Source organism: Aquarana catesbeiana, linkage group LG03 (genome assembly GCF_042186555.1).
Source record: "Aquarana catesbeiana isolate 2022-GZ linkage group LG03, ASM4218655v1, whole genome shotgun sequence".
NCBI lineage: Eukaryota > Metazoa > Chordata > Amphibia > Anura > Ranidae > Aquarana > Aquarana catesbeiana.
The window spans coordinates 237812957-237938376 of NC_133326.1; the positions used below are offsets into that span (position 1 = coordinate 237812957).

The following is a 125420-nucleotide window of genomic DNA, read 5'->3' on the forward strand; positions in this document are numbered from 1 at the left end:
TTCTTTTTTTTTTTGGCGGCTCTTCCCCCTCGCCCCCCTCCCGGTGCTTAGCCAATATTTTGAGGATCCCATGTGTGTCTACCTGCGCTCCCGGCCACTAATATATAGTTGTTTTGTGCACTTGAGCGGGAAGACGCACTGGGGCGTATAGTGACTGCCAAAATGCCGAGGAACTATTAACAGGAGAGGCTAACCTATCACTTCCAAGGGAGAGAGGTGCAGTATCTGTTCCCATACAAAGAAATACAAGGAGACTAACAATGCATAGCTTGGGCGAACTACCTGAGATCTCCAATCAAATAACCTCAATCCTTGTACAATTTATATATATTTTTTGTTTTGTTGTTTTAGGTTTTTCTCTTGGTTGTACGAGTAGATGAAGCCCGGTTTTGGCTACAAGATCTGGTCACAGAACACAATAGGGCCTAACGTTTTAAGGGGAGGGAGGGCCAGGAGGGGGAGGGTGGGAGTTTATAGAGGAGGTTGACCATATTTTGGGGGATGGCACATAGGAACCCGGAAGAGTAGCGGTCTACCTCGGCTTTTTTGCCACCTGAGTAGCAGGAGGAGGGTCACGTGCAGCCCAAACAGTTCTGGGTTATGACCGTGACCCCTACTGACGCTCAGGGAGATGACACCCTGCCTTAGGAGAGGAGGTATGCTCAGGATGGATTAAAGTGACACTGATACGATTCTGAAATCCCGGGCGCCAAACTATACGATCTGCTAAGCCAATGGTTTAGAGGTAGGTTGGGTATTTTACTGCTCTTAGTAAGCATTGCTTCTGACAAGGCACACCCGCCCCTTTAACATCATTTAGGGTCGTTATAAGAGACCCATGGGGATGTGTCCATCCATGCAGTGGGTGAATTGTTTGATAGGGGTGGTTGATCCTGATAGGAGTACACCCCTCTTATATGCACTTGAGTTGTGTAGATTAAGACGTGTTGAATAATCTATTTTATGTTATTTTATATGCTGCCTTTGTTTGATAATTTTTTTCTATGTAGTACACTATGTTAGTGGTGGGTCGGAAGAGGGGGCTCTCGATTCCGACGTGTGCAGTCACAACCCCACGTAGTTTACCACCCCTCTGGAGCTCCCAGTGGCAGTTCCACGGGTGTATTGAGACTTAGTCTCACAAGTGTCTTGAGCGCATTAGCTATTCGAGTCTACTGACATCTACGTAGCTCGTTCTTTTACTTTTACGCTTTTTTGTTTTTCTTCCTCTTCTCTCTGTACCTTTTTTTCCTTCGCTGCTACTTTTCAGCTCCCCCCCCACCCCTCTTTTTTTTTTTTTCTTTCCCCCTTTCCTCGCCCCTCTTGCTCACCCTTTCCTTACCCCAGTCCAGTTAAATCCGTGAGCATAATGGAGTCTATCAGGTTGATGTCCATTAACACGAAAGGGCTTAACACCCCTGAAAAAAGATCCGTAGTACTATCCAACATAAGACATGCGAAAGCCCACATATGTTTCCTCCAGGAGACTCATTTTCGTGCCAATAGTATCCCGAAATTTAAAGACCGATATTTCCCAATAGTCTATCACGGGTGTTCCGTTGATTCCAAGTCCAAGGGAGTCAGCATTCTGATACGATCCACGACACCGTGGACGGTACGCGACACTTGGAATGATAAGGAGGGACGGGCTCTATTTGTAAAAGGGGTATTGGGTGGCTCCCTGGTAACCTTGGTGAACCTGTACCTCCCCAACACTGGTCAGATTGGGTTCTTGGAACCCATTCTGACCAATCTAGTTGACTTCGCTGAAGGTGAGGTGATTTTGGGAGGAGATCTTAATTTTACCATGGACCCCGCCTTAGACACCTCCAGGCAATCTTCACAACTCTCCTATGCAGCACTCAAACGCCTAAAAAAGAACTTTTATGCTTTCCATCTGGTTGACGTCTGGAGGATAATGCATCCGACCCAGAAGGATTTTACCTTTTATTCACATCCACATGACTCATACACCAGAATCGATATGATACTGGTGCCCCAATCTCTCCTGTCTAGAGTTCGGTCCGCATCAATAGGTTCCATCACCTTTTCGGACCATGCCCCGGTGTTTGTAGACATAGATATACTACCCCAAAGACCCAAACAATGGCAATGGAAGCTCAATGACTCACTGATTCAGTCCCCAGAGGTGATTGAGGAGGTGGCGAGAGAGTTGAGGAATTATTTCTCATCAAATGCAGAAGGTGAGTGCGCTCCCTTGCTAGTGTGGGAGGCCCACAAATGCACCATTAGGGGGATCTTGATAAAAATTGGTACACGACTCAAGAAGGAGAGAGCTCAGCAAACGCTTGACCTCCTGGGGAAAATCAGAGACCTGGAATCCACCCATAAACAAACACGAGCCATTCAAACACTGCGGGAGCTTACGACCCTTAGGGGTCAATTGAAATCCCTAGCATTTGAGAGGGCTAAGGCAGTCATAGCAAAGTGCAAACGCACTTTCTATGAACACAGTAACAAGTGTGGCAGGCTGTTAGCTAGGGCCCTGAAAGCCCAGAGGGCACAAGCTTTTATTCCCGAATTAAAAGGAGAAAATGGCTCTAAAATACATACTACAGAGGGAATACTGGACCAGTTCCGCAAATACTACACCGCACTATACAATATTAAACGTCCGTCATCGGGAGTCGAGCAATCCCGCGAACAGGAAGCGATAAGAGTTTACATTCGGAACTCGGGACTTCCCCGGTTACCTGATGAGGTCTTAAAGACCTTGGAAGAACCGTTGTCGAGAGAAGAGGTAATGATGGCCATTGCAAGTATGCATACGGGCAAAACACCAGGCCCCAATGGATACACGCTGACGTATTATAAGACGTTTAGCAACATTTTGACACCACATTTCCTAGCGGCTTACAACGACGCCGGAGAGGGGGCACTACCCCCAGAAGATTCCCTACGGGCTTTCATCTCAGTAATCCCCAAGGAGGGCAAGGACCCTTTATTATGTCAAAACTACAGACCGATCTCGCTCCTCAACATTGACCTGAAGATCTTTACTAAAGTACTTTCCATGAGGCTGTCAGAACTAATACCCTCGCTGGTCCATTTAGACCAGGTAGGTTTCGTACCTTCCAGAGAGGCGAGGGATAACACCATAAAGGCAATTAATCTTATTCACGCAGCCAGAGTATGACAAACACCGCTGCTCCTTCTCTCTACCGATGCCAAAAAGGCGTTCCATAGAGTGAGCTGGCCCTTTTTAATCGAGACATTACACCAAATAGGTTTTGGAACACGGATGATGAATTGGATACATGCCATCTATTCCAAGCCCACAGCAAGAGTAAAAGTTAATGGTCAGCTCTCCTCCCCCTTGGGTATCTCCAATGGGACTAGGCAGGGCTGCCCCCTGTCCCCCCCAATTTTTATTTTATCCCTAGAACCCTTTCTTCGCACAGTAAGAGATAACCCCAACATAACCGGAATTCAACTCAGTGAGTCACTTACTCCTAAAACGGCAGCTTTCGCGGACGACTTACTTTTTTTTATAACAAATCCCTTGATCTCTATACCTAATTTAATGTCAGAATTGCGGATCTATGGCACCCTATCTGCTTTCAAAGTAAACTTCCAAAAATCAGAAGCGTTAAATATATCCATGTCAGACTCCATGCTTAACCTTCTTAAACTAGACTTTCCCTTCAAATGGTCGGAGTCGTATATTAAATATTTGGGCATCCGCCTACCGAGCAGAGTGGAGGATATTTTCCCTATTAATTTCCCTCCCCTTCTCTCAGACATCAAAAAGGACCTACTAAAATGGCAATCAGGCGGGTTCTCCTGGTTCGGACGGTGCAGTATTATAAAAATGAACATCATGCCCCGTCTACTATACTACCTCCAGACCCTCCCCGTCAAGGTTCCGAAGGCCTTTTTGCAGGCTACAAACCGTACTATAGGCAGGTTCATCTGGGCCCAGAAACCGCCGAGGTTGGCACAGGCCATTTTAAGGCTACCCAAAACGTCGGGAGGCATTGGCCTTCCGGATGTAAGGCTATACCACGCCGCATGCCACTTGACAAGAATCATAGATTGGTGTAAACATGAAAAGCTAAAACAATGGATCCAAATAGAGCAACTCCTTGCGGGATTAGAGTTAAAGGGATTACCCTGGTGTCAGAAGAACCTACCAGCTAACATAGTTAAACACCCAACGTTAGGAGAGACTTGGCGAATAACACAAAAAATCAATAAACAACACTCGATCGCACCGGCACCTTCCCCACTCACACCAGTAATTGGGAACCCGGATTTTAGGCCAGGGTGTCAAGACACCATCTTTCTGGAGTTGAAGGGCAGTGAAAGGAGTCAACTTCGACACTTCATACTAAATGGACACTGGATGCCCAGGAATGCTATCATGGAAGATCCACTGTTGGAATGCCTTTCATTCTGGCAAAAATTACAATTAGCTCACTTTATTAAAGCACAAACTTCACCGACACCATATTTAAGAGCTCTGACACCATTCGAGCAACTAAGCCTAGAGCAAGAACCTATGCGTCACTCTATTTCATTAACATGCCAACTATTGATCGCGTCCCCTAAAGGCTATAAACCCCCATATATAACTAAATGGGAAAGAGACCTGGGCTTACAGCTTACCGAGAAACAAGTGGAAAGAGTAATCCTCTTCACTTTCAAAACCTCAATCTGCACCACCCAACAGGAAGCAGGGTTTAAAATAATGTCTCAATGGTACTACACCCCAGCTAGGTTGCACCAGATGTTTCCTCAAAGTTCAGATCTTTGTTGGAGATGTGGAGAGGAGGCGGGCACCCTGCTCCATATCTTTTGGTCATGTAAGCGTCTGTCCCCCTTTTTAGGTCTATAGAATTACACAAAAGTTCACAGACAGGGAGTTACCCAAGAGCCCAGAATTCTTTTTATTGCATCACCATGAAATCCCGAGCAAAGCATACAGGAAGTCGATCCTCCCCCTGTTGAGCACAGCAGCGAAAAGCTGTATTCCTCTGCTCTGGAAGCAAACGGAACCCCCGGTTGTGGCGATGTGGCTAAAGAAAATAGCCGACATCTACAATATGGAGGACTTAATAGCAACAGAAAAAGGGAACAGTGAAAAATTCCTTATGAAATGGTACTATTGGCGTGAATTTTTCTACTCAGAGGAACATGCAAGACTACTAGCTTAAACACGGAGAAAACACTTGAGGTAATGAGTACAGGGGGTAAAAATGGTCAATATAGCTTTCTTACTGGACAATGTGGGTGAGCAGAGGGGCAAGGTGAGAGATCTTGTCGGTCCCTTATGCTTCCCAACCCCCATCCTCAAGCTCCCTCATATCCTTTCCCCTCCCCCCCTTCCCTCCTTACTTTACTGAATTTCAAATCACTATTAAGCTTTCACTCTTTCTTTTTCTTCTTTTCTTGTCTGTTGTATCTTTTTTAATTTTTCAAGTACTCATAGAACTGTTTGATTTTTGTTATTTAAAATAAAAATAATGACCTGTTGGTCACACCGTATAATTTTTCGGTTTCATACATATAGGAGCCTATTTACACAGGGGAATCAGAGAGCTCCCTAACCTTGAAATTGTCTCTACAAGCAAAGTTGGTTGGGCTTTATTGCCAAGAAATGCTTGCAAGGTTGGAGGGATATGGTCAGACATACTGAGATGTTCCAGGTTGGAACTAATACAATGTCGTGTCCTCTGGCTTATTACAATAATATGACTATATGTGTATGATTTCATTATAACTTGTTTTTCATAAATAAAGAATTTGAAAAAAAGAACCATTCCTGACTTTCTTCCCGGACCGGGTGGTCTTCATCCCTGTGCTCAGCTCAAACCCGAAAGTTACTTCAGTGTTTCATGAGAACCAAGAAATTGTCCTACCCACATTCAGGGCCCCTGGGTCCACTGAAGCTCACCCTCTGGACGTAGGGGGAAATACTGAAGGAATACCTGCAAGTTACTTCCTCCTTTAGACGTTCTGGCTATCTATTTATCCTGCACTCCGGGAGTAACAAAGGGAAGCGAGCCTCGACCAGAAAGATTGTGGCCTGGATCATCCAATCCATTCAGCAGGCTTATAGGGCTAAGGGCTTGGCTCCTCCAGAGATGGTGACAACACATTCTGGGTATGGCGGCTTCGTGGGCAGCAGCCCGGCATGTGGCTCCAGCCATCATCTGCAAAGCGACCTTATGGGCCTCCATTAATATCTTTATGTCACACTATTGCATAGAACCTGCTTCTCTATCTTCTGTGAACTTTGGTTTAAGAATCCTGTTGGTTGACGGGGCAAATTAAATTTCTTTTTGATCAGCATACCCACCCGTGTGGTCTGGCTAGTTATTTCCCACACATAGACTGCCATGGAGTCTTTCAGGAAAATGGAAAATTTATTATCAAATACTTACCGTACCTTTCCTTTCCTGATTGACTCCATGGCAGACAGAGTTCCCACCCATCGGTCAAGAGTTGGCTTGTTACGGAGCACAGTCTCTAGTGGTGAGCTCAAATTTATGAGAATGGAGTCCTATAGCATTGAAGAGGAGGCGGGGTTAACCCACACATAGACTGCCATGGAGTCCATGAAAATTACGGTAAGTATTTGATAATACATTTTCAGTTTTTCTTGGAGTACAGTACAGGGCAGAGGCATATTCTTAGCTGACTGAATTATACTGTATGTTGCTACCTTCAGGTGATAGAACACAAATATAACCCCTCCCACTGACAGTTATCCTCAGTTTTTAGCAAGCAGTAAGGATAAACAGAGACAGCAGGGAGGGTACTATGTCCTGAAATGTACTCCAAGAAGCGGATTTTACGATTTTCTCTTGAACGTACAGTACAGGACATAGGCATGGGTGGGCAATGCCAACAAGCCTACAAGCCTACAAGCAAGACTATAAGACCTTAAAGACAGCTGCTTGTAGCACCTTATGGCCGAAAATGGCACTAGCAGAGGCTTGAACATCCTAAAACATAGAAAACAGAGGATTGTATGACAGATTTACAAATCTGCAAAACAGATGCTTGATGCTAAATGGCCTAAGAAACTCCCACAGCCTTGGTGGAGTGGGTCTTAACAGGAAATAGAATGGCGGAACCTTATCGTCTACGGAATAGCGCTGAACAATGACCCGACTAATCCACTTAGCAATTGTGGAACAAGAAGCAAGATGTCCCCTACAAGAGCCTTCAGAAAGAATAAAAACAGATTCTGAAAGTCTAAGGAAGGCTGTAGCCGACAGATTTGCTGGTACAGCATGAACCACACGCAGTGGTGGTGAAGAGAGACCTCTCTAGGGTGCTTAGGGGCCAGACAGAAGGATTGCAGAATGACATCCTGGTTAAGGAGAAAGGAGGAGATCACCTTGGGAAGAAAAAAGAGGACAACCTTTTCCTTATGCAACACCAGAAAACATTGCTTTAAAGGCAATGCTGCCAACTCCGATACTCTCTTAGTGAAAGTGATGGCAACAAGAAAAAAAAAAAATACGGATAGGTTTGAAGTGAGGCTTTTGATGAGCTGTAGGTATCAGACTGATCCCACTGTGTCACAGGAGAGTGTCTAGGATGTCTAGGAGGAACTAAATGAGCAGCTCCCAGCACAAAGGGCTTCACCAGCGAGTGAGAAGCTAAAGGATGCTGGAAGGCTGAAATTTGTCCTTTGAGGTTACTCAAGTCCACATGACAATCCAGATCTGACTGGAGAAAAGCCAGGATACTGTATATCCCACTAAATATATTCTAGGATAACATTTTCCCACCCGGTGCAAAGCCTTCCAGCTATGTAATAGTATATTTTGCGAGAAGTTGACTTCTGGAGAAGTGTCGGGATAACCAAATCTGATAAGCTTCTGTTCCTGGGAACCTGGTCTTCAAAAGCCAAAGCCAGTGGATCAACTTCAGTACAGCCAGCCTGCCCATAGATAGATTAAATCTTGACCAGTCCCTGTAGGACCAGCCAAGATTTGATCCTTCTATGGCTGGCTTTAGTCTAGTTTTGCTCACACCTTTTTCATTTCACCACTTTTGTGTAGCCCCCAGAAATACACATAAGGGCTTGTACACCTCAGACATGAAATATGAACAAAGCATATCCTCTCTCAATTGTGTACTTTTGTGTACTGTCTAAATTAAGAGCACTAAGTATAATTTCTGTCTGCCATCTACTTCCTCAATCAGCATGAGTTAATTCTGAAAAGCTTTCCTGACCCCAAGAGGAAAAAGGTGACAGGGAGGGATCTCAGCACACAGCCTGTGATTGATAGCCTCAGCTCTGTTCCTGTGTGAAGGGGGCTGTCCCTTCCCTCCAAACAGCTCTCAGAGCTCTCCTCCCTGAGCTCTGCAGAGTGTAACTTCATCTCTCCACCCCCTTTTTCTGACAGCGCAGACATGCTTTATACCTTATGGACTTTGAATGGATGTAGAGAGAAGAGGAGGCTGCAGATAAACAGGTACAATGAGAAGGATTTGTTTTCATCTCTGTGAATCACCCGAGGCCAGTCACTTCACTGGGTCTATGTAAGGGTTTACAAGCACTATAAGGAAACATCAGTAATAATTGCTAATATATAAAGATTTCTTAAAACACGTTGTTGATTATATATTGCAAAATTTTATCTTAAATCACCACAGGATGCTGCATACCCAATTATACAATACATATTAAGCTAATGCATGTTTTAAATGCTGGTTCTCATGGTTACCAAACGTTATTATTGTGAAAAATATAAAAGGAATAAATGTGCCCTTGTTCTTTGGATTGGAAATAATTTCCAGTCTTTCACTTTCTGCAAAGATGGATTGAAGAGAATAGAAAAAAACCCACTCTCCATAGTGTAGCCAGTAACACTCTTTTTAGCCCTAATAAAGCAATGTTCGCTGTGCGGAAATGCCCCACACTGCAAAGCCTTCACAAAAAAAACCTCCAGCTGGCTTATCTTGCTGCACATGTGCGATGCTACCCCATTCATTCCTATTAAATGGCTGTACTCATGGTGGCTTCCAGCAGTCCCGTGGAGTACAGCAATTCCATAGGAATAAATATGGCCATGGTTCACATGTGCAGGAAAAAGAGAAGCTGGCTGGTTATTTTTTTTTTTTTTTGCGAAAAGCCAGGCAGAGCCACACAGTAAATATCACTGGATCAGTGCTGAAGATTAGCATGTTACCGGGTGGGCTGCACTAACGGGGGTGGAAATAAAGAACTAATTATAAAGAGTTGTTCTATTTTATATATCAAAATCAATAGATGGTGCTGCGCTCTAAGTGACACCAAAACGATGTGCAAAATTAAAGTGATGAGTGCTACAAGAAAAAGAAATAATAAATATGTAACGTGCCACGTGCTTGAAGACAGTGGAGATCGCAATTGATTAATTCATATAAACATCACAAAATCCAAAAAGTAAAAGGAAATACCAAAAGAATAGTATTAAAAAATATTGAATAATAGTCACAAAAAAGATAAAATGTTCTTATTTGATAATAAAAACAGTGAATACACAAGTGTTAAGATTCCTCTGATATTCTGTGCAAATAGCAATGTAAACAGTGACTTTTCTTCCGTGCAACTGTAGCAAACTAAGCAGTGAAAAATCTTCAGTGCAAATATAGCAATAAAGATGGTGACTTTTCTTCCGTGCAAATGTAGCAAACTAAACGGTGGATAATCTTCAGTGCAAATATATATATACAGTGACTTTTCTTCAGTGTAATAACGTCTCAATAAGAGATGGCCCCTTACCTTACTGCTGTAAGATAACGTGTATAAGCAGCAGATCCCCGATCCCACAGTGGCCCCCCTCAGCTGGCTTCCTATCAATGGCGTAACGTGGGGCCCATCTACAAAACCTTGTGTCCTGGTCTGTGGTTTAGGATGATGTATATACATCTCTCAAAGGGTGAGGATATATGATGTGGAAAACTCTCCCAGATATGTACGTATATGGAGAAAGAAAAGGGGGTCCCAGATAGTGTAATATGTAAAATCTAAGCTTTTTATATTTGATAGATCCAACTACAGTACTCATATTTAAAAACAAGATAAAATGCAAAACGCCACGAGCAGCGAGTTCGCACACTGCAGTCACTTCTGGTGCCTGTCTGTTCCGACGCGTCACAATCACGTGACTTCATCAGGAAATAAAGGGAGGCAGTGGAAGTATCTTTAAATAGCCTTAGTAAATGATTCAATCAGTGTCCATTTTCTAGTAGTCCAATGCTAAGTCATATGGCGGCCATTTTCCTATAGATATTTACATAGCGGCCATTTTCTTGTGGTTCAATGTTAAATGGATGGAGACATACTGTATATTGCTCCTAACATATTAGTGGACATGAAATAAAAGATCCAAGGTAAAAACTAGCTAAGGGTAAATGATCTTAAAGCTAAATGCATTGAAAATAAATATATATCAGAGCGATCTGGAAAAAGGAAGACTGCTAAAGGTATAAAATCCATAAAGAAATGTATCTAGAGCACTCAAGATAATGTTAAATGCCCAACAAAGGAATACACGGGGACACCGGAAGCAATGGCAGTGACATATTAAAAGAATAAAAACAAATAGAAGTAAACATACTAAAAAAGGGGGCATATCGGGGCATGGCCTGGACGGCAATGAGATAGGACGTGAGTGACTAGAGCTCCGCTCCTGGTAGATCCTGAATACGGTATCCTGCGACCCCAAGATGAAGTTTTTGCCCTATATTTGTAAGACGGAAGTCTGCTGTAACAACCGTGACATGTCCCCGCCGAAGCGGACCAATACAGCCTCCTCGTCCCTGGAGAGGTATCGGAGAACGGAGCGAGACAATGAGGGGCAAGATGGCGCCTCCTCAATAGCACACACCGCTCCTCACACAGAGCATGAGGCGGCCGACACAGCGAGGGTCCTGGAGGCGATTTCCCTGTGTCAGTCTACCCTTACGACCAAGCTGGAGGAAGTGAAAGTGGACATCTCCCTAATAAGGCAAGACATGACTAAGCTCTGGGAACGGGTTACTGAGACAGAGACCAGAATTAGCCGGGCAGAAGATACCTTATACCCCCTGCAGCACTCCCAGGAGGACCTAAAACGCCAAATACAGCAACTGGCACAGAAGCATGATGACCTGGAAAACCGTGCCCGCAGGTCCAACCTCCGCTTCATCGGCCTGCCGGAGGGCTCAGAAGGCGCTGACCCGGCCACCTTTCTGGAAAAGCTCCTTATATCTACATATGGCAGAGAGGCCTTCTCCGCCACATTTGTAGTGGAATGTGCACATCGTATGCCTGCCCGCCGACCACCTGAAGGAGCCCCGCCACGCACCCTCATCGCAAAATTGCTAAACTTCAGAGACCGGGATGCAGTCCCCCGTATGGCTAGAATCAAAGGAAACATTCCGTTCCAAGCAGGATATGTCTCAGCGTTTCCAGACTTTTCCGCAGAGGTGTAAAAACAACGCTCCAGATTCACAGAGATCAAGCGGCACAACACATAAAGTACGCCATGCTATTTCCGGCGCGTCTACGCATTGTGGGTGAGGATCGGGCATATTTTTTTGAGGACCCAGCACTTGCCTCGGAGTGGCTGGATCAGCGGGATGCAGAGAGAAACCGACCTGCCTGAAGATGACGCCTGCATACCAAGAAGTCTAGGTGAGACTCCATGCCCCCTTACAGACCCTAAAACTTAACTTACGCAATGTATCCTAGTTGGGGCCCTTGGTCCTGGTAGGCGCTGCAGGATACCATTTGATGACCTTGCGCCACACTAGAATTCCTGTGGTGCTTGCCTCAGAATAGGATACTCTATAACCGATACACCATTATGTTTTGAGCGACTCACCTATGTACTCTCTGACCGGGTCACATCTCCTGTACTTTAACATGTGAATCGATCTGGCCCGTTTTGGGTCACCTCCACACTAATCTACGTTAACCAGAGACTTTACTTCACTCGAGGAAGCTTTCCACCATTACTGCCACTAAGTGTTGATAAACGGTAACGTCTAGAAATCTCATTGCTGGACTAATAACCAGCGGTTTGTTCGCCCCCATCAACAGTATGGTATACTATCATCGGTGTGGCCCGATAGGCTTCTGCTGATGACGGTACAGTTAGTGCGCACTACTTCTATTTACAAAGTTAATATGTTACCTACAAGTAGTCGCACAGGTTATGGGTCTAAGGCTCCAGCCAAGTTTGGGTGGCTGAGGGCAGGGAGGGGGGAAAGGGAATTGTTTCAGTTAAGTTTAAAGAGCATGCGATATGAATCATTGAGATGTATTGGTAATAGACATGTATGGTATCATTTGAACCTGAGGTGTAATACTCTATGGGCAGTGATGTGGAGTGGGGATGAACTTGTCCTGGGCAACGGTATCCAGTCGCTTCCCTATAAACATCCGCCCAATAAATATGGATAACATTAAGTTCCTAACGTGGAAGGTCCGGGGAATTCGTGATAGAATTAAACGTACCGCAATTTTTGGCTGTCTTAAATCATACCGAGCAGACATAATTGTATTGGTTGAAACGCATATTACAGGCCAGCTCCAGGTTGCACTGAAGCGCCCATGGATAGGGTGGGCATATCATGCCACGTATTCTTCCTATTCAAGGGGCGTTTCAATATTGATTGCCAAAACGGCCCCATTTGGTATAATATCAGTGCGGACGGATCCCCAGGGCAGGTTCATTTTCCTACACTGTACTATTTGTGGCTCACAATACCTGATCCTTGCCTTCTATATACCCCTGCCCTATAACTCTAATTTAGTCACTGAAGGCATATTGTACATGGCACAATACCCCGCAATCCCTGCCATTTGGTTAGGGGATTTCAATGCAGTCCTGAACCTTACCATAGACAGATTGCAGCCGAGTCAGAGTGCTTAACCCCCTGACATTACTCGATTTGGGCGATTAATGACTGAGTTCGCTTTAACTGATACGTGGAGATATAAATACCCGCACACTCAAGCCTTCTCATGCTTTTCGGCAACACACTCTACTATGTCTCGCATAGATTTCATACTGATTTCAGAAGTGCTCCTACCACTGTTATCAGATTCAGGATACCACACTAGATCCCTATCAGATCACGCTCCTTGCTGGGCTACCCTACACCTCGCCCCACACACGGGGCCACACACGTGGCGTCTCCATCCTGTTTGGTTATCTGCCTTAAAAGATCAGGAGGATATCCAGGGGGAATGGCAATATTTTTTCAACCTTAACAGGGGCACAGCATCGGTGGATATGATATGGGAGACATTTAAAATACATGTCCGTACTGTCCTTTCCTCACGCATAAATAGGTTGAAAGCTTCGTCGAAAGCCACACTCCAACTCGCCTCTGAGAAAGTAGATTCAGCAACTAATAAATTTAAACTAGACCCCACACCGACCAAAGCATCAGCACTTAAACTACAAACCCGTATTCTAAACCAATTGCACTTTGAAAAAGCCAAACAAAAACTTTTTTTCTCAAGACAACGGGTGTTTGAACAGGGGGAGCGTGCGGGTAAACTTTTGGCGTATCTGGCCCGCCAGGACGCTAGTCCACCGGTGGTGGTATCCTTGGTAGATTCACACAATGCAATCTTAACAGACCCAACCCGGTAACGACAGCATTCCGAGCATATTACGCTGATCTTTACTCCTCCAAAGTGAGGGTCACTATACAAGAGACCCAGACCTTTCTCCATAATATACAGTTCCCTCAAAGCTCAGAATCCCAGATGAAAGATATGGAGGCCCCTATTAATACGGATGAGATCGCGGCTGCGATAGCATCCCTGGCCCCAGCAAAAGCCCCTGGCCAAGATGGTATACCTTTGGACTTCTATGCAACCTACTCCGAGGTGCTAGTCCCTGAACTATTAAAATTATACAACCACATTTTTGAGTCCGGGTCCCTCCCTGAATCCCTCCGACAGGCAGTGATTATGGTACTCCCTAAACCTGGCAAGAATCCCCAATATCCAGACTCATACCGCCCAATTTCGCTACTCCAAGCGGATATTAAAATATTAGCAAAAGTATTGGCCATCCGCCTCAATCAAATCATTCTCTCCATTATTCATCATGACCAAACGGGGTTCATGCCTGGGAAAAATACAGCCATGAACCTACAACGTTTATACATGAACATCCAAGCAACCCACGAGAATATAGGGGACAGAGCGGTGGTGGCGTTGGACGCCGCTAAAGCGTTTGACTCCATGGAATGTGGGAATGCTTAACCAGTTGCCGACTGCCGCACGACGATGTACGTCGGCAGAATGGCACGGGCAGGCAAAAAGACTTACAGGTACGTCCTTGCCTGCCCGCGGGTGGGGGGTCCGATCGGACCCCCCCCCCGGTACCTGCAGCGGTCGGCAAATCTTCCCCGGCGATTGGAGGTGAGGGGGAGGCCATCCATTCGTGGCCCCCCCCCTCGCGATCGCTCCCAGCCAATGGGATCATTTCCCTGCCTCTGTATTGTACACAGAGGCAGAGGAAATGATGTCATCTCTCCTCGGCTCTGCATTTTCCGTTCCGGCGCCGAGGAGAGAAGACTGTAATGTGAGTGCACAACACACACACATACAGTAGAACATGCCAGGCACACATTACACCCCCGACCCCCCCCCCGATCCCCCCCCCAATCACCCCTCCTCCCCCCCTGTCACACTAACACCAAGCATTTTTTTTTTTGTTTGTTTTTTTTCTGATTACTGCATGGTGTCAGTTTGTGACAGTTAGTGTGGTAGGGCAGTTAGTGTTAGCCCCCTTTAGGTCTAGGGTACCCCCCTAACTCCCCCTAATAAAGTTTTAACCCCTTGATCACCCCCCGTCACCAGTGTCGCTAAGCGATCATTTTTCTGATCACTGTATTAGTGTCGCTGGTGACGCTAGTTAGGGAGGTAAATATTTAGGTTTGCCGTCAGCGTTTTATAGCATCAGGGACCCCCATATACTACCTAATAAATGTTTTAACCCCTTGATTGCCCCCTAGTTAACCCTTTCACCACTGATCACCGTATAACTGTTACGGGTGACGCTGGTTAGTTCGTTTATTTTTTATAGTGTCAGGGAACCCGCCGTTTATTACCGAATAAAGGTTTAGCCCCCTGATCACCCGGCGGTGATATGCGTCGCCCCAGGCAGCGCCAGATTAGCGCCAGTACCGCTAACACCCACGCACGCAGCATACGCCTCCCTTAGTGGTATAGTATCTGAACGGATCAATATCTGATCCGATCAGATCTATACTAGCGTCCCCAGCAGTTTAGGGTTCCCAAAAACGCAGTGTTAGCGGGATCAGCCCAGATACCTGCTAGCACCTGCGTTTTGCCCCTCTGCCCAGCCCAGCCCACCCAAGTGCAGTATCGATAGATCACTGTCACTTACAAAACACTAAACGCATAACTGCAGCGTTCGCAGAGTCAGGCCTGATCACTGCGATCGCTAACAGTTTTTCTGGTAGCGTTTTGGTGAACTGGCAAGCACCAGCCCCAGGCAGCGTCAGGTTAGCGCCAGTACCGCTAACACCCACGCACGCACCGTACACCTCCCTTAGTGGTATAGTATCTGATCGGATCAATATCTGATCCGATCAGATCTATACTAACGTCCCCAGCAGTTTAGGGTTCCCAAAAACGCAGTGTTAGCGGGATCAGCCCAGATACCTGCTAGCACCTGCGTTTTGCCCCTCCGCCCGGCCCAGCCCAGCCCACCCAAGTGTAGTATCGATCGATCCCTGTCACTTACAAAACACTAAACACATAACTGCAGCGTTCGCAGAGTCAGGCCTGATCCCTGCAATTGCTAACAGTTTTTTTGTTAGCGTTTTGGTGAACTAGCAAGCACCAGCCCCAAGCAGCGTCAGGTTAGCGCCAGTACCGCTAACACCCACGCACGCACCGTACACCTCCCTTAGTGGTATAGTATCTGAACGGATCAATATCTGATCCGATCAGATCTATACTAGCGTCCCCAGCAGTTTAGGGTTCCCAAAAACGCAGTGTTAGCGGGATCAGCCCAGATACCTGCTAGCACCTGCGTTTTGCCCCTCCTCCCGGCCCAGCCCAGCCCACTCAAGTGCAGTATCGATCGATCACTGTCACTTACAAAACACTAAACACATAACTGCAGCGTTCGCAGAGTCAGGCCTGATCCCTGCGATCGCTAAGAGTTTTTTTGGTAGCGTTTTGGTGAACTGGTAAGCACCAGCGGCCTAGTACACCCCGGTCGTAGTCAAACCAGCACTGCAGTAACACTTGGTGACGTGGCGAGTCCCATAAGTGCAGTTCAAGCTGGTGAGGTGGCAAGCACAAGTAGTGTCCCGCTGCCACCAAGAAGACGAACACAGTCCCGTCGTGCCTATAATGCCCTTCCTGCTGCATTCGCCAATTCTAATAACTGGGAACCCACCACTTCTGCAGCGCCCGTACTTCCCCCATTCACATCCCCAACCAAATGCAGTCGGCTGCATGAGAGGCATTTTCTTTATGTCCTCCCGAGTACCCCTACCCAACGAACCCCCCCAAAAAAGATGTTGTGTCTGCAGCAAGCGCGGATATAGGCGTGACACCCGCTATTATTGTCCCTCCTGTCCTGACAATCCTGGTCTTTGCATTGGTGAATGTTTTGAATGCTACCATTCACTAGTTGAGTATTAGCGCAGGGTACAGCATTGCACAGACTAGGTGCACTTTCACAGGGTCTCCCAAGATGCCATCACATTTTGAGAGACCCGAACCTGGAACCGGTTACAGTTATAAAAGTTAGTTACAAAAAAAAGTGTAAAAAAAATTTTAAAAAATATATATAAAAAAAAATAAAAAATAGTTGTCGTTTTATTGTTCTCTCTCGCTCTATTCTCTCTCTATTGTTCTGCTCTTTTTTACTGTATTCTATTTTGCAATGTTTTATTGTTATTATGTTTTATCATGTTTGCTTTTCAGGTATGCAATTTTTTATACTTTACCGTTTACTGTGTTTTATTGTTAACCATTTTTTTTTGTCTTCAGGTACGCCATTCACGACTTTGAGTGGTTATACCAGAATGATGCCTGCAGGTTTAGGTATCATCTTGGTATCATTCTTTTTAGCCAGCGGTCGGCTTTCATGTAAAAGCAATCCTAGCAACTAATTAGCCTCTAGACTGCTTTTACAAGCAGTGGGAGGGAATCCCCCCCCCCCCAACCGTCTTCCGTGTTTTTCTCTCGCTCTCCTTTCTCAACAGGGAACCTGAGAATGCAGCCGGTGATTCAGCCAGCTGACCATAGAGCTGATCAGTGACCAGAGTGGCTCCAAACATCTCTATGGCCTAAGAAACCGGAAGCTACGAGCATTTCATGACTTAGATTTCACCAGATGTAAACAGCGCCATTGGGAAATTGGGAAAGCATTTTATCACACCGATCTTGGTGTGGTCAGATGCTTTGAGGGCAGAGGAGAGATCTAAGGTCTAATAGACCCCAATTTTTTCAAAGAAGAGTACCTGTCACTACCTATTGCTATCATAGGGGATATTTACATTCCCTGAGATAACAATAAAAATGATAAAAAAAAAATGAAAGGAACAGTTTAAAAATAAGATAAAAAAGCAAAAAAATAATAAAGAAAAAAAAAAAAAAAAAGCACCCCTGGCCCCCCCTGCTCTCGCGCTAAGGCAAACGCAAGCGTTGGTTTGGCGTCAAATGTAAACAGCAATTGCACCATGCATGTGAGGTATCACCGCGAAGGTCAGATCGAGGGCAGTAATTTTAGCAGTAGACCTCCTCTGTAAATCTAAAGTGGTAACCTGTAAAGGCTTTTAAAGGCTTTTAAAAATGTATTTATTTTGTTGCCACTGCAATTTTAAAGCATGTCATGTTTGGTATCTATGTACTCGGCCTAAGATTATCTTTTTTATTTCATCAAACATTTGGGCAATATAGTGTGTTTTAGTGCATTAAAATTTAAAAAAGTGTGTTTTTTCCCCAAAAAATGCGTTTGAAAAATCGCTGCGCAAATACTGTGTGAAAAAAAAATGAAACACCCACCATTTTAATCTGTAGGGCATTTGCTTTAAAAAAATATATAATGTTTGGGGGTTCAAAGTAATTTTCTTGCAAAAAAAAATAATTTTTTCATGTAAACAAAAAGTGTCAGAAAGGGCGTTGTCTTCACGTGGTTAGAAGAGTGGGTGATGTGTGACATAAGCTTCTAAATGTTGTGCATAAAATGCCAGGACAGTTCAAAACCCCCCCAAATGACCCCATTTTGGAAAGTAGACACCCCAAGCTATTAGCTGAGAGGCATGTCGAGTCCATGGAATATTTTATATTGTGACACAAGTTGCGGGGAAGAGAAAAAAATTTTTTTTTTTTTTTTTTTTTTTTTTTGCACAAAGTTGTCACTAAATGATATATTGCTCAAACATGCCATGGGAATATGTGAAATTACACCCCAAAATACATTCTGTTGCTTCTGTTGAAATAAAAAATTTACACCCTTAGAAATCCTGAAGGCAGAGATTGGTTTTCGGGGCCCCGTACGCGGCTAGGCTCCCAAAAAGTCCCACACATGTTGTATCCCCATACTCAGGAGAAGCAGCTAAATGTATTTTGGGGTGCAATTCCACATATGCCCATGGCCTGTGTGAGCAATATATCATTTAGTGACAACTTTGTGCAAAAAAAAAAAAAAAAATTGTCACTTTCCCGCAACTTGTGTCAAAATATAAAATATTCCACGGACTCAACATGCCTCTCAGCAAATAGCTTGGGGTGTCTACTTTCCAAAATGGGGTCATTTGGGGGGGTTTGTGCCATCTGGGCATTTTATGGCCTTCAAAACTGTGATAGGTAGTGAGGAGTGAAATCAAAAATTTACGCCCTTAGAAATCCTGAAGGCGGTGATTGGTTTTCGGGGCCCCGTACGCAGCTAGGCTCCCAAAAAGTCCCACACATGTGGTATCCCCGTACTCAGGAGAAGCAGCTGAATGTATTTTGGGGTGCAATTCCACATATGCCCATGGCCTGTGTGAGCAATATATCATTTAGTGACAACTTTTTGTAATTTTTTTTTTTTTTTTGTCATTATTCAATCACTTGGGACAAAAAAAAATAATATTCAATGGGCTCAACATGCCTCTCAGCAATTTCCTTGGGGTGTCTACTTTCCAAAATGGGGTCATTTGGGGGGGGTTTGTACTGCCCTGTCATTTTAGCACCTCAAGAAATGACATAGGCAGTCATAAACTAAAAGCTGTGTAAATTCCAGAAAATGTACCCTAGCTTGTAGACGCTATAACTTTTGCGCAAACCAATAAATATACACTTATTGACATTTTTTTTACCAAAGACATGTGGCCGAATACATTTTGGCCTAAATGTATGGCTAAAATTGAGTTTATTGGATTTTTTTTATAACAAAAAGTAGAAAATATCATTTTTTTTCAAAATTTTCGGTCTTTTTCCGTTTATAGCGCAAAAAACAAAAATGGCAGAGGTGATCAAATACCATCAAAAGAAAGCTCTATTTGTGGGAAGAAAAGGACGCAAATTTCGTTTGGGTACAACATTGCATGACCGCGCAATTAGCAGTTAAAGCGACGCAGTGCCAAATTGTAAAAAGTGCTCTGGTCAGGAAGGGGGTAAATCCTTCTGGGGCTGAAGTGGTTAAGGAGGTTTGGGTTCGGGCCCAGATTCATTAAATGGGTACAGTTACTATACTTCTCACCAGAAGCCAGAGTGCTGGTGAAAGGAAAGACCTCGGACCCCTGCCCGTTAGAATGTGGAACTCGCCAGGGCTGCCCATTATCCCCACTCTTGTATGCCCTGGCGGTTGAACTCCTTGCCATTTCCCTCAGGATGCACCCGGGTGTTCGTGGTCTCAGGGTTGGGAACCTGGTAGAGACGGTGAGCCTTTACGCTGACGATATGCTTCTATATTTGGAAGATACTGGTCCGTCTCTCCAGGTGGCCCTGCGGACCATTGAGGACTTTGGAAAACATTCTGGCCTGAGCATGAACTGGTCTAAATCGCAAATTTTGCCCCTAGACTTAACGTCACCTACGCGCCAATCGGCCTCCCTCCCCCTACAGAGAGTTGCATCTTTCAAATACCTAGGTGTACAAATCACCAGAAAACCCAAGGAATTTATCACCAATAACATTGAGCCCCTGTTTACATATCTGAAATCACGAACACAATCCTGGGCAAGGCTCCCGCTGGGAGTAATGGGGAGGATCAACCTCTTTAAAATAATACTACTCCCAAAATTTCTATACATACTATGGAACTCACCGATACTTATTCCCCTAAAAATCTTCAAAGCACTTGATCAAATAGTCAAATCTTTTATATGGGGGTCCAACAGACACAAGTTGGCTTGGAATACCCTTAAAAACCCTACCACCACCGGAGGGGCAGCCCTCCCGGATCTACACGCATACTACATAGCTGCGCAGATCTCACACTTCTACCACCTCCACAAAACAGACAACACCAGATACCAAGCTTTAGCATGCCAAAAGCCAAACAAAGATACATGTTCCCCCCTACAAGAAATATTTAGAGGCAGGGGAGGTGGGAAGGGAAGAGTGGACCAGAACCCTCTACTACATCAACACAAAAGCGTCTGGGAGATTGCACTCAACCTGACCTGGCTGACTTTTTCCATTCACATACACCTTTGTGGCATAACCACCAGCTGAAAGAATTAATGCACTTATCAAACGCTACAGCGTGGGCAGCTAAAGGAATCACGCTTCTATTTCAGGTACTTACCCCCATGGGGGTAAAAAATTTCCAATCCCTCAAGGAAGAGTTTGAACTACCTCCACACATGTTGTTTAGCTATATGCAACTAAGACATGCTCTACACGCTCAATTCACAGACGGATTCCTGAACACACAAATGTTACCAATGGTCAAAGTGATCATAGGTGAAGAACCAGCTAAATTAATATCCAGCCTCTATAGCATCTTACGAGCACGCTCGGTAGCAAGAATCATAGATAAGGCTAAAGTCAGATGGGAGGAGGACATAGGCCCAATAGATGACTCGGATTGGGAAGAAATATTAGAAAATGTCAAGAAGACATGCCCTACACTCTTCGAACACCTGACCCAGTTATATGTTATCCATAAAGCTTACCTTACACCTTCACGGCTAGTTAAATTCTCTCCAGATCAGAATCCAAACTGTCCAAGGTGTTCAATTAGCCCATGCTCATTTTTTCACTTGATATGGGAGTGTCCGGACATCCAGAATTACTGGACACAAGTTTTTAAATTCTTACATGACCATATGGGCTCGCCTCTACAACTTGATTCCAAAATGTGCTTATTAGGAATACTGCCAGACGTTAATACGGAAAATTACAAAATTGTTTTTACTGCGCTATCCCAAAAATAATCATGTGTGTAAGATTCAACTTATATACTAAAAAAAGAGCTGCAACTAACAAATGCAAGACACACGCATTCAAAATAACATACCAAATAATAATCTGCGCTATAAATTTGAGTTGAATTTGAAATCATCAAAAAAAACCCTTGCAGGTTGTGTGGATACACATGTGTACATATATACAGTATCGCATTAACATTCACACATCACCAGTGACATGTGCAAAAACAGGGGAAAAAATAAACAGTGAAAATATATATATCTAAATACCAAAAAATGAAACAAAAAATTGAATATGATAATAAAAATAAAAATCCGCTCAAATAGACTGAAAAAATTATTATTTAAAAAGTCCACTAATATAGACAGTCCTCCGGGGGGGTGATTTTATGTTCTTCTATAAACGGTGACATGCAATTCCGACACTGGAGGTGGTGTGTGTTGGGGTACAATACAAAAAGTGCCTTCACCACGAGAATTGCTGCCGCTTACCAGCTCCCTAGATCTCTTTTTACGGAGATCTAACGTGCCTTTGGCTTCTACCCCAGCCACGGGTCTTTCAGCAGCAGTCAGGGCTAAGAGGATTCCCCACGGTCTCAACATGGGATGGCATCTCGTATGGCAAGCAAGCGTTCATAGGCCATGGAATGACATAAAACTTCCATAGTGTATTACATTTTATAAAAAGTTTATTAAAGATAAAAACTATTGCACTTACAATTATGCAGATATTTTCAGCGATGGATAAAATCAAAGACACGAGCCGGCCGGCTCTCGTATGCTGCCCGTAGCTTCCGGGTCAAGCGCGGTATGTGGTGACGTCAGCATGCCGCTCCTCCCTACGCCATTTCGTCACAGATGATGTCTTCCAGGGGCACGGGCAGCGTGCTGACTCACCGCCATAAGTACACTGCACAACAAGTGGAACGCCCAGTTCTGAGCTCCTGGTGTCCCTCCATCAGCCATTTTAGAAAAGGGCATATGCCCTATGATGCTCGAAAAGGCCAATGTTCAGTTATCTGACTTTAACCCCAACTAGGATTGAAGAGCAATACAATTTATTAGATTGGTCACTATGAAAGGTTAAAAATTCTATAATTACAACTGACACGAAATAAGCCATTTGCACGAGCTTTATTCGCATTTATCATGGAAAGTGGCACTATCGTTTCAAAATAATTTAAATATAAAATAAAATTAAACATATTATTATAATTACAGGCTAATACACCCACTAAATGTGTATGTGGTGCCTATCCTCCTAAAATAAGCCCTGTGCCAATAGTGTCTGGCAAAGGCATGAAAATTGTTGGATATTATATATATAGTGGGCAGGTATCCCATTTGTAATCCTCCATTATTGAGCCTTACCTGTCCTGATTAGTGATCAGACAGATAATATTATAACCTTTGGGAATGAGAGCTGTAAAAACTATTCCACTATATGTGATTTCATCAAAGGAGAAAAAATGGTTAAGACTCCCTAATGAAAGCTAAAAGAATATTAATAATATCAGGGGTAGACTGGAATGTCTTAAAAAAATCACTAGAATGTATGCCCTTTGGTTCCCCTATGTTGAATATACAGGCATAATATATACCTGTATATTTTAAACATTTGTGTTGTAGAATGAAACTGGAAATATATTGAGAAAATGTTTGTAATCTATTCTCCCAAGCCAACTAAACTCATATCTCGGGGTCTCCCAGGAGCTCAGAATAGAATGAAGATTATAACCTTCTAGCTATTATCAATAAAAGAATTGACATCTATATCCACATTCAGGCCATATGGGGTATAGCTACGTATCCTATGTATCCAGGCCATTTCGAGCCTGGACAATTCCCTCACTAAAGAACTACCCCTCCAGTGGGCACTAAACCTATCTATCCCCAGAAAAATTGTATTAGCAGGGTTACGATTATGGTGGATAGCATAAAGTTTGGATACAGAATGGAATTTGAAACCATTCCTAATATTTGTAATATGCTCCCCCAAACGGACCTGCATAGGCCGCTTGGTCCTGCCTACATACTGAAGCCCGCACGGGCATTGCAATAAGTATACAACACCCATCGAGCTACATGTAATAAATGGTTCTATGCGGTGTTCTTTAGATGTACTACTTGAAGTAAATGTCTCTGTCTTTCTCTGTCTGTTTTTGTTCAGTGCACAAATCTGGCACCTGCGACATTGGTGGTATCTAGAAAGGTTCTGGAAAAAGGATACTCTCTTGATAGGTGGATCTACAACATTGGGTGCAATCTTATCACGAAGAGAAGGAACTCCTCTAAACACTATTTGTGGTTTTTCGGGTATGAATGTCTTAATAACCCTATCGTTTCCCAACAAGTGCCAGTGTTTACGAACAATATTCTTGATAAGATAGTGTTGAGTAGAGTAAGAGGTGATGAAAGGTATGGTTGGTCCATTTTTTGTTCTCCCAGAGCCTTCCTCGAGCAAGGTGGCTCTATCAATTTTTTCCACCTGCTCCATAGTTCTTTCTAAAGAGTCGCCATCATAACCCTTCTCTTCCAATCTATTTTTGATGATACCCGCCTGAGTTCTGTAATGATTTATATCCGTACAGTTTCGTCTCATTCTTATGAACTGGCTTTTTGGGATGGACTTAAGCCAAGAATCGTGATGGCAGCTCCCCAAGGGGATAAAAGCATTGCAGTCGGTCTTTTTAAAGAACGACATTGTTTTAAATATATCCCCATTCTTTATTATGGTAAGATCAGGAAAATTTATTCTATCATGGCTCATTTCGTGGACAAACTTGATACCCCTGTCATTATTATTAATGGAAGAAAAAAATTCCTCCAATTGGGGACCAGTACCATCCCATAGGAGGAGGACGTCATCTATATACCTAGCCCTAAATATGCCCCCAGTTTGGCTAACCTTTTTATGGGTAAGTGGGAGGAGGACGTCATCTATAAGGACCGAAGCCCATATTTGCATTTCTGGGCTAGGTATATAGATGACGTCCTCCTCCTATGGGATGGTACTGGTCCCCAATTGGAGGAATTTTTTTCTTCCATTAATAATAATGACAGGGGTATCAAGTTTGTCCACGAAATGAGCCATGATAGAATACATTTTCTTGATCTTACCATAATAAAGAATGGGGATATATTTAAAACAATGTCGTTCTTTAAAAAGGCCGACCGCAATGCTTTTATCCCCTTGGGGAGCTGCCATCACGATTCTTGGCTTAAGTCCATCCCAAAAAGCCAGTTCATAAGAATGAGACGAAACTGTACGGATATAAATCATTACAGAACTCAGGCGGGTATCATCAAAAATAGATTGGAAGAGAAGGGTTATGATGGCGACTCTTTAGAAAGAACTATGGAGCAGGTGGAAAAAATTGATAGAGCCACCTTGCTCGAGGAAGGCTCTGGGAGAACAAAAAATGGACCAACCATACCTTTCATCACCTCTTACTCTACTCAACACTATCTTATCAAGAATATTGTTCGTAAACACTGGCACTTGTTGGGAAACGATAGGGTTATTAAGACATTCATACCCGAAAAACCACAAATAGTGTTTAGAGGAGTTCCTTCTCTTTGTGATAAGATTGCCCCCAATGTTGTAGATCCACCTATCAAGAGAGTATCCTTTTTCCAGAACCTTTCTGGATACCACCAATGTCGCAGGTGCCAGATTTGTGCACTGAACAAAAACAGACAGAGAAAGACAGAGACATTTACTTCAAGTAGTACATCTAAAGAACACCGCATAGAACCATTTATTACATGTAGCTCGACGGGTGTTGTATACTTATTGCAATGCCCGTGCAGGCTTCAGTATGTAGGCAGGACCAAGCGGCCTATGCAGGTCCGTTTGGGGGAGCATATTACAAATATTAGGAATGGTTTCAAATTCCATTCTGTATCCAAACATTATGCTACCCACCATAATCGTAACCCTGCTAATACAATTTTTCTGGGGATAGATAGGTTTAGTGCCCACTGGAGGGGTAGTTCTTTAGTGAGGGAATTGTCCAGGCTCGAAATGGCCTGGATACATAGGATACGTAGCTATACCCCATATGGCCTGAATGTGGATACAGATGTCAATTCTTTTATTGATAATAGCTAGAAGGTTATAATCTTCATTCTATTCTGAGCTCCTGGGAGACCCCGAGATATGAGTTTAGTTGGCTTGGGAGAATAGATTACAAACATTTTCTCAATATATTTCCAGTTTCATTCTACAACACAAATGTTTAAAATATACAGGTATATATTATGCCTGTATATTCAACATAGGGGAACCAAAGGGCATACATTCTAGTGATTTTTTTAAGACATTCCAGTCTACCCCTGATATTATTAATATTCTTTTAGCTTTCATTAGGGAGTCTTAACCAATTTTTCTCCTTTGATGAAATCACATATAGTGGAATAGTTTTTACAGCTCTCATTCCCAAATGTTATAATAGTATCTGTCTGATCACTAATCAGGACAGGTAAGGCTCAATAATGGAGGATTACAAATGGGATACCTGCCCACTATATATATAATATCCAACAATTTTCATGCCTTTGCCAGACATTATTGGCACAGGGCTTATTTTAGGAGGATAGGCACCACATACACATTTAGTGGGTGTATTAGCCTGTAATTATAATAATACGTTTAATTTTATTTTATATTTAAATTATTTTGAAACGATAGTGCCACTTTCCATGGTGAATGCGAATAAAGCTCGTGCAAATGGCTTATTTCGTGTCAGTTGTAATTATAGAATTTTTAACCTTTTTAACCTTTCATAGTGACCAATCTAATAAATTGTATTGCTCTTCAATCTTAGTTGGGGTTAAAGTCAGATAACTGAACATTGGCCTTTATGAGCATCATAGGGCATATGCCCTTTTCTAAAATGGCTGATAGAGGGACACCAGGAGCTCAGAACTGGGCGTTCCACTTGTTGTGCAGTGTACTTATGGCGGTGAGTCAGCACGCCGCCCGTGCCCCTGGAAGACGTCATCTGTGATGAAACGGCGTAGGGAGGAGCGGCATGCTGACGTCACCACATACCGTGCTTGACCCGGAAGCTACGGGCAGCATACGAGAGCCGGACGGCTCGTGTCTTTGATTTTATCCATCGCTGAAAATATCTGCATAATTGTAAGTGCAATAGTGTTTATCTTTCATAAACTTTTTATAAAACGTAATACACTATGGAAGTTTTATGTCATTCCATGGCCTATGAACGCTTGCTTGCCATACGAGATGCCAACCCATGTTGAAACCGTGGGGAATCCTCTTAGCGCTGACAGCTGCCGAAAGACCCGTGGCTGGGGTAGAAGCCAAAGGCATGTTAGATCTCCGTAAAAAGAGATCTAGGGAGCTGGTAAGCGGCAGCATTTCTCGTGGTGAAGGCACTTTTTGTATTGTACCCCAACACACACCACCTCCAGTGTCGGAATTGCATGTCACCGTTTATAGAAGAACATAAAATCACCCCCCGGAGGACTGTCTATATTAGTGGACTTTTTAAAAAATAATTTTTTCAGTCTATTTGAGCGGATTTTATTATCATATTCAATTTTTTGTTTCATTTTTTGGTATTTAGATATATATATTTTCACTGTTTATTTTTTCCCCTGTTTTTGCACATATCACTGGTGATGTGGGAATGTCAATGAGATACTGTATATATGTACACATGTGTATCCACACAACCTGCAAGGGTTTTTTTTGATGATTTCAAATCAATTTATAGCGCAGCTTATTATTTGGTATGTTAATATGGAAAAGTATTTGGCTACTTTCCTTTATGAAACCCTTTTCTGTGCCAGGAAAGTAATCGCTAGACACTGGATGAGGGCTAATTCTCCCACAATCCAAGCCTGGATTGGTGAAATAAACAAGACACTACCATATAAAAGGGTTTTGTATAGCCATAGGGGTTGCCCAGCTAAATACAACAAAATTTGGGATAGGTGGCTCAACTCCAGTGAAACTTGTGTGGAATAACTAATCGAGCATGGGAATACTTAGTATGAGCATTAACCACACCAAGTTCCATAGCTTGATGTAACCCATGAAATACCGAAATGATTGTTGGATGTAGTTGGATAATAAATTAAATGACTGTAGTGATAATTACTACACTGTATCAGAAGATGCTGTTACGGGTATGAATCCTCCAATGTATTGAAAATGTACTTAATGCTCATGTATAAAAGCGTATTTTGTTTAATTGCATTGATGTAACATATGTACTCCATACATGTATGTTCTAACAGTAAATAAACATGCTCTTTAAAAAAAAAAAAAGGGGGGCATATCGGAATAGGTAAATAGACCCAGCAAGTAAAACTATGTGTATCAGATCAGTAAAGGATTTACTTAAGACATATTAAGCTGGCACTATATGAGTGCAATGAATTGTATTGTGAAACCCATGAAAAATAAAGAATTAAAAAAAAAAAAAAAGATCAGTAAAGGATAAACGAGCAAAGAGTTCCATCAATGTAAATAGGTAAAGGAGCAGGGGAGAGACAACAAAGAGACTGGGGTAAGTGCTCCCCATGTTAAAAATGATTGATAAAGCAATTAAGGTCGAACTCAATATTTAACCCACAAGGTACAAACGTGTCCAAAATAAACATTTATTTGGATTCCAATTGGCCGAGGGTCCTCACTTTATGGCCCAGTGTCTTTTGTATGGTTCAATGACATACAGCAAAGTGTTTTGAGACACTATGTTTATGGAATCCCTTCAGGATATTTGGTACATGTTCTTTAATTTGTACTTTAAGAGGTCTTTTTGTACATCCAATGTACTGTAGTCCACAACTACATTCCAAGGCGTAGAATGCCCCCTCAGTATTGCAACCTATGAAATCTTTCACCTCATATGTATTTCCTGTACTAGTGGATGTGAAGTTAAATGTCTTTTCATTAGGTCGTTTAGTTTTTGTACAAGCAAAACAGCATTTACACGGGAAAAAAAACTGTACTCGTAAAAAACATCCTCAGCGGTGGATCTGGTATATTCCTGACAATCTTATCATGGATTGTAGGGGCTCTTTTATATATAAATTTTGGATTACCCGGTATTACATCTTGAAGGTGTCTCTCTGTTAGAAGTATATGCCAATGTCGTTTTATGATTTTTTTCAACTTTTTTATACTGTGTATTGTAGTCAAGGATAATGGGTACTGTGTCTATCCTGGATATCTGTTTACTCTTATACTTAATCAGATCCTTACGATCCATTTCAGCTACCTCCTATTATTATTTTTTTTTTACATATTGGCTATCATAGCCTTTATTAATGAATCTATGACCGATTTTGTCAGCTCAGATTTTGTTGTTCTATTTCATAGTGGAGGTCAATGACTAGACCTGGGAATATAGGTCTTCTCAGTGTCAGTTTAGTTCATATTAGCACTATATAGTATGAGTAAATTAGTATTTATAATTTTTCACAGTAAAGTAGGGAACAGCATATGAGAAAGCGGTTGCAAACAAGAAAGACCATTGTGTAGAAAAACTATCCTTGTGGTTGTCAAAAGTTGATAATAATAATTATAATTAATAATAATAATAATAGGATTTTTACTTTCTGTAAACAGGGTGAGGTATTCAGGTAAATTGGTTTATGCTGCTGTCTTCAGGAGATTGAACACTGACAAAGCTGTAAGGACAGCCCAGTATAACCCCCCACCATCACCAACCCCAGTCCCAGCACGCTATTTATACAGGGTTGAGGGACCCATGTAACTTAATGTACTCCAAGAAATAAATATTACAGTAAGTCAAAAATCCTACTTTCTTACTTTTGCAATAAAAAACACAGGATGTTTTGGAGTTGGACAGAGAGATGGTAGAACAATGACCTGGTTAAGATGAAGGAAGAAACCACTTTTGGAAGAAAAGAGGCATTAACGCTCAAAACACCCTTGTCTACAGGTAGCACAAGAAAGGGTTTTTTACAGGTTAGCGCCACCAATTTAGAAACTCACCAAAGTGATTTCAGAGAGAAATGCAATCTTGCAAGTAAGGGTAGACAGAGGAATATTTCTAATAGGTTCAAAGGGTGGTTTCTGTAGAACAGTCAGAACTGACAGATTGAAAACCCACTGAGTCCCTAGGGAACATGCAGGAGTCATGTAAGTGAAACCCTCTACAAAGTCTCTCACTAGGAAGACCCAGGCAAATAGGTAAACAGACCGGATAGATTCCATACGGGGTAGATGTCCCCTTTTGCTTTGGGAATGGCGAACAGATTGAATGAAAACCTTGAAACGTCTCCTGGTCCCAGACCATGGCTATGGCACCTTGGGAGAGGAGCTGTGCTAGCACACCATGAAGGTGCGCCAATCTTTGTAGGGATGTTGGCAAGTGAAAAAATGAAGATGAGTGTTTTTACCGGACCTTGGTCCCACAAAGGTTCAGAGCCACTGCTTTAGAGAACACGTAGTGCTAATATCTGTCTGTAGCTCTCCTTCAGCTGTGTCTGTCTTCCCTATATTGGCACTATATGTTCTCTAAAATATGCTAAAAGCAAAGACACTGACTAACAACCTAAGGGGGGGGGGCAGACACTGACCACCACTGTAAGGGTGATCTGTGTCTGAGCCCCATTAACCACCAATGCCAGTCTTTTTTCCTTACATAGACCACTGGCACTAACATTTTTTTCCTCCCCTTTACCACTGATGGCAGACATTTTCCTTCCCCCAACTAACAATGCTGGGTATTTTTTTCTTCCATTGACCACTGATCCTGGTCATTTTTTTTTCCTTTTAACCACTGATGCCAGCCATATTTTCAGGAACAGTTGCTGGTTTAAGACTATTTTAATGATGTTTTTCTAAAAGGTATGCTCAGACAACGTGTTAGCCCTTTGTCTATATTCCTTTTAATTTTCCCTTAGGTTCCTATAAAGTGATATTAAATGCTATTTTTTTTTATTTTACAAAAGAGGCTATGTATTAAAAAAAAAAAAAGTCATCCTTACCTGCTCTGTGCAGTGGTTTCGCACAGAGCATCCCTGTTCCTCCCCTTCTTGGGTCCCCCACCGATGCTCCTGGCCCCTCCCTCCTGTCAAGTGCTCATAGACTTGCTAAGGGGGCACCCGAGCAGGCTGGCTCCCGAGCCGCTGCTCTGTCTGGCTATTCAGTAGTAGTGGAAAGAATGAAAAAACATGAATAACTGATCCATCAGACATCAGCAGATTCAATCAACAGAACCATAATTTCAAGTGGGTAAAATCATTAATAAAAATTATTTTAAAAATTCTCTAAAATGTGAATCTGCCCCTATATGATTGGGATGGCCGGAATTGTAGTTCAACAAAGTGTTACCAAAATTTGTTTTGTAATACAGGATATTTAAAAAATTGGAAATGACTGCAAAATAAATAATACAACATTCTCAATTGATATTTTTACACAAATCTCAGGCCTTTCTTTAGAATCTGCAAAAATTATTTGGATATCGTCCAGAGAGAAATATTTTGTAATAGGTTTTGTTAAAAAGTGACGGTGACCACTGCCCACAACCAATGACTATTATTAGAATTATTTAAAAGAAACAGCTTAAAACACTGCCCTAACTATATTACAGCAGGAACAGGCATGTAGTAAAAAATGCAGTGGTCTTTCTTCCCCTGGTAATTAATTAATTGTAATGAAGAAATACAAAAGTTTTTTGCAGTTTGTAGTTTAGCAATTGGATTTCATGCTCCTTCTGGGTGCTGTTAGGGCCATCTTGTTACTCATAACAGGATATTAGAGCGGCAGCTCTGATGGTATAAAACCAAGCAATGTATCTGTCCCACAAATCTGCTAGAAACCAAACATGCAGCTATCTGCAAAAGAAATATAAACTGACCAGCTGACGTGTGTAGATAAGAGAAAAGAAAATGTATTTTTGTTTGATGACCCTTTCAATTGAGGTACTTTGTTCGTACAAGCTAAGAAACAGGCAAACTTCCACATGCATTCATAACATACACAGTTTGGAACTTCTACTAATATAGTGAAAAGTCTGTAATGCACATAAAATATACTATGAGAAAATAAATAAAGCATAGACATTGCCTGTTTTTTGCTTTGCGTGCATTCTATAGATGTCCCCAAAATGTATTGTCATAACAGGAAACTACTCCTTTAAGTGAACTTGTTATTCTCCCATGCAGGACAAACCAACAGATAAATTTAGGTGCTGCTTCTCCCAGCTGCACATAATTAAAATATGAACACTGTCACAGGAGATCAAGATGAGGGTCCTCAATTCTGGTGCGCTTCATGTCACGTCTTGGGGCTTACAGAAAACTTCCTCTTTGCTTCTGACGGCTGAATAGAGAAGCAGGAAATCGAATGGATGGTAGGTATGTTCACCTGAGCAAGGTAGCATTACAATGAACTGCTTTGCCCAGTTCTAGCACATAACAGGTTCACTGTAAGATGTCTACAATAACTTTCCCATCTTCTGGCCAAAATGTAGATAGGAAATTTAATATTTCACGTTTATTTAATAAAAATATATATATTTTTTATTAATTTTTAGCTCTGAATATTTCAAAGTACAATTCATTCCTTTCATTTATAATTTCAAAATTACTGGATGGGTCAAGAAGAGCATAAGCCTGGAGGTTTGTACATATTTGAAAGCTATGGCTTCAAAAGACAGATCAGATTGAAAAATGTGAGCTGGTGCCATGAGTTTTTCCATAACACAATGTACAGTTCTTCCCCAAATGTGCGTGCGTATCAGTGTGTTATTTTTCCTTAGTGGCCATAAAAAGCTCTTTATAAAAAAACACGGGTGAAGGTAAAAGTGTAAGGCCCTCCACTCAAAATTTGCAAAGAGTGCCATATTAAAAGCTAAATCCCTATCCACACTGAAAGGCAGCAGCTGATGCATATCTGTTCATATCTAAATGCCTAAAAAAAATTTTTACAAAAGAGCCTGCCACCAAGACAGACTACTATTTGCACAGTAAAAAAAGGACACCTACTTCCACTCATAATGCCGCGTACACACGGTCGGACTTTACGGCAGACTTTGCGACGTACTTTACGACGGACTTTCTGAATGAACGGACTTGCCTACACACAATCCACCAAAGTCTGTCGAATTCGTACGTGCGACCGGACTAAAACAAGGAAGTTCATAGCCAGTAGCCAATAGCTGCCCTAGCGTGGCTTTTTGTCCATCGAACTAGCATACAGACGAGCGGACTTTTCGACTGGACTAGATTTCAACGGACTCGATTTCACACGAGCGGACTTTACGGCAGACTTTGCCCGACGGACTGGATTTCGTCAGACAATTCGATCGTGTGTGGGCTCCAGCGGACTTTGTTTTCTCAAAAGTTGGACAGACTTAGATTTGAAACATGTTTTAAATTAATCCGTTGAAATCGAGTCCGGTCGAAAAGTCCGCTCGTCTGTATGCTAGTTCGACGGACAAAAAGCCATGCTAGGGCAGCTATTGGCTACTGGCTATGAACTTCCTTGTTTTAGTCCGGTCGTACGTCATCACGTACGAATTCGACAGACTTTGGTGGATTGTGTGTAGGCAAGTCCGTTCATTCAGAAAGTCCGTCGTAAAGTACGTTGAAAAGTCCGCCGGGCAAAGTCTGCCGTAAAGTCCGACCGTGTGTACGCGGCATAAGTCCGTCCAACTTTTGAGAAAACAAGGTCCGCTGGAGCCCACACACGATCGAATTGTCTGACGAAATCCAGTCCGCCGGGCAAAGTCTGCCGTAAAGTCCGCTTGTGTGTACGCGGCATTAGTAGACAGTGTTGGTCCAGTTATCATATCTAATGCTACAGTGGTAGCCCTTGTCACCAGGCAGAAAATATCCCCAGAGAAGACAAGCTGTAATAAACTTGTCAGATTGTTATGGCTCCATTGAAAGCTTCCCCCTTAGTGATACAAGGGAGAGGAAGTTTCACCAACTTTGATGAAGACAAAAAAACTTGGAGATACCCTTCAAAATTATTTAAAACTAAAAAAAACTTTTTGACTGGATTTTTTTTTAAAATGCATTAAAGCAGAACTCTCCTCCTCTAAATTTTGGCACTGGGTACCTTGTTTTGACAGGTACCGGCTCCTACTTCTGGGTGGATTGTTGTAGCGACCTGAGTGGAAGTTCTGACCCCCTCCCTTTTTCCCCGCAGCCTTCTCAGACACATCATAGATCCCAGAATTCTGCAGGACCATTCACAAAGTGCAGCGTGGCTCAGACATGTGTAGTTGGAAGCCTGCTATGAAGCCAGCTTCCAAAAGAAAACATGCTGGTACCTGGACGTGAACACGGCCAAAAAGCTGGCTCATGTGAGGACAGCACTGGATCCCTGAACAGGTAAGTGTCCTAGTATTAAAAGTTAGCAGCTACAGTATTTGTAGCTGTTGCTTTTACATTTTTTTGTTTTCAGTGTGAAGAACCACTTTAAGGACTTGGCTTGATGGGCTTTGATTTGCTTCAAGTGGGATTTGCATTCCAAAATTTAGCCCTTGTTCACACTGAGGGCGGGTTTGAAATCAGCTGAACTTGCACAATTTCAAACCCGCATTTCAGTGCGAGTTCAGGGCGATTTGAAAGACATTGGTGCGGGTTCATGCACAGATGTCTATTGAAATCTCCCCTAAAGTCGCCAAAAGTGCTGCAGGAGCTGCAAAAAGTAATAAAGTTGGCGTCGCACCAATTTGGATGGTTCCATTTCTGGCAATAGGCTCAGATTTGGCATGCGATTTGACATGTCAAATCAGCCCGATGTGAACAGGGGGCTAAAAGAAATGCAAGACTCACTTGGGTCAAATTCAGGTCAGAAGTAGGTCAGCTAAAGGCCTAATGCACCTGTCAATAAATCCTGAATGATCATAGAAAGGTCTCATCGACAAAAGTACAGAGCACTTCAACACAGGCCCTAATATATGGATATTTTGGTTTTGTACACAGAGACATTTTTAACATTAAATGACTTTAACGGCTGCCTATTTTGCTAAAGGCTGTTTGTTATGCCAAGTAATTATAAAACGTAATGGAAAGTTAAACTTGCATAAGAACTTTTATCTCTGAGACATTTAGACAGCTTGGGCACACAGTGTTTTTTCCACCATGACTTGTAGAACTAGAATAGAGCCAGTGGGAGGAGACTGAGTATGTTTGTTGCTCTCACCAGCAAGCTCTACTTTGCTATGTCTGCAGTATTAAAAATTGCTGGCTACATGCCCAGCAGAAATATTCAGCAAGCCGGCAACATCTCTTCTCCTCTCCTAGTCATTTAGTGATTATATTTAGCTGAAATATTCATACATGCCACATTGTGCAGCAGTCTCACTTTTTGCTGTAACCCTTTTTCTATCCAAATATTCTTCTCACAGAAAGTTATTTGGTTGGAGATTTAAATATATGCAATTAGTTCTGCATTTTATTTGGATTTTAGGGTTGAAAATGTTTTTATTAACCACTTCCATACCGGGCCATAGTAATATGACGCTGGCAGGAAAATCTCCTCCTTCCAGATGGACGTCATATGACGTCCGCCTGTTCTCGCCACTCCTGCATGCCCCTGGGGGGCGCAGCACGGCGGTCGGGGATGAGGCGTGTCCCTTGGGAGACAGCCCATCCCGGATGAAGGTAAAGAGCCAATAAAAATGACTCTTTACCACGTGACAGGCTGTGTCCAATCACAGCCGATCACATGTGTTGTGCTCGTTCTCGCTGCTCGTGCACGCCCCCCGGGGACACGCAGCGTAACATTCTGGGATGAGGCATGTCCCTTGGACACAGTCCATACCCGATCAGGGTAAAGAGAATTGAAATTGGCTATTTACCATGTGACCGGCTGTGTCCCATCACAGCCGGTCACATATGTCATGAAAAAAGGCTGTAGTGCCGCTTCCAGGTTCTCCTCCTCAGTGTGTAAGGAGGAGATCTGGAAGAAAAATATACAGTGATGTACAGTGATGTGCCCCTTTGCCCCCCAAATAAAGAGGACCTGTCACCAGCCTGAGTACCTGTCACAAGCCCCAGAGTACCTGTCACCATCATCAGAGTACCTGTCCCAAGCCCCAGTGTACCTGTCAAACAGCCCCAAAGTACCTGTCACCAGCCCCAGAGTACCTGTCACCAGCATCAGAGTACCTGTCACCAGCCCCATCACCAGCATCAGAGTACCGGTCACCAGCCCCAGAGTACCTTTTGCCAGCCCCAGAGTACCTGTCACCAGCATTAGAGTACCGATGTGCCATAACTCCAGCATCAGCAGTGAGGCCTGGAGGACAAGGACGAGCGGGAGGCACAAACTGCCAGGGAGCTGCTGGAAGAAGCAGCAGAGTACCTCCCGGATTAAGAAGGTACTGGGCATCATACACTGATACAGAACTGTAGAATAACAAAGATTAAACCTATAACCACATGCATAGAGAGATAAGAAATAGGAAAAAACAGGTGGAGCTAGTGAATATAACAATGACTGTGAATTAATGATAATGAATCAATAATAATATTATAATAGAAATGTGATATATATATCACCCAGTGACATGTGATACAAAAAACTGTATAGTCCATGAATAAACAAATGTTGAATGAGAAAAAAGCTTCAATCTTCTTAAAACTCTTAATCTTCCACCACACCAACAGGCTTGTGACACCTCTCCCTCTGAAAAACGCACTCACCAGCTTGTATTGCCTCCCACTCTCGTGTTTGGCTAAAGAGTGATTTAAACCACAACTGGGTTAAAAAGCGACCATTCCACTGTATCTCCGTGATGCAAATCAACGTTTCTCTATATATGAAAAATGAAAGAAGTGCTCCAAATAGCGTGATAAAGTTTCAACTAGTTTATTAAAAATCACACCTAACACTTCAATGTTTACACTCACTTTTCAAACGGTTAAAGTAAGCCTCAAATGAAATAACCACAGCAAACAGAAAAATGATGGCTCAGCGGTGCACTGCGGCCGCGGCGGACCTGAAGTGTGTGCTTATAACGTCTCTCTCACCCACTCCAAAGCCCCTGCTCTCGGTAACAATGTGTTGTTCTCAGCAAGCGGCGTCTCAGTAGGATTGATTGCCGTGTAGCCATGCCCCCGACATGTTTCGTCACTAAGACTTCCTCATGGGATTGGCTGCACGGTCCATCAATCATCCCTTATAAATTTTCCCGTGGATGATCTGTCCATTAAAACAAAAATAAAAATAAAAAATGTGTATACATATAGATAAAATGCCCATCAGGTGTCTGTAATAACAGAAACATCTGATAGGGTGATGACCAAATGCATTTATGTATTCAAGTTGAAGAAAAAACTACTTTTATCTCCAATTGGGGATGAATTATACCACATTAATATCGGTAAGGAACCACTGGTAAGGTCCGACCGTGTGAAAAGCAAACATCTCACATCCCCCTCACAATCCTATATCAACAGTGATTGCAAGTAAAGGTGCAAAAACCAAAACTAAGTTTATGCAGACTAGTTGCATCCCAAAAATTGCAAATTGCTGCATCAATGGGGGATTAAGTAACCAAAAATGGCCTACATCCAAAGATTAATCAATTATTAAAAAAATGGAAAATCACAACATGAGTGTATTAGAGACTAGGGATGAGCTTCGTGTTCGAGTCGAACCCGTGTTCGACTCGAACATCGTCTGTTCGCCCGTTCGCCGAATTGCGAACGATATGGGCCGTTCGCGCCAAATTCGTGTGGCGCGTCACGGCCCATAATTCACTGCGGCATCGCAGTGCATTGCTGGCTGATGATTGGCCAAGCATGCACTATGACCCGCATGCTTGGCCAATCACAGCGCCGTCTGAACAGAGAGCCGTAATTGGCCAAAGCCAAGGAGGCTTTGGCCAATTATGGCTCAGGGGATTTAGCACACGCCCCACACTATATAAGGCCGCCTGCACGGCGGCCCTGTGTAGTTTGTGTTCCGGCGTTCATAGATAGAGAGAGAGAGAGAGAGAGAGAGACAGACAGTGTCATTTGATTTGAGTTAGATAGATTAGGCAGAACAGTCAGTCAGTTAGCTGCACTTACAGTGTATTGTGTATATATATGCATCCCAGGTGTTGCATATATATATATACACTGTATTCAGTTTAGCTAGATCCGTTCCTGTTATCTTCTTACTGACAGGCAGGCTTGTCTTGTTACAGTATTTACAGCTACCTGAAGAAAATTGCTGGTGTTCTTTTGATCCTATTAGTACCACAGTCAGGCAGCTAGACTATTTACAGTTAGTGCAGTGCGTCCTGCTCACAGTGTTCAGCGAAACCTACAAGTTAGTGTGGTGCGTTCACCTCACAGTTTTCAGCGAAACCTACAAGTTAGTGCGGTGCGTCCTGCTCACAGTGTTCAGCTAAAACTACAAGTTAGTGCGGTGCGTCCACCTCACAGTGTTCAGCTAAACCTAGAAGTTAGTGCGGTGCGTCCTGCTCACAGTGTTCAGCTAAAACTACAAGTTAGTGCTGTGCGTCCTCCTCACAGTGTTCAGCTAAACCTACAAGTTAGCGTAGTGAGACCTCTGCACAGTGTTCATCTAAAGCTACAAGTTAGTGCAGTGCGTCCTGCTCATAGTGTTCAGCTAGATCCGTTCCTGTTATCTTCTTACTGACAGGCAGGCTTGTCTTGTTACAGTATTTACAGCTACCTGAAGAAAATTGCTGGTGTTCTTTTGATCTCATTAGTACCACAGTCAGGCAGCTAGACTATTTACAGTTAGTGCAGTGCGTCCTGCTCACAGTGTTCAGCTAAAACTACAAGTTAGTGTGGTGCGTCCACCTCACAGTGTTCAGCTAAACCTACAAGTTAGTGCGGTGCATCCTGCTCACAGTGTTCAGCTAAAACTACAAGTTAGTGCTGTGCGTCCTGCTCACAGTGTTCAGCTAAACCTACAAGTTAGTGTAGTGAGACCTCTGCACAGTGTTCATCTAAAGCTACAAGTTAGTGCGGTGCGTCCTGCTCACAGTGTTCAGCTAGATCCGTTCCTGTTATCTTCTTACTGACAGGCAGGCTTGTCTTGTTACAGTATTTACAGCTACCTGAAGAAAATTGCTGGTGTTCTTTTGATCCTATTAGTACCACAGTCAGGCAGCTAGACTATTTACAGTTAGTGCAGTGCTTCCTGTTCACAGTGTTCAGCTAAAACTACAAGTTAGTGGGGTACGTCCACCTCACAGTGTTCAGCTAAACCTAGAAGTTAGTGCGGTGCGTCCTGCTCACAGTGTTCAGCTAAAACTACAAGTTAGTGCTGTGCGTCCTGCTCACAGTGTTCAGCTAAACCTACAAGTTAGTGTAGTGAGACCTCTGCACAGTGTTCATCTAAAGCTACAAGTTAGTGCAGTGCGTATTGCTCACAGTGTTCAGCTAGATCCGTTCCTGTTATCTTCTTACTGACAGGCAGGCTTGTCTTGTTACAGTATTTACAGCTACCTGAAGAAAATTGCTGGTGTTCTTTTGATCCTATTACTACCACAGTCAGGCAGCTAGACTATTTACAGTTAGTGCAGTGCGTCCTGCTCACAGTGTTCAGCTAAACCTACAAGTTAGTGTGGTGCGTCCTGCTCACAGTGTACAGCTAAACCTACAAGTTAGTGCTGTGCGTCCTGCTCACAGTGTTCAGCTAAAACTACAAGTTAGTGTGGTGCGTCCACCTCACAGTGCTCAGCTAAAACTACAAGTTAGTGCGGTGCGTCCACCTCACAGTGTTCAGCTAAACCTACAAGTTAGTGTTGTGCGTCCTGCTCACAGTGTTCAGCTAAAACTACAAGTTAGTGTGGTGCGTCCTCCTCACAGTGTCCAGCTAAACCTACAAGTTATTTTTTTGCGAGCTCTGCACAGTGTTCAGCTAAAGCTACCTGTAGAAGGTTGGTGGTGTTTTCCTGATCCTATCACTACCGCAGGCAGCTAAAAAAGCTACAAGTTAGTTTTTTGCGAGCTCTGCACAGTGTTCAGCTAAAGCTACCTGTAGAAGGTTGGTGGTGTTCTCATACTACAGGCAGGCAGTTGATTTTGCTAGCTGCAGTATCAGTACATATATATATATATATATATATATATATATATATATATATATATATATCCCAGCTTAGTGCAGCTACAGGCCATTAGTATGTCTGGAAGGCCAAGAAGGAGAGGCAGACAGTCACAAGCCAATAAGAGAGGGCAAGCAGGCTCTGTGTCTAGTGCTGGTCCAAGCAGGCTCTGTGTCTAGTGCTGGTCATGGAGACAGTGCATCCTCATCAAGCACGTGGCCGTGGGACACGCTTGGCCTTTTTTTCGTCAGCTGGCCGTGTTGAGCCGCAACATGCGGAAGACTTGGTCGAGTGGATGACCAAGCCGTCCTCATCCTCCTCATCCTCTCTCACCCATGCCCAGGGTACTTTGTCTGGCAAAGCAGCGGCCTCTTCCCTTGGCTCAATGTCATCAGTGACTCCTTCCCTAGCCCTACCATGTCCTCCTGAGGAGTCCCTTGAACTGTTTGACCACAGTGTTGAGTACATGCTCCAGTAGGATGCCCAGCGTTTGGAAGGCTCTGATGATGATACTGAGCTCGATGAAGGCAGTAACGTGAGCACGGACAGAGGGGGTGCCCAAGAAGGACAGCAATCTGGCAGTCATGCTCCCCCTGCTGCAGCATACTGCCAGGTTTTCTCCAGTGATGAGGAGGGAGGGGATGATGAGGTCACTGACTCAACGTGGGTGCCTGATAGGAGAGAGGAGGAGGAGGAGGCGGCACATCACCAACGAGGCAGGATGCCCTCCAGGTTCCAGCAACCATCGCCAGCGTCTGCTTTACATGGTGCAGGAATACCTAGGGGCAAGATCTGACTTGGACACCTTTCCCACTGAAAATCCTCTGGGTTACTTTAAATAGGAACAGCGCCAAACCCTTCTATCATTTCTAATACTGGGTCTTGAGGATGGATCACTGGCCAGAGCTTGCACAGTATGCAATTGAGCTACTGGCCTGTCCTGCATCCAGCGTTCTTTCGGAACGCACATTCAGTGCTGCTGGAGGCTTTGTAACCGATCACAGGGTGCGTCTGTCCACCGACTCGGTCGATCGACTGACCATCATAAAAATGAATCAGTCTTGGATCACCACCAGCTACCAAGCACCTGATGCTGATGTAACCAAATAATTTTTTTTGAAATCTCAGATCCCTTCAAAGACTGCCTATGCTGATGCTGAGTGACTATCCCTGAGTAATTATCCTCTTCCTCCTCAATCATCACGCTGATAGCTTGTAAGAACATTTTTGGTTCTGGACGCCACCACCAGTGCCTAAGGCCCAATTTTTTAGCCCCTGTTTAACAGGGGCGTGTAATTACAATTTTTGATGCAATACTTTGCAGCAGGGCTCATTTCTGCGTTCCAACTAGAGTATCTGTGAGAGGTTGCAGTGTTGTGGCACCAGCACCAGTGCCTAAGGCCCAATTTTTCAGCCCCTGTTTAACAGGGGCATATAATTACAATTTTTGATGCAATACTTTGCAGCAGGGCTCATTTCTGCGTTCCAACTAGAGTATCTGTGAGAGGTTGCAGTGTTGTGGCACCAGTGCCTAAGGCCCAATTTTTCAGCCCTGTTTAACAGGGGCCTGTAATTACAATTTTTGATGCAATACTTTGCAGCAGGGCTCATTTCTGCGTTCCAACTAGAGTATCTGTGAGGGGTTGCAGTGTTGTGCAGCACCAGTGCCTAAGGCCTAATTTTGCAGCCCCTGTTCAACAGGGGCATGTAATTACAATTCTTGATCTAATATTTCACAGCAGGGCCCATTTCTGCACCCACCAAGAGCGAGTGAGGACTTACAGTGTTGTGGCACCACCACCACCAAAGGCCCAATTTTTCTGCCCTTGTTCAACAGGGGCATGTAATTACAATTCTTGATCTAATATTTCACAGCAGGGCCCTGTGAGGGCTTACAGTCTTGTGGCCACAACAACACCTAAGGCCCAAATTTCTGCTGAGTATATAGGGCAGGCCCCTACTTTCAAACATCTAACTTACAAACGACTCCTACTTGCAAATGGAAGGAGACAACAGGAAGTGAGATGAAATCTACCCCTAGGAAGGGAAATTCTCTCCTGTAAGAGTTAATATGGGAAAAACATTTCTCCTTTCCACTGATGCTTTCCAATCCTTGTTCCACAAAAAAACCCAAATTTTCAAAAAACATTTGTTATTGGGACAAAAAGTGAGGTGAAATCTTCTGAAGAGGAGGAAAGACAGCAAAACAAATGTCACAGGGGTGATAACCCTTCCCTATGTTTTCCAAAAAGCTTAAAAAAGATTTTTTGGCTGGAGCTAAACACGTTAAAAATGTACCCGTTAAAAATTACAAACAGATTCTACTTAACAACAAGCCTACAGTCCCTGTCTTGTTTGCACCACCTGTATACTGCTGTTCAGAGTATATAGGACCTGGTGGCCCCACACCTTTCCTTATTTTAATTTGGGTGCGGGGTTCCCCTTAACATCCATACAAGACCCAAAGGGCCTGGAAATGGTCTGGGGGATACCCATGCCATTTGTCTCACTGATTTTCATCTATATTGCCAGGACCCGACATTACATTAAATCCGCAAGCAGTTTTAAATGAGATTTTTTCCTTTAAAAATGAGATTTTGTGCAGGGACTGTTCTAAACACGGGAAACACGCGCCACTTTACAGGCATACTATAGACATACCCCAGGTACGATATTTAAAGGAATATTTCACTTTTTTTTTTTACTTTAAGCATCATTAAAATCACTGCTCTCGAAAAAACGGCCATTTTTAAAAGTTTTTTTTGCATCGATACAAGTCCCCTGGGGTAGGACCCGGGTCCCCAAACCCTTTTTAGGACAATACCATGCAAATTAGCCTTTAAAATTAGCACTTTTGATTTCGAATGTTCGAGTCCCATAGACGTCAATGGGGTTCTAACGTTCGTGCGAATTTTCGGTCCGTTCGCAGGTTCTGGTGCGAACCGAACCGGGGGGTGTTCGGCTCATCCCTATTAGAGACTACATATGGCTGATAATGAGTATCAAACTCCTATCTAGCAGTTTATGCCTAATGTCTGAACAGTGAATAAAAACAGACTATAATTTAATCAGAAATTATTGATAAAACAATTGAGGTCTACCTCAATAATTAACCCTCTAGGAGCAAGGCACTTCATCAGAAAAATCCAGCAGATTTCCTTTAGGAAAGATCCCTTACCCTATTGGAGCCCCTCCAAGGTGGGTGAATAGTATCTATCCCACAGAATTGTAGCAAAGAGGGGTCCTGATTATGTTTTTCCTTAAAGTGTAATGATACACTATGATAATGGAAACCTTTCCTTATATTTGCCAGATGTTCGGCTATACAAACTTTTAGAAGTCTTTTTGTTCTTCCTACATACAGTAACCCACATGGACACCACACTTATGCCCCGTACACACGGTCGGATTTTCCGACGGAAAATGTGTGATAGGACCTTGTTGTCTGAAATTCCGCCCGTGTGTAGGCTCCATCACACATTTTCCATCGGATTTTCTGACACACAAAGTTTGAGAGCAGGATATAAAATTTTCCGACAACAAAATCCGTTGTCGGAAATTCCGATCGTGTGTACACAAATCCGACGGACAAAGTGCCACACATGCGCAGAATAAATAAAGAGATGAAAGCTATTGGCCACTGCCCCATTTATAGTCCAGACGTACGTGTTTTACGTCACCGCGTTTAGAACGATCGGATTTTCCGACAACTTTGTGTGACCGTGTGTAAGCAAGACAAGTTTGAGCCAACATCCGTCGGAAAAAATCCTAGGATTTTGTTGTTGGAATGTCCGAACAAAGTCCGACCGTGTGTACAGGGCATAAGTATACCACAAGTGAGGAGTTACAGGTGATAAACTCCTTGATGTCAAAGGATTCACTATCTCTATTAGAGATTTTAGTTCTACCCCTGTTGCTGATCCTAACGGTTCTGCAACATATACATTTTCTACAGGCGAAAAATCCTTTCAAGTGGATTTTAAGAGCCTGTTGATCTGGAGGATCCAGTATTTTCTTTACTATCCGATCACCAAAGTTTGGGGCCCGCCTGTAGATGAACTTAGGTTGACTTTCTAATAACTCCCCTAAATGTCTGTCCCTACATAATATATGCCAATGTTTCTTATAGATATTTTCTATTTCTTTAAATTGGCAATGAAAATTGGATATAAAACCCAGTTGGTGCTGGTTATTTGGCATCTGGACCTCAGGTTTCTTCTTTAGGCAAAGTTCTCTTGGGATCTCGGATACTTCTTGGATGGTTTTATTCAGACTCCTCTGTATATCCCTTCTGCAAGAATTTCATCTTAAGTAGCTGTGCTTGTTGATGATAATCAGCCGCTTTAGTACAGTTACGTTGAATCCTTAGTAATTGCCCCCTAGGTATATTTCTGATCCATGAGGGGTGAGGACCACTTCTAATTGACAGAAAACTGTTGCAGTCTGTTGGTTTGAAATATACTTTGGTACTTAGTTTGATATTATCTTTTTTCAATAATTATATCCAAGATGTTAATACTATTCTCGCTGATTTGATAATCCAACTTAATATTATTGGTATTCCGATTTAAATCTTCTAAAAACTCCACAGCCGATTCTTGTGACCTCTCCCAGATGAGCAAGAGGTCATCTATAAATCTACGATAAAACTTCAGCTGTGGACATCTTTTACTGAAAACATGCCTGTCCTCCCATTCTGCCATGAACAGGTTGGCTAAGCTGGGAGCATATTTAGCTCCCATAGAAACGCCAACCTGTTGCGAGAAGAATTGTCCATTCCACCAGAAGTAATTATGTGACATGCAATAGTCAAGAGCATACCCCAAAATCCGCTTCTGTGAATGTGGAATGTCATTCCTTCTGCTAAGTGTCCAGTTTAAAGCCAAAGCTGCATCCTCATGCGGGATAATGGTATATAATGAGCACACATCAGCTGTTACCAAACGTGTTTCAGATGTAGTACTCAACCGAACATCATCCAACAACTGTAGCAATTCTGAAGTATCCTTCAGATAGGCCCTGCTCATTTTGACACTGGGTTGAAGAAATTTATCCAGATACTCCCCCAACCTTGCCGTCACTGACCCTATGCCGTTAACAATAGGGCGTGCTGGAGGGACTTGTGTGTTCTTATGTATCTTGGGTAACGTGTAGATGATAGGGATCCTACATGCACTAGGTACTAGATAACGTCTTTCTTTGGAGTTCAGGGCATTCATGCCAAAACCCCACTCCACTAATAAATCCAACTGGGTTCGATATGACTCTGTGGGATCTGACAACAGTTTTTTATATGTGATGTTATCTCCCAACAGGTCATTAAGTTGACCAATGTAAAAGGATTTGTCCATCACCCCCCCCCCCCCCCTTTATCTGCTGGGCGTATGATGATGTCCTTCCTTTTTTCAAGTGATCTAATGCCTTCCCTAATATAATCAGGATTAATGTTTTTTCTTGGGGTCAATTCCTCAATATCTTTCAATACTAGGTTTTTAAAAACCTCAATGAAGTGGTTACTTGGGTTCTGAGGGTTGAATAGGGACTTATTTTTCAGACCACTATCAATTTTCTCTGTTGTGTAGGAGACTGTCATAAACCAGATGTGACCAGAACTGTGTGACTGCGACAGAGTGAACCAGACATAAATAGGTGAAAGTAAGTTGATTAAGGAAAATGCATATGTGAACACACCACCAATACAGAGTGAACAACCAATCAGTGATATAAAACCAACCAGCATATGTAACAAGAGGGAGTACCAGAATCGTAGTCAAGCCAGGCCGGGGTCATAAACAGGGAATCGGTAGCTGGGAAGGGAGATAAACAGGACAAGAGAGGATGGATGGATCACAGGAGGGACGGGTCAGGTACAAGGCTCAGAGTCCAGAGTCCAGGGTTCAGGGTTCAGGTAACGGACAGGAAACAGGATCAACAGGTTCCAGGAATCAGGCTTCGAGATCAGGGGATCAGGGGATCAGGGGATCAGGGGATCAGGGTAACAGGGTAACAGGGTAACAGGTCAGGGCTCAAGGACAATACCAGGGCAACATAAGTCTGCAATTGCTGGGTATTTATACTGCAGCTCTGCTAATTAAGGTCAGGTGATACCTGTCTGCAGAGGGGAATACCTGCTCCATACTGCCAGGATTCCTCCGCTGGTGGACGCCAGTACTGCGGCCCAAAGGTGACAGAATACTTGCAGGAAAGAGCAGCTCCGAACTGCCAGGAGACACCTGCTGGTGGACCTCAATACTGCACGCCAAATGATCGATATTACCAGCGGAGAAGACCTTTCCTGACAGAGACTTTGGGTAAGGGTTCACCCATTTGGCCAACAAAATATTTTTTTATGTTTAATGTTGTGATGATTTTATGCGTATCTCATATGTGGTGGAAGATTAAGAGTTTTAAGAAGATTGAAGCTTTTTTCTCATTCAACATTTGTTTATTCATGGACTATACAGTTTTTTGTATCACATGTCACTGGGTGATAAATATCACATTTTTATTATAATATTATTATTGATTCATTATCATTCATTCACAGTCATTGTTATATTCACTATATACGCCACCAGTTTTTTCCTATTTCTTATTTCTCTATGCACATGGTTATAGGTTTAATCTTTGTTATTCTGCTATTTTTTTGATAAGTGGCAGCTTTACACACATATTTTTTCATTGGCGCAGTGGTGGTATAGGATATTAGGGGCGGTCATATCTAATACCAATAGTTTACTGATACAGAACTACCTGCAGATAAAGACTGGGATGGGGGCAGAGGAGGGAGTGTGGATAGGGACAGGGCTAGGGGCCTCTCTCATCTCCCCCCCTCCGTCTGTCAACCCCCTCTCTCTCAGCTCCGCTCTCTGTCCACCAGCCTCCTTCTTTCTCAGCTCCTCCCTCTCTCTCAGCCCCACCTCTTTCTGAGACCAGCCTCCCTCTCTCTAAGACCCCTCTCTCTCTCTCAGCTCCGCTCTCTGTGCACCAGCCTCCTCTCTCAGCAACCCCCTCTCTCTCTCTCAGCCACCCTCTCCCTGAACCCCTCACTCTCTCAAACCCCCTCTCTTAGCCCCTCTTCTCTCTCTCAGCCTCCCTCTCTAGTAGAGATGGAGTATTCTGCAGTATGGAGAGGGGTATCTAGGGGTGTAATCAGGGTAATGGTATCTGGCGAGGTGTGACCAGGGTGGAGTGGGTTATCTGGGGGTGTGATCAGAGTGGGGGATATCTGGGGATGTAATCAGTGTAGGGGTATCTGGGTGTGTGTGATCAGATTGGGGGGTATCTGGGGTTGTAATCAGGGTAGGGGTACCTGGGGAGGTGTGATCGGGATGGGAGTATTTGGGAGTGTGATCTGGGAGTTTTCTTATGGGGGGAACCCAGCCATTGGAAGTTTTAGTTGGCCTCAGTCGCCTGTGGCCAGTGAGGGGAAGCGAGGAATGCATAACTCCACCCCCTCGTTATACACTGCTGTTTAGTGGAAGTTCAACACAGCTCCATTTTAAGTGGTATGTGAGTCCTTCACATTGCACCCCATCACATTACAGGACTGCACTGTAAAGGAGGTACCAGCACGGTTTTAGATAGGGAGTAGCAAGAGGATGGTGTGGATGGGTTGGAGGTCAAATAAAAATGTAGTTCTTGAATGGCCCAGCCAGAGCCCTGACTTAAACCCAATTGAGCATCTCTGGAGATACCTAAAAATGGCTGTCCAACAACGTTTACCATCCAACCTGACAGAACTGAAAAGGATCTGCAAGGAGGAATGGCAGAGGATCCCCAAATCCAGGTGTGAAAAACTTGTTGCATCTTTCCCAAAAAGACTTATGGCTGTATTAGATCAAAAGGGTGCTTCTACTAAATACTGAGCAAAGGGTCTGAATACTTAGGACCATGTGATATTTCAGTTTTTCTTTTTTAATAAATCTGCAAAAATGTCAACAATTCTGTGTTTTTCTGTCAATATGGGGTGCTGTGTGTACATTAATGAGGAAAAAAAATGAACTTAAATGATTTTAGCAAATGGCTGCAATATAACAAAGAGTGAAAAATTTAAGGGGGTCTGAATACTTTCCGTCCCCACTGTATATTCTAGTATCCCACATGACTGTGGGTTACAAATAACTAGTTCATTTTTGCAAACAACAGATAAGTACCAGCGACCCTTGAATCAGTTTATATTGGAATTATTGGAACCCATTCTTCACAATAATGTGTTCACCTATGATGGCTCCCATTACCTTCAGGTCCAGGGTGTAGCTATGGGGACCTCTTGTGCCCCCTCATATGCTTGCCTGTACCTGGGAGGGTGGGAGGGACATCTCTTTGCCAGGGAGGACTTGTCGATGTACCTGTGCCAAGTTTTAACAAGGCACAGGTACATCAATTACATCCTCATGGTGTGGACAGGACCACTTGTGGAACTTTTAGCATTTTTGGACAAATTAGAAGACAATGCTTTCAACCATTATTTCACCTATACTATATCTAACAATGTTACTTTTCTGGATCTCAATGTGTCCATTCAACCTGATGGCAAAGTGGCCACATCATTGTTCAGAAAGGAAACGGCGGATAACACCATCTTACGAGCTAATAACTCACAGCCCACTAATTTAATTAAGAGTATTCCCTATGGACAATATTTACGCATTAAACGCAATTGTTCCAATTCACAAGATTTTGAGAGGGAGGTCCTGGCCCTCAGAGATAGACTGATTATATGTGGATACAGTAAAAAATGTCTGAAAAGGGCCTATCAAAAAGCTTATGGCCACCCACGTTCGGAACTTCTTTTTAAACGGAAAATTCAGGATCCTCCAAAGAGTGACACTGTCAGATTCATCACTACCTATACCTATCATCATAGTATAATTAGACAAACGGTTAAAAAATTCTGGTATCTTTTGAGCACTATTGATATCATAGGGAAATATGTTAAACTGAGTCCGGAAATAGTGTTTAGATGTAGTAGATCTTTAAGAAACAAACTAGTCCATAGTAACTCTACACAACCTCCATTAATAAACTGTAAACTGCACCACGGCGGGAGTGGTCTATCTCATGACCTGCAGCTGTGGTGCCTTTTACGTGGGGAAGACCAAACGCCCTTTCCATAAATGCATCCATGACCATGTACTGTATATTACGTACCAAAGCTTAATACCCCAATTGGACGCCATATAGGTTTAAAACACAATTATAATACCCTAGCCATGAGCTTCATGGCATTAGACCATGTACGAGAGGATCCTAGAGGGGGAGACCTTGACAAATTGGTCTTACAATGTGAAACTAGGCTCTCACCCCTCCAGGACTGAATGATGCGATTATTTTTGCACCGTTCCTTTAAATGGACTGGTGCCCTTTATTCTGCTGTTTTGCTGGGGGGTTTTTTTGTTTGTTTTTTCTGTCGCTGTTAGTTCCGAGTCGCTATGTTGCTGGGGCCTTTATTTTTCTAGATAATCCTAGATTTTAATGATGTGACCCACTCCACACTTTCACTTTAATTACTATGTGAGGCAATGTGTTCTGCCCTATGACCCTGCTTCTGGCCCATCACGAACCGCTATGCTACTCAATGTGTATGGGTCAATATGTGGGACCCTCTAAATTGTCAATTGGTGACAATTTCTGAAACCAATCATAGGTTATATATTCTCTTAATAATGACATATATTGCATTGTGTTTGTTAATTTCTCCCCTCTATTAGCGGCTGGGATATGTGGATTTAGATATGGGCATCGCCCTTCCTCAAAATGGTGGGCTAGGATCTGGGCGGAGATCATTGATCCTGGCCGCTGGACCACACCTGGGGACAATTTAGAGAAGATTAGTTCTCTTATATGGTGCAGTGTGCTCAGGGTGTCTCTCTCTCTTTCTCTCTCCCATCTCTATAGCCTGTAAACAGGCTGGAGGTTCATTTGGCAGCGTGGAATTGACACAGGCAGGACATATCCTTGGAGGACTGCTCTCTTTAACAATTACTTTTCCTTTAAAGAACTGACAGTCTATCTATTCTTTCGTTTAATCTGCAGACTATATTTTTTTTCTGCCCAAACGAGACAGCACATGGCTGTCAGCGTTGGCTATGCTTGCACTTGATGCTTAGCATCAAGTTCTTTAAGTAACTGACAGTTTATTTATCCTCTCATTTAATCTGCAGATTCAGATTATGTTAGCCTCTGCCTAAACGAGACAGCTTATGGCTGTCAGCATTGGATCTTGCTGTGTTGGAAATACCTACAACCAGCAGTAACTTCCCCCTTGTCTTGTCTTTGTGATAGGTTTGTATTTTTATTGGCTATTTTTTACTGTGCAAAGGCAGTACGGTTTCACAGGAGAATGTTACTCTGTTTACCAGTAATAATACCACCATTATAGCTAATATCATTATCACTACTATCATTATTATAATACCACTATCATCATTATGATAACATCATTACTACTTTTATTAAGTAAATTTGAGGAATACAAAATTAAATCATGGTTATTTTATAGACTGAATGTGAGGAACCAAAGCTAAACATATGAGGTAAGTTTATTTACCAATCACCTGGGTAATGGACCACCCGTGTCACCACGTTAACAGACATGACCTAAATGTCTAAATCATTTCTTTTGACTGCAACTTATAAGGTAAATATTAAGTTTTGAATTTAAGACATTTCTGGAATGAAGGTATGTGTAATTTAACCCTTGATGGAGCCCCCTGGGAGGGGAACCCACATAATTAACCTGAATATAAAATAATTAAGTGAAGGTGTGGGTGATACTTCTGTCACCCACCAATTGAAAGAACTAATAAAGCATTAAATAGAATGGATTAAGCTGGATTGAATGGACCAGAGGAATCCTAGGTAGGTATCTCTCCACTGTGTAACCCCCTCCAGATGGTGGCTGAGGATGAGGGAACATCCTCCACCAAGGACACACAGAAATAACTCTTATGGTGTAGTAAGTTTTAATAAAATAAAACAGTAAAACAAATAAAATGTTTAACAGAATAACAAAAGATTTTGCACTGTGACTGTGCTATGCCCAGCACTAAGGTGTCTACAGCATGTGCAGGTGGATATATCGGAATCGCGGCATGAGAGCCACGCCTCATTCTGGATATACCAAAATTTTGTCACAGAGTGACGAGTCCGCACTTCTACGTAAGTTTCACCGTACTGGCGCCATCAGGAAGTGACAAACTGCCTATTCCTGTTTGCTTTTATAATGCACAAAAAGGTGTGATTGGCTAGGCTCCCCAAACCTAGAGATTGGGGACAAAAAAGGAATCAACCTCATTCCTGAATATCATCTGCCCATGCCGCACACACCTAATAAACAATTGCAACTAACAATCATAGCTATAGATTCATAAAAACCACTGGTTAAAAATAAAACTAGTTTAAAATGACAGATATCTAGTATAACATATCCCCATCACAAACATGGTTTCCTAGATTGGGTGTACTATGTGTGGACAAAACTCTCTGGCTCCCTCTAGTGGGGGGAATAAAATACCATAGATTGGATTTTGATGTAGAAATGGTTATGGTATTACGGCAGTGGTCATCAACCCTGTCCTCAGGGCCCACTAACAGGCCAGGTTTGCAAGATAACTGAAATACATCACAGGTGATATAATTTGCTGCTCAGTGATTGCAGTATTCTTGTCTGCGTCTCCCCAAGGTAATACATAAAACCTGGCCTGTTAGTGGGCCCTGAGGACAGGGTTGAGGACCACTGTGTTACGATACAACAACAAAAATAGACAACATTTAAAAATTTAATTAAAAATAATTAATTATAAAAAGGGGAGGGAATAAAGGTGGGATCTAACCCCATATAACCACATAGGGTAATGCTGCATGTGACAAACCAAAAAAGAGGAAATTAGAGATGAGATTTGTCATACATGGTAGGCCCATTACATACTGGCAAACATATAGCATATCCACGAGGCCCCCCCCCCTTATTTCCCATTACGCCCCAACTCGTTTAATAATCTGTGATGAAGCATTTAAGATCTATATCTAGGTTTAGGACCCGGGGATATAGAGACTGGAGCCTATATATCCACCGGGTCTCCATTTGGGAGACTCCCTTAGTCATTTCTTGACCCCTCCAATAGGGGTGGACTTTGTCTATCCCCCAAAAGCTAAGTAAAGAGGGGTCTCTGTTATGCACTAATTTGAAGTGGTTGGAAACACTGTGCTTTTTAAACCCTTTTCCCCCCTCATCTTCCAGGACAGCTACTTGAGAGATGATTGCAGGAGTCACAAATCAGACACAATTTAAAAGGCCCCTCCCTCTCCTCTGACCCTCAGTTGTTTTGTGTTTCCAGACCTTCCAGGAGCACACTGTAATGTTTGCTGTTTTTTATAGGTCTGGTAACTGTGGTTGGTGGACCCCCCTTCTGTGGTGATATCCAGGACTGGTTGTGGCCATGTCTGGAGTGTTTTTCTATGTTTTTAGACCAAGAAGGGCCCCCTGTATGTATTGGATTACTTGCCTCCCTGGTGGTTTAGCAGCGGCAACTCCCTTCCAGGTCCAGTGTCTAGCTGTGTGGAGAGGCATCTTCCTCGTGTCTTTCCCGCGTTGGGTGTACCAAAATGGTGTTAGAGGACTTCCGGTGACGCTGCAAGATTGCACCGGAAGTGACATGTCACTCTTCCACGACGTTGTTATCTTAGAGGATCTCAGCGTAGTACAATGCAGGGGACTCGCTGCTTTGGAAACAGTCTGCCAGATGCAGGGCAAGCTAGTTTAGCAGTACAGCGGCGGTCAGAGGAGTCTCACTAGCCGACCTATGATCTCTTCTATGGAACTTGAGGACAGGATAGAGGATGGAGCCCCCGCTCGAGTTGAGCCAGCAGTGGTACCTGAGTCCAGTACTGCCCCCAAGGTAAGCCATTGTCTGTGGATAAAGGGCTACTGCTGTGGGGGGGGGGTGTCTGTATAAGCCTTTTTTATGGTTTTGTTTTGTGGGAACTGTAGAGCCAGGCTTTTTGATAGTTGTAAGTAGGGTTGTCCCGATACTTTTTTTTCAAGTACTCGTCGATACCGATACTTTACTTTTTAATGTCATGTGACAGTTGTTTTTTGTTTTTGTTTTTTTGGGGGGGGGGTGAACGGTGTCTGTGTGGTTTTTTTTTATTTACATTTATTATTTTTTACAATAATATTTTTTTTTATACTTTATTGCAATATGTGTTTTTTTTTTTTTTTTCAGCCCTGTTGGGGGGCTTTGGTGAGATATCAGGGGTCTCCCCCTTGAGACAGAGAAAGAGACCGAGGATAGAGATTCCCTTTCTCTGCAGACTCAGCTGCACTGAGAAGAAGACAGCGGCTCCTCACCATTCATAAACTGAGACATCGTAATCACAGGAGATTACAATGTTTCAGTTATGTGAATGGACAGAGTCAGCTGACTCTGTCCATTCACACAGCGGAGAGCGACAGCACAACGGAGGGGGACAGCGGAGAGGGATAGCAGAATGGAGGGGGACAGAGGAAGAGAGAGGGACAGCGGAACGGAGGGGGACAGAGAAGGAGAGGGGGACAGCGGAACAGCGGAACGGAGGGGGACAGAGGAACGGAGGGGGACAGCGGAGGGGGACAGAGGAACGGAGGGGGCATGGAGGATGAGGTGACAGTCAGTGGTGATCGCGTGTGGGGGAGTTACAAGCACCGATCACCACTGTATGACACTAAAGCAGCTGAAAGCCGTGGGGGAGAAGCTTGTAACTCCCCCACGCGCCGATCATTGCTGACTGTACAGGTATCGGCGGAAGCATCGGGAGCATTTGCCCGAGTACAAGTACTTGGGCAAATGCTCGGTACCCTAGTTGTAAGAAACTATTTTGTGAGGTTTGTATTCCATCAAAGGCAGGTTCTGGCTCTACTGCCTCTTTTAAGGAGTTGATCACTTCTATGAAGGAGGTAGTGGCCTCTTTTCGGTCCTTTTAATGACAGAGTAGCCGGGCTAGGGCCTTCAGCTTCTAAACCTGTGACTCAGGAGTCTTCAGTCTCAGCTAGGTCTCTACCTCTTTTAGTATCAAAGACCAGTAATTCACGAAATGTTTCTGACCTGGAAGAAGGTGAGAACACGGTATCTACGTCTGATGAGGAGTCTGCATCAGAGGATGAGGATACTGTTTTTTTTTTCCAGTTGAAGATATTGACGAACTATTAAAGTCAATATATACTTCTGAACAGATTGAGATGCCTCAGCAAGCCCAGTCTGTTCAGGATAAAATGTACAGAGGTCTGCAAGGATGGAAAACTAGTTCTTTTCCTGTGCATCATTCACTCAAGAACATGAGCCTTTCTGAGTGGAAAGAACCTGAAAAAAGGTTGTTCTAGCCTAGAGGACACAAGAGAAGGTTTCCCTTTCAGTCTGATTTTGATGTTTTATTCAAACGTCCTAGATTAGATGCTCCTATGTCACAAGTATCTAAAAAGTCAGATCTTTCAGTAGAGGACTATGGAGTCCTTAAGGATCAGATGAATAGGAAGGCTGGCTCTTTATTATGTAAAGCCTGGGATGCCTCTGCCTTTTCTTTAGGACCAGCTGTAGCGTCTACCTGTTTGCTAGGAATTTAGTAGTGTGGGTCCAATGTCTGGGTGACCTTCTCTCTTCTTACACTTCCATAGAGGAGATCAGGGATTCTCTACCCCTTATTGCCAAGTCAGTTGCTTTTTTGGCTGATGCAGCAGCAGATTCTGTAAAATCTGTGGCCAGAACTTCAGCACTCATTAATTCAGCTAGACTGGCCATCTGGCTGAAATCTTGGGAAGGTGATCTTACCTCCAAGAATAAACTCTGCGGCATACCCTTTAAGGGGAAACTCTTATTCGGTTCTTCCTTAGAAGAAGTCGTAGCTTGTTCTTCTGAGAAGAGTAAACAGTTTCCATCTTCTTAAAAGAATAAGCCCCAGAATAAGAGGCCTTTTCGTGGCTTTCAGAACAAAGTCAATTTTAAGGCCAATAGGCAACAGGCAAAGAGGTGGTCATTTAACTAACACAAGCAAAAAAGGGGGGGTATTCTCTGGTCCTTCAGCCCCTACCAAAAATCCCCAGTGACACCAGAGCAGGGGTAGGAAGGAGATTGTCTCATTTCCTCAAGGAATGAGCAGAGATTTCCAGCAATCTTTTGTCCTCCAAATGATAGAAAGAGATTACAGGATGGAATTCAAAAGCCCCCCACCCCAGAGTTTTTTTCTTACCCATCTGCCGAGGGACCAAGAGAGACGGCAGGCCATGGTGAATCTGATTGCAATGTGGGAAACAGAGGGAGTTATTTCTCCCTTTCCGGAAGATCAAAAATTCTGAGGATTTTATTCTTGCGTCTTTCTGGTAAGGAAGGCTTCCGGCGGGTTTCGGATGGTCATCAATTTAAGCGTTCTGAACAGATTCATAGTCTACAGATGATTCCGGATGGAAAACATTTATTCTGTAAGGAATCTGTTATTACCAGGAGTGTTCATGGTAACCCTGGATTTTCAGGACGCTTAGCTTCATGTACCAATCTGCTGGAGTCATCAAAAGTTCCTCAGACGGTCCAAGTCATTGGCAGTTCAGAGCCCCCTCTTTTTGTTCTCTCGGCAACACCAAGGATTTTCACGAAAATCATGGCCAACATTATGGCCTATTTTCGGATACAGAGGGTATCGATCGTCCCATATTTAGATGATTTTTTGGTCTTTGCCCAAGAGAAAGAGAGCCTTGTTCAGGATCTACAATTGATCTTGGGGACCTTTCTGAAATTGGGGTGGAAGGTCAATTAGCAGAAGTCTTGCCTGGTTCCCTAGCAGAGCATGCCCTTTTTGGGTTACCTAATAGACACTGTTGCCCAAAAGATTTTTCTTCCGGAAGAAAAGATTTTAAAGATTCTTCTCTATGTGAAGAACTTCAAGTTGCTCCCTCAGGCCTCCCTTCATCAGATCATGCAGTTATTGGGCTTAATGACTGCAGCCATACCAGGGGTGCCATGGGTCCAATTGCATTCCAGGCCCCTTCAGGCGTTTCTTCTGCGTCATTGGGTCGCAGAAAAAGCTCTTTGAATCAGCTCATACAGCTTCCAAGAGAGGATTTCTCAATCTGTCCTGGTGGGAGCAGGGAGGGAAGGACTGGGCACAGAATTCCCCAATGAATATTACTACAGATGCCAGTCTGGGGAGCTCACTCAGGGGACTGGCGAGCCCAGGGAGCCTGGCTGCCAGAGGAGGCATGCCACTCATTGAATTTCAGAGAACTGTTAGCAGTGGGGAAGGCTTTAGTTGCTCTGAAGGAGAGGGTAAATTCAAAAGACCTGTTGATTTCTTTTCAGACAATGCCATGACCGTGGCATACCTAAACGAGCAAGGGGGCACTCGCTCGGATTCTCTTCTATTGATAACCAAGCAGATTCTGTCCTGGGCAGAGAACAATATCTCTTCAATCAGGGCGGTGCACATCAGTGGGACAGCGAATGTTCTGGCGGACTATCTGAGCAGAATAGACATCAGTGCCCAGCAGTTGGGAACTGAATCAAGACACGTTTCAGGAGATCATGTTAAAGTGGGGTGTCACAGGTAACGAGTTGTTTAACCGCTTGCCAGTGCTACCACTAGGCGGACTAGGTAGCCGCCTAGGGAGCCTGGCCGCTGGTTATACTACTCCCCCACTGTCCACAGAGCTTGCAACTATACACCAGGCAGCCGCTATGACGTGTGAAGCAGCGCCCCCGCTTCCCCCACTGTCTCCACTCTGACACTGACATGTCCACTTTCCAGCACCCCCCCAAACCCCGCCGCCGCTCTGACGTGTTTCCAGCACCCATCCCACCCCCCAGCTCGCTCTCTGCTCTGACTCGGAGCGGAGATCGTTCTGACAGTGACATGTGTCCAGGTCCAGCCCACCCCCCAGAGCGCTCTCTGCTCTCCGTCGCTCTGACATGTGTGTGTCCAGCACTTCCCCACCTGAGGACGCTCTCCTGGCCATGTCACACTGGAGCAGAGTAAATCATGGGACATAGCGTGTCACCTGGTGGCGGCTCTCCGGGTTTGGGGACAGGTGGAAAGGTGGAAAAGGCACTGACACAGAGGCAGGTACAGGCGAACAGCAGAATTTGAAATTGGTGCGAGCGGGGAACAGGCAGCAAGCACAGGGTCACGTCGATACAAGTTTGCTGAGCCCAAGACCATCACCTCACATGGTGTGGTGAGTAAAAACTGTTGCTGTCTTAGATAATGAGATTTGTATATATTGACAATGACATGCAATTTTCAAAAGTGTGTATGTATATTCACTGATCTGCCAAATGCAAAGTATGTATCAAGGCCTCCCCCCCATGAGGCTGCATTGATTGGCAGTGGTGAATTTGATGGGTGCTGGTGGGGCTGCCTGCATTTGATGGGCACAGGTGAGGTGGCATTGATGGGCACAGCTGAGACTGTATTTGCTGAGCACAGGTGAGGCGGCTTTGCTGGGCACAACTGAGACTGTATTTGATGGGCACAGTTGAAGCGGCATTGATGGGCACAAGTTAGACTGTATTTGATGGGCACAGGTGAGGCGGCATTGATGGGCACAGGTGAGGCTGCATTTTATGGGGGCTTACAGTCACACACAGACACCGAAACACAATATGCATCACTTACACACACAAAAAACCTCTGGTCCTCCACCAAACTGTCAAAGCATCAAATGGCTGGTGTCATAACTGATCACATGTGCAGCACCATGGCAGTTGCAGATTAAACAGAAGCAGCTTCCTCGGCTATAAAATATAGGGGGGTTTAATTTTGCTTCAAGGCTGTCAGCAGGCCTCTACAGACTCAGTGCCTAAAGATGCCTAAAATTTTGAGCAATTGAGCATGTGCAGAGTGGTAGAGACAGTATATTGCTGGATTGTACATAGTATAGACACGTATTTTTAATGTTTTACTTAGCTATACCTGCAAAAGGGGCCAGTCTGAAGTGATCGAGCAGGACTTCATTTTCTGACTTTAACTTCCACCCTCCAGTACGGTTCCCTCAATCTGGCTGTCTAAGATTGCATAGAGGATTGGACAAGCCTCAGGGGCTTGTCTAATCCTCAGCCATATGCCCCCAAATTCATGTGGGTGAATTTGTATGGGTGGATGAGATGGGTTTATTTGTCTAGGAAGCCAGACAGACTAGGATCAACCAATATTTTTGGCCTTAAGTCATGTGGGCACTGTAAGAACCAATCAGCAATTACTTGACTAAATGGCTCTTTTCCTAGACAAGAGTCAAAACCAAAACCCAATTTGTCATTCAGGGGTTAATTATTAGTTTATTTCTGCAGTGGATTAAATAATGTCTGGACCTCTACGTAAGAAGTTGTCGGGCGCAGGTTTCAAAAGGAAAAGAAAACTTCGAGAAGAAGAGGCCCAAAAAATGTCTGGATCATTAAAAAAATTCTCCAGTGCTGATCAGGAGCAGAAATCCACACAAGCTCAGGATGATGAACCAGATTGTTAAGTTGAAGACAATCCTGTGCATATGGATAGCGGTGAAGGACCTTCAATAACCATGACAGTGGGTGCTTCAGCATCGACAACTATTAGCGAGCAATCTGTTGAAGAGAAAAGTGACACAGATACTGAAGAAGTGAATGCTCCAAAATCACCAAAACTACTAGACATCACTTCATTGCCACTGGATTTCTCTGATCCAGCAGATTGGCCAGATGTCATCACTAAGTCATGTCGGGATACCATCGTAATGAAAGGCCCAGCAAAGCCAAATTAACACTTTGCATTTCCCAGGGATGCATCTAATAGACATTTTACAGTAGTCCATTACAAACGCCGCCGTGGAAATGGAAAAGTGCAGACAAGACATTGCCTAATCTACTCTGCCAAGCTAAACAAAGTGTTTTGCTTTTGTTGCAAACTGTTTGCAAACAAAGAAATAAGTCTGATTGCTGGAGGTGTTGATGACTGGAAAAATGTATTGCATATTTTGACAGCACACAAACAGTCTGCATATCATCTTGGTTCTGTGGGAAGGTGGAATGAGTTATTGATGAGGCTTGGATCAGGAAATTATTGACCGGGCTTACCAGAGGTTATTAACAACCGAAACTCAGCACTGGCAAAGTGTTCTCCAGTGCTTTGTAGCCATCATCCAATGTCTTGGTAAGCAGTGCTTGAATTTCAGAGGAAGCAATGACGCACTTTACAGTGCAAACAATGGTAATTATTTGCAACTTGTGGCAATTCTGGCCACATTTGACACAGTGATGCAGAACCATCTTCAAAAAATAAATTCGGAAAGTCATTGACATTATCTGGGAAAGGATATACAAAATGAATTTATTGGCCTTATTTCTAAAGAAATAATCAGACGGATTCTTCTACTCTTAAAAAATGCCAAATAATATTCCATCATTCTTGACTGCACCCCAGATGTTGCTCTTGTGGAACAGATGACCATCATTGTTAGGCTTGTGTCAATCATATAAGGGGACAGGACAGCAAGCCCTGAAGTGAACATCAAAGAAAGGTTTCTTGGATTCATCCCAGTTCATAGTTCAACTGGAGAGCAGCTGACTGAATCGATTCTGGCAGAGCTTGAGAAACTGAACATACCATTAAGCGATGTGAGAGGCCAAGTGTATGACAACAGGTCCAACATGAAACGGAAGCACTCCAGTGTTCAGAAGAGAGAATGACTTCAGAAAATTTAAAGACATGAATAGGGAATAACTCTTGAAGAGCCATATGAAGTTACAAGAGGTGTTGTTGTGTTTACTGATGTAAAGTTCAAGGATGAAGATATTGATGGAAGAGCTAATTGTCTTGGCTCCTATTGTATCAGCAAGCATGAAACCGATTGACGTTCTGGGCTACGCAGCCAGGAATGGTTTTGCTCCAAATGTAGCTATAGCACTTCGCATAGTGTTGACACTCCCCATTGTAGTCACTTCAGGTGAAAGAAGCTTCTCAAAAATTAAAAAGCATCAAAATTACCTGCATTCTTCAATGTCACCAGAACGGCAGGTGGGTCTTGCCACTCTGTCTATTAAGCATGCCATTGCTCAAGAGATTGACTTTGAAATATTGTTGAAGGAGTTTGCTAATGCTAAAGCAAGAAAGGTACTTTTTTTTTTTTTTTTGTAGACCCAATAGCCTTAGTTAAAAGATGCTTGAACAGCTCAGAGTTCAAAGATTGGCACTTTCATTATTGATTTTTAGGTTTGCAATGTTTTAAGTTCTTTTTCACTATAATTTAATTTATAATTTGCCCTTTAGTACTTTTAGTTTATTTTTTTTAATGTACCAAATTTATTGAGAGACGTTAGATATTGTAATGTTAGTGTTTATTTTATAATGGTATGTTTCTATAACGTTGTCATGTTATTTATATATCTTATTTTTGTGAGTCTTGCTGCCAGTTGATTAATGTGCAATGTTGCTATATTATGTTTTGCAAATGAGAAAATATTTACAAAAAAAATCTACTATTTTACAATTTATCGTTTTGAATTATTTGATCCAAAAGCTGGTTTGGGGGCAAAACTGTAAAATTTCCACAATTAGCTGGTCTACCAAAGTGTTGCATGCAAAATAGTAGCAGCCATTAAAAAGGTGGGGTGTACATGGGCACGGCAAAGCGGGTGGAGCCCAGGGGGCTGCGGCAAAATGAGCTTTCGCCTAGGGTGTCAAAATCCTTGCACCAGCCTTGCTTGCCGACCAGCCGCCGTCATATGGCGGCGGGTCGGCTCTCCTGCGCATCACCGTAGCTGTATGGCGGCTCACGCCGCAAAGTCACAGTCCCACTAAAAATCGCAGATCGCCGCCATTACTAGTTAAAAAAAAAAACCTATATATATCGGCCTAAACTGATGAATACATTTTTTTTTAAATATATTTTTTGTGGGATATGCATTATAGCAAAAAAATGAAAACCACAGAGGTGATCAAATACCACCAAAAGAAAGTTCAATTTTGGGGAAAAAAAAAGACGTCAATTTTGTTTGGGTACATTGTTGCACGACCGCGCAATTGTCAATTAAAGCTACGCAGTGCTGTATCTCAAAAACATTGCCTGTTCATTAAGGGGTCAAATGCTTCCGGGGCTGAAGTGGTTAAAGGGTAAACCCACTTTCTTGGGGGAAAAAAATAGCAAATAAAGAAAAAATAATATAGTGTATACAATTGCGACACAAGTCATATGGTAATGAATGTTATTAAAAATTACCTTTCCTTTTCAATCTGCAGCCACTGTAATTTTCTGAGAATGCATTGCAATATGGCTACCTGCAGTTGTTCTGTACACAGAGTGTGTACTGTTCACCCCCAGAAGCATAATTTCCTGCTTGTGTGATTGGCTCACCAATTTTCCTAGAAGTCTGCCTAAGATACAAGTCAGATTTCAGGCATCCCCTGCAACAAAAATGTCATTTTTGTTGAGACACTCCCTGTAGGAACACATCCAAAGGGATGCAGGCCCAGCAGATTTCCTCATTAGAGCTGTGCAGGTGCCCACCTGATAGATAATTATGACACCACTCCCATTAGACCCACTCAGTGACCCCTGAAAATAATTTGTCTGTTTTCCTGGTTCTATCTCACTGTTACATGCTTTGCACCTTCTACATTTATTAAAAAAACCTGTGCGGTCTAAAAAAAGTAAGGGTTTTTTTTGGGGGGGGGTGGGTGAAGTTTTTTGGCCCAACATCACTCTAAGTCTTGGTGCTCTTCTGTAAATAAACTTAGGGTTTTGGTGGAAGAATTGTTCAAAGTGTGATCTCTCTCAATATAGGCCACCATTTCCAGATGGCTTGTTCTACTTCCCTATATTGTGTATTAAATCCTGTAACAAATGCAAGATTAAACTGATCTCCTCCTTGATTCCTAGGTTTTGGTACCAATAGGGTGTTTCTATTCATCTGTCCCACCTGTTCCCTAGTGTTTAGTGGTTGTTTGCTATAACCTTTTTCCAGGAACCTACCTATCAGCATGTCGGTTTGGGCTTGATAATCTGCTCTCTTTTTACAATTCCATTTTTTTCCTTAAAAACTGTCCTTTTGGTATTGCTCTTACCCAATTGGGGTAAAGGCAATTTCAGGTCGAGATGTACCCATTGCAATCAGTTTCTTTCCAAAAAAAAAATGTACGAGTCCCCAGACTTATATATGCCTAAATCCAGAAATGTATGAATGACTTATGCCAAGAGCTGGTGAATTTGATGCTATACTTGTTCGCTTCACTTTTGTTCACTTCTCCTGTGAACCCTTTCAGATGATAAATATATCATCTATGTACCTTGTGTATATTTTAAGTTGTAGCCACTAATTAGAAAATATTTTTTCCTCCTCTCACTACTGGGGGCATATCTAGCCCCCATCACCACACCTTTTTAATTTGGTTAAAGAACTCCCCTGAATACCAAAAATAGTTATTCATCATAGCCATTTTTAAAGTTTCCACCAGATAATTTATTTGTGTAGTGATCAATTTTGAATATTTGTTAAGAGCCCATAGGGTGGCATCCAAAGCATGCTGTTGTTTAATATTGGTATAGAGGGATTCCACATCTACTGTGGCCAGCAATGTGTGTTCCCCTACCTCTACATCCTGCCTACTATCTTGTAGATAAGCTTTACCTTGTGTGGAAACCGGCTGTAAAAAAGTATCTATGTATTCCCCTAGTCTGGAATAGAAAGCACCTATCCCACTGACTATGGGCCTACCTGGTGGGGTGTTCCTATTTTTGTGAATCTTTGGGACCTGATGGATCACTGGGATTTTGGGAACGTTCGTAAGGAGATATTTGGCCTCTTTTTTGTTCAATATATCTATCTTGGACCCTTTGTTAATCAATTGGCTAAGTGCAGATTTTAACTTGATTGTGGGATCCCCTGATAATTTTTTGTAAGTGGTTGGATCCTGGAGAATTCTCTGCATTTCTGCAGTATATGCCTCTTGAGTAAGGATCACCAACACCCCCCACCCCCACCCCTTTATCCGCAGGTCTATTCACTATCCCCTCTTATTTTGTTCTATTTGCTTGATAGCCTCTCTTTTTAAGGTCCTGGAGCACCAGGACAGTGGAATTACCCACAAAATGACCCCATTTTGTAAAGCAAACACCCCAACGTATAGTCTATGAGGCATGGGCTGCAGATGGGTACTCTGATGGGCTGGTGACAGGTACGCGAGTACTCTGATGGGCTGGTGACAGGTACTTGGGTACTCTGATGGGCTGGTGACAGGTACTCGGGTAATATGATGGGTTGTGACAGGTACTCGGGTAATCTGAGGGGTTGTGACAGGTAATCTGAGCGGTTGTGATGGGTACTCTGATGGGCTGGTGACAGGTACTCTGAGGGGTTGTGACAGGTACTTGGGTACTTTGATGGGCTGGTGACAGGTCCTCTTTATTACTGGGGGGCAATCAGTGTGTGTTGGTATGCACTGTAAGCGGTAACGAGCTGTTACCGCAATCTCCTCCTCACACAGCAGATCATGTTTTGGATTCAGAACAAAGTCTGAATATTGTTATATCTACCACTGATCAGATTGTTGAAAATATATATGAAGTGTACACTTCTTGAAAAGAATCTCCCCTGAGACAGACTCAGCGTGAAAATCATTTCTGAGTTTATTTCCGCTTTTTTGGTTAGTTTTATACACTTTCTGTTAGACAAAGAATACAGTATATGCAAAACATGTTGTTATGACAATACATAAGATTTTAACAGTGTCAGAAGTTTTAGTACCGATTTCAGCATTTAATCATAGCTATTATTAAATTATTTTGGTAATTTCACCTTCAAGCATTGGATGTTGACATCATGTCTGCTGTTGGTGCAACTTCTCGGAAGAGACAGGAAGCAATAGCCTTTTTATAACTTATTGTGGTTTGGCTTCAGACTGGAAAAGAGGAACTAGCAGATATCTGCTGTTATCTGAAAATTCTTAGAGTTAAGAATTTTAACATTTCAAACCTCTGATGCAATATTACATTTGAAATAGCCATTTTAATATTTTTACCTGGTAACACCATATTCACATCCATTACAGTTCCCCCCTTCAAAATGTCTATTTAAAATCTGTCCCTTACACTTAAAATCCTACCCCTGGCCTGTTCCCCTGCAACTCTTTTCAACTGTATATAGAGGAAAGCAATGACTAACTCATTACCCTACTCGATACAGCTGGGAGGGGCAATCAGGTGCTGTCTGTCCTGTAACCTTATGATGTTGCACCTCAAGGGGAGGTGACTGTAACGGAGTGCATTTCATAATTTTCATCTGGTATTTCCTGATTCATAAAGGCAAAAGAACATTGGTTAATAGCTTTCCCTATACACTTTTTAAGACAGGGGAGAATACAGCAAACTATGACAGCCAAGGTCACCAAAATTATCAGGATGGTTATTCCTGTGTTAGTAATCCCTGCCACCCTCCCCTAACCCAGGTGAAGTATTGATCCCAAGGGTTGGTGAGCCCTGAATTCTTTTATAATTCTTCGGACAAATCCTCAAGTTTCCTGATGGCCAAAGTCACCTTACCTTTTGGGCCAGTGTTGTCCTTGATGTGGGTACAACATGTACCTGTTTTAGGCACATTTTACACCCCCCCCCCCCTTTCAGCTAGGACCATATCTAAGGCCATGCGGTTTTGGAAAGTCATGTGTGACGTGGCCTCTAGTTGTTCGGCTAAGCATAGGTAAAGAGCCACGTCATCTGCTCTTTATTGAGATCAGGGTCACACCGTGTCCCATCTTCCCTGACTTATGTCCTCCTCTTCCAGCCTCATCTCCTCCATTCCATGTCCTCCTCCAGTCTCATTTCACCCATCCCATGAGGGGAGAGGAGGGGAGGAGAGGGGGTAGAGAGGGAAAGTGGGTAAAGAAGGAGCAGAGAGGGGAGCTGTTCTGGGTGCAGATGGCACCAATTGTACCTCCCCCTTAGGCTGGCCTCTCCCAGGGTTGTGGCAACTAGCAGCTATTGTTTCAAAACTGCTGCCCACAGAACTCCTCTCACAGCACAGTGCATTGCATACAGGTGGCTGGAGTGTGGGCGGGGATGGGCAGACACAAATGGGAGGCAGGGTGTCAGATTGGACAAGCAGTGGAGTGAGGGAGGGGCTAGGAGAACAGTGGAGATAGGATGACAGGAGACTGAGTGGACACAGACCGACTCCCCGTGCAAACTGCTTTCCCTGCTCTCATTATATTAGTATGCCAAAGTGCCAGTGACTGTGGAGAGCCAGCTCTAGAGGGGCATTGCCGCTCTCCACACTATCTGAGTGGGTCATGGTGTCTGGGGGAGACGACGCTCCCCTGGCAGCTGCACACACATAGACTCCAGCTCCGGCTCCTGCTCCTCCCAGCTCTTGTTTATCTGTACGGCTTTTTTACAGGGCATCAGAGCAGCTTGGGGAGCAGTCCACCCCTGCCTTTGGGACGAACAGGCCCCCTACATGTGTATGGGCTGTCCCCCCCCCTGATAGGGGGCCTCTGGCAAACAAACTTTTCCAAAATGGTGGTCACAAAGACAGGGCAATGGGCACTCTATGCCAGTCATGCTCTGCTGCTTCTTGGATATTCTGGCACCAACATCTGGTCAGTAACGAGTCCCCAAACACAGGTAACTGGTCTCTGCTCATACATCTTGACTAGTTAGTGATAGTCTAGCAAATAGACATGGCAGCAGGTGCTGGCTGCACGTCTGGACCTGCAAGAATAAGGCCTTACAAGGGCTTCAAACTTCTGTCAACCGAATACTTAAAGTGTTAACTAAACCCAGGACCCTGCATTCACTATATCTGGTCTCCCACAGTACATGGAAATGCAATTATTTAGTAAATATAAACTGCTAGGTACCTTTTCTCATCAGCAGTATATAGCAGTCTTATGACTTCTATCAGTGTCCAGCCGAGCACTGGTTAAAGCTTGTAGGAGGAGTTTTCATTCTCAATCTGTCCTATGAGACTGCACCCCTGACTTTCTGTATGGACAGTGCTAACTCGCCCTGGGCTGATCCCAAAATAAAAACTCTCTAGCAATACACACCAAACTGAGCATGTGCAGAATGCCTCCAAAGCTCTTTTGTATCAGCAGATGGATTGGGGACAGTAATAGAAGGGGGGGATCAAACACACTTTTTACACAATGCAGATGTTTAACCCCTTACGTTCTACAGTGAGTACAACAAGCAAGCTTTACTGCATATACAGACTGATTTTACGGTTTTGGGTTTAGTAACACTTTAAATAAGGTAACCTCCTCAAAAGGAACTGTAAGGTGTTTATTGAAAACTGAAACGGCAGGATTCACTACTGGAATAGACCATTTATTAAAAAAATTATTTTCCATAGCATAAAAATCCACAAATTTTTAGTAATATTAACCTTTTCAGGGCCCAGCAAGTCCTTATAAAATGCACAATCTATATGTGTATGGGAAAAATAATTTTCAATTTATGTGTAACCCTATCCCACTCTGAAAGAGCTATTTTTTTTAGCAAGAAATGCAGAGTAACAAGAACAGAAGGGAGTGTGTCCTATACTGTACTCCAAGATGAGGGAAATTTTGACTTGCCTGTAATTTCCATATATTAACCACTTGACGTCTGCGCTATAGCTGAATGACGGCCACAGCGAGGACCTGAATTTCCAGGAGGCCGTCATATGACGGCCTCCCCTGTGCACGTGCCCTGCGTGACCCCTGCAGGGCGCGCGCTGTGATCACCGAGTCACTGAGACTCGGGCAATCACAGATCCGAGGAAGGGGCCGGTCCCGGCCCCTTACCTCGTGATCAGCTGTCAGCCAATGACAGCTGATCACATGACGTAAACAAAAGCTCGGCAATTGCTTTTTTTTTCTCCTCATGCTGACAGCGTGAGGAGAAAAAAAAGCCGATCACCGGCTTCTCTGCAAGGGACATCGGTCCCGAAGAGGAAGAGGCAATTATGCCTCATCTGTGCCCACCAGTACCCCCTGCCAGTGCCACCTGCCATTGCCATCTACCAGTGCCACCTATCAATGCCCATGAGTGCCACCTATCAATGCCCACCAGTGGTGCCAATCAGTGCCACCTAGCAATGCTGCCTATCAGTGTAACCAATCAGTGCCCATTATTGCCACCCATCAGTGTCCATCACTGCCACCTATCGGTGCCGCCTCATCAGTGTACATCAATGAAGGAGAAAAATTACCTGTTTGCAAAATTTTATAACAAAATATATATAAAAAAAATGTTTTTTTAACTACAGTCTTTTTAAAATTTTTTAACAAAAAATAAAAACCACAGAGGTGATCAAATACCACCAAAAGAAAGCTCTATTTGTGGGGAAAAAAATTATAAAAATTTAATTTGGGTACAGTGTAGCATGACCGCGCAATTGTCATTCAAAGTGCATCAGCGCTGAAAGCTGAAAATTGGTCTGGACAGGAGGGGGATTTAAGTGCCCAGTAAGCAAGTGGTTAATCACAGTACAGAACACATGCTGGATATTCACAAACCCAGGGACACCCCCAAGCAACGATTAAGGGTGGACAACAAGACAAACAGAACTATGCCAATAGGATCTGGCGCTGATCTGGCAGCCCAGATCTGAAGGCTGTGTCTCAGGACAGAGCCGAGGGTGTACAGAGAGTACATTTAAAGCAGAACTCCGGCCAAAATGTTTTTCCTATGTCCCTGTTGCTGCTTTCCTACCTTCACCCACTTTGTCATCCATGTTCTTCTGAGCACTGTAGTTCCTATGTAATAGGCTGCTGAACTTGCCGAAAAAACGTTATTGCCTGCTGACATCCTATTTGTAAGATCGCTGGCTTCTATCCCTCTCCTCATCAAAGCCAGCGGTCTGGCACGTCCCCTTGTAGTCCTCTGAAAGCCAGGCATGGAGGAAGCAGACATATTGTGGGCGGAGGGGGTCTCACAGCCCCGGTCTGTGTAGCCCATGGAGGAGGTGTCCTCCTCCTCTGCTCCCTGACAGTCACCGCCCTCACTCTCTACCTCCACTCCATCCCTGCCGCACTGCCCCCGCCTGTTATCTCCGTGCAAAGCGGGGATTATCATCAGTATTTACTTGTATGACATTGTCTGGCATTGTTATATGAGAACACAGAGTGCTGATGTCCCACCCCTGCTGTTATAGGAACAGTGTGCTGTCAATCATAATAACGGCGGGGGGTGGGGGATCAGCACTCGGCGTTCTCATATGACAATACCGGACACTGCGGAAGATCGCTCCCCACGAATGATATTCTTCCTCTGCTGCTGTATAGTAAACAGCGGCAGAGGAAGTTGATGTCATCTCTCCTCGGCTCTGTATTTTCCCTTCCGGCGCCAAGGAGAGAAGACATCGATGTGAGTGCACAACACAACACATCACAGTAGAACACACCAGGCATACTGTACACCTCCCGATCACCCCCTGATCACCCCAAGCCCCCCCCCCCCCCGTCACAGTGAAACCAAGCAGTTTTTTCTTTTTTGATTACTACATTGGTGTCAGTTTGTGACAGTTAGTGTGGTAGGGCAGTTAGGGTTAGCCCCCTTTAGGTCTAGGGTACCCCCCTAATAAAGTTTTAACCCCTTGATCACCCGCCGTCGCCAGTGTCACTAAGCGATCATTTTTCTGATCGCTGTATTAGTGTCACTGGTGACACTAGTTAGACAGATAAGTATTTAGGTTCGCTATCAGCGTTTTATAGCATCAGGGACCCCCATATACTACCTAATAAAGGTTTTAACCCCTTGATTGCCCCCTAGTTAACCCTTTCACCAGTGATCACCGTATAAGTGTGTTACGGGTGACGCTGGTTAGTTTATTTTTTATTGTGTCAGGGCACCCGCTGTTTATTACCTAATAAAGGTTTAGCCCCCTGATCGCCTGGCGGTGATATAACTTAGGTTTTAGGGTCAGAAAGGGTCTGCGTCGCCCCAGGAAGCGTCAGGTTAGCGCCAGTAGCGCTAACACCCACACACGCACCATACATCTTCCTTAGTGGTATAGTATCTGAACGGATCAATATCTGATCCGATCAGATCTATACTAGCGTCCCCAGCAGTTTAGGGTTCCCAAAAACGCAGTGTTAGCGGGATCACCTGCGTTTTGCCCCTCCGCCCGGCCCAGCCCACCCAAGTGCAGTATTGATCGATCACTGTCACTTACTAAACGCATAACTGCAGCGTTCGCAGAGTCAGGCCTGATCCCTGCGATCGCTAACAGTAACAGTTTTTTGGTAGCGTTTTGGTGAACTGGCAAGCACCAGCGGCCTAGTACACCCCGGTCATAGTCAAACCAGCACTGCAGTAACACTTGGTGACGTGGCAAGTCCCATAAGTGCAGTTCAAGCTGGTGAGGTGGCAAGCACAAGTAGTGTCCTGCTGCCACTAAGAAGAAGACAAACACAGGCCCGTCGCGCCCATATTGCCCTTCCTGCTGCATTCGCCAATCCTAATTGGGAACCCACCACTTCTGCAGCACCCGTACTTCCCCCATTCACATCCCCAACCAAATGCAGTCGGCTGCATGAGAGGCATTTTCTTTGTGTCCTCTCGAGTACCCATACCCAACGAACCCCCCCAAAAAAGATGTAGTGTCTGCAGCAAGCGCGGATATAGGCGTGACACCCGCTATTATTGTCCCTCCTGTCCTGACTATCCTGGTCTTTGCATTGGTGAATGTTTTGAACGCTACCATGCACTAGCTGAGTATTAGCGTAGGGTACAGCATTGAACAGACTAGGCACACTTTCACAGGGTCTCCCAAGATGCCATCGCATTTTGAGAGACCCGAACCTGGAACCGGTTACAGTTATAAAAGTTACAGTTACAAAAAAAGTGTAAAAAAAACCCACAAAAATATATAAAATTTAAAAAAAGTTGTCGTTTTATTGTTCTCTCTCTCTCTCTATTGTTCTGCTCTTTTTTACTGTATTCTATTCTGCAATGTTTTATTGTTATTATGTTTTATCATGTTTGCTTTTCAGGTATGCAATTTGTTATACTTTACTGTTTACTGTGTTTTATTGTTAACCATTTTTTTGTTTTCAGGTACGCCATTCAGCTGCAGCGCGGATTTATTTATCTTGACAGCAACAGCGTTTGCTCCCACGATATATAAAGCCGTGACTCCAGCGGAGGTGATATATGCCGAAGCATGGGGGCAGCAGGGGCGGAGGAGCGATTTGCTCCTAACTTTTGGGGCGGATGCCCCCATGCTTTGGCATATATAAATGGTGCATGTATGCCCATCATTAGAAGTGGGTGAATGAAGGGAGGTATTCTAATGGTGGGCATACCCACCAATCAATCTCTTTTTTTCGTTCAGCCCACAGGCTGCATGAAAAAAAAAAAAAAAAACATTACAATATATGCCCAACAAGGACCAGCAACATACTGGTATGTTGCTGGACTTTGAGTGGTTATACCAGAATGATGCCTGCAGGTTTAGGTATCATCTTGGTATCATTCTTTTCAGTCAGCGGTCGGCTTTCATGTAAAAGCAATCCTAGTGGCTAATTAGCTTCTAGACTGCTTTTACAAGCAGTGGGATGGAATGTCCCCCCCTCCTACCGTCTTCTATATTTTTCTCTGGCTCTCCTGTCCCAACAGGGAACCTGAGAATGCAGCTGGTGATTCCGCCAGCTGACCATAGAGCTGATCAGAGACCAGAATGGCTCCAATCATCTCTATGGCCTAAGAAACCGGAAGCTACGAGCATTTCATGACTTAGATTTCGCCGGATGTAAACAGCGCCATTGGGAAAGCATTTTATCACACTGATCTTGGTGTGGTCAGATGCTTTGAGGGCAGAGGAGAGATCTAGGGTCTAATAGACCCCATTTAAAAAAAAAAAGAGTACCTGTCACTACCTATTGCTATCAAAGGGGATATTTACATTCCCTGACATAACAATAAAAAAATATATATATATATGAAAGGAACAGTTTAAAAATAAGATAAAAAATAAAAAAAAAAATAAAGCACCCCTGTCTCCCCCTGCTCTCGCGCAAAGGCAAACGCAAGCGTTGGTCTGGCATCAAATGTAAACAGCAATTGCACCATGCATGTGAGGTATCACCGCGAAGGTCCGATCGAGGGCAGACATGTGGTATCCCCATACTCAGGAGAAGCAGCAGAATGTTTTTTGGGGTGTAATTCCATATATGCCCATGGCATGTTTGAGCAATATATAATTTAGTGACAACTTTGTGCAAAGAAAAAAAAAAAAAAGAAATGTCATTTTGCCGCAACTTGTGGCAAAATATAAAATATGCCACGGACTCGGCATGCCTCTCAGCAAATAGCTTGGGGTGTCTACTTTCCAAAATGGGGTCATTTGGGAGGGGGGGGGGGGTTGAACTGTCCTGGCATTTTATGGCCTTCAAAACTGTGATAGGTGGTGAGGAGTGAAATCAAAAATTTACGCCCTTAGAAATCCTGAAGGCAGTGATTGGTTTTCAGGGCCCCGTACGCAGCTAGGCTCCCAAAAAGTCCCACACATGTGGTATCCCCGTACTCAGGAGAAGCAGCTAAATGTATTTTGGGGTTCAATTCCACGTATGCCCATGGCCTGTGTGAGCAATATATCATTTAGTGACAACTTTTTGTAAACTTTTTTTTTTGTTGTCATTATTCAATCACTTGGGACAAAAAAATTAATATTCAATGGGCTCAACATGCCTCTCAGCAATTTTTGGGGTGTCTACTGTCCAAAATGGAGTCATTTGGGGGGGTTGTACTGCCCTGCCATTTTAGCACCTCAAGAAATGAGATAGGCAGTCAAACTAAAAGCTGTGTAAATTCCAGAAAATGTACCCTAGTTTGTAGACACTATAACTTTCGCGCAAACCAATATACGCTTGACATTGACATTTTTTTTACCAAAGACATGGGGCTGAATACATTTTGGACTAAATGTATGACTAAAATTGAGTTTATTGTATTTTTTTTTTTTATAACAAAAAGTAGAATATAAAATTTTTTTCAAAATGTTCAGTCTTTTTCAGTTTATAGCGCAAAAAATAAAAACCGCAGAGGTGATCAAATAGCATCAAAAGAAAGCTCTATTTGTGGGAAAAAAAGGACACAAATTTCATTTGGGTACAGCATTGCATGACTGAGGCAATTAGCAGTTAAAGCGACGCAGTGCCAAATTGTAAAAAGTGCTCTGGTCAGGAAGGGGGTAAATCCTTCCGGGGCTGAAGTGGTTAACGTGCTTCTTGAGCCACTCCTTTGTTCCCCTGGCCTTGTGTTTTGGATCATTGTCATGCTGGAATACGCATCCACAACCCATTTTTCAATGCCCTGGCAGAAGGAAGTTCGCTCCCAAGATTTGAGGGTACATGGCCCCACCCATCATCCCTTTGATGCATTGAAGTTGTCCTGTCCCCTTAGCAGAAAAATGCCCCCAAAGTATGTTTCCACCTTCATGTTTGACAGTGGGGATGGTGTTCTTGGGGTCATAGGCAACATTCCGCCTCCTCCAAATACTGCAAATTGAGTAGATGGCAAAGGGCTCAATTTTGGTCTCTGACCTCAACACTTTCACCCAGTTCTCCTCTGAATCATTCAGATGTTAATTAGCAAACTTCAGCTGGGCTTATACATGGGCTTATACATGTGCTTTCTTGAGCAGAGGGACCTTGCGGGCGCTGCTGGATTTCAGTCCTTCACTGCATAGCGTTACCAGTTGTTTTCTTGGTGACTATGGTCCCAGCTGCCTTGAGATCATTGACAAGATTCTCCAGTGTAGTTCTGGGCCGATTCCTCACTGTTCTCATGATCATTGAAACACCACAAAGTGAGATCTTGCATGGAGCCCCAGACCAAGGGAGATTGAGTGTTATTTTGTGTTTCTTCCATTTGCAAATAAACACACCAACTGTTGTCACCCTCTCACCAAGCTGCTTGGTGATTGTCTTATAGCCCATTCCAGCCTTGTGTAGGTCTACAATATTGTCTGACATCCTTTGTCTTGGCCATGATGGAGAGATTGGAACCAGATTGCTGCTGTGGACAGGTGTCTTATACAGGTAACCAGCTGAGATTAGGAGTGCTCCTAATCTCAGCTGGTTACCTGTATAGAAGACACCTGGGAGCCAGAAATCTTGCCGATTGATAGGGGATCTAATACTTAATACTCAAATATCAATTTATTCTTTTTAAAATGTGTTTTTCTGGGTATTTGTTATTCTGTCTCACTGTTAAAATAAACTAGGGCTGAAACAATTAATCGATTTCATAATCAATCAGCCAGTAACATAATGGGGTTAAAAACCTAAAATTAGCCCTTTATAGTACATAAAGAGCAAATTGCTACTGTAAATATTAGTCACAGCTCTACAGTAAAAGGAATGAACCCCTTACAGTAGTGTTCTGCTTTTTTTGTTCTATAAAAAAAAAAAAAAAAAAAAAAAAAAAAAGCTAATTTTTGTTTAACCCCCCCATTATGTTACTAAAAGTCTTAGACCTGGTTCACGTCTGTTTTTTTGGTGCTTTTTGCAGAAACGCACTACAGTTCATTTACATGGTTTCCTATGCAAAACGTTCACACCTATGCTTTTTTCAGCCACTGTGTATTTGGAAAGGGTAAGGGACCAACGCAAAACTGTTTTTGGTTCAATATACTTCAATGGAGAAGCTGCAGAAAGCATGCAATGTGTTTCTGCAGCAATTTGTTTTTTAATCTGCCCAACAACAAATTTGCCAAAAAAAAAAAAAAAAAAAAAAAAAAGGAAGAAGAAAAAGCAAAAACTCAAATCGCAGCAAAATAATGTGGACAAAAATCAAAAAGCAAACTGCACAGGTATGTACCGAGCCTTATGCTGGCCACACGGATCAATTTTCAGACGAAAAATCTTTGTACATTCACTGAATGAAAGAATGTTGTTTGAAATTCACTTAACACGGTTTTTAAAATGAATGTAATTTCTGAATGAAAATTCCTTTGACCAAGAAGTTTTCTATTTCCAAATTTTCCCATTACGGTGGTTGAAAATGAATGTCAATTTGACCCCACTAACAATTAGAAAATCAAACGAATGTTCTTAAAATTACTTTTTTTGAAGGAAGACGGTTTCGTTAAATTAAAAAAAAATAAGTAAAGATCCAAGTCTGATATATACCAGATTAACACTTTAACCACTTGAGCCCCGGACCATTCTGCTGCCTAAGGACCAGAGGTCTTTTTCCAATTTGGCACTGCATCGCTTTAACTGCTAATTGCGCGGTCATGCAATGCTGTACCCAAACGAAATTTGCGTCCTTTTCTTCCCACAAATAGAGCTTTCTTTTGATGGTATTTGATCACCTCTGCAGTTTTTATTTTTTGCGCTATAAACGGAAAAAGACCGAAAATTTTGAAAAAAAAATATTTTCTACTTGTTATAAAAAAAAAATCCAATAAACTAAAATTTTAGTCATACATTTAGGCCAAAATGTATTTGGCCACATGTCTTTGGTAAAAAAAAAAGTCAATAAGCATATATTTATTGGTTTGCGCAAAAGTTATAGCGTCTACAAACTAGGGTACATTTTCTGTAATTTACACAGCTTTTAGTTTATGACTGCCTGTCATTTCTTGAGGTGCTAAAATGGCAGGGCAGTACAAACCCCCCCCAAATGACCCCATTTTGGAAAGTAGACACCCCAAGGAAATTGCTGAGAGGCATGTTGAACCCATTGAATATTTATTTTTTTGTCCCAAGTGATTGAATAATGACAAAAAAAAAAAAAATTTACAAAAAGTTGTCACTAAATGACATATTGCTCACACAGACCATGGGCCTATGTGGAATTGCACCCCAAAATACATTCAGCTGCTTCTCCTGAGTATGGGGATACCACATGTGTGGGACTTTTTGGGAGCCTAGCCGCGTACGGGGCCCCAAAAACCAAGCACCGCCTTCAGGATTTCTAAGGGTGTAAATTTTTGATTTCACTCTTCACTGCCTATCACAGTTTCGGAGGCCATGGAATGCCCAGGTGGCACAAAACCCCCCCAAATGACCCCATTTTGGAAAGTAGACACCCCAAGCTATTTGCTGAGAGGCATGGTGAGTATTTTGCAGCTCTCATTTGTTTTTGAAAATGAAGAAAGACAAGGAAACATTTTTTTTTCTTTTTTCAATTTTCAAAACTTTGTGACAAAGTGAGGTCTGCAAAATACTGGGGGTGATTAAGGGGTTAAAACTTTATTAGGGGGTGTTAGGGGGGTACCCTAGACCTAAAGGGGGCTAACAGTAACTGACCTAACACAGTAACTGTCACAAACTGACACCAATACAGTAATCAGAAAAAAAAAAAAAAAAAAAAAAAACCTGCTTGGTGTCAGTTTGTGACGGGGGGGTGATTGGGGGGGCGATCGGGGTGTTGTGTGCCTGGCATGTTCTACTGTGTGTGTAGTGTGTTTTCACTCAGTGATGTCTTCTCCCCTCGGCGCTGGAACGGAAACTACCGAGCCGAGATGACATTTCCTTTGCTGCTGTTTAGCATACAGCAGCAAAGGAATGTTCCCATTGGCCGGCGGCGATCGCGAGGGGGGGGGGCACGAACGGATGGCCTCCCCCTCCCCTCCGATCGCCGGGGAACAAAAGACGATCGGACCCCCCACCCGCGGAAGGCAAATCACGTACATGTACGTGATTTTGCCTGTCCGTGCCGCCTTGCCGACGTACATCGGCTACACACACACCTCCCCCAAGAGTATATACAGTATATCTCTTCTGTTATTCTCAGAGTAGATTAGATATTTTGCTCCCTAACCATATAGTTGGTCATTTATATTTACCACTGCATAGAGATATTTAATAAATTGCCTTTTAAAACTTTACATATTAACTAAAATATACACCACAATTTACGGTTATTAACCGATCAAAATAATAATAAATTGGCCAACTAATCAATTTATGAAAACAATCAGTTGCAGCCCTAAAATAAACCTACCATTAAAAATGAGACTGATAACTTGTCAGTGGACAAACATACAAAACCAGCAGGGGATCAAATACTCTCTTCTCCCCCCCCCCCCCCCCGTACATGTGGCTGTCAGGTGTGTATAAACTGTAGCATTAGCTTCAGTGTGTGTCAAAGGCAGGCACAGTGGTGTTCATCAGAGCAGACATCCACTCTACATCTGCCCAATTAGATTAATGTGGCTGCCATCTATAGGGCAAAAACAGTCATGCTGACAATCCCAAGGTCAGCTACAGACAAAGCTACTAGCATTTTTTAGACCGCGCACTCAAGTTTTTACGAACATTAGTTTGGAACAAAGGGCATTTTCTTCACCAAAACATGCAACTGCATGTAGCCTCAGCTATGACAGGCACAGTGTTCTGGCCCAGACCAAATTCAAGATGGGCTGAGCTCAGCCCAGCCATTTACAGGCATCTTTGAATTTTCTGAACATGGAAAAGTGGACTAAAAATGAATGATGCACAACATGTAGTGCAGAATTTGATTCTTCCTTTTACTGCACTTCTGTGCAGCCAAGGAAAAAATGTATTCCTACAAGCAGACTGGGATTCTGGTTGGCTGGGACAGAGCGAGAAACTGGAGCAAGTCTTACGCCAAAACTGATGGCCATTTGTATGGCATTGTCTGTTTGGCATTCTGAAATTGTGCAGCAGTAAGATCTTTCTCCTAACTTGGGCTCTGGCCTTAAATGTGAATACCAAGACATTGAGGCTGGGTTCACACTGTTGCGAATTGGATGTGGAATTCCCTGCATCCAATTCGCATAGCAGGAGATTGTGACTGGCTCTCTATGGGGCCTGTTCACACATCTCTGCAGCAGCCCCAGTGCTAACTGCACAGGAGTCCTGTGAGCCTTTGGTCCGTTTCAGGTCCGAATTCAGCCAAACATTCGTGCTGAAACAGAATGGGGACACACTGGACTCCTGCTGTGAGCCAGAGCATGCTGCTGTGTGAACCCAGCCTTAAACAGTTAAGTAAAGGCATGCAGGATTGTACATAGAATATTAAATGAGCATTATAGAGTTTGTTTATTTTCAATAAGTATAAGTTTTTAATGGTACATTTTTAAAACAATGATACAATTACACAATTGTTCAGAAAAAAGGATAGTTACACAAATTTCATGTATAAAAATGTGCACACAGGGGCAACACAAAGCAAATTGACCTTTAAATCAAGTTATAGCAAATAGAGCAGGTCAGTGATCATTTACAAATCTCACTCCTATTTCACAACACCAAAAATATCACACGGATAATTTAGCAGGATTAATGCAAAATTTATAATACATAAATCCAAAAGCAACTTGCGGCTGATCATGCAATAGTAATATGCATATAGGAGATGAAGCATGACACAAAACACACGAGAGAAATCAAACTGCATCAGGCAATTAATGTATACAGGACTGATGAACTTGTTCAGCAGGAATACTATTTAGGGCAAAGTTATAGAAGGCATAATTATGGAGAAACTCTACATGGCTGGACCTAATATATAATGAATAAATATATTTCTATGTTATTACAAACCCACATGTACATCTCTTCCCATCCCAACTGAAACGCTGCTAAAGCCATTTATCCACTTGCTAGGTCAGCCTTAGCCAACTCTTAAGTTGTTCTTTTCATTTGCAGGTTGGATCCCATCCTGAATATTTAGAAGAATTCTCCGACATCTGCTCTCTTGTCACGCAGTTTGCTTCTAGCTTTTGTGCGAGCTTTGAATGCAGCAGAGTTGTTCATGTGCTTTAGTGGTGAAAAAAAAAAATTGGTTAATGCATCTTAAATAGCCAAGAATGTACAAGAAATTACAATCATTGACAAGTCAGAATTTAAACACCAAGTATTGGTAACTAATGTAAAAGTCTAGCTTTCATTTTAAGCATAAGGCACATGCACATCAACTTAACATGTCCAACTGAACCACCTATAATCAGACTGGTAAATTATGGCTGTTGCATATAAATTAAAGGCAGCATGGTGTATTACACATTGATGAAGGCAGCAACTGTGCCAAAAAAGACTAAAAATTGCAAGTGTAAAATTTCAGTTACACTTTGATTTATACAGTCAATCTGTCTTATGGAGGGGAGAAAAAAAAAACAAAAGAAAACAAAAAACAAAAACTTACTTCTCCAATATACAGTGGGTATAGGAAAAAAAAAAATCACCCCCTTCAAAATAATCACATTTAGTTGCTTTGCAGCCGGAAATGAAAAAATGGCTTTATCCGGGGGGGGGGGGGGGGGGGGGGGGGGGGGGGGATTTTTTTTTCCAACTCAGATTCTGTTTTTTGCACAAAAACACAGCTGGATGAAAAACTCATTTCAGGCTGCAAAGCAATAAAACGTGATTTTAAGACACTTCCAGCCCAGGCCTATTCTAGCACTCCTACATGCAAAAATCATTTTTTGCTAGAAAATTACTCATAACATTATTTTTTTTTAGCAGAGACCATAGAGAATAAAATTGCGGCCATTGCAATTTATGTCACATGGTACAGCACAGCAATTTTTCAAACGTGATTTTGGGAACACGCTTTAATGAAAGAAAAAAAAAAAAAATCTACACTAAAAAATTGTATGTAAAAGGTTACGCCATAGATATACATCACACTTTAAAATTGCGCACACATGGAATGGAGCAAAACTTTAGTACTTAAACTCCATAGGCTACACTTTAAACATTTTTACAGGTTACCAGTTTAGAGTTAGAGGTCTTGTGCTAAAATTCTTGCTCTCGCTCCAACGTTCACAGCGATACCACACATGTGATTTGAACGCAGTTTACATATGCAGGTGCGACTTGCATATGCGTTCAGTTCTGCATGTGAACACTTTAAAACTTTGTTTATTTTATTATACTTTCCCTTTACTATTTTTTGATCACTTTTCCCCCTCATTACAAAGAATATAAACATCCCTTGTATTAGGAATAGGGCTTGACAGGTACCCTTTATGAAAAAAATCTGGGGTCTATAAGTCCCCAGATCATTCCTCTATGATGGAAAGCCAGAGATAAAAAAAAAAAAAAAAAAAAAATAGAGTTCACATCTGCCAGTGCCAGAAGTGATGTCATGATGTCGCTTGCAGCCTCCGAGGGTCAGAGATGACCGGTGTCCATCCTGTCAGCTCTATGGTAAGCTCCCGCTGCAGGCCAATTCATTCTCACATTCCCTGATCACGCCAGTGAGCTTGAAGAAGCACCGTAGGGCAGGCTTCCCCCCTGCCACCTGTAAAAGCAATCAAGTTGCTGAACAGGTGCTATGGTTGCTTTTGTACGCAAGGGAAATCGCCAGCTGAAAAAAAAAAAATCTGAATCATGCCTGCAGCTGGCATCAGCCATCTCCACTTTAACCTAAGGTTGTCATGACATCCACCTGTGGTTAAGAGGGGGGGGCAATTCTTTTCTTTACCCACTCCATAACAAATATATCAGTTTATTTAAGTGGTTGTAAACCGCAGTCATGGAAACTGAGCAAAGCACATATCTGCAGTGTTTACTTCTCTCTCCAAAGCTTTAAGGCTCCATGCACACTAGGCTAAAAAAAAAAAAAAAAAAGCTTATATAGAGCAATTTTTGCACAAAGTTTAGGAGAGTTTTGAGTTTTTTCTGCCAGAAAGCACCAATCAGGAATATAAACTAGAAGGGTTTTTTCCTGCCTCTAAATGTTGAGCTTAAATTATGCCTGTAGTCCTAATGTGCATGCACACATAGGATAACATTGAGCCGTTTCTACAGGCAGAACACATAAGTTGGACTTGATGGACTTGTCTTTTAAACCTCGCCTACTATGCAACACAAACCAAAACTCCTGTAGAAGCAGCGATTTTTAAGCAAGTGTGCATGGGGCCGTGGGATTCTCGACAATACTTCATTCATCTGTTATCAGCATGAGTCACTTCTGAAAAGGTTTTTTTTTAACACATGAGATAAATTTGTGTGAGGGAAAGAGCTCAGCCTGTCTTTTCAGAACGGTCCTGTGTTGGGGGGGTGCGGTGCACCTTTCCTTTAATCAGCTCAAACAGTTACTGCAGTCTCTCCACCTTCTTCTCTGTGCTCCTGACAGAGTAACACTTTTCTGCCCTTTTAAAGGGGTCCTGGGAAGAAGAGACTGCAGATAAAGTAAAACCCATGGAGGATAGGTTTCATCTCCATCATTGGAGGCTGTTCACTTCACTGGGTAATATGTGAAGGTTCACAGCCACTTTAAAAAGCACCAACAGCAAAACAGTACTACAGTTATTGTTAGATATGCAAGTTAACTGCTCACCCTTTCAACGCGGGAGGTTTTCATTGCTGCAATATCAGCTGCACTCAAGCACAAAGGTGGTCCAAGCTCAAATATACTACGTAGAAAGCCATTTGTCTAAAGAAGGAAAAAAAAAAAAAAAAAAAAAAAAAAAAAAAAAAATTATAAATAAAATACACATACACAACTCCTTAATGCGGTGTTCACTCATGTAAAATACAAGCTAGGATAATTTGTGCATGCATCAAACTAGTTAAAAATCTTTAACGCATCAAATCGCTGCTATGCGGTTCCTAAACAAAAATGGAGGCCATCACAATTACTAGCCTTGAGCCCTGGTTTACATTGCAGCAATCTGACATGTCAAAATCGGCAGCTACTGCCGGCAAGGACACTGTCCGAATTGTTGCAATGCCGCATTTGCAGCGCCGCACTGATTCCCAAAAGTAGTTTGTGTACTACTTTTGGCAACTTCGGGGTGTGATTTCAATAGACATCTGCAGAAACCCACACAGATGTCTCTGAAATCGCCCCCGAAGTCAGGACCGACATGTGGGAATGAAATGGTGTGAGTTCAGCTGAACTCACACCATTTCATTCCCTCCATCAGTGTGACCCTAGGCTTAAAGCTAGGTGCACATGGAAGGGCCATGCACACAATCATTGTCATTGTGCTGTGCTTGGCTTCTGGGGTGTCCCTGTGCTTTTGAGGTGGAAACAGACCCCCCCCCCCCCAGTATACCTGTCCTTCATTTATCCATTGTCATGTACAGCAGGCTCAAACATAGACACAGATTAGAGTTCGTATTGCGCTGTACAGGTAAGTCTAACAAGGCAGTGGGGTTATCGCATATGTTTGCAAATGTTGTGCGGTTTTAATGCAAATGGTTAAAGTGGAGTTCCACCCGTTTATTAAAAAAGTCAGCAGCTACAGGAGCCTTGCTCCTCTCCCCTTGCGCCCCCATAGCAACTGTGGGCACCTGGCCATGACAGCTTTCAGCTTCACAGCCGGGCGTGCACGAGTCATGCAACGCTCTGCCAGTGGCCAGGCAATCATCTGGGACCTGTGAAGTGCCCCAGAAGATCGCTGGCAGGGAAGGGCTTTGGCCAGTGCTTAAAGCAGAAGTTCCACTTTTGAGTGGAACTCCGCTTTAATGTAACTTGCTTTCTGGCTAGCTGGTAAGGGTGCAGGGAAAAACAAAACTTACATGACCCCGAAACCACTGGGTCATTTTTACTGCTAGCACCAACTGTAAAGTGGCAGTGTTTATTTAATACGCAAGATACCATAAAGTTTGAACATGTAGGTGTACATCAAGCTACTCAAAAAGGACAGAAAATTTATACATCCAGAAATAGGACAGCCATCCTTTTCCCTTTACAAAGCCAAGATGAACATTCTTGTATACAAAATGCCTCCTTACCAGAAGATGAAGCTGCATTCCAGAGCCAAATAGATCCTTGAATACATCATACGTGAGCCTTTTCACCCAGCAGTCAATGTGCATGCGCTCTCTGCCAAACCGGATCATTTCAGCCTGAAAGTCTCCATCCTGCACAAACAGATTTCAACCGTCTTAAGATGGCATCATTTCAAAGCACCATGTATTAACCTCCAATCAGAAGCAAGCAAAACTGAAAAGTATTAGTATACCTCAACTGCTCTGAGTACATCCCGGAAAACGGAGCGTTGCTTTCGTCTGTCTACTTTGGCTCTGTGTTTATTGCAGTCAGTAGCCAAAGCCTTCAATGTCTGAGTCAAAGGTTCAATGTCTTCATAATAAAAATCCTAAGAGGGGAAAGGAAAAAAAAAAAAAAAAGTAGTAAGATTACAAACGCTTACTTTTATGACAGTGAAAAGTGAAGTCAAACTTGTACCATGCAATAAGAACAAGAACTGTATTCCAATGCTGCAGGGGTCGGGGCTGAGGGAGGGAATCAACCCTAGCCAACACAGAATACAACTGTTTTGCTTAATGTAAAATTGACTACCACTGTTGAACCCATTTTAAAAAGGCTTGTTGCATGCCTGCCTGTTATGCGGACAAACCATTTTTAATACACGAGTCACTGAGCAACCGGTATGCAGATCATAAATAAGCAGAGGTCCTTAACAGCATGCTTGCTAACACAGGAAGGTATGAGACAGCCAAGCAGCTAACATTTTAAGAATGGGGCAGGTTTATTTACATAAAACCTGTACTAATACATAGGCTGCCACTGATGAAACCGCATTTTGAAAAATCTACATAACATCCCAACATTTAAAGTCTGACATGAATCAAGCATGTGATTAGGTGATATTTCACTAGCTGCATGCTGGTTTCTGGGTCAACCATATTTAAAGCCAAACTACACTAAAGGCCTTTCCCATTGTTTGTCACCCATCTAGGCCAATGCTGATGCGCTCTGGCATTCCAGTGATGGGACACGCCATTAGGCAAAAATTTCAAGAGCAAACCACTTGTCAGGACCCTCTAGTACATTTTGTTTTGTTCCTTGTTTTTGAAAAAGCAAAGCACTTTACTGCAAGCACCAACATGCATCATGAACAGGGGGGAGAAAAAAAAAAAAAAAAAAAACAGCATGAGTTATTTTGCCATGGCAGGTTCTTTACAGGTCTACACAATTTAAAGAACAGGTAAAGCAAGAGCAATTGGGTTCATAAATCTTTATATTCACTCAATAACACCCAAGTGGTTTTTAGATACCAATTTCATTCCTTATCCATAAACAAGCCAAATTGTGGGTGTAAACACTCAAACCCTCACCAGAACTACATTCTATATGTGCATAATAGTGCACTTACTGCATCCGCTTCTCGTGCAATTTCAAACAGAACAGCCAGTGTTTCCCCAGCTGTAATTCTCATGTTGACATCCTCACAGGAAAGCAGTCGTGGAAGTTTGGGTAGATGTCTGTAAGAGCCACAAGCACAAAGGAGGTAGAAATGAACAAATTTGCATTTCAAATACCAAATCAAAAGTAAAGATTTTCAGCAAGGCATCTCCAAAAATCAATTCCAAGCAGCAAATTAAACCATTTGTTCCCATCTGGATAAGCAGGCCATTTCTTAAACACTTGCCGACTGCCCACCGTGGATATACATCGCTACTTTGACATCGCTTGCTGGAGCAGTCAGTAGCGACAGACAATCCAGTCCTGTGGCCTGGTGGGCAGGAAGTAGAGTGAGGGCATGATGGCCCCACTCGACTATGCGCTTGGAGGACCGGAGCGACATCAAATATCACTTCCGTCCAACGGCCTTGAAAGGACAATTTATATAATTGCTTTTAAGTGTAAATGTGAAATCTGAGGTCTTTCTGATCCCCAGATCTCACCTTACGTACTTGCTGCCCACTCACCATCAAATGATGGCGGGGCACTGCAGCTCACGTACTGTGATTACGTCATATGACGGCGTCCCAGAACGGCCGCCCTTGCGAGCAGCAATCCTGCCGTGTTGCTAGGACACGTCGCGACCCCGATCTCTGTAAAGACCCGCTGCTTTTTAACCATGTGATCGGCTGTGTCCAATCACAGCCGGTCACATGTAAACAAGGAAGTGCCGGTGATCGGCTCTCCTCCCCTCACACTGACCGGGTGAGGGGAGGAGAGCCGATTAGCGGCATCTCCTCACAAGGGGGACATGTAGGAATGTAATCAGGGCACTTAGTGCCCCAATTACTAGAATAAAAAAAGTGGGCACCAGTGCCCACTAGCGATGCCAATCAGTGCCACCCATCAATGCTATCAATGCCCACCAGTGCGGCATATTAGTGCCTCCTCATCAGTGCCACCTAATCAGTGCCCATAAGTGCCACCTCATCAATGCCCACCAGTTTAGCCTATCAGTGCACATCAGTGAAAGTGAAAAATTAGTTACAAAATTTACCGACAAAAAAAAAAAAAAAAGTAAACATTTTCAAAATTTTTGGTCTTTTTGTAAAAAAATAAGCACAGCAGTGATTAAACACCAAAAGAATATGCTTGTGTGAAGAAAATGGAAAAAAAAAAAAAAAAAAAAAATTGTTTGGGTACAGTGTAGCACGACTGCGCAATTGTCAAAGTGCGACAGCTCTGAAAGCTGAAAAGTGGCCTGGACAGGAAGGGGGTGCAAGTGCCTGGTAGGCAAGTGGCTAAAGAGATTCGGTCATGCTTTTTTCTATTACAATGGATGTTTACATTCCTTGTAATTAGGAACAAACGTGATCCCAAAATTTTTTTAAAGGTACAGTGTAAAAAAAAAATTTTTTTTAAGCGCCCTCAGTTCTTGCGCACAGAAGCGAACGCATACTCAAGTCGTGCCCCCATATGTAAATGGTGTTCAAACCACACGTGTGAAGCATCGCTGCAATCGTTAGAGTGAGAGCAATAATTGTAGCAAAAGACCTCAAACTCAAAACTGGTAACCTGTAGAAATTTTTTTAACGTCGCCTATGGAGATTAAGGGCCAAAGTTTGTTGCCATTCCACGAGCGGCGCAATTTTGAAATATGACATGTTGGGTATCAATTTACTCAGTAAAATTATCTTTCACAATATAGAAAAAAGTGGACTAACTTTACAGATTCCTTATTTTGAATAAAAAAAAAACAATATTGCGTTTGTAGGGCCGCTGCACAAATATGGCACGACAAAATATTGCAACTACCGCCATCTTATGTTCTGGGGCAGGCAACCTTGGCCCTCTAGCTGTTTTGAAACTACAAGTCCCATGAGACTTTGCAAGACCCTGACAATCACAGGCATGACTGGATTTGTTGTTTTACCACAGCTGGTGGGCCAAGGTTGCCTACCCCTGCTCTAGGGTGTCTGAAAACACACCACATTATCATTACTATATACATACACACACGAGATTTAAGTAATTTCCTAGTAAAAAACTGATTTTAACTTGTAAACACCAAGTGCAAAAAATAGGCTTGGTCCTAAAGTGGTTAAACTCATTTTCAACCAGGGTAGCTTACACGTCTATTTTCTTCTTTGCTTCACTTGTATGACAAATGGTTAGAAGAAGGGTCCATGATTGGAGAGCTTGGATGTGAAGTGCCGAACAGCCATCAGCCCCACCTTCAGATCGATACTGCTTAGAGAAGATGTTTTCCAAACACTCCATTGTTCCATATAAGTCCTAGTCAATAAAAATACTTTAAGCAAGGGAAATGTCTATCAGCTGAAAATATTTAGTCAGCTTAAAAATTACCTCAATGTCATCAGCAGCAATAAAGCAGCAGAGGCCCAAGTATGTAGCACACTGTTGAGAAAAAAAAAAAAAAAAAAAGGTGTACATGGTTTAGATCATAATCTAATAAACTTAAACAGGCTAGAGCATAAGAGTGGAAAATACAGAGAAACTTTGGCCCTTACCATTATGGACCAATACAATTATAGTTTCACAATGGACCTGTTTATTTAGTGATAACAGACAGAAAATTACAGACAAAGACAAACCCGAAGAGTAAGAAAATCACACAGAAGTCAGGAGAATACATTCTAAAACAGTGGCTCTCAACTTCTGTCCTCATGACCCACTAACAGGCCAGATTTTAAGTATTACCTTGGGGAGATGCAGACTAGAATACTGCAATCACTGAACAGCAAATTATATCACCGGTGATGGATTTCTGTTATCTTGCAAACCTGGCCTGTTAGTGGGTTTTAAGGACAGGAGTAGAGAACCACTGCTCTAAAAATGTATTAAACCCAAGAGCAAAAATATTACAGCTTACTAATTCTTAGATAGGAAAATGCAGCCACTACATCTGATTAGGAAGGTGCAATATAGGGCTGCAAATAATGGATTATTTTCATAATTAGTTGGCCCATTGTTTTGATTAATCAGTTAAAAGTGGTGTATAATTCAGTTAATATGCAAAGTTTAAAAAAAAAAAAAAAGTGGTAAAAAAGTAGTAAATTAAATATAAACTATATGGTTAGAGAGCAAAATCTCTAATCCACTGAGAATAGAAGAGATATAAAGCATATACCTATTACAGGTTGAATCTGTTAAATATCAGACTCAGATTTTTTTTTTTTTCCCCCTTTGAAAATCTGCAAAACAGTAACTTTTATTTTAAACAGAACTGTAATATATTATATGCTGGCCATACAAAAACAGTCTTCCTTCAAAAAACCCCCAAAAAACAAAAACATAATTTTGAGAACGTTCGTTCGATTTACGAATCATTAGTGGGGTCAAATTGACATTCGTTTCCAACCACAGTGACAGGAAAATTTAGAAATGGAAAACTGCTTGGTCAAAGGAATTTTCAGACACCGGTTTTCATTCAGAAATCACATTTTAAAACAGAATATTAAAAGCAAGTGAAAATTTCAAACACTTTCATTCAGCAAATGTACAAAGATTTTTCATATGAATATTCTCATCTGAAAATTGATCCATGTGGCCAGCATAAGGCTTGGTACACACCTATGCAGTTTGCTTTTGATCTTTTTCTACACTGTTTTGCTGTATTGTATAGCAAGGTAATGAAAACTTCTGCCTTTAGAACCACCAACTTCCTGCCCAGGACTACATGTCCCATGAGGCATTGCTCCTCACACATTCACAAGTTCTCAGGCACTTACTGACATGTATGGATGATGTACTGAGCTGTATGTGTGCTGCACTGTATTTCCTGATATGTAAACAAATAATGCATTCTGTATGCAGGCCAAATAATCGGCTGGCCGATTAATCGATTATGATAATAGTAATTGATTAGTTGCCGATTAGTTGTTTCAGCCCTAGTGCAATATATTACATATTTGCTTATAGGTTTAATACCACTTTAAAAGGTGTATAAAATCTGTACTTACAGCCTGACGTGCCTGGATACTTGCACCTCTGTCACAAATAATAGTCTTTAGAATTGGAGACAAGGTTTTGAACACCTCTTCACTTTCACTGCCAGAGCCAAGCTGGCAGCAAAGAAGGCAGGCTAGAGCTGCTGCTATACGTTGCTCTTCACCTTTTCCTAAAAAGGAGAAAAACAGGATCAGCATACCACAATGCAGAGAAACCCCCCCCCCCCCCAAAAAAAAAAAAAGAAATAAATACAAAAACACAACACCATTCTAAATCACACCATCAGCAAAGGTCCACCTCTCCTACAACCCCCACCCCCATAATCAGGGGGTGTTTAAAAAAAAACCTCCATGCTCTGATGGAATCAGATTGCTCCATATGGGAACGTGTTCAAGATTTGGCTACTCTAAATTCTTCAGATATTGCTGAAAGGCATAAGCCAGGGAAAAATACTGTGTCTTTCACTCCATAAGATGCACTCCTCCTCCACCCCCCCATGGAAATGTCGGTGCGCCTTATGGAGCGAATGTAGACCAGGTGACCCCCCCCGTTACAATACCAGGCCAGATGTTTGGTTCCTCTGTGGCAGAAGAGATGACAGGATGTGAGGCACAACCAAGTCCCCTGGTTGCTAGCACACGGCGGTGGAACGCAAGCCGAGTGGCTATCGTCTCCTCCAGCATGCGAGTGGTCCTATTGCCAGGAAGGGCACTTTAATGTAAGCGAGCACTCTGTTTTGGAGCACAGGAGGATGCCCACATCCCCAATACAAGTTACAGGGGAGAAAAAAAAAAAAAAAAAAAAAAAAAAAAAAAAAAAAAAAAAAAAAAACACCACACACTTTAATGGGACTTTTAAGGGCATGAACTCCAAAAAGATGAGGTACCAGTAATATATAAAATCAATACATTTTATTGTAGAAAGTTAAACATCGAAAATGCAAAAACGGTGACTAATAGTACAAATGATTGTGGTTGCAGTGAATATACACAGAGATAATATAGCAAATAACCACAATGCTCTGTTGGTGGAGCACATACAGAGTGATACCAGAGTGGTATATTATTCGTTTATATTTTGTCAATGCTCAGACTATACACCACACACTGCATCCAATTGCTCTGCATGACTGTCGTCCCAGAAGGAAGCCTCTTCTAAAGAGAATGCACAAGAAAGCCCACAGTATGCTGAAGACAAGCAGACTAAGGACATGGATTACTGGAACAATGTCCTGCGGTCTGAAGAGACCAAGATAAACTTATTTGGTTCAGATGGTGTAAAGTATATGTGGCAGCAACCAGAGTACACACGTATGTCTTGCCTACAGTCAAGCATGGTGGTAGGAGTGTCATGGTCCGGGGCTGCATGAGTGCTGTCAGCACTGGGGAGCTACAGTTCATTGAGGAAACCATGAATGTCAACATGTACTGTGACATACTGAAGCAGAGCATGGTCCCCTCCCTTCAGAGACGGGCCGCAGGGCAGTATTCAAACATAACCTCAAACACCTTCAAGACAACCACTGCCTTGCTAAAGAAGCTGAGGGTAAAGGTGATGGACTGGCCAAGCATGTCTCCAGACCTAAACCCTATTGAGCATCTGTAGGGCATCCTCAAATGGAAGCTCCGTGATGTCGTAATGGAGGAGTGGAAGAGGACTCCAGTGGAAACCTATGAAGCTCTGGTGAACTCCATGCCCAAGAGGGTTAAGGCAGTGCTGGAAAAAAGGTGGCCACACAAAATAGACACTTTGGGCCCAATCTGGACATTTTCAAATAGGGGTGTACTCACTTGTTGCTAGCGGTTTAGAAATTAATGGCTGTGTGTTGAGTTATTTTGAGGGGACAGCAAATTTACACTGTTATACAAGCTGTACACTCACTACTTTACATTGCAGCAAAGTGTAATTTCTTCAGTGTTGTCACATGAAGAGATAAAATATTTACAAAAATGTGAGGGGTGTACTCACTTTTGTGAGATACTGCAAGTGCCGCATTACCACCACTTATACCAATTAGCAAGAAGTGCTATAACATACAGTGCAAATAAATGCCATGGTGTAACCCAACTACGCCTGCAAATGTGCAATTTACTTCTAATAAAAACCTCTGGAAAACAACGAGGTGACATTTACCCATGCATTATACAGGTCAATTAGCAGCATGTGTCCTTAAGGTAATTAATTCTTCAGTTTCCCTCAACTTATTCCTAGTCATCCGATGGTGGGGCAGTGCAGCAAGACCGTCACCTCAGTGCTTACCATCTGAAATCGTACATTAAAAACAAACATTTATAGCTGAAATTTGCTTATGACTATCATCCCCTTGGTCCTGCCTGTGATTGGCACTGCTCTGGCTAGTGCATTCAATCACTTCATGGTTAACACGTCATCTGGCTGGCTTTGTCCTACACATGGAGTTACAAATCCCACAACTTGTTACATCACTGCATTTATTTGCACTGTACATGTAATTACATGTTCATTATAGCACTTGCAAATTTGTGTAAGCCATAGCTAGTAAAACTGCAGTATTTACCAATGCCCATGTGGAGAATTACTTAGGCACCAAAAACACCAAGAAAGTGGAATTACCACTCTTAAGGCTGCATTTATACAACAAAAACGCTAACAAAGAAACTAGAAAAAATTACTACATACCTTTCTTTAGGCAGCGCTCAATACTATCTGTGATTGTTAGCCTTCTTTCCAAGATAAAGTCACATAATATTTTGGATGCCAAAGCATTCTTTAAGCCTTCCAGAGCAGCTTGCCTTGTCTTTGCACTGAAAAATGCAATATTTTGCAGGTAAAATATTAAATGACATACAAGTCAAACTCCTATACAAGTGTATAACACCCTTTACTAGTGTGAACAGTAATATTCCTTGATGTTGAAAGCCAGTTACTTCCCTTCTTCAAAGATATTAAGGCATAATAATCTCAACAGCCCTACAAAATACAAAAGTAAAAAACATCCAATAAAAAAGGGGTAGTAAACCTACGACCAAATGTCCGGCCCGTCAGTGTATGTGATAAATTCACATGCACCCAGTCTGGACATTTTAACCACGGTAGGCTTGCTTCGGACAAAAACCGATGTGGCCAAGAAGCCGCTCGGCTGTTATCCCAAGCAGCAGGAGGGGATGTCCCCCTCAACCTCTCCCACTGGGAGAACCGAGTGACCAGCCGGCACATCTACCGGCTGGCCGCTGACCCGAACAAAGCCGGAATCGGCTTCAATCGGATCTAGTAACCCGGAAGCGATGTTATGACGGAAGACTTTAAAAGGCGCCAAGTTTAAAAAAAAAAAAAAAAAAAAACAGCATTCAGAACAGCCAGACTTGGCGTTTTGAATGCTTTTAAGTGAAAAGTAGGGATTTGGTGTCTTATAGAGATCTATAGAGATCTGTTTATAAAAAAAGAGTACCTGTCACAAGGGATGTTTACATACCTTCTGACAGCAATATAAAAGTGCTCAGAAATTTTTTTTTTTTAAAGGAAACGTTAAAAAAATAAAAAAATTTAAAGCGCCCCATCCCTCCGAGCTCACGTGCAAAATCAAATGCATAGGCAAGTCGCGACCACAAATGTAAACAGTGTTCAAGCCACATATGTGGAGGTAACCCCTCATTTGTTAGAGCGAGAGCAATAATTCTAGCACAAGACCTCCTCTAACTCTAAACTTATAGAATTTTTTAAAGCATCAAATATGATGATTTTGAAGTACCGTAGTTGTCGCTATTCCACGAGTGTGCAATTTTGAAGCAGAACATGGGGGGAGGGGGGGGCTGTTAATGTAAAGGGGTCCAGATTACTACTGTATCTTCATTAGCAAGTGAATGCGGCCCCTCCATGCATTCACATACATTGAATCATTTTCCCCTAAGTGGAAAAAGGTTGCTGACCCCTGCAATAGATAAAACCCCCTAAGGCACCCATTTTAGAGAAGACTGCGCTTTTAAATGCCTATAATCTATTCACTACCAATCAAAACATTAACAAAATTGGTAGATACCTTTTGTCCATTGTAAGTTCAATAAGACCCTTTAATTTGAACTCAAAGTCTTCCTGAGCTGCCATTTCATCAACTTCAGCACCTGTTTGAGATAGATTGTTAAAGTGAACATTCACAGAAGCTTTACAAGATCAAATATGTATACATTACATATCCCCAGATTAATGTATTCAGCATTTAGCAAATTAACACATTGGAATGCATTTGCAGATTTGTTTAGCATTAGAAACAGCCATGAAGAGAAAACTAAGGTGCGTTTTACTTTAAGTTCGCACAAGTTAAAAGCTGCTAAATACAGAACAATCCAATGCAGTCAATTTTTAAATACTAGTATAAACTAGTCTTAGCATTTCCTTCCTATAACCCCCTGGACAGCAACACTCAACCAGAAGCGGTCAAGTCAACCACACTTAGCACTGAATGTATGTACAAGACAGATAAAATGCCACAAAGTGACACCACTATTTTTCAACTATAACAGTAAGTAGGGTCATCCTCTCAGCTTTGTAGTACAGCAGGGTATGTGGCTCATAGCAAAATCTAGCAGGTTTAAACTGTTTAGCTTTATGTAAACTCTAGCCCAGTGGTTCTCAACCTTGCTAGTGCTGTGACCCCTCGATAAAATTTCCCAAGTTGTGGCGACCCCTAACAGTAAAATTATTTTCAAAGCGTGGGTTGTCAGCACCCAAGGCAAGACAAGTAATTTGCGCCCCTAACCCATTTAGCGCTCCCTGAGTGCCTTCCACTTGTACAATATTAAAACCCCTTTTGGTACATTTTAGGATGTACCACTCTTTGTTCTCCTTTCTTTCCCTTTTTACTCTATCGTAATTTCTTGTTTTTTCCCCCATCCCTCTCTGGACGTCTTTCTTGTTCTTTCTCCTATTCTTTCTCCCCCTTTTTCTTTGTTCCTCCCCCTCTTTTCCTCTCCCTTTCATGTATTCTATTTTTATTCCTTCTCTTACTGCTTGGTGGGGAGGTGGGGAGTTGGGATGAGTGGCAATGCTGGGGGGAGTTCTGATCAGCCAACTTAGGTGCTCTTGATCAAGGTCATCTGCTGATCTGAGAACTGTAGTGGAGACTTAATGGCAGCTATAATCACAAGTAGTGCTACTCACTGTGTCTCTGGCTTCCCTGTTTCTCCGACTTTGTGGTGTCTCGTAGCAGTGACACCTATGCTGAAATTAGGAGATAGGCCGTGAACTGAATGGGCGGCCACAAAGAGGGTGAGTGGGCGGTCGCGGGCTGCAGTAATAACCCAGCCTGGCGGCCACAGGCTCCAGGGACAGCCCAGGATTCGGTGACCCCTGGCAAATCCTCATTCAACCCCTGATGGGGTCCCGACCCCCAGGTTGAGAACCACTGATCTAGCCAGAGTTAAAATTAACACTGAAAACTTGACAAATTGGTATTACAACTTACCATCCTCTTGATAGCTGGCAGCATCACTAAAACTACTGCACTGACTCATGGTTTCGAGTGAGGAATCATCATCACTAAATGGACAAAGATTTTTCTGCCGACCACCTACAATCAAGAATTGCATAAAATTAACCAAATTACCTATGAAAATTGCTCATCCTAACATTTCAGTAAGTGAAATTCATAGAATCTATTCCACTTTAGAGAGTGGGAAACAAAGCAATGATGACCAAGTGTGAATAACTCTGGAAAATGATTCCACGCTTTCAGTTTTCCCCATAACCTGTTCATACAGCAGTGAAGTGGTTAGCACTTTCGCCTAGCAGCACTAGGGTTGCCAGTTTGAATCCCAAACACATTTTACAGGATTTATATACCCTGTTTCCCTGAAAATAAGACCTAGCGCAATTGTCAGTGATGGCTGCAATATAAGCCCTACCCTGTTTCCCCAAAAATAAGCCCTACCCTGAAAATAAGACCTACATGGACTTTAGCTAGGGCTTATTTGGGGGTAGGGCTTATATTGCAGCCATCACCGACAATCACACTAGGTCTTATTTTCGGGGAAACAGGGTAACGCCAACAGTTTATGCAGCACTTTGACCTGCCGGGAGTTTGCATTTTACCCTGTGCATGTTTCCTCCAGGCACTCCAGTTTCCTCCCACACTCCATATATTCATGTTGGTGGGCTTCTGTCTAAATTGGCCCTAGTATGGATGTATGAATGTACAATATGCATCACTTCCCTGAACTAAGTTCATGTATAGACTTAATAGTGAAGAGCTATTAAAACTGGTGCAGCTGTGCATATAACCAGCTTCCAGGCTGTCAAAGCTTTGTTGAACAAGCTGAATTTAGAAGCAGATTGGTTACCATGCACAGCTGCACCAAATTCTATACACCAGTTTTAAACTTCCCCAGTACGTAAAGCCTTGTAGACATGATCAGATTGTTGGCCAAAACAATCGCCTGATTTTTGTCCTAAGGACGTGTGCCAGGAACTTGTCTTTCATACTAACGGTACACAATTGTCAGCCAAACACAAATGTAGTGATGTACTACAAGGAACTTCAGCTCTTGAGCACCACCCTTTGGACCTCTTCTGCCAATTTCATGTTTGGTGAGCAGTGATTCTGAGCATGCGTGTGTACTTTCGACTTGACGGACTTGTGTACCGACTATCAGAAAATCTGACAGACTGTTGTCCACTGAAAATTTACTAGCATGTCATCCAACATTTGTTGGCAGAAAGTTGAACAATTGTCAAAAGGAGCATATTAAACGCTCATACTTTAGGCCAACAGTCTGTCAGACAATCCCCTGCAAACAATCTGATTGTGTGTACAAGGCTTTAGTCTTCATGAAAGCCTTAATTCACCTGCAAGCTGAATTCTGTTGCTTAAAATCCCAACAAGTGGAAGTCTTTCCAAAATGTGCAAGTTTCCAGCTGTAAAACTCCTAGCGCACCCCTGAAATAACTAAATGTAAGCTGGCAGTTTCACCATATTAAGCCGTTTCGTGTCTCGAAAACCCCCAGATCATCAAGTATGCACCATAAACAAGACCAGTTGAATTGGGCAGAAACAAGTTACCCAGTATCAGCACAGTGCATTGAACACTCCTGACAATTGTTCAACTTTCTGCCAACAAATGGACCTTACACCTCTGTACATATACACAAGCAGCTGTGCATCTGCTTGCATTCTCCCCCAACAGCTTTGAGGAGGTGGTGTCTGGAAGCCAGTTGTCACCAAGCACTTTATGGTCAGTAATGCCTCAAACACCCCCCACCCCCCCAATTGAAACCCCACCAGATTTTTATTGCATATTAGACCAGAACCCTCCTTTAAAAGCATTGTTCCCCTGACTTGGGCAACCTCGCTCAATACAATATGGCCATCCTACATCACAATCAATCAGCACTGGCATTTTGAAGGTAGAGTCCATTCTTAGGCAACATTAAGCAATAGTGTGCTGCAGAATACCAAACATTCAATTCTTCTCTAGATGTGGCCTCTTTACACCTCCATACAACATAGTTGGTAAGGTTGAAGAAAACTCAATCCAGTTAAACCAGTGTAGGGGTGTGTCATCAGCGCCAGTGCTCAGTTGTGGGAGGGGGAATTGTATGGAATATCACATCATATTGTGCTTTGGGGTCTCTTCACCTTCTCCCACTTTTTCTAGTGATGTGGTCACCCACACCAGTTTGGAGGGGCTTATCCACTTAGCGGTCGGCACACTTGCCAATCATCCAAGCACTCTGTCTTTATGGCATCTATAGCACATAAAAATATTTATTGAAAATCTATGGTAAAAATATGGAACGCTTCAAGAATTTGCATGTCATTCTTGCGCAGGGGCCATGCTAATCTTCTCCATGGGCTAAAGCGTGCAATACATTTGTGAATAAGCACCCATAATGCCTGGTGTTTACTTCATACATACTATGCTGCCAGACACGCATGCATGACCATTCATTTGTGTATATGTACAAGTACAATTCAGTCTGACACTGCATCTCCAGTCATGGTATGGAGCCTCTGACGGAGGCTCCTTACCATGTGACCAATCACAGCTGATCATCTCGTGAACTAGGAAGTGCCAGTAAACAGCATTCCTCGGTTCCCGCTGACAGGGAGAGCCGATCAGCAGCTCTCCGTCAGATGGGGGGGGGGGGGGGGGGGGGGGTCTGTGCTGATAATCAGCACATTGATTATCAGCACAGCCCCATCAGATGTGCCACCACAGCTGCCAGTCAGTGCCTAGCAGTAACACCTGTCAGTACCTCAGTGCTGCCTGTTAGTGCCCATCACAGCCACCTCAGTGCAGGAGAAAACAAAATTTTATAAACAAGAAAAAAAAAAAAAAAAAGTTTAGCAAAAAATAAAAAACCCAGTGGTGATCAAGTACCACCAGAAGAAAGCTCTATTTGTGAGAAGAATATTTTAAAAATTTAGTTTTGGTGCAGTGTTGCATGACTGCACAATTGTCATTCAAAGTGCAGGGCAGGAGGAGGCAAAAGTGCCTGGTAATGAAGTGGTTAAAGTGGATGTAAACCCCGATTCATGAAATTTGAGCAGGGAACATATCCGGGGGGGGGGGGGGGGGGGTGGGGGGGGTTGGTTGCTAAAGTATTCACAGGCAACCTCTGCATGTGTGAAGAGGGGGTGTGTGCACGCCTTTCCTCCAATCTGCTGGATCAGTGTCTAGCAATAATAAATAAAGTGCTTCAAGTTTGAGTTAAGAAAAGTGCTTCTCAAATGAGACAATCTGACAAATGCTCCCTTCACCAGGTGCAATGATAGCTCACCTCCTTCCTTGACCCCGATGGGATCAAACATGCTCAGGATTTACAATGATTCCCATCAGGAAATGGCTCCACATTGATCTCTAAGGGTTCCCATAAAGGCCCTGCAGGGGTCAAACACTTTGCACCTTGTATGCTTCTCCTTTAATATTGCCTCCATGATGATTACCAGCAACTCCAAACTGACACGCAAAAATATTGCTTCTGATAGTGCAGTACCAGGTGTTACATGAAATGAAACCTCACCTTCTTAGCTTCATAAAATGACTCACATTTCTTTAACCACTTGCCGACCGGGCCATTGCTGAAAGACGGCAACAGTGCGGTCGGCTTATTCTGGGTGGACGTCTGTGGGACGTCATGCCAGAAAGTTGCTCCCGCGCTCCTCCGGACCCGGCGCATCACGGTAAATAGCCGATGATCGCGGTAGTTTACCACGTGATCATTCCGTCAAATGACGGAGCGATCACATGTAAACAAACCGGCGTCACGTCATGACGCCGGTTCCTTCCTCCCCTCTGTGTACCGATCGGTACAGTGTGAGGGGAGAGAGGGGGAGCGGTGGGCTGAATGTTTAGTGCCCACAGCGCTGCTCAATGTAAATACGGTCCAATATTCTACCAATCAATTGTAACAGAAAGAATTTTTTTAATTGAATTTTAAGTCTTGATTTATAGCGCAAAAAAAAAAAAAAAAAAAAGCGCTGATTAAATACCACCAAAAGAAAGCTCTATTTGTGTGAAAAAAAAGGACAATTTTATATGGGTTTATGGGTACAGTGTTGCATGACTAATTGTCAAAGTGTGAGCACTGAAAGCTGAAAATTGGTCTGGTCGGGAAGGGGGTTTAAGTGCCCAGTGGTCAAGTGGTTAAATAAAAAAACCCTTATTTCAATTAAAATCCAACAGGTCTCACGTATGTCACCACTAGGCTCCAACTCTATGCATTACGCCACCATCCTCGTGGCTTCATTTGAAGCATAACAATAGGGAGATAAGTACAGCTCTGCGCAAAAATCAGAAAAAAAAAAACCACTAAAATAGCAGCTAACACACCTATAGACTCAAGGTAGGGGATAACAGCAAAAATAAAAGTGTAGCGCTATATATTGTACAAACATATTAATCAAAAAAATCCATAAGCGTATACAGACAGTAAGTAGAACCTTATCACACCTTGTATGACCAAAAATGTGAGATGTATAGTAAAGTAACACTGTTAATCAGCAAAACAGTTAGGGTGAAACATTAAAACTTAATTAGCAAGCTTCCACATCAGTAATTATGTTTTTCAGAGCTCTTCATCACACCACACCTGGGAAAGTATCCACCCAACTCCTTTCTCACATGTTACTATAGAATGAAGATCATTCTGAAGTAACATGTGAGAAAGGAGTTGGGTGGATACTTTCCCAGGTGTGGTGTGATGAAGAGCTCTGAAAAACATAATTACTGATGTGGAAGCTGTGCTGATATCCCCCTTCCCACTGTATGCTGAGCATACCTGACAAGATATATTATTCAGACCGGTTGGTCAATAAGCCTTTTTGACTTGTAGGACGTATGTCTTTTCAAGTCATTACGTTTCGGTAAGCCTCTTGATGTTTCCGGTGATGGCCCTGATACCAATCTAGACCCTCTGTTCACCTGTGGTTCCCTCATTGTTTACCTATCTGCCAGATTCGATTAATTTTATCTACGTGTGAACTTGGGAGTTATATTTCTACCACCTCAGCGTGCAACCCCCATAGACTTTTGGTGGTGGTCTTTTTCTTTCACAATTTTTTCTACAAAATTATATTGTGGACTTTTTTTTGTGTAAATTAGGTGGCTGATTTGCTGAACCTTTACGGTTTTTCAAATTTAAGTTATTGCTTATAATTGCTAATTAAGTTTACTAGTTAATGTTTCACTGATTAACAGTGTTACTTTACTATACATCTCACATTTTTGGTCATACAAGGTGTGATAAGGTTCTACTTACTGTCTGTATACACTTATGGATTTTTTTGATTAATATGTTTGTACAATATATAGCGCTACACTTCATCTGGAGCGTGTTTGACCCCTGCAGGGCCTTTGCGGGAACCATTAGAGATAAATGTGGAGCAGTTTCCTGATGGCAATCATTTTAAGTTCTGAGCGTGTTTGACCCCATCCGGGTCAAGGAAGGAGGTGAGCTGCCATTGCACCTGGTGAAGGGAGCACTTGTCACAGATTGTCTTGTTTGAGAATCACTTTTCTTCAGTGAAACTTGAAGCACATTTTGTATAAGAAAATTTTTTTTAATTCACAACTTTCTTCATCATTATTCTATTGGACCATTTTTTAGCACGTGTTTTTATTGCACATTGTCATTGGTATTTATTGACAGATATAGTTTGTAGCAGCGCTATCAAACTTTATATATTTGCATCCATTGTTTTGTGATAGCAGCAGCCTCAGTAATTGCACAGCATTAGTGTTATCGTACACGCATTCACTCTAGGTGGCAGTGCACAACCACTTATCCAGTGTCTAGCAATAATTCACTCCTACAGTGCAACCAGGAAGAGAAAAAAAAATTCTAACAGGATGTGCACTTTCTAAATAGTATATAAAAAAAAAAAAGATGAAGACAGTAGATATACATGTAAAACTTATGCAGGGAGATTTGTTTAACCGCTTCAATACCGGGCCTATTCTGGCACTTCTCTCCTACATGTAAAAATCATCTTTTTTGCTAGAAAACTATTCCAAACATATATTTTTTTTTTAGCAGACACCCTAGGGAATTAAATGGCGGTCATTACAACTTTTTATCTCACAAGGTATAATACACACACACACTAAAGTTAGCCCAATTTTTCTGTATAATGTGAAAGATGATGTTACGCCGAGTAAATAGATACCCAACATGTCACGCTTTAAAATTGCGCACAATCATGGAATGGCGCCAAACTTCATTACTTAAAAATCTCCATAGGCAATGCTTTAAAATGTTTTACAGGTTACCAGTTTAGAGTTAAAGGAGGTCTAGTGCTAGAATTGTTGCACACGCCCTAATGCACGCGGCAATAACTCATGTGTGGTTTAAGCAGCGTTTACATATGTGGGTGGGACTTACTTTGCGTTCGATTCTGAGCGCGAGCTACCGGGGACAGGGGCGTTTTAACCTTTTTTTTTTTTATTACTTTTATTCCTATTACAAGGAATGTAAACATCCCTTGTAATAGGAATCTATGCGACAGGTCCTCTTTATGGAGAGATGTGGGGTCAATAAGACCCCACATCTCTCCTCTAGGCTGGAAAGCATGAGATCGGGAAAAAAATAATTCACCAATCAAATGCGGACAGCCACGATCGCAGCTTCGTTTATTTCTGGGATTATGACATCACGCCCGGGCCTCCGACAGTCATAGAGATGACTGGTGACCATCTGGTCGCCTCCCGTCACCTATAAGAATGATCAAGAGACAGAACTGCCGCTATGATCGTTCTTATCGTGCACAGAATCGCCGGTTGAAAAGAATGATCTCTGAATGATGCATCTAGCTGCAGGCATCATTCGGATATCCCCCCTAAAAGAGGACATCATTTTACTATAGGCGGGTATTGAAGTGGTTAATCTCTGTATCTGAGGATGTTCACTTCACTGAGTATATGTGAGTTTACATCCGCTTTAAGCTAAAATGTATTTGTGCCCTTTACCATCTTTTTATTTTAGTGACACACTGCTGTGGGGACACCCTTGTATTTACTGTGCGAGACCGGAAGCAACATGCAGTGCCGCTTCCAGTTTCCGGCCAGTATATTTGAGCTCTTAAGTTTGATACTTTTATCATTTTTGTTGTTCCTTGCCTCCTAACTGATCTTGCAGCTGTTCCCCCTGATACCTGGCCCTTGTGCCCCCGGGTTCTGCTTGTCACCTGGTTCAAGGGGAACAGGGGTGTACACACCATTTCAAGTTTTCGGGATCCTGACGGCTCTCTGGTTTTTACAATGACAATAGGGAGACTGTGCACAGACCATACCATCTAGACCAGGTAGTCTCATAGATGCGGTCTACTTTTATAGTCAATGTCCTTTTTTTGTGGTTTGCATGGCTTTGCCTTTCCTGCTGGTCGGGGGAAGAATTGTGGTGAGCATTGCTGTACTTAAAACATGAGGCATGGCATTTGGTTGTACTGGCTAGCACAGCTCTGAAGGAGGTGCACCCTCAAAACACGTTAGCGAGGTTGCAGAAACCGTTGTTCCATCTCATCCTTCCATGTACATCATGTATATTTGTGAGCATGCATTTTATTGGTAACTTTTCATAATTCCTTTACTCGGATAATGCACTGGGGGTTTGCACCTTCCCCTCCATTTTTGGTAGTTCCACGTGGGATTTTCCCATCTGATGAGGGCTGCATCCACCAGGAATATGGGCTGTCTCAGCTAAGCACAACCTCCTGCTTACATGTCTGAGCTAAGGGCAGATGATTCCTTTGTCAAAATGGCCACAGCCATCCACCCAGTAGGTGTTTTAAGTGATTTCTCAGCAAAATAAGGCATGAAGACATGAATGGATGGACGAGTTTGTTTTGAATACTAAAGATGAATTAAACCTTGGATTATGCCCCCTCTCCACACACACCGGGAAGCGTGCGCCTTCTCTCCTCCTCACACTAGACCAGGCCAGAACCATGCTCCCAGCTCCCCGTCACCACCTATGTTCTGGGCGCTGCTGGTCAGCATGTCCGGGGATGGCCTAGAGGACGACCCGCACAGCAAGCACCTCTACACCACTGAGATATTCAGCCATGCCGTCAAGGAGGCCCCACACTTTATCATGTTCTTCACACCCTGGTGTGGACACTGTCAACGTCTTCAGCCAACATGGAATGATTTGGGCGATAAATACAATATGGAAAAGACTGCAATTTATGTTGCTAAGGTGGATTGTACAGTGGACAACACATTGTGCTCTGATAATGGTGTCCGTGGATATCCCACTCTGAAGCTGTTTAAACCAGGCCAAGAAGCTGTGAAGTATCAGGGAGCAAGGGACTTCCAGACACTGGAAAACTGGATGCTTCAGACTCTAAATGAGCAACCAGAAGAACTAAAAGTTGAGCAAGAAGCCCCTAAAGCACCAGAGGCCAAACAGGGTCTTTATGAGCTTTCCTTGGGAAATTTCAAGGATCACATTGCTGATGGAAACCACTTCAAATTTTTTGCCCCTTGGTGTGGCCATTGCAAATCCTTGGCACCAGTATGGGAGCAGCTGGCTTCCTCTTATCAGGGATCTTCAACAGTCAAAACTGCAAAGGTTGATTGTACTCAGCATAATGACCTCTGCTCTGATAATGAAGTGCATGGCTATCCTACACTGCTTTGGTTTAGAAATGGTGAAAAAGTGGATCAGTACAAGGGGAAACGGGATTTGGATTCCTTAAAAGTATGTGGAAAGCCAGTTGAAACCCACAGAAGATAAGGAAGCAGATGTCCCAGCACAAGATGAACCAATAGCAGAAGAATCCAAGGTACTGGATCTAACAGAAAATAACTTTGATCAAACTGTTGCCAAAGGAATCACCTTTATAAAGTTCTATGCACCGTGGTGTGGACACTAAACATCTAGCCCCTAAATGGGAGGCCCTTTCCAAAAAAAGGATTTCCTGGTTTTAGTGATGTGAAAATAGCTAAAGTGGACTGCACTGCTGAGCGATCCCTCTGTAATAAGTTCTCAGTTCGGGGGTATCCAACATTGTTGCTCTTCCGTGCTGGTGAAAAAGTGAGAGCACGAAGGAACTAGAGACCTGGAAACACTACAGAACTTTGTATTGCGGAATTCCAGGGATGAACTGTAAACCATCCTGAACCCTATGGGTTTGCACTGTGTGTATGGGCCAAACAGTTACTGAGTCATTTTACATGCAGTATTGCACAGCATACTTAATGGTTTGTCTTCTTGGTGTTCTGTAAGATGCACACAACCCTGAAAAACAAAAAAACAAAAAAACACACCCCTCTTTTGAAGACATCTCAGGATGTATGTTATGCCACTATTTTGGACAGTTAATAGATTTAGCGATCTGTCTTGAGCAGTTCTTGTGCACAACTTTGTCATCAAAATGTTTTATGGAAGATCTTGGCTGTGAAGTGCATTACTTGCTGGGTGGCTGAAAGATGAAGGGTTAATCTAAATCTTTTTGTTTAATTCTGGGTCGTAAATGGATCATTTTCAATATAACTTTGTCTTGTCACAAAATGTTACCCTTTTTTACTTGCTGTTGGAGGACGGGGGGGGGGGGGATGGGATTTTTTTGATCACGTGTTTCAGTGCAATGTTGAGACTTGCCTTTTTCTAGGTTTTGGCACAACTACACCAACATAAAAAAAAGCAGCTTTACAAAAAAAAAAAAAAAAAAAAAAATTGGATTATGGTGCTCAGATGCAGTTTAGTTCTGTGTTAAGTATCCACTTAAAACAGATTAAAGTAACAATACTTAAATAAAAAAAAGTCTTTAAAACATGTTATACTTGCCTCCTCTGCAGTGGTTTTGCACAGGGCAGCCTCCTGCCTACATGCCTGAGCTAAGGGCAGATGATTCCTTTGTCAAAATGGCCACAGCCATCCACCCAGGCTGAGGGACTCATGGACATTGGACAGAGATGGGGCTCAGGTAAGTATTAGGGGGGGCTGAGGGAGGCTGCTACATAGAATGTTTTCTCAGTAATGCAAAGAATGCATTAAGATAAAAAACCTTTTGCCTTTACAACCCCTTTAAGATTCAGTTTAATGGGGAATGGCCAAGGGCTATGTTTTGTACCTATACATTACAATAAAAAGAAATTTCCAAAAAAAAAAATCTGTTTAATACTTTTCTATTTATGCAACACTATACCCTAGTGATCTAAACAAATGTGAAATGTATCGTGAGACATTGTATTGGAATTTACAAATAAATGTAAACAAAAATTTGTTACAATGCAAGATAACACATTGGAGCAAACAAATAAAAAAGGACCATTGATCTTTCCACTTTCTGAAGTTCTTTTTCTGACTTACTAACAGCTTTCCTCCTAACTTCCCTTTATCTACTACTGGTGCATACCATCAGCTGATTTCTGCACGTATGCCATCAGCTGTCTGCATCATATCTTTAACATGACAGCAAAAAGCATGAGTAAGCACACAACGATGATTTGCAGAAACGAGGATATAGCATACAACAGGGCTTGACGAATTTGCTTTGAATGTAGGAGCCAGCTAAAAAGTTAGGAGTCAGCTTTTTTAAAAAAAACAAACAAAGATCAGACCTGTGCACACAGTTTGTAAACAGGACTGTGCTCTACAGCCAATCAGCAGGCCATAAATCATTGTCCGGGACCTGCTGGCAAAATCCTGCTGTAGCCAGTATCAGCATGGATCAGCAGGGAGCATGCACATGCGTGCCCCTAACCTGGAACAGGCTGGATGATGTACATGTTCATTATCTAGCCAGTTTGTGCCACCTGCAGTAAAATGTACTGTAGGTGGTAGAGGTCGACCGATATGGGTTTTTCTCTGGCCGATGCCGATGCCGATATTTAGAAATCGCGGTGGCGGATGGCCGATATGTGATGCCGATTTTTTTGGGCCGATATATTTGGCCGATTTTTTTTTTCCTTTCTTTTTCCCTTCATCTCATAAAATCTAACAGTTAGACCCCTTTCACACTGGGGCGTTTTTCAGGCGCTTTTGGGCTAAAAATAGCACCTGTAAAGTGCCTGTAAAACGGCTCCCCTGCAGTCTCAGTGTGAGATCCCGAGTGCTTTCACACTGAGGCTATGCGCTGGCAGGATGTAAAAAAAAGTCCTGCAAACGGCATCTTTGGAGCGGTGTATACTGCTGCTCCACCACTCCTGCCCATTGAAATAAATGCGCACCGCTACCGAAGCGCCTGCAAAGCGTTTTGGCAGCGGCGCTTCAGGGGCGCATTTAACCCCTTCCTCGGCCGCTAGCTGGGTTATAAGCGCCCCGCTAGCAGCCGAATAGCGCCTCTAAAATGACGGTAAAGCGCCGCTAAAACTAGCAGCGTTTTACCATCAACGCCTGCCCGCTCCAGTGTGAAAGCAGCCTTAAGTAATACAGAAATTTTTTTTCATTTAAACATTAAACAAAACAAACCTCCAATCAGTTCACTTGTATGTATAATTTAGAAAAAAAAACCTAAAAAAAAAAAAAAAAAAAAAAAAAAAACCCTATCTTAAATAATAAATACACAAAAACAGGTAATCAAAACTTTTGGACGAAAAAAAATGTGCTAACTTTACTGCTTATTTTTTTTTTTTAATTCATTACTGTATTTTTTTTTTTTAAATTGCGTTTGAAAGACCGCTGCGCAAATACCGTGTGACATAAAATATTGCAACAATCACCATTTTATTCCCTAGGGTCTCTGCTAAAAAAATATATATAATGTTTGGGGGTTCTAAGTGATTTTCTAGCAGAAAATACAGGATTTTTACTTGTAAGCAACAAGTGTCAGAAAAGATTTAGTCTTTAAATGGTTAAACTGAAAACTTCTACACACGGAGTTCAGTCTATTGATAAAAAGAACCTGAAAGATACAATGTATCTTCTTATCAGACTTGGCAGGCTGCCCAGAGGAGGGGAGAATCCTCTCCACAGATAACTTCAGAAAACTTGCATTAACTTCTATTACAGAAGTCATTTGCAAGTCACGGCTGAAGTTATAATCGGCCTTTTTTATCAGCACAATCGGCCGATGCCGATTAAGTAAAAAACGCCAAATATCGGCCGATATATCGGCCGGCCGATATATCGGTCGACCTCTAGTAGGTGGGCAGGAAGCAGATTATAAAAGAGGGAAGTTGCAAGAACACACCCTATATAAGCGAACCCCCTGGAAGACCATCCCCACCACCGGCAATGACTACTGAGGTCAGTCAACAGGGTGGATTTGATTTAAATCAACTCAATTTAAATCACCATTTTAAAGAGCAACTCATCTGACCCACTGTTGTCTCACCGGCAGTCCTATTCACTTTAATGGGACATCTGGTGATGCGGCAGTGACAAGGTGAGGGACGTGGCAGCAGCAGGTGAGTGGATGCCCACTAGCAGGTGCTGCCATGATGGATCTGAAATGACAGGTGCTCTTTAAATGTAAGGACTTATTCTTGCTGGTAGTTATGGGGCGTACACACGGTCGGACTTTTCAGCTACAAAAGTCCGACAGCCTGTCCGACAGACTTTCGACGGACTTGCGGCGGACTTTCTAACGAACAGACTTGCCTACACACGATCACACAAAAGTCAGTCGAATTCTTACGTGATGACGTACACCGGACTAAAATAAGGAAGTTGATAGCCAGTAGCCAATAGCTGCCCTAGCGTGGGTTTTTGTCCGTCAGACTAGCATACAGACGAGCAGATTTTTCGACCGGACTCGAGTCCGTTGGAAAGATTTGAAGCATGTTTCAAATCTAAAGTCCGTCGGATTTGAGGCTGAAAAAGTCAGCTGAAAGTCCGGAGAAGCCCACACACGATCGGATTACCAGCCAGCTTTAGTCCGTCAGCGTCCGTTGGACTTTTGTAGACGAAAAGTCCGACCGTGTGTACGCGGCATTAGAATCATTAATATTTTTAATATAAAATGAAGGTTTCCCATTTAGAATAAGCTGTCAAGTTATTAAAACAGCGATATCAGAACTGATTAGTTTGTAGTGTACATAGATTTGCAAAACAATGGGATAAAGGAATATTCAATCAGCGCTCGTAATACAGGGGCGGGCCGGGTCAAAAGAGGGGGAACTTGATGGGAGATTGCAATTGGCGTGTGTTGCTATGCATACATCTGGTTTCTAGTCACAATGGTGACCTGGAAATTTTTCAAACCCTGGATTACAATTCAAAATAATGAAAGATGTACATGTTTTAAGCAAAGACCACTTGTATCAGGGTAATGCCAATGATAGGACCCGATAAGGATCTTAGAAGAGTGAGCACATCAAAGCAGAGGCCAACATGTCAGACATTAAAAAGGGAAAACCGGCTACATGTATAGCGGAAATATAGGCGTTTTACCTGCCAAATGACCTGGAGGTCCAAATAACTAAACATTTTATGTTTTAAACTATATAATGCCTTCCACCTGTTTTAGATAAAACAGAAGACCAGCACACTTGAGGAAGGAAGCACATTTAGGCCCCTTGTACCTGGGAGTCAAAATTTACTGATGTTTACGCAAGAACTTGTGATTGCCATGTGCAAGGGGCCAAAAACTGTAAAGACCCAAGTAATGTTGAGTAAAGGTGTGCTAGCATACAGACAAGTACCACTCTTCATTGTTAGTATTGTAATATACTCACATTGAAACTAGTAAATTACTGCACTGAAATTTAAAAATGTTCTATTTTTATTTTACTGCTCTGTACTCAGCTGTGTGCAATGTGCCATAAACAATGCATCTCATTTCAGAAAAAAATAAATAAATGCAGCATTTTGTACTCCCGCGTGAAACAGGCCTTATAAATGAGCTTTACTTGCTTGTGCACGAGAACTACACCGATTGCCGTTTCTATTAGATACAGCAGATAACAATACAGAGCCAAAGAAAATGGCTTTGTAACACAAAATCACCGACATATCAGAGCATGTAAAAAGGCTGTATTTTGCAGCTTTGAGTTGCCATAGTAATAACAAAAACTAGGCTTGGCTACAAACTCATTGCCCATGCACGATATTACAGCAGAGAGAAACAAAGGGTGGAAGCCCAAAGCGCTACGGTTACAGAAGACAGTACTCAACATGGCACCGACTTCAGACGAGAAGAAACACCAAATACAAAACATCACAAGGGGTCACTAACTGGGCAGAATGTACAAGAAAGCTTTGACCATACTGGCTGCATTGATAAGGGGGCAGAGTTGACTACCGCTTGAAGAGTCTTCTAGGATTTTCAGGCCATCTATGCCTCTTAAAGTGATAAAGATAAAACCTTGCGTAGGTAAAAAAGAGTTTATCTCCAAATTCACTGCTATATGGGAAGCCTGGACAAACTTCAAAAGATCCCAAGACCTTATAAATACTGCAAACCGATCCTCAACTGGGGCAATATCCCCCCCCCCCCCCCGATCTTAAAGGCAGAATCAGGCCCACGCTAATGGTGTGACGCACTTTAGTGTTCTGACCACTGGAAGCTGGAGAAGTTAGTCGGCGACTCCCTCACCCCCTCATGCCTTTGTCCTCTTAAACCCCCCCCCCCCCCTTTTTTTAAATATTAATTTTCTTCTTTTCTTCTCTCTCCAGTCCCAGAAAAGGAGATCCATTTAATCTTGACCGGCTACTGAGGGACACAGTCAAAGGAAATTGGAAGATTTGGAGCTATATGCTAAACAATGCAAAACATGGTTTATTAACATTAGATCCGTGGACTCATCCACACAATTCCGCTTTAACACATTAAGTTATGAAGAGACTGAGAGAAAATTGTTCCTCTATAAGCCAGGACTAAAAGCTCACTGTTCCTTTTCTCTCCCCCCCCCCCTCCTTTTTTCCTCTCCCCCTCCTAGGGTATGTACACCTAAACACTGCACCATCTAAAAATAAGCTTACTGTTAAGAGATGTTTGGACATGTAATATTTCTGTTCTGCTGAAATCTACCTATGTTACCATCTTGGGCTCAGAGTCATCTATATGCTCTATTCAAATGTTTTTTGCATAAAACTGGTTTCTATTTCTTTACCCAGCCATTTCTCCCTTTCCTGTGAAGGTCAATAAAGTGGAGAAAAGATCCAGCACTGTGCACAGCTGCATCCAATCTCTCTGCTCTTCCTCTTCACACAACAGTTGAGCAGCAGCAGGAACCATTGGCTGCTGTCAATCAAATGCAGTGAAGTACTTCATTAACGCCAAGTCTACTTAGGAAGAGTAGCAGAATGCGTTTTGGGGTGTAATGTTAATAATGTTGATAGTGTATGAGAACTCAATTGACAGCTGTAAAGAAAAAAAAAAAAAAAAAACCCCACACACTTTGTTTCCAAAAGCACGTGGCCAAAAATGTCCTTGAACATCTCACTGTGCTGAGAAAATACCTTAGGGTATTTTCTTTCCAAAATTTGGAAAATTTACCTCTTGATAGCCTTAGGTGGTCCCTGGATATTGAACCTTTCTATGCAGCCAAGTAGAAAAACTCATGTGGTACCCCCATACCCAAGAATAATGGAATGTGTTTTGTGGTGTCATTTTATGTATGCCTATGCCCTGTTCGAAATAACATAATGACAACTGAAAAAAAATTCAAATGTCATTCACCATTTTCAAAAAGTGCAGGCAAAAAAAGTTAAAAAAACTCACAATGCCTTTTAAAGTGGTAGCAAAGTCATGTTTTGAACATTTGCTGACAGGATATCATTGGCCTCTGTCATAAAAGCTTCCTCCTGCCTGTCAGCCATCATGTACAGTGAGCCGTACCACAGCGATGTGACTCCAGGATGCATGTGCGAGGAGGACATCATCATGGTCTGGCCATTCAATTGGCTGAAGATGGAAGTGCCTGGGATATACCAGATCAATCACAGTGCCTCTGACAGGTAAGCATGCCAAAATGTGCTCATCATGCTGTGAATACTAATATGTTATGGTATAGAGCTGCATGATTAATCTTCAATTGAAAACGCAATTTTTTTTTCCCTTCCCGATCTTCATAACAGCATGTCAAGATCTTTCTAACAAGTGCAGAGAGTTCTCACAGAAGAAAAAAAAAAAACAGTAAGTTAACCCTATTTTTTTGTATAATGTGAAAGATGTTACATCGCAAGAATTGTGATCTTTATTAGAAGAAAAAAAAAAAAAAAAAATCTACCAGACTTAACTACCGCTTTAATACCAAAAGCTCCTTTCACATAGGCACGTGTGAATTCAGCTTGCTTAGCAGGGGCCCTGTCCGCTCCACTATGAAGAGCAGACAGTCCTCTCTCCTCTGTGGGGAAATCTGGTGGAAACAGACCTGTCCGTTTTCATCCAATCCGCCTGACTGATGGAAAATAGGACCACCATCCATCTGGATCGGATATCAGTGGACATGTGTCTGCTGACATCCTCCGAACCATAAGGGATACTGGAGGGTCTGATCAGGTCAACCTGAAAGACAGGCAGACCTGATCGGAAAACCAGTGTGAAAGGACCCTTAGGGTGTCTACTTTCTAAATACTCACATTGGGGGCTTTTGTATTGTGCTGTCAGAATGAAATAACCTGGCAGAGGAGAGCTGCTGGATTATTCCAATCTGACTTGTTTGTATAGATGGAGGAATCGCTCATTCATAGCTAGTTTGACACTGCACAAGAGATTCTCTGAATGAAGATACAAGAGCGTGAAAAACCCTGCAAAAACATTCCTAAGGTTCCTTCATTCACAGAATGATATCTGGCGCAGAGCTACAAATTGACATTCCTGAGCCAACACCATTACATTGCAGGTCAAATCACTCAGCCCCAACTAGAACAAACAGATAGCTTTACATTTTTAGGCAAACTGCTTGTCACTTGGCTACAGTGTATACTTTTCTCAGGTGGAGATAGGTAGTGACAAGTTATAAATGATAATTCATATGCTCAACACAGCATTTCTGTTGTCATTTTTACATTCCTAAAATATAGAGTGCTTATACCATGAGATAAAATTGTGACTTGAAAATTATTTCACAATTAGCACGTGTTTATCACCAAAATACCACGCTCAAGCTGAAATTCACACAAGTGCAATAACTGGCTTTTAGCATAGCATTTGCCATTTTCAGTAAAGTGGTAAAATGACACTAAACACATGAGAGATAAATATTAGCTATTTGACCCCACAGCTTGAAAATATTTTCAGCTACTTAGGTTTAGACACTTGTCACAGCCAAAAGAAACATCCCAACTCCTAGTTACATATACATACATAGTTACATAGTTAGTCAGGTTGAAAAAAAGACACAAGTCCATCCAGTCCAACCATAAAAAAAACAAAAACAAAAACAAAAACAAAAACAAAAACAAAAACAAAAACAAAAACCGTACAATCCAATATACCCAATACTATACCCACAGTTGATCCAGAGGAAGGCAAAAAACCCCAGCAGAGCATGCTCCAATTTGCTACAGCAGGGGAAAAAATTCCTTCCTGATCCCAGAGAGGCAATCGGATTTTCCCTGGATCAACTTTACCTATAAATGTCAGTACCCAGTTATATTATGTACATTTAGGAAAGTATCCAGGCCTTTCTTAAAGCAATCTACTGAGCTGGCCAGAACCACCTCTGGAGGGAGTCTATTCCACATTTTCACAGCTCTTACTGTGAAGAAACCTTTCCGTATTTGGAGATGAAATCTCTTTTCCTCCAGTCGTAAAGAGTGCCCCCTTGTCCTCTGTGTTGACCGTAAAGTGAATAACTCAACACCAAGTTCACTATATGGACCCCTTATATATTTAAACATGTTGATCATATCCCCCCTTATTCTCCTCTTCTCAAGAGTGAACAAATTCAGTTCCTCTAATCTTTCCTCATAGCTGAGCTCCCCCATGCCTCTTATCAGTTTGGTTGCCCTTCTCTGCACTTTCTCCAGTTCCCCGATATCCTTTTTGAGAACTGGTGTCCAAAACTGAACTGCATATTCCAGATGAGGTCTTACTAATGATTTGAACAGGGGCAAAATGATCTCTCTCTCTGGAGTCCATACCTCTCTTAATACAAGAAAGAACTTTGCTCGCTTTGGAAACCGCAGCTTGGCATTGCATGCTATTATTGAGCTTATGATCTACCAAAACCCCCAGATCCTTCTCCACTACAGATTCCCCCAGTTGTACTCCCCCTAGCATGTATGATGCATGCATATTCTTAGCCCCCAAGTGCATAACTTTACATTTCTCAACATTAAACCTCATCTGCCACATAGTCGCCCAATTAGACAGAGCATTGAGGTCAGCTTGTAAATTGGAGACATCCTGTAAGGACGTTATTCCACTGCATAGCTTGGTGTCATCTGCAAAGACAGAAATGTTACTTTTGATCCCAGATCCAATATCATTTATAAAGATATTAAAGAGTAAGGGTCCCAGCACTGAACCTTGGGGTACACCACTGATAACCTTAGACCATTCAGAGTAAGAATCATTAACCACTACTCTCTGAATAATAGTTACTGTACAACTTTGATAAGGTGGTGCTAGTTGAACCCAGAATCTGTATGACCAGGTAGTGTGATGTATGTGCAAAACTATTTGATCAGAATTAAATAACCTTCGATAGGTAAATATTTCCGTTTTAATTCTTTACCAGAGCAATGACATTTTCACAGCTCTTGAACCATACGTATAGCTGTCTTCACTGAACACAAATTAAACTAAATTGTGTACACAAACCAGAGCAATTCACCAATTTGTTCCTTTTGGTCCAAGCAATATACTGCTAATGGTTATAGTATGGGATTTATAGAGTGCATAACTAAAACTGGCCATAGTGATTTTCTTTCCTGCAGCCACAGGTTGCAGTAAAGAAATTTGCTTGATTTCCCCCTCATCAACACAATAAGTGTTGATGGGGGAATCCTACCCGCGGAGTTGTGTTCTCCTGTGGGGCTGTCAATCACAGGCTGTCTGCTGGAGATGGTTCCCATCACTTTTCCTCTTGGTGTTAGGAGAACCAGAATTGAGTTAGGTTGATGGAGGAACTAGACAGCAGAGACAAGCAATCGCATTAAAATCAAAACAGCTAGTTGTACCCAAGTTGAGCGACCCATACATGGTTTGAATCTCAGCTGGTCCCCTGCTGAACCGGCAGAGATGTGAACGGTCCATGGTTGGCTTTGCATACACTGCTTGTAACAAACGGTAGTGAGTGGAGAAAAAGGGGGTTCAGGAGATCAGGGAATGTTACAAGGAGGGAGAAAAACAAAAAAGAACCTCACAAAAAATAGATTACAGGGCCATAAAGTTGTGTGTGTGCACGCGCTTTAGTTTTTTTTTTTTTTAACAAGAATGCTGTACCACAGCTATTTTTGTATCACTTGATCCTCACTCTTAGATTGTAAGCTCTAACGAGCCGGGCCCTCTGATTCCTACTGTATTGTATCCACTGTCTGCCACATGTTGTAAAGCCCTGTGCAAACTGTTGGTGCTATACAAGTCCTGTATAATATTTTTTAGTGTCTGGCTCAGGGTACTGCTAGCAAGTAAACATTTTATGGTTTTAGGCTCAATGTACACAGGACATTTAAGGCTGCATTCACACCCAGGTGTATCGTTTTCAGGTGGAAAATCGTGCATTTTTACCACAATTTTGCCATTATTTTTTACACGACTTTACACAGGTCAAAAGGTCACCAATGTAAAAAGCAGAAAAACACCCAAATCTGCCCAAATTAACCGCTTGACATCCGGAGGACGTCATATGACGTCCTCGACTTTCGGGGCTTATATCTGAATGATGTCTGAGGCTACAGACATTCAGATACCGGCATTTTCAGCCGGCGATTCCGTACACCATAAGAATGATCATAGCGGCTGTTCCGCCGCTTGATCGTTCTTACGGGCGGCGGGAGGGGACGTCCCCCCCCTCCCGCCGCCCTCCGGTGCTACTACCGACTCACCTCAGCGATCGGTGAGTCGGATAGCGGATCCGCCGGCGCCGGATGTTCACCATAGAGATTTCCGGCGGACCAGATGGTCGCCGGAGTCTCTATGATCGTTCGGAGGCCGGGCGCGATGTTATGACGTCACGCCCGGCCTCTGCATTCAAAAAAACGGCGATCGTTTTATTTTTTTTTTTTATTTTAGGCTTCCCAGCCTAGAGGTGAGATGTGGGGTCTTATTGACCCCATATCTCACTGTAAAGAGGACTGATCGTGTCATATTCCTATTACAAGGGGTTTACATTCCTTGTAATAGGAATAAAAGTGATCAAAAAAAAAAAAAATTTTAAAGTAAAAATAAAAATTTGTAAGTAAAATTAACAATAAAAAAAAAAATTTTTAAAGCGCCCCTGTCCCCGTGAGCTCGCACGCAGAAGCGAACACATACGTAAGTCCCGCCCACATATGAAAACGGTGTTCAAACCACACATGTGAGGTATCGCCGCGAACGTTAGAGCGAGAGCAATAATTTTGGCCCTAGACCTCCTCTGTAACTCAAAACATGTAACCAGTAAAAAATGTTAAAGCGTCGCCTATGGGGATTTTTAAGTACCAAAGTTTGGCGCCATTCCACGAGCGTGTGCAATTTTGAAGCATGACATGTTAGGTATCTATTTACTCGGCGTAACTTCATCTTTCACACAATGCAAAAAAATTTGGCTAACTTTGCTGTTTTGTTTTTTTTTAAAGCATGAAACAGTTTTTTTTTAAAAAAAACGCGTTTGAAAAATTGCTGCGCAAATACCGTGCAAGATAAAAAGTTGCAATGACTGCCATTGTATTCTCTAGGGTCTCTGCTAAAAAAAACCATATATAATGTTTGGGGGTTCTATCTAATTTTATAGCAAAGAAATGATGATTTTTGACATGTAGGAGCGAAGTGTCAGAAATGGCCTGGATGTGAAGTGGTTAAGCTACATAAAAAGCTCCCAAAAACTTTTGAGCTTCAAGCGACATCGAGTGATGTGAACCATCTCCATTAGAGAATTTTTTTTTCTCCTCCAGCGTTGGAGCTTCAGGCGTCAAAACGCTGAGATGTGAATGGGGCCTCACAACCTTCCCTGAACGATTTAACTTGACAGACAGTAAACAACGTTTAAAAACGTCCGTTTTGCCACGTTTACATAGAATACTTTTTTGCAAATAGTCAAAAATGAAAAAACGCGGCTAAATGCAAGTTACCATGTTTACAAGTTGTTACAGGCATTTGGTGTTTCAAATGCCTCTGAACATCCGTCCTGAACGCTTTTTTTGCTTTCCTAAAAATGCTTCTAAACTCAACTGCCTAGAAAACGACCCTGTGTACATGTACACCCAACTGCTCCTAAACTGCCATTTACCAGCAGCAGTGTACATGAAGCCTTACTCCTGGCTTTCTAGCAGAAAGATTCAGGCAGCTGTAAACCTGCCCGATCACTTCTACCTAGAGCTGCACGATCAATCGTCAAGAATAGTTATTGGAATTTTTTCCCTGTTGCGATCTTGAAGTGTTTCACGATTCTTGCTATGCAAAGAATTCTCTGCTCTTCTGCAGCCACAGCCATCAAAAGAAAGGAAGAAAAAAAATCCAGGCAGTCGGCCAAGAATCACAACATTCTTTAGCAGTGAACTTAGCTAGAAACATTGTAATAGTTTGTCAATGGAATAGACTTCGTGTGCAAGTTAGGAAAGTTTAACCACTAAAACACAAACCTTTTTTCTGACATCTGTTGGTTTCAAGTTAAAATCTTTTTTGCTAGAAAACTACTTTAGAACCCCCAAACATATATATTTTTTTAGTAGAGACCCTAGAGAATAAAATGGTGGTTGTTGCAATATTTTATGTCACACTGTATTTGCGCAACGGTCTCAAATGCAATTTTGGAAAAAAAAAATTTAAAAAAAAAACCCACACCACAAAGCCTCACAATCACTTTAAGACTCCTTTCACACTGGGGCCTTTTTCGGGCGTTTTTGAGCCATTTAGTGCCTGAAAAATGCCTCCCCTGCAGCCCCAGTATGAGACCCCGCGTGCTTTCACACTGGGGTGGTGCACTTGCAGGACGTTAGAAAAAGTCCTGCAAGCAGCATCTTTCGGAGCGGTGGACCTTCCCATTGAAATGAATAGGCACCGCAGCTGAATCGCCTGCAAAGCGCTTCGGCAGCGGTACTACACAGGCGCATTTAAGCCTTTATTCGGCCGCTAGCGGGGGGGGGGTAAAAGTGCCCCGCTAGCAGCCAAATAGCGCTGCTAAAACTAGCAGAGTTTTACCTTCAACGCCCGCAAAAGCAGCCTTAAGCTCCATTTACACCTAGGTAGTCCAGAATCACAGCAAAACGCGGGACACGTTTTGGATGCCACTACTTAATGGCACCACAATCGCGGAGAGAATTTGAGGAGATAAATCGTGCTGCAAACTGCAGCAAAATCACAATGCGCAAAGCTTGTCCTGCCCATTGAAACTAATGGGCACCGCAGCTGAAGCGCCTGCAAAGCAATTCGGCACTACACAGAGCTGCACGATTCTGGCCAAAATGAGAATCACAATTTTGCTTAGACGTAAAATCTTTCACATAAGAAAAAAAAAAAAATTTGGGCTAACTTTACTGTTTTTTTTAATTCATTAAAGTAATTTTTTTTTGAAAAAAAAAAAAAAAAAAAAAAAAAAAAAAAAAAATCGCATTTGAAAGACCGCTGCGCAAATACAGTGTGACATAAAATATTGCAACAACCACCATTTTATTCTCTAGGGTCTCTACTAAAAAATAAAAATATATATAATGTTTGGGGGTTCCAAGTAGTTTTCAAGCAAAAAAAAAAAAAAAAAAAAAAAAAAAAAAAATATGATTTTAACTTGAAACCAACAAATGTCAGAAAAAGGTTTAGTGTTTAAGTGGTTAAACTTTCCTAACTTACACACCAAGTCTATTCCATTGTAACAAATTGTCAATGTTTCTAGTTAAAGCGGTTTGCTGAAAAAAAAAAATTATACTAAAAGCCAGCACCTACAAATACTGCAGCTGCTGACTTTTAATATATGGACACTTACCTGTCCAGGGAGCCCGCGGCGTCGGCAGCCGAAGCCGATCCGTCCTTCGGCTCTCGGCTGCTGCCACCGCCATCCTCGGTAAGGGAATAAGGAAGTGAAGCCGTGCGGCTTCACTTCCTGGTTCCCTACTGCGCATGCGCGAGTCACGCTGCACGTCCTCTCGGGTCCCTGCTGTGTTCTGTGTCTCACAGAACACAGCGGTGGAGGAAAGCGTAGGCGCTGGAAGTGGTGTAGGTCACCACAAGCTCCACGGTGATCTATGCCAGGAAGTGGGAGCAAATACCTGTATTAGACAGGTATCTGCTCCCTCCTCCCCCTGAAAGGTGCCAAATGTGACACTGGAGGGGGGGGGATCCAAAAAGTGGAAGTTCCATTTTTTGGGTGGAACTCCACTTTAAGTTCACTGCTAAAAAATGTTGTGATTCTTGGCCTACTGCCTGGCTGAGGCTTCAGAAGAGCAGAGAGAAACACTTTTTTCAAGATCGCAAAAAAAAAAAAAAAAAAAATTGTGATTAAATTAACGATCGTGCAGCTCTACTACACAGGCGCATTTAAACCTTTAGTAGGCCGCTAGCAGGGGTTAAAAGCGCCCCACTACCAGCCGAAGAGCACTGCTAAAACTAGCAGCGTTTTACCGTCAACGCAGACCCGTGAAAGCAGCTTTAGGCTCCATTTACACCTAGGCAGTCCAGAATCACAGCAAAATGCGGGACACGTTTTGGATGCCACTACTTTAATGGCACCACAATCTGAGAGCTTTTGAGGAGATAAATCGTGCCGCAATTGCAGCAACACAACAATGAGCAACGCTTGTCACTCAAAAAAGGAGCAGGAGCTTCTTTTGGGCAACATCTTTGTGATTTATCAAGCGACAATCGCAGCAAAATTGGGGTGCCATTAATAATCGTATCCCAAGTATTGCCGCGATTCTGGAACCGCAGGCGAAATTGTCCGATTTTACCATTAATTCCAGAATGCCCAGTTATGAAAGGAGCCGGACTCAAGTAATGTAGCGATCACCATTTCATGGCCATGCACAATTTTAAATCTGGATATGTTTGGTATCCATTTACTCTGCACATCTTTTATATATTTTTACCAAGACATTGCATTTTAGTGGGTTTTTAACCCAAAAATTGAACTTAATTATCATGCAACATTACAAATTGCAACCACCATTTTATTCTGAAGAGCCCCAACGCAAAAAGAAAAGGAATATATTGTTTGGGGGGGGGGGTCTAATTTGTGGCAAAAAAAAAAAAAAAAGGTGGTTTTCACATTGAAAACATCACAACTGGCATTTACTTAGAAGGTATATTTGTATGAATGGTTTTGTAAAGAGGCCCGATATCCAATGCAGATACCAGCGCGTGTATTCCCGGACACCGCCACCTCATAGCCTGGAAAGCAGACAAATACCGGCTTAATCAGGCCGCTGCTTGTGGGAATTGTAGTTTGGGCCCAGCCCGCCTCCCACGTGATCGAATCCTGGAGTGAGCGCGGGAGAACTACCATTCCCGGCATTCCATGCGCCACACACCCCAGGCCTGATCTACCCCGATATTCCCCCACTCACCCGTGGCTCTGGCGCTCCTCTTCTTAGGCTTAGGCATGTCTGCCGCCTCACAGTCGCCGCTTTTCTCCGCTCTGGTACCCGGTGCCCGGCGAAGCCGGTGGTTTCCTTGTGTGTGGCCGCGATGTAGTAGGAGTCAGCCGATAGATGAGCACTTTTTACTAAAGCGTCTCTCAGGAATACTGCTAAAATGGGCTATCGGTAAAGGTTCGAGGTGTCTGATGGTGGGATCGACGACTGTAACTCCGGTGAATAACTGTAGATGAAGACGACACATTTTATCTCTCAACACCTCAGGATTAAACATTGGGCGCCGCCGCTCGGCTTTTTATAGGATGGCGCTTGACGTCATCTCGTGAGGACGAATGGATTATCCAATCGGAGTGCGGGAATCGTTCTCTTGGCGCACACGGCTGTTGTGTGACGCTGAGGGAACGGTCTGAGCGAGTCCTCGTCTGTGTGACTAAAACAATATGGAAGGAATGTGTTCCCTCCATAACGATGTGGGCCCCAACCACTCCACTATGTGTTCACTAAGCTGTATTAGCAGCACAATATTAGTGGGAGACATGGCCAATATTATACAGAGGGCCTGTAGGGCGAGGTGTGAGGAGAAATGTGGCTTCACCCAGTCACAGAAAATGGAGACCCTCCCCCCAGTACATTGGTATTATGATGAATACTGGTTTGTTTTTACGCTGGCTTCACTCCAGTGCATAGTACTAAAGCACCTGTTAACCACTTGCTTACCGGAACAGTTCTGACCCTTCTCTCATATATGTAAAAATCTGTGTTTTTCGCTGGGAAATTACTTAGAGCCCCAAATTACATATTTTTTTTGTTAGCAGAGGCCCTAGAGAATAAAATAGCAGTAATGGCAATTTTTAATGTCACACGGTATTTGCGCAGCGAAAAAACACACTTTGATTTTTATCATGACCAGGCCATTTTTTGTGATATGGCTAGGGTTGCCATCTGTCCGGTGTTTGCATTATGTGCCCGGGTTTCCGACTGCCAGACACCCGGACACATTATTCTGACAGCATACTTTCCAATGAGATGTCCCCAGTGCCTGTCAGCAATGTGTCTTCCCCTCATCTCTGTTCCCAGTCCAGACCCCAGTGAACACACACTGCCAGCACTTCTCTCTACTATTGCTGCCTTCTGTCCCCTCACTGATCTGCAGAGTTTACATATCATGGCTTTAAGTGGCCAAAAATGGCAGGCATCTCTCAGGACAGACCACCAGCTGCTAAAGGACCCCTCTTCTCCCTGTCTGTGTGTCTCCTTGGCTGACAGGATCGTCCGACTTCATAGGACCCAGCAGAAGGAGCAGCTAGTGCAGTCAGTGCCAGTGACGGCTGGTGCTCAAAATTTTTTGGGGGGCGCAAACAAGCTTAAAAGTTCAGAAAAAAAAAACCCATCAATTTCAGCCTCACTGTGCCCATCAAACGCAGCCACTGTGCCCATCAAATGCCGCCACTGTGACCCCCGCCTACTCGATGTCTGACTGGCACTTACCCCATCTTGGTGGCGAGTCAGGCAGTGGCAAGCTGTGTCCTCTGTGTGTTTCGGCTTCCTGCTAAGCGTCCAATAGCAGCGCCTGTCCTTTCAGCCAATGAGGCGATGGGTATCAGACCCACGCTACCTGATGATTGGCGGAGAGGCGGTTCAGTGTTAGAAAAGCAAATATTCATTTGCTTTTCTAACACACCTGGGTGGGCTCTGAGCGCAATGCTCTGCGCTCTGAGTCCACCTTTTTTAAAGCCTATTAGAGCCTATGGCTCTACGCGGGTGCTTCAACCCCCCCCCCCCCCGCTGTAATTCAGATGCCTCCCTAAAGGGGCTGGGGCTTAAATAGGGGGTGGAAGCCATGGATACATTCATGCAATGCATGAATTATCCATATTACATAGAGGGGGTGGCGCCCGTGCACCCTTAAGGGACGCACCGCCACTGGTGAGTGCAGTGATCAGCCTCAGTACAGGGAGCAACCCACAGCTTACAGAACGGGAGAGCAGGAGACCGGTATACAGACCACCACTATCCCCCTATCCATCTCACTGTCCATCCTCTTATCCATCCCACTATCCCCCTGTCCATCCCATTCATCCCACTATCCCCCCATCCATCCCCCCTGTCCATCCTATTCATCCCACTATCCCCCTGTCCACCCCCCCAGTCCATCCTATTCATCCCACTATCCCCCCATCCATCCCCCCTGTCCATCCTATTCATCCCACTATCCCCCTGTCCATCCTATTCATTCCACTATCCCCCTGTCCATCCCCCCATCCATCCCCCCTGTCCATCCTATTCATCCCACTATCCCCCTGTCCATCCCCACCATCCATCCCCCCTGTCCATCCTATTCATCCCACTATCCCCCTGTCCATCCCCCCCATCCATCCCCCCTGTCCATCCTATTCATTCCACTATCCCCCTGTCCATCCCCCCTGTCCATCCTATTCATCCCACTATTCCCCCTGTCCATCCCCCCCATCCATCCCCCCTGTCCATCCTATTCATCCCACTATCCCCCTGTCCATCCCCCCTGTCCATCCTATTCATCCCACTATTCCCCCTGTCCATCCCCCCCATCCATCCCCCCTGTCCATCCTATTCATCCCACTATCCCCCTGTCCATCCCCCCCATCCATCCCCCCTGTCCATCCTATTCATCCCACTATCCCCCTGTCCATCCCCCCCATCCATCCCCCCTGTCCATCCTATTCATTCCACTATCCCCCTGTCCATCCCCCCATCCATCCCCCCTGTCCATCCTATTCATTCCACTGTCCCCTATCCATCCTGCTGTCCTTCCCGCAGTCTTCAGAGAAAAAAAGCGCTATACAATTTCAATGCTGAATACATATTAGCAGGGGAATAAAGAATGAAGCGAATGTGTGGTATGTTTGAGGGAGAAATGAAAATGTTCCCCCACAATCTATAGAAGGTGAACGCACCAACTCACCAATGAAGCTTAGGCTGCAGTTACACCTAAGCGTTCTGGATCACAGGCCGAATTACTGTGATTCCCTAATCACTACAAAACGTGGAACGCGATTGTGATCCCCTTACTTTCAATGGCACCCTAATCATGGGATGATTTTGCTAACAAAATCGCAGAACGCCTGTTGCCCCCAAAAGCAGTTCTGCGGTTTTGTTGCGATTTGTCGGGCAACAGTCGTGGCAAAATTACGCCGTTTATTGGAGTGCCATTTGAAAGTAAGAGGATTGCGATCCAGAACACTACAAATACTTACTACCTTGCGTTGGTGGTGCAGTGGTGAGCATAGCTGCCTTCCCAGCAGCTGACCTGGGTTTGATTCCCGGCCAATGCCATCTCCAACTACTTGGAAGAGTCCTCATTTCCCCAGCAGAGAAAGCCTAAACGAAAGCTGGAAAGACTCCTTCTGCCTCTAAAGCCAAGAAGAGTTCCTTTCAAAATGGAAGAACGCATATATGGAAGTCAACAATGCTGCACATTGCAAAAATGGAAGCGTTTCCCCAAGGGGTTTTTTAGCAGCAGTATATTAATAAGGAGATAATTAGTTAAAGATCTTTTATTAAGTGAAAAAATAAATTCAAATGTACAATGAGTTTAAAATATAGGCTCTGGTTAGCGACACATAATCAACATGAACCATCACTCATGGCAAACAATACACCAAGGAGACCTTGGTTTGCAAATTACATTACAACACTGCTATCCGCATGAATACCCCAATGCATTTCGACCCTTTCCATTCGTGGTCTTCTTCAGGGGGATTTATTATTCTAGGGAAATATATCAAGAAAAATGTCTCATTTAGACAACATTATTGACATTTTGCAGTATACAAAGCATTATTGTACATTTCATATTGGGCAAAAATACATCTCCATATGTGTGGTTATATATTTACCATTCAGATGATGGAAAGGTGAGAATGTATCGCACAACCATAATTGCTAAAATCGGTTGCGTTCAGTGATCCCAAGATCTCCGCATGTCCCCTCCGCACCCTCCAGGCGAGTCTATAGTCCACAGGGCTTACAAGGGGCCACGCTCTTGGACCTTGAGAGAAAAAGGGGAGAAGAGGCACCTGTAATTTGGTATTCAAAAATCTCAATGAGTAAACAGCAGATATTCTGTTACGGTTCAGTACTGCTTTGCAACACCAGACTAGTAGATACTCAGTCAAGTAATAAAATTATATAGATTGATAGCATTAATTTATTTTATTTTATAGTTTGTTCATTTATTTATTGCTGGTTTATTCATAAAATAAATAGTATTGCCATTAGTGTGATGAGGTGAAAAATAAATGTGCTGTGTGTTGTGCCAGGATGTTTAAGGGGACCTGCCTGCAGGTTTGGGAGATTGGGGGCCCAAGGCTTGTGATTGAACCAGGCCCCTGGCTTACAGTGCCTTGAAAAAGTATTTATACCTCTTGAAATTTGGGGATGTCTCTACCAGATTTGCACATCTAGAGAGTGACAATTTTGCCCATTCTTCTTTGCAAAATAGCTCAAGCTCTGTCCGATTGGATGGAGAGCGTCTGTGAACAGTCATTTTCAAGTCTTGTCACAGGTTCTTAATTGGATTTAGGTCTGGACTTTGGGCCATTCTAACACATGGATATGCTTTGATCTAAACCAGTCCATTGTAGCTCTGGCTGTATGTTTAGGGTTGTTGTCCTGCTGGAAGGTGAATCTCCGCCCCAGTCTCAAGTCTTTTGCAGACTCTAACAGGTTTTCTTCTAATGCCCCGTACACACGGTCAGACATTGATCGGACATTCCGACAACAAAATCCTAGGATTTTTTCCGACGGATGTTGGCTCAAACTTGTCTTGCATACACACGGTCACACAAAGTTGTCGGAAAATCCGATCGTTCTGAACGCAGTGACGTAAAAAACACGTATGTCGGGACTCTAAACGGGGCAGTAGCCAATAGCTTTCCTCTGTTTCTGAGCATGCGTGGCACTTTGTGCGTCGGATTTGTGTACACACGATCGGAAATTCCGACAACGGATTTTGTTGTCGGAAAATTTTATAGCCGGCTCTCAAACTTTGTGTGTCGGAAAATCCGATGGAAAATGTGTGATGGAGCCTACACACCGTCGGAATTTCCGACAACAAGGTCCTATCACACATTTTCCGTCAGAAAATCCGACCGTGAAGTGCACGACTAATAGTTGTCCTGTGGACAGATTCTCCCACCTGAGCTGTGGATCTCTGCAGCTCCTCCAGAGTTACCATGGGCCTTTTGGCTGCTGCTTCTCTGATGAATGCTCTCCTTGCCCGGCTTGTCAGTTTAGGTGGATGGCCATGTCTTGGTAGGTTTGCAGTTATGCCATACTCTTTCCATTTCCGAATGAACGATTGAACAGTGCTCCATGAGATGTTCAAAGCTTGGGATTTTTTTTTATAACCCATCCCTGCTTTAAACTTCTCCACAACTTTATCCCTGACCTGTCTGGTGTGTTCCTTGGTCTTCATTATGCTGTTTGTTCACTAAGGTTCTCTAACAAACCTCTGAGAGCTTCACAGCTGTATTTATACTGAGATTAGATTACACACAGGTGGACTCTATTTACTAAGTAGGTGACTAATGAAGGCAATTGGTTCCACTCAATTTTAGTTAGGGGTATCAGAGTAAAGGGGGCTGAATACAAATGCATGCCACACTTTTCACATATTTATGGGTAAAAAATGTTGAAAACCATTTATCATTTTCCTTTCACTTCACAATTATGTGCCAATTTGTGTTGGTCTATCACATGAAATCCCAATAAAATGAATTTATGTTTTTGGTTGTAACATGACAAAATGTGGAAAATTTCATGGGGTATGAATACTTTCAATGCAATGGTTTGAGCTTATGATCTACTAAAACCTCCAGATCCTTCTCCACTATGGATTCTCCCCTCGGCCACATGGTCAGGAAGGGATCGCATGGCCCCTATGATAGGTTCATAGTGATCTCTGTTCAGGGCATAGACAGAAAGGGATTACATGGCCCCTATAGTAGGTTCATGGTAATCTACAACCAGGACATAGCCAGGAAGGGATCACATGGCCCCTATGATAGGTTCATAGTGATCTCCGACCAGAACATAGCAATGCAGGGATCACATGGCCCCTATATTAGATTCATGGTAATCTACAACCAGGACATAGTCAGGAAGGGATCACATGACCCCTATGATAGGTTCATAGTGATCTCCAACCAGGACATAGACAGGAAGGGATCACATGGCTCCTATGAGAGGTTCGTAGTGATCTTCGACCAGGACATAGACAGTAAAGGATCACATGGCCTCTATATTAGGTTCACAGTGATCTCCGACCAGGACATAGCCATGCAGGGATCACATGGCCCCTATAGTAGGTTCATGGTAATCTACAACCAGGACATAGCCAGGAAGGGATCACATGGCCCCTATGATAGGTTCATAGTGATCTCCAACCAGGTCGTAGACAGGAAGGGATCACATGGCTCCTATGAGAGGTTCATAGTGATCTTCGACCAGGACATAGACAGGAAAGGATCACATGGCCCCTATGGTAGGTTCACAGTGATGTCCGACCAGGACATAGCCATGCAGGGATCACATAGCCCCTATAGTAGGTTCATTGTAATCTACAACCAGGACATAGCCAGGAAGGAATCATATGGCCCCTATATTAAGTTCATAGTGATCCCCGACCAGCGCATAGCCAGGAAGGGATCACATTACCCCATGATAGGTTCATAGTGATCTCCAACCAGGACAAATACAGGAAGGGATTACATGGCCCCTATGAGAGGTCATAGTGATCTTCAACCAGGACATAGACAGAAAGGGATCACATGGTCCCTATGGTAGGTTCATAGTGATCTCCAACCAGGACATAGCACCAGAGAAGTGCACATAAATGTGTGGGTTTTTTTTGGGTGGATTTCATTCACCTGACATGAATTCCAAAATTCAGGTCAAGGAATGCAAAATGTAGTATACAGGACTTTATGCAATTCATGTACAGTATGTGAACAGGTCCTATTGACAACCATGTATTTATCTTGTTCATGCATCTGAAAATGCATCAAAATCTGAAGCAATGTGTCCAATGTTAACAAGCCCTTAGGCAATCATTCCCAAAGGCTAAGCCCTGGTTCACACCAGTGCGGCTTTGAAATTGCGCTACTTTAGCATGATTTCAAGACTGCAGATCAGTGCAATTTCCATCAGTGATTTCATTGCAGCTTGCTACTTTGTTTAACAGAAGTCAATGCAAGTCGCAATGAAATCGTAAAAAAGTAGTTCAGGGACCTTCTTCAAAGTCGCTGCGACTTGAGTCGCAATGATTTTAATGTTTCTATTGCTGAAAATAGGCTTGTCATACCATTTTGAACTGTCAAATTGCATTGGTATGAACGAAGGTCTAAAAACAGTTCTAATATTGTTTTATTTTTTTAAAACAGATTCGGTGTGTTAAAGTTTGTTAGCAAGAAATACTTAACTTTTTTTGGTTACCAGGTGATCTGTTTCAGTCTAGCAAACTTGTCAAACAATTGACATTTGACAAACAACAAGAATTTCGTCTCTGCAACATTGTATCAATTGCTTGTAGCAGTTCATTCTTTGCAGCATCTGATTCATTATATAGAGTCAGTGGTGAGCACAGGAATCTCCATACACTTTGTAAACATTGCAGAGGTCTCCCTCATATAATTTCCTCTTCTGGTCAAAAGTTGTTTTTTTTATGTAATGCCGCGTACACACGGTCGGACTTTTCGTCTACAAAAGTCCAACGGACGCTGACGGACTAAAGCTGGCTGGTAATCCGATCGTGTGTGGGCTTCTCCGGACTTTCAACGGACTTTTTTAGCCTCAAATCCGACGGACTTTAGATTTGAAGCATGCTTCAAATCTTTACGTCGTAACTACGACGGACCCCGAAGTCCGCTCGTCTGTATGCTAGTCCGACGGACAAAAAAACGACGCATGCTCATAAGCAAAAACTAAACGGAAGCACTCGGTCTAGTAAAACTAGTGTTCGTATTGTAGGTAGCACATTCATCACGCTGCAAAATCTGTGATCGTTGAATGCAGCGCATTTTATTTCTTCTTTACGAAGGCTCTATAAAGAACGAAGGTGTTTTGCTGTTCATAATCAGAGTTCTCCCAAACTGATTTCTGGATTCTTTTTCTCTTTGATCTCATGAATGATATAGTATGCATTTTAAAAACAATGTTTCCATACTAATAATACTTTTTCCCCTTTTTTTTTTTAGGTTTGTAAAGTTACCACAAAGAACCCATTATTCTGTTTTTATTTTTTAGTTTTTAGATAAAGTTAACCCAAAGCACCGTTTTTGGTTACGTAAATTTTTTGATTTTCAAGACTTACCACTTGAACATTATTAACATTAGTAATGTATTTTTGGTGTGTTTTTTTTCAAACTCAATGAGATTGTTGTCCCTTGTTAATTTAACATTGTGTGTAAAATCAATGATTTCAAAGAAAAAACATAAAGTCTTTTGCTAAACTCAAAAAATGATCCATTTATTCATGGTCAAAATAAAATAAAGAGGAAGTCAACGCTGGAAAAAGTCGGTGTACCAGAAAATTGGGATCTTGCGGAGTCCATATAAGAGGGAGCACAATCTGGTCCAAGAATCCCAGAGATCAACAGCACCAGCAGATGATCTAGATGTCCCCAGACTGTGGTCCTACAACAGCCTGCGTCTTCTGTCAGACCAGACTGAACCCAGGTCATCATTTTCTTCTCTTCCCTGCAGCCTTTCCTCCACGCTGCCCTGCAGCCTTCCCTGTAGCCTTCTTTTGAGGCTGTGGCTCTGGTGTTTCAGTTGTGGCAGGAGGAGGAGGAGGAGGAGGAGGAGGAGGAGGGGGGGCTGCCTCATGTAGTTGGGTGTTTTGTGTTAGCGTGCCCTGCAGCCCCTTATGGATTGTTTCCCCAAATAGGCGCTCACAAATGAGGCGC

The 125420-nt window shown here is 42.9% G+C and overlaps 1 protein-coding gene and 2 pseudogenes across 1 annotated transcript; 1 reads left to right on the forward strand and 2 right to left on the reverse strand.

The window, feature by feature from the left end:
- Positions 1 to 76404: 76404 nt before the first annotated feature.
- On the reverse strand, positions 76405 to 116809 carry IFRD1 (interferon related developmental regulator 1). The gene is made up of 12 exons (XM_073619888.1): positions 116446 to 116809; positions 91883 to 91987; positions 90461 to 90542; positions 89104 to 89228; positions 86457 to 86614; positions 84841 to 84891; positions 84605 to 84768; positions 82445 to 82553; positions 81290 to 81424; positions 81060 to 81188; positions 79657 to 79752; positions 76405 to 77129 (listed from the first exon to the last, which is right to left on the reverse strand). The coding sequence occupies exons 1-12, from the start codon at positions 116480 to 116482 to the stop codon at positions 77040 to 77042; spliced, it is 1281 nt and encodes a 426-aa protein (XP_073475989.1). The 5' UTR covers positions 116483 to 116809; the 3' UTR covers positions 76405 to 77039.
- LOC141135737 (U6 spliceosomal RNA) lies at positions 94199 to 94266 on the reverse strand (annotated as a pseudogene).
- On the forward strand, positions 99860 to 101041 carry LOC141131985 (thioredoxin domain-containing protein 5 pseudogene; annotated as a pseudogene).
- Positions 116810 to 125420: the final 8611 nt, after the last annotated feature.

Excerpts from the sequence above, each read along its gene's own strand:
- IFRD1 (XM_073619888.1), bottom strand. The coding sequence starts at position 116,482 with ATGCCTAAGCCTAAGAAGAGGAGCGCCAGAGCCACGG. Across the intron at positions 86,615-89,103 it reads TGAGCGCTGCCTAAAGAAAG|GAAAAGGTGAAGAGCAACGT; the intron begins GTATGTAGTAAT and ends TCTCCTTTTTAG. Across the intron at positions 84,769-84,840 it reads TTGCTGCTGATGACATTGAG|GACTTATATGGAACAATGGA; the intron begins GTAATTTTTAAG and ends TTTATTGACTAG.